The following is a 118,052-nucleotide window of genomic DNA, read 5'->3' as shown; positions in this document are numbered from 1 at the left end:
TAAAAAATAATTTTGGGATATCTATAGGATAATGAATACTCTCCAAGATCCATGATCAAATGTAACTACAGTATCAACACATTACAGGCAATGTGTTGTATTTGTATACATGTGATTTATGTACAGTATTTTCTTATATATTAATGCATGGCTGCAAGGTGTTTTTAGAACTCTTAATTTTTCATTTGCATGAGTGTGTTTGCTGATTTTTTTAAAATGTTGAAGACAAACTGCATATTTAAGAGGTTTTGGTACAGTATTTATTGATGCTGTAGCTGATGTTAACTACTGTATGCCATGTGTCATCTGTCACAGAGAAACATCATGAGTCATATGGGTTTGTGGTATTCAAAGTCAGTGAAATGGAGGTTTGAGAACATTGTGCTTCCTTATTTTGAAAAAAGAAAAAAGGATGTTGGGCACTACCTGGCATCCGTCTAAAAGAGAAAGACATTTTTCTTTGTGTTAACTGACTACATTGTTTCAGCTAGTTTCATTTATGAGTCAGTATCTCTAACTCTGTATTTCAACTCTCACTTTTCCAAATCTCTAGGTGTACGTTCTGGATTGATTCCTCCGTTTCAGTCTACCAGCTGTCTCACAAACAGTCTCCAACAAACACATTGTCACTCTCTACAATGATAGACCAATTAGGATTCCTTCCTCATCTAATAAAGTCATTTCCCATTTCAATTTACAGCCTCCTACCACTAATTCCTCTGTTCTGGAGAAATCAAACAGAACCACTTCTTGTTTTTTTAATATACTTCCATGCTAACATGTAAACAAACATTTACAAAAGTGACATTTAGATATTTGTCCTAAGTTACTGTGAAATTTATGTTTACTTTCATGGTTCAAGAATAAGCCTTTTACTAAAACATAGAAAATGTACAGAGTGACACTTCAATACACACATTTTTTCTACTAAAGCATTTACATTCCTTACATATTCATCTGCAAATGTGAAAGCCTGCTTATCATACCACTACGAGCATGACTGATCCAATATATGGCCTAACTGAAGCCGGGTTTATCTTTTTTGCTGCTGTGTGAATAAAATGAGAAAACTTCTGGTAAGACTTACAGGCATCAAATTAAATGTTTTAAATTGCTCAGTAATGGGAATGGAAATGATGTGGTGTATTACAGTATGTGCAAGCTGCCTTTACTTCATTTTTCGCCATGTATCAAACAGTTCATTATGTAGCCTTTTGATTAGTTACAGGCTACTTCTTCCTCCCTCAGTAACTACCATAAATGTGAAATCGGAGAGAGCACTTGCAATACAGTTTAGACTGATACACATATTTATGTATCCCTGTTGGGCTCAACAAAAAGCAACAGGCTACATGGAGACTGTAAAGTAAATAGGGGTACAGAGTATAATCTGAATTATGATGTGCAAAAAAGCAGCAGTGATTTAAGTAGCAGAATAACAAGAAGATGTGATAAAAGTAGAGCATTTGAAATGTGTTGCATTACATAACAAAGAGAGGAATGTGACAGTATGAGAAATCCAATATGTGGAAACAAATACAACCCTCTATATAGTACAGGGTGTGCAGAAATGTGCTGGTAATCACATTAACAGTGCTATATTTGGTTTGCTCTTACAGTACTGCAGAAATGATGGAGGAGAAGAAGAGAAGAAGTGCACACCTTCTGGATTAGTTTCACTTTGCAGATAGAAATGAGAATCACAGACAGATATATTGGCGGAGGAAGGAACCCTACAGAATAAAAATGGCACTATGCAAAGAATGTATGTCGATGAATCACACTGAACACATTTATATACGATGACTGAACACACAGGCCTGTGCAAACCAGGTCCAAGATAAGTCTCCTGCATTTGCAGTTGTAAACACTTTTTTTTGCCCACTCTCTCTCACTCTGTGTGCATCTCAGTTCCTCATCTCTTCTCCTCTCATATTTGTGCAGAAGATTTGGAAGAATGTCAACACTCCTACTCTTTTGTTTATACACATTGTATTCAGATTGAGAGTTATCAGGAACGGAGAGAGTTTGTGTGTGGTTCAGTTTTGAGCGTCCGGCTTTGTCTTCCACCGGGCACACACGGGATGCCATGGCTAGCATAGCACAGATGACAGGAGAGGTGGCCAGCGGCCGGATGCTGGCGCACCTCTCAGCACCCTTCTCCTGTTTCAGCTTCCTCTCCCAGACTGGAAGGACAGTCATGCAGCCAGACAATTATCAGCATTCCCCTGATTAATGTTGTACAGAGGCTGAGAGGAAACACACACACACATAAGATTGTACGATAACATGTGGTACTTTATTGAAGATGCTTTATGGTAGCTTTTCAGTGCCGCAGCCATTATCACACACAATGTACATGAGTTTTTGATGGAAATCATACATTTGGGATATTGCAATGCAGTTTGTAGCACTATTCAAATTGTATCAAAACAGGCTTAGATTTGTGATTGCCTTCCATCAATGCACACATGAATGACTTGCCTATTTCTGGGTTATTTCACCTGGAATATGACCAGAAGTAGAAGGTAATGACTAACTGCGTCAGCTTCCAAGAAACAGCATGATTATGTCTGGGCACATATGGCAGATGTGATCTTACTGCCAGGATTTTTTTTTCACTGTCAGAACACATAAAGTGCTTCAACTATCAAGTAAAAGCTAATATGTCCATTGGTGATGAGAAAAAAACAAGATGATGGTACAAGACAAAAAAAGAGGGTTAACCATGTAATAAACAAAATATAAGATGCTTTTTTTGTTTTGTGTTTTAAAGATTTTTAATAGAAGATAGAGATTTCTGTCTGTCTGTATTTTTGCTCCCTAATATTACTCCCTCTTCTCTCCTAAGGGTTTAGCCTCTTTAGTTCCAGGCCAAAAACTGTTTTTGTCCTACTTCCATTTATGTGCCTCTTTTAAAGCTTCTTTGTAGATGTATTCCACATCCTTTTTCAAAATAACCATGAAGACATAATCCATCGAGATAGATAGATTCAAGATTTATGAATGATTAGATTTGTGCATGTAGAATTTGGGTATGCATAGACAATTGTGCAGATATCAAATATGATTATATCTAATCAGTGAAATCTGTCAGATGTTTGGTAAAAACTGACAGCAATTATGGAGTTACAACAGCATCATAATACATTTTTTGCAGATAATATTACTGGTTAAATCTGACACTAAACATCTACCAGCATGATGGCTAATTTTGCATGTAAAGACCACATCTACTGTTATGTTGACTGACAATGAGGTACACAAATCACATTGTGTGCAAACCTCACTGAAACACCAGTGTGACATGACTGAAAGGTCTGTGATAGTTAGTCATATTAAAACAATGTTATGCTAGTGACTCTGTGAGGCTGTACTTAAGCACAGTTGTGCTTTGAGCTTAACACTAACCCGAGCATGGCAACATGCTAATAATGACAATGCTGACATGCTAATGTTTAGCAGGTAATGTTTACTTTGTTCGCCATCTTAGTTTAGCATGTAAGCAGACTAGCATTTACTCATTAGCACTACATGCAAAGTACAGTTGAGGCTGATGGGAATGCCATTAGTTTGGCAAATATTTGGTCATAAAGAAAAGTATTGGAGAAATTTGACTTTTGAGATGTCATCATAGTTATTACAATACATCCTGTTGGGGAACAGGAATGTCTACACTAAATTCCATAGCAACCCGTTCACTTCTGTTGTTGAGACATTTCACTCAAAACCACAAATGTCAACCTCATGGTGGCACTACAAGAAAAGTCAAGAGATCATCAAAGTGATTCATATACATTCTCTAAGGACCATGAATGTTTGCACCAAATTTCATGGCTATTCATCCAATAGTTGTTGATATTTTAGTCTGGAACAAAATGGTGGACCAACTGACCAGAATAATTGTTACCAGGCTTATTAGTAATGCGCTTTTTAACTTGCTTTGCCAACTATAGTTGTATCTGCTGCATTTTGAAAAAGAAATGACTCAACATGAATAAATATCACACAGAGTTCAATTAAAGTGTTAAAGTGCAGCTTGTAAGTGGATCCGCAGCATTGTGTCCAGGTCAACATACATTCTAACATGTTGTTACTTTGCAAGTTTTGGCATCAAATGACAGAGTGGCATCCCCTCCACCCCCTACTGTCCTGCCACATGATCAAAGCCCCCAAAGCTCAGCATCTCCCAAACGTGGGGGCACTGCCACATTGTCCGCTCTCCATCGATATCTTCTTGCTATCCTGCCAGGCTGTAATTTAAAGAGCTTCACCCTGCTCATTGTGTCACTTGATCCGGTGACAGTGGCTGATCTATTTGTGCAGCTCTTTTATCCCCTCTGTGAAGGGCATGTTATCTTCCTGCCAGAAAAAGCAAATGCTCTCCATTTCCTGCAGATCTGCCTTATGAAATGCCTTTTGTACCTGTGACTAAATGTATTTACATAAATTTGAATGTTATGTTATGTTACGTAATGTTTTTTTTATTAAAAGAACTTTATTTGAACCCATGCATACTTTCTTTTTTTATGAAACTTTTACTTAAGTAAACTAAGTTGTTTTTATATTACAAACATTTCTTAGGATTTGGTTACTTTTTTTCCATTCCTGCAAGTTTGCACTTGCTGTATAGTAAATGCCTTCAGTTTTCTCTCAGAACAATGTCCGCAACCATAACTCAGAGGTAATGGTAGAGGCGACTTCACTAGCAGCTTTGGTTCATTGTTTTCTAACTGATATTGATTGTGTGACCCTACCCTTAGCATTCTATTTTGCTGGTTTAGGAGGCCAGAAGAGAAATCAATGCACTGGGACCCCATGAGAGGCCTGGGATAAGTGAAGCCTGGCCAGGCCTTGGAGCGTTTCATCAGAGTTGGAACACTTGCGAAGATCAGCTGGGGAACCGTAAGGGATGGAGGCAATGGAGTGGAAGGTTCACAGTGAGAGAGAGTGCATGATGAAATCAAAATGATGAAGGGAGTCTTTGAAAGCTATTTCAACATAATTTGCCCTCTGGTGTTGCAGCAGAGTTCATTAAGTGCAAAATAAGCAATAAATGAGGTGTTTAACCTTTGAGGAATTTAAAGAAAACATTAATGGTCTTATTAAAACCATCTTGAATTTGGACACATGGGATCAAACACAGAAACAGTCCAGACCCAGGCTCAGAGGGTTGGCGTTGACCCCAGTGTTACATCTTCCCAAAGGGCTTCTAAAATCCAGCAAAGCAGAACTGACAGTGTTTCCAACAGCATTTTAATTCTACAGCACAGTCAGAAGAAAATATAAATATAACACAAGCAGTGATGGATCAATAGACTTGTTCCCTACTGTATCCCTTTAGTATTTAATGTTATAAAAAAAGATTATAATTTAGCAGCTTACTGTATTTAATAAGGGATTAAGCCAAAAACCACAAACACGCATAGAAGTAGGTAAGCAGTATTGTATTATTGCATGAATCAGTTCCTGAGGTTAGTTAGAAGACCTAAGTACATTTACTCCTTACTTAAGTCCTGTTCTTAAGTACAATTTTAAGGTACTTGTACTTTACTTGAGTATTTTCATTTTATGCTACTTAATACTTCTACTCCCCTACATTTCAGAGAGAAATATTATATTTTTCACTCCACTACATTTATTTGACAGCTTTACTTTACTTTATTTTACAGCATTACTTAAATTATGTTTAAGTAACTAATTTACATAAAATAACATAATGATAAGATTATAAATTACACTGCATTGTTAAGAATTAAACCAGTGTTTCTCAAACTTTTTGGCTTGTGGCTCCTTTTCGTCTTCCCTACCCATCCTATCATCTCAATACCCCAAGATTCATCTTGTGACCCTTACAAAGCAGTGCAAACTAGCTCCACCTAGAGCAGCTACAATGGTAAAATGCTGCTTATGCATTGACTCATCAGTATAAAAATTGTACTTAGTTAAATGTATTTAATATATCAGCCTGATCTTCTGCCAACAAATACTTTCACTTAAGTAGGATTTTAAATGCAGGACTTTTACTTGTAATGAAGTATTTTACATTGTGGTATTGATACTTTTACTCAGGTAAAGGATTTCTTCCACCACTGGAACACCCTCAACACAGAGCCTGACAAACCAATAATCCACTGGTTTTATTGCCTGATGATCTCCAAACATATTATATATGGTAAAAATGGAGTCAAGAGCTACTAATTACCCCTCATATATGTATAAAACTTCCTTTCTGTTGACTACTGACACTTGATTATTAAAGTTAGTTAAGTTTTGTCAAGTTTTAGTTTGTTAAACTCTATAAACCTTACTTCACAACTGTTGTCCAGTGTTCCAACCTCAATCTTACCACCTCCTCTGCCTCCAAACTGTTTTTCTTGGGTCACCATTGGTGTTTGCTTATCAGCAGGCTGGTAGGACCCTCCCCTTGTCAGAAAACCAACACTAACACAGCGTCTCACAACACATAAGGCGGAATAATACAAGGTGACGAAGAGGCTCGAAGGTAAACATAAACAAGTCTGTTTTTGTTTCTGACATAAAATACAATTCAGCACTTTGTAATGATTGTAAGGATGATGAGTTATTAAATGAAAATATACAAGTCTTAATATTTTGAGTATATATTACAATATAACAACAAAATAACCAAATGTGCTCTGTCTAACAGGGATTTTGAAGTCTTGAAATGAATACTAATAATTTTCTAATCTGTATACAAGATATAATGTAATCAAGTAAATGATGCCTCCTTTACATGGTAACTTCTTTGAAACTAAATAAATAACAGCAACTACAAGAAGACAAGCTTGAAAAGATTTACATTAAAAAAACAAGATAATTGCATTTGGACATGCTGCATTTGGACATGCTGACTACATTTCCATTTCCTACAAGAATAGTGAGCAGTATTTCTATTTCATTTCATTATAGGAAATCCATTTCAGGCAACAGTCTTTTTTAAATGTTATATTTTAATACAGGATGAAAGCCGTACTATATTTCAGTTCATTTATTTCCACTCGCCTCTCTCTGTAATGAAAGCAGATGGCCTTGAGTGTGGCAGACAGAGCCATTGGGGCCATTATCGGGGCAGCAGTGGCAGATGCAGCAGGTAAGATAAACTGTGTGTGATACTGATGCTGGGACTCAGTTAATTACAACAACAGGGCTTTCCATTCTGCAAACCACATTATCAAGTTCATAGGTTTACTACATGTTCTGATGCTTTCCAGAAGGCTTCTACTATTTCATGATGTAGATGTGTTTATTTCTCTTACTGTCAAAGCTAATATCTATCATTTTATACTTCACATTTTTTATATATTTTTTGTCCTTTGTTACCTATCATGCTGTGGAAAACAATTTCCATATTTGATATTAAATCTTCCACACAAAAGCTCCCTACTGTGCTTGTTAATAAAAAAATGTGTGTGTAACACAATATGCTATTTCAAACAGTGTTTGATTGTTTTCTTGAGAATAACACAGAAGCATTATCAGTAGCATTATCCATTTGCAACATCTGTACATGCTGATAAAGCACAAGGGTGGTTCCTTATGTAAGTTGTAATGACTTCAAGGTTATGAAAGCTCAGTTTCAACAACAGCATAAATTAGCTATGATGAGCTTTTATTTGTATGAGCGGTTGCTTGGTTTCTGTTTAGAATCAGGATTTTCTTGCTCCAATATAATAACCATCAACCCCCCTTTGAAAGTTATCTATTATCAACAGACTGTATATACAATATGTCATGTTAGTCACATAAAAACAAAACTATTGAATGTTCCATTGTTTTTTTTCCCCCCTTTTCTCTCCCCCTTCTCTCTTTTCTGTTTATGTGTTCTGCACCCATGCAGCCCAGCCCATGCACTGGATCTACAATCCAGACAGGCTCAAAGAAGTTCTCTCTGATCTTGAGCCCTCTCCGGAGTTTCGGCCCCAGTCAGCGAATCCTTTCTACCGCAGGGAGACAGGCGAGCAGACCTGCTATGGAGACCAGGCGTACGTCCTGCTGGAATCACTGAGTCAGTGTGGAGGTACTGAAATTCACCCAGACACAGGCAGCAGCTATGTGTTATTATGTTAACAATACATTTCCAGTGCCTGCAGAGTGTTAGATGTAGCATTATTTAATCACCAACTTATTATTGTACATATCAACTGTTACTATCATATAATGACTTGAGAGAAAGGACAACATAGTCAAGATTGTGATATTACTAATGTTTCTAAAATTAAGACTACATTTCCCATAAATCCTGTTGTTTTCAAGGAGGTGGCTTTTTTTCAAAGATTTCAAAGATTCCTCATATTAGAAGATTTTTTTCTCTTAAACATTTTGGAAGTGACTTTTCCAACATTATCTGCCACTGCAAGAAACTAAGATAGCTTTAGCTTTTTTCACTGGGAGAACTCAGTCTTCTTCCTGTTTTGTGTGGTAAAGCAATGAAAAATTCCTGCAAAATATGATGCAAAATTAGCATATCAAACCTCCATGGTCCTACTTGTTTGCAGCAATGATGATCAAGTCTTAAAATTAGGGTTCTGATGAGATTTTTAATATTAAAAAGTCACACGAAGCACCTTTAAAATATCACTTGCTCTTTAACTATGTACTTTATATAAAATATGTAACATCAGTCTGTTTAACAGTGAACAAACAATAAGACAGGACAGTCTCATAAAGAGGAATTTAAAAAACATATGTGAAAAGTTACATGCATTGCTCTTCCAGTTGTAAAAGCAACTGAAACGTAACACGATGGTTCTCTAAAGATACAGTGTGTCCTGTGTCTGCAGATGTAGATGTACAAGACTTGACCCGCCGCATCTACAAGTTCTTTGGCCCAGGAACAGTGTACGACCTGCCTCTCAATGATCCTTACCGGAAGAAAGGAGGTACATGTTCAGTTCAGCTGTACTGTAACTCATATAACCAAATAACAAGCCAGTACTCTGATATCCAACTAAATGCATTAATCATCAACTCAACAGCTCAAAAGGATGTGAGAGCCTCTGTAACTGTCTGATAACACTGTGTATAATATTTTTCCTACCAGCCGATGGGGAATTCCATCTCCATGAAAATATTCCACACTGTCAGACTTCCCTGTTTTTGCTGCTTTTTACTGTCAGGACATCATATAAATACAGTGCTGCTATAAATCTCCATAACAGGACAGGGCACCCTTGGGTACAGTAAACTGCAGACTGCAGCTGCCAGCCTCTTTACGCCTTTAATGTCTTATTTGGAATGAATATAAGAAGAGCTGTGTCATCATCATGGGCAGTGATAGGCGTCATGACTGAACAGACAAAGAAAAGAGCTCCACCTACAGAAACTTAAACAGCATCAACAGAGTCCAAGGAAAGACACATTACATGAGACATACTAATTGACTAGTTATATATGACAATGCAGGACAGAATTATCTGAAAATGGACTGCCAAAATATAGACAATGTCATAATGAATATCATTTCAAAATTGATTGACTCATGTCAAATCAAGGGATATTGTTGTAATCTGTTAGGCCCCAAAGCCATCCTCCCCATTGACGGCCCATGGAGGAACGGGAGCCTGAAAGCTTTCTTCAGAAATGTGGACGCTGGCAAAGAAGAAACTGGTAAAGATTCAGATCATAAATGCATGAAAATCTCCCCAGGCTGATGTTTTGGGTTGTCGTAATATATGTGTTTGTGTGTGTTTGAGGCTCTGATGTGGACTGTCAGATGGATGGTGTGACCAAGCTGGCTCCAGTGGTGGCCATGTACGCTGGACGACCTGAAATGCTGGAGAAAGTGGAGGAAGCCATGCGGGTCACCCAGAATAATGATATGTGTGTGGCTGTGACATTGGCTGCAGCGAGGTAATAAACTGTTTCAAAGATGATGGTAGCCTTCAAACTGATGATATTGCAGTCATAAAATTATTTTAAGAGGGAAATGCTTAACCCTGGTCTGCATGTCTGATTTTATATATGTGATGTCAGGTTTTTGGAGCATTTCATTCTGAATGGTCCAGACCACAATGTTCTGGATGCAGTTCTGGCTCAGTTGAATGACCCGAAGAGACAGAACCCTCAGGATCTGGACAGGGCTGTCATTGGTAAAGCTACATATGTTTTTATTCATTTTAACATTTAGTTAAACAATTTTAAAATACACAAATTCACCTTCTTATTGAGAGTAAGATGAGAAGATTGGTACCATTATATCTGTCCATCAAATATTAAGCTAGAGCCAGGAGGTAATTAGCTTTGCTTAGCTTAAAAACTAGAAGCAGAGAGACAGCACGGTTCTATCCAAAACTCAAAAAATGTACTTATCAGCACTTTTTATATTTCAGTTGGTGTAATGCTGGTAATTACATTTTTTAACCTTTGGACAGAACCAGAGTAATTGTTTCCCCTTGCTTTAAGTCTTGATGCTAAGCGAAGCTAATCCACTTCTGGCTTTTGCTCCAAACTTAATGACAACATAAGAGTGGTACTGATCTTCTCATCTAACTCGCTGCAAGAAAATAAATGAATATATTCCCCCAAATGTAAAATCTGTGAACAAACAAAGACATATTCGGAAGAAACCTGCAGCTGCTAGCAGCCCCTGCAATGCATTTTACTGTGTATTCTATCAGGATGGATTTGATGGGAAATCTGTACAGTATTGCTTGATGGTACAGTAAAAGGGGGCTTTGCAGTACAAAGTGGAGCTTATTTTATTTTGCCCATTATTCTGATCTTATACTTCTTTTTATACTTAAAAAAGCAGAGGGTGGGGTAAGCAAAAGTCTGTGGTCAAAAGGGGTTTTATCTCTAAAAATCAAGATGCAACACATTCCAAAAAAGATGTAAAGGATGCATAATATGTGTTATGAGAAAAGGCAGAGACAGCCAAAATGGGCTCCAATGTTTATACATTAAACAATACTTTTTATCTCTCTTCCTGTATCTCTGCTGAAGCGCATATCCACCAGGTGAAGGACAACCTAGCCAAGACATCCCAACAGCTTGTACCTGCTGTGTTCACCAACACATGAGGTAAGCCAGTCTTTAGCAGCAGGATCCAGGTCTGTTGTCTTGGCACGGCTTGCATACCCTTCCTGTCAGTATATCCGTTAGTAGATCTTCCAGCCTTTGATCTCCTGACTAATGGTCTCCCTCCTCCTTCTTTTTCATTTTCCCTTTCCTGCTGAGTTGAGTGTCTCAGCTTTTACAGGGCTGAAATGTTGAGATAGTTAATGTACACGTGAAGAGTTCTGCCCGCCAGTTCTGTTCAAGTGCCCTCTATAACCCTAAAATTAATGATAATGAAAAAGTAGAGCAAATGATGGTGATTTTGTGGTAACAACACAAATATTTTCTGACATTTATGTCTCAATCTGCTACTGAATCTGAGTTTGTGTCCAGCTTTGCCTGGTGCGTTCCAGGGAGCGCTGCATGTAGTCCTGACGCAGAACCAGTTGGATGAAGGCGTCAGGGTCACCATGCGCTGCGGGGGATGCACCGCCAGCCGAGCCTCCTTCATAGGAGCCTGTTTTGGGGCACAGGTACTGTAGAAATGTGGCTGTCAGGTTTAAAAAACTGTGATTAGTCAGTGATGAAGTTCAGTAGGAGTAGGTTAACATTCCAGACTGATTTTGAATGTGTTTTTAAAGAGTATTATTCATTGAAAAACACTAATGTTAGAGTGTTTTAGTCTATAATATGGTTACCCTAGCTTGCGGGAAGCATTGTCTCAACACAAAATCAATCATCAATGACAAAATGATCAGTCAAAATCAGGAGAAGACATTAACCACGTTTTCTTTATACATCTATGACACCGCTTGAAAGTGAGGAAATACACTCCACCGCTTTCTTGCCAAGGGAGAAGACCTTCTCATCTTACTCTCAGCAAGAAAGTGAATAAGCATGTTTCTCAAATTGTTAAACTATCCCTTTAAGGTACTGACATTACAATGACATTTATTAGAAAGCGGTTTGTCTTCTTTCCAACACTGCTGCACTAGTTGGAAAGGTCAAAACCTGAAAGGCATCTAGTTAAATATCAGCAGTGTTAAATGTTATTGGCAACACAACTGGTTGTTGAGCGTAAAGACGGCACTAATGGGCCAAAAAGGTGAAGCCAATTAAAAACAATGAGGTGTCAATTCATTCAAGCTAAACAATTTCAGATTTGTAAGGTTTCAGTTCATCCTAGAGATTCATCATCCTCTAAACAACACAAAAAACACAATACTGTCACTCTGTAATTTATATTCATAATGTCTTTACCATATAATACACTAACATACTCTCTGTTGCTACTCAGTCAAAGTTTATGGTATTTTTCTCATTTTGTATCAGTAAATAATATACAAACAGGTTTGATTTGTAGCACACACGCCTGCTTTTTAATGCTTAATTTTATATTGACTCTCCAAAAAAAAGGGAAGAGAGTTGTTTGCCAGGTTGTAATAATATTGTTCTTTCACTGTGTAAATGAAGAACTTAAAACACAGATTACTGATAACAGAGCTAATGGGAATTAATAACACTTGTTTACTGCTGTCAAACTAAAAGCTAAACTGATAACATTTTAGGTCTTACAGTATCTACTGTACCAGACAGACAGCAGGGCATGAATATAATCACTTTGCATATTGCCGTCTGTAATTGTGTAGCTCTTTTTGATGAGTTTGACAGCAAGCTTGAATATCGTGAAAGCTTTTTGCCTCCCGGATGTTTTCAACTGTCATCTTGGTGTGTTTTCAGACCGGCCTCCAGGGAATCCCACAGTCTTGGAGGGAGAGGACATTCAGATATCCTCTGCTGTTGGAGCTGGCTGAAAATGTGGTCAAAAAAAGTCAACAATCGTAGTTCAGCTTTGAATTTGTCCTGTTTATCACCTATGGAGTATTTATGGAGTGTGGATAATTGCCTTTCAATGCTAATATTGAAGACTCTCTAAAGTTGCTGATGTACTTTGACATGATAATCCATGACAGTCGCATTCTAAAGTCTTGTACTGAGTGAAACTTGAATCTATTTGCTCTGTCAAAGCCACATTATGCAATAAAATTAAAGTCTGCAAAGTATTTACGCTGTGTTGAGGACATGATACACATTTCTCCACAGCAGCTGTGTCAAAAAACAACAGTAGCCAATAAAGAACTTTAATGTCACCAACATGTGTATTATTCTATTATCTGAATTTAACTTTTTAACTGCCAAGCGGACAGCTGACATTTACTAATCTCGGGCAACATGCCTTGAATTGATGAGAAAGTGATTTTGCTGGGGTTAAGTTTCACTGGTCTTCAGTCTTTTAATTCCCTGGAGCACATTCTGTTATTGTGAAGTGAAAGAGCAGATACACACAGATTTACTACTGGAACCAGATACTGCAACCTATTCCTCCCTCAAAGGAGCTGTTCTGCCTTCCTAAAAGTGCTGACTTTCATATTCACGTGTTTAAAGCACCCGCCCCAACAATTCTGAAAGTTAGCCAGGCATGAAGCACAGCCAAAGCCTTAATATCTTTGACATAGTGCGGTTGTAAAAAAAAATACAGAGTGTAGGCTACTATTGGTGTCCATTAGTTTTTTTTTGTTGCTTACTGACTTGTTGAAAAATGATAGACAATTAGTCAAGCCTTTTCAAATCTGAAACATGTCAAGAATAATATTGTAAATCAGTACCGTTATATAAACTGGTGTTACATGTCATCTTGGCAGTGCAATAAGAAACAACATTAGTCATATTAATGGGAAAAACCCACAGCAGTTCAAGTTGTGCAACCTAAACGCAACACAGGAACAAATGTCTGGATGAAGAAACCTTCGAGCCATCGTTTAGCTGAGTAGCGAGGTTGTGGGTAAAGGTGTGTCGGTAGCCTACAGAGGGGAAGTCATTTGATTTCTCTCTCTGCCTGACTTCCTCCCACACAGCAGGTAGCAGGCTCTGTCTGGCATAATTACATCCAGACCTGAAGACTGTTTCTGTTTTTCCAAAACTGCCAAAGTCCACTTCCTCAAGATATTTTTTAAGAAACAAAAGGAGAGTTGCGTAAGAGTATGCTGTGGAAAATATCAATATCATATTCATTTATGTAAATTTATGTTAATTTTCCTACGCTTATATTCACCAGAAGGGACAATGTGCTGTTTCTGTTAATATTGTTGATTTCTTTGATAAAATTCTCCTCAGTGGTATCATTGAATCAATCACTGAATCATTGGAGTCAAGCCATGAATGCTCCAAAACACAGGGAAACATAAAATTACATGAGTAATGGTCAGTTTTCATTAAAATGTAACAGTTTTTAAAAATATTGTACTTACAGTAAAAAGTTTCAACACACTGTCTCATTCAAGTGAATGGGAAGGTGAGTCCAAACATAAACAAAAAGAAATCAATGGTAGGCTATTTATACAGTCAGTGGTCAGTGAGGGGTGACAGGCAAAGGGTGTGAAGTCAAAAGTTCATGTTCCAAGAAGTTCACGATAATGATCATGAATGGGTTTAGCTGCTGCTGTATTTATACTTAGTTTGAATGTGGTTTACATGCTGAAACTGCAATTGAGAGAGCAAGACTGTCGCTATTTTCGTATTACGGATAATTTTAACTACTGTATGTATCTGTATGTAGGTAAGTAGCCTAAATATATATTCCTGACAAATAGCCTGTGACCTTTTCAGTCTTTTTTAGACCTTTTCGAAAGCAGAAGATAGCGCCACCACACGCAAACGCGTGGTGCCTTCATTGTGTCATTTTCATTTCCAAGTTTCTAACTTGTAAATATGAATTTAGGTGATTTGGTCGTGGGGAAATGGCACATCAATTTCCAACTAGCACCTTTGCATTAAATTTGCAAAGTACTGTATTTATATAATTTAAATTATCCTAATTTACAAAATCTGTAACACATGAAATTGAGAAAAGGCGAATGTTACAATAACATATGCTGATACGCCAGTTTTGCCTCTCTTTCCGTTCATGAAGGTCACAGAGCATTTTTATTATCCCACTTATTCTGTTTTTTCCTTCTTGGCTGAAACGCTCGCCTCGTAATGTGATCGCAACATTTCCGCATGATATGAACGCAACAAAAGATTAGTGACAGCAAAGTGGAACATTGCGAAGCAAGAGAGTTATCTCCACTAATACCATCCTCGCTCGGCAGAGAAGAGCGCCTAGGGGTTAACGTGATAAACCAGGGCCAAAAGATTAAGGACAGTGTTTTTCTATTATGAGGAAATCGACTTAATTCTACCTTACCATACAACATTGAATTGTATAGTTTGCCATGCATTATGAGGAGTTAAAAGCCTTAGTTTCCGTTGTACTAGCTTAGTGTGAAATCACCAGCCGTTTTCAGCCCAGTCGACCGAAACGAACAGTAATCTAACTAAACCTTGTGTTGTGTAGTTGCTGTTTAATTTTAATCCATTGTTGATTTAAAAAAAACATTTGACATTCAACCTGTATTGTCAACTTTTCAATTTAACGTTGGCGTGCGTCGTAATGTGTTGTCTGTTGCGGGCGGAGAAGTGAACTCTCTTGTCGGTGTACCATCTTTGTCAAGATCAACAGCTGGGTGGGAACTCCGACAAAAAAAGTTGCTTCAATGACATTTTCTACAGGGATGGCAGTTTGACTGTGATTCGAGCCAGCTGTAGTATTAAGAGTTTATTATCCAGGTGGTGTCATGGATTTTAATGTGAAGCGGTTAGCCGCAGACGCTGGTACTTTCCTGAGCCGCGCCGTACAAGTAAGTTTAACCGTCTTGTTCGTGGAAGTTGTTGCTAACATTAGCTGATAGCTTAGCCACTCAGGTAGCGTTAGCTCGCTTGCTAAGCGGCCACTCTTGGCTGTTATTGTGTTGCTAAGTAGCCAGTTATCATTTAAGAGAAAATATTCTGTAGCTTAATTAACAGCCATTACACCACAGGGTGTTATGAAGCAGCGACACCTCAGTCTCTTAGTATAGCCAACACTAGTTCAACAGAAGCATCAAAGCAGGCCTCAGAATCCATCAGAGCTATCATCAATAGCTGGGCAGATAACGTTCATTTATAAGATGGAAAGGCACCTTCCAGCAAAGATGCCTTTCATGGCACCGCAGCCCCGCTAAATTTCTCACTCTAGTGTATCCCTTTCTTGGCAATAAGTTGTGTGCACACTACAAATGCATATTTTCTTTCTCAGTTCACAGAGGAGAAGCTTGGCCAGGCTGAAAAGACAGAGTTGGATGCCCATTTGGAGAATCTTTTGGTCAGAGCTGAGAACACCAAGCAATGGACAGAAAGGATCATGAAGCAGACAGAGGTCTTATTACAGCCCAACCCAAGTGAGACCACACTTTTTTTCTTTTTTTTTTTTTCACTGTTTGTTGAATTTGACTGGACTGACAGACTCTTTTTTTGTCTTCCCTTCAGGGAAACATAGGACAGTTCTAGACCTTTCTATTCAAACACAAACTCCATTTATCCATCATATTAATACCACTCACTTTACTACCAGTAAATTGATAGATTTCTTTACTTAGGACATAATAGTACTTACTACTTGATTAAATAGCAACCCAGTTTTTGAAAATGAAGTCTTCCTGTAATATTAATCAAATCAATTTTAAAAGTGGGTATTCTGTTGAGTCATGTTTCTGTATAAGATAGATACTATAAGATAGACTGTTCCATAATAATTGAGCTACAATTGCTCAGGGAAGGTCTCAAGCTCCGTTGCAGACGTGCATATTTGCTAGAAAGGAAGGTCACATGAAAAAATGATAAGCATCTCTGAGCTGATGTTTGGGATACATCAGTACTGTATGTAGGGCGCCTGTCAAGTCTGTAAGCTCAGCTGTGCATCCTTTCTTTGCTCACACCATGTTGCCATAATGCTGTAGCACAACAGCGGCACAGGCACAACAAACACAGACAGGCCATCTGCTGCTTACAGTCTTGTGTAACAGTCTTGGATATGGTAAAGTGGATTCGTTCTACTTTTTCCATCTTCACATACATACCTCAGATGTGCTGACTGCGTCAACGTCGGTCCACGTGATAATATAGAATAAATCCAATCAGATTTAACAGCAAAGTTGGTTTTGTTTTGTTGTGGGAGAGGTTTTTTTTTTGTTTGTTTGTTGACTCACATTATGAAAGCTGCTAATTTGAGTTGCCAGGCCAGGCTTGAGCCAGGCTGTTTGGAGCTGACGTGGACTAACTGTCCTCAGGTCACTGCCTGCATTTGGCTTCCTCACTGTAGTCTTATGACTTTGTAATTGAGTTTTCTTGCAATCTGCAGATGTCCGGCTAGAAGAATTTGTGTACGAGAAGCTGGAGAAAAAAGCCCCTACGCGAATGAACAACCATGAGCTGTTGGGCCAGTCCATGATCGAGTCAGGAAATGAATTTGGTCCTGGAACTGCCTATGGTGAGTGACAGACCGAGCCCTCCTCTTGCTACTTCTGAACAACAGCACTTTGTACTAATCCATAGGCCTGTCTGTATTGCCAAGAAGTATTTAGGGTCGAGTTGCCAAATTGTACAGTCTGTCAATTGTACAGTCAGTGTTGTGTTGGGAGTGACGTTGTGTTTGTGCTGCTGACCATTACAGGAAATGCTCTGATAAAGTGTGGAGAGACAGAGAAGCAGATTGGTGGAGCAGAGCGGGAGTTCATTCATAGTTCTGCCATCAACTTCCTGACACCTTTCAGGAACTTTCTAGAGGGTGACTTCAAAACCATCCTGGTGAGTTGGACTCCTGACTATTAGTCCTGAATAGAGGGATGCCCCCCAAAACCTGGTTCTGAATTGGAACCAGCTCTAACATTTTAAGAACCCAGGGTATTTTTACATTTTGGTGTAACTTAAGGTCGCGCTGCAGCCTCTCCTCTCTGTCCTCCCCTCTGCTCTTTGTGTTGGGGTTTGACAGAGGGCGGGGCTCAGCTCCTCCACACACACACACACACACACACACACACACACACACACACACACACACACACACACACACACACACACACACACAGAGCAGACAACAGAGCAGAGAGGTGTGCACAGTGAAGCAGGTAAAGTGAAAGACAACGTTTTATTTGATTTGGTAGCAACTATGCTTTTTACTGTAAGTGCAATAAAACCTTTATGAGTAAAAAGCTAATAAGTACTTTAAGTACCCGTTCAACAAGCATAAACATGTAGAAAAGCAATATATTCATCTGCTTTGTCCGCAGTCTCTTATTCACCGCCTCAGCTCGCTAGTTAGGCTAACAGTAAATTGTTATGAACAAGCCAGAACGAGAGCCGTCTGTATGTAGCCTAATTGTTGAGCTCAGTTTGCCACATATCTTAAAATCTGGCAAATTCTTGTAAACTGCCAGCGGGACCTTCAGGCAGTGAATGACATCAGCAGCAGAGGGAGGAGGACAGAGGACAGGAAGAAGGACTGATACTGACTGATGTCTGTGTTCTTCCTTCTTTCTAAACTTCACTCAGTATTTTCATGTCAGGAATATTATTTTATGTTACTGATACTTAAGATTTGTCTCCAGTGAGATATTATTGAGTTTATACAGTGACTTTGCTGTCGTAAACATTACTGTTGCTGAATTTATTCTTTTTAAAAATGAAATATTTAAAAGCAATTCTTGAGTGATGAAAAAGAACCGACAGGAGTATTGATGGAGAACTGAACTGATAAGGAGTATCAATAACAGCAGTATCAATAAAATCCTAACGATAGCCATCCCTAGTCTTGAATCTATTTCATTTTTCACTGGACTTTTAACTTTTATCTGAAACTAATTCACAACACTAATGGCTGTAGAGTGTAGACCAGTATAGTCTTGATCATTTTGCAACCACGATAATCAAATATCACGTTGAACTCTGTTTAATATCAACATGTTTAGAAATTTAGAGTTAAAAGTTTAGAAATTAGTCTAAAAAAACATGAACTTTAAATGGTCAAATCTATAGAAGCAGTTTCAGAAATCAAAGAAGGGTCAGAAATGAAAGGAAGCTCGGTTCAGAAACGGTATGACAGTAAAGGAGGCTTCTTAGGTCCACAACTAGGTTCAGGTCTGCCCTCTACTTGAAGAAAATAGAGAAACAGTACCAAACAGGACTATGAAAGGGTTTAACCACAGCAATATGACACCTACCAGGTTGAGGCCATTATCATCATCACTGTTTTTTCTTCTGATCTGGAATAAAAGTCTTACTGACCCCCAGTTGATGTTACAGTCAAGTTTTACTTCATTCAAACAAAACACTTCCTAATTTAGCTTTCCAGTGGCTGTCAATAATAAGGCTTTTATCTTTAAGCAGCTACAGCAGTAGCCTTTTAGTCAGCGTGACATTAGCAACCACTAACTAATCAGTGTGTAAAAATAGGCCTATATGAAGGTGTGGGCATTCAGAAGCTTTTCTGTTAGCAGATGAGTCTTGCAGGGAGGAGCGGAAGAAGAAAAAACATCAGCAGTGCGGCGGTTAGGTGATGAGGTGCACATGACTCAGGGTCTGTTTTTGGCATCTCAACTGAAAAGGCACCTCAGATAATTCAGAGAACCCTGTTTTGTAGGATTCGGCCAGTTTGACACAGCTGGATGTTGATGTAACCTTTTAAAATTAGACCATTCATCAGATTCCTCCAAACATCCTGCACATTGAACAGGCAGTTTTACTAAAGAATCCCAACATTATCGATCACTCTACATCTTCAATAAGGTAAATAATGGCAGAAACTTTTAATCACTTTTCTCATCTGCAGGTAAATTGTGACAGTATATGGAGCTGTATGTGTTTGATGGTTTTATTGTAATTTGTGTCCAGAAAGAACGGAAGCTACTGCAGGTCAAGCGCTTGGATCTGGATGCTGCCAAAACCAGGCTAAAGAAAGCCAGGATGGCTGACGCAAGAGCTGCAGTAAGTTCACACACACACACACACACATACACACACACACACACACACACACACACACACACACACACACACACATATAGTGAATACATCATTATTTGCAACTGTATGTTTGGTGTTGGTATGGTATTTTAATGTCGATCAGTGAACAAATTTCAGTTCTCTAAAATCATGTGCCTAATTCCTCTCAGTAGAAGACAAGCTATCTGGGCGTGTCCTCTTGTCCCTGTGTCTGAAGTCACACAAGTCATGACTGACACACTGTTACACAACATGAAGCTGACCATTCTATTTCTTGTGACTTGCGTACAGTCACATGAGAAACTATGGGAAGTTTAGACTTCTCCTTTTTCTGGACAGTCGTTTTCTTGCCGTCATGTCCTCATTTTCTTGATTTTCTCTCATTTTTGTGTCTTTGTCCTTCGTGCAGATCGTTTAGACTCGAGTAAGACAAATTGCTTATTGTACCAAATTTGGAAACTAGCAATGTCCTATTCCAGATGTAATGTTTCAGGGAGATGCATTTCTCCCCGTGCCACATGGTATGTCAAGCATTACCAAATTGACCCAATAGAGCATGATGATCAGGCGGAGTATAAAGAGCCATCATACTTCTGCTGAAACATCAGAACTAAGTGCTCGGGGTCTTTAAACATCTTCAAATACAGTTGCAGCATTTTATTTATTCAGTGTCTGAGGTTGTAGAGGTGTTGGAATATAAAGAGTTTTGCTGACCTACCGGTTTTTAATCACGCGTCTAGTTGAAAAGCAGATCTGATATTTAATTTTTAAAGAATTTAAATGGTCTTTAAAAGCCTGTCTGTTAAAAGCCGCAGATACTCTGTCCTGACTCTCCAGTTCGAGACTGCCTCTCAGTTAACAATGTCTGAAGATGATATCTCTAATGACCTCAGTATTTATCAACCGAGCCAAGACTTGGCTCAGTGGAAGACGACATCCTTTCGGAAAAGCATAACCTCCCTGTCTGCAAGAGTGGAACATAAAGGGTGTGCCAGTAAGAAAATAGATTATACAACTACTCGACTAGGCTGCAGATATTCTACAACTACTAAAGAGTTGGATGTGAGTCAGAGTCAGGGACGGACTTTAAAAAACTGGGGTTTATACCAGCAAAGCTGTTTTGTGTCAGATTTTAGAGCATCTACAGTAAACGAGTGGTGTTTTTGAGCACAAATTTTTACAAAGTGCAGAAAAATAAACCTACTGCTTGAGATCCAGTGAGCCTAATTTCCATCCCTCTTTAAACAACTATTATAATATCCCCCCTGGCGTACAGTGGTCATTAACAGTCTAATGGCGTGTTTAGTCTCTACAAACAAGGTGCGTCCTGTGAAAGTATTCCGGAGTAAACTTGTTCTCTTATTAAAGAGGAGTATCACCTAAACATATGAGGTGTGAATGGCAGTTTCTGTTGGTTAACACCAGCACCAGCTTTCTTTTAATCTGTGATCTATGGTGTTGCATCAGCGCCCATTCTTCTCCTTGAAAGGAAGCCACTGTTCACCAGATTACAAGGAGTCTGAGGTGGCTCGGTAATGTGAAAGCAAGAGGGTGACAGATATTTATGCGGTGCACTGCCACGGTCCTGCCACCCTGTACAGAGTGTGGTTTTGTCAAAAATACGCTGCTATCTTTCTCTCGCGCGCACACACACACACACACTCACAGTGTTAAGATGTGTTGTGTTGGCTGTGACGGTGTAGCAGCTGTAGCTCTAACCACTGTGTCACTGTTTTCAAAACGCAAAGCAGCAGATGTGAGCAGAGGAAGTGACAGAGGTGAGTGGAATGTTGGAGCCATCTTTGAATTGAACACACACACACACACACACCCACACCAACCCCCCTGGTAGAAGTGTCAACAGCTGCTGTCTATGTCTTTTCCCAATCTCCTCCATGACACATACCGTCGTACCTCATGGAAAACTTTGAATCCTGGTAGACAAGACGTACAAGAACCCAAACACATCCAGCACTCTCCCCTTCCTCCACACCTCTCTCTCTCCCTCTGGCTGGAAGCCGTAGAGAGTGCAGGACACTAAGGCCATTGTCCTTGTCAGTCTCGGCCCCACACCATATGTTTATTGGACTTTTTATCAAGTCTCAACAAACCATTGTTCCAGCAGGTCTCATATTGAATCCTTTGGCTCAATATGAGGAAAAGGAAACATTTCCCTCGGGACAGAAACTTCATGCTCAGTTGTTGTGTCCTTTCCCCTGTTTTTTCTTACAAATTCTTACAGTAAGTCTGTTATTTTTGTCTTTGTTTTTTTTTTTTTTTTTTTAAATGCCTCTGGCCTCTATTATGTCATATCCACAGATAGAGACTTGGACTAACTAATGGTGTATGTTGATATTCAGTTTAAATGGATCATTTTCATGCCAGACTGCAAATATTTAATGTTTTCTCTAAATTGCAACAAGCTTAGGACCATGGGATACAAAAATTCAATTCATATACTGATAATAATTACCTAATGTATCATATCAGAAGTAGCAACACATACTGGCCTGTACAAAACGATTGTCACGATTGTCTTTAAACCAAGTGCACTGTTAATCCTGCGGTCTGTAAATCACTGAATACTCACATATACCATAAAGTTGAACTCTACTGTGATTGCTTAGATCATCATCATTCTATATGACCACTTCTCCAAACCAGATGCATGTCTACGGTGAAGTTTTTCCATAAAAATCATGTTTTGTGTCCTCATTCTCAGGCAGAGCAGGAGCTGAGGATGACCCAGAGTGAGTTTGACCGGCAGGCAGAGATCACCCGACTGCTGCTAGAGGGCGTCAGCAGCACCCACGTACGTAGCCCAGCTCACACAAACACACCTTCCGAGTTCACCGCCCAGGTCCAACATCCTCCCCGCTCTGTCTCCTGCTTTAATCTCAGCCATTAAATGAATAACACTAAGGGGAAATTATCGTTGATGTTTTTGGCAAAGATGTTGTGTTTTCAGTGAGTCATAAATCAAGAAACATCTAATGTTTTAGTGACATTTTTATTTAATAATGAACTCCAGCTATTTAATATCGCAGTCCATAATTGGGGGACTCACAATAGACACATTTTATAAGAAATGGTTAAAAATAAAAGAGATATTGTGACTTTGAGTCCGTAGAATGGGTCAAGCTCCATGTCTTCAAGACTCCGTGTTTGTTGCTTAGCCAAGATCACCCTGATGACCTGTAGATGTCTCTGTCTTACTTTCTCAGACTTAACAAAGCTCCTCCAGAGCTGCAGAAGACATTAAACAAATAGAAATGTTTGCACAAACCACTATGATTGTGATGTCTTAAAAAAAAAATTGAGATATCAAAGGTTTTAGTATAGTAAGATGTTGTTTGTATGATGTGTTTTACAAATCTAACCTCAAAGCATAAAGTTGTTTCTGTTGAATTCTGCATTTGTGGAATTTCAAGTGAAACATGTAGGAAGTTCAATAAAATGTATCTCTCTCATCTCTTCACTCGTATTACCAGGCACACCACCTACGCTGCTTGAATGACTTCGTGGAGGCCCAGACTACATACTACGCACAGTGTTACCAGTACATGGTGGATCTCCAAAAGCAGCTCGGCAGGTGAAAGACCACCGTCACCTTACACCCCTTGTGTCACGAATAGCTCCGTTCAACTACCATTACCTAGATATTAAAGACCTGCTGTTCCCATGACACATTTCCTGTGAACAAAAGGCATTGGTGACGAATACTCTTGTCATCCTCTTGTTAGATAAAATCAAAACAGTGCGAGCACAGGTGCGGTCATGTCAAGTTTTGACCTTTCAGTGGAAAGAGGAAAATGATTCATTCTGACAACTGAAACAAAGGATGAGTTCACATCAAGTTCAGCTTCAATCAAATAGTTACAGTGAGAGAGAGAAAAAAATGAGACTGGTTAAATGATGTATCATGGCTGAAACTGAATTGACTCATTACATCTTAATATCCAAGTACCACTCAACTCTGCGCAGCGTTCTACAGTTTCCAGCGCTCATTCAGTCTCCTCTCCTTCCAGTTTCCCCTCGTCATTCTCCAATAACAACCAGTCGTCAGTGTCGGGCGGGGCCAGCATCTCGGTCCCCACCATACCCGTGTCGGCCTCCCTGCCTAATCCGTCTGGCCGCGGCAGCTCGGCCGCGTCGGGCGGCTTCAATGAACTGCGTAGCTCCAGCGGCAGCCGCAAAGCCCGAGTCCTTTACGACTATGATGCCGCCAGCAGCAGCGAGCTTTCCCTGCTGGCTGATGAGGTGAGTCTGAAACAGTTCTTGGTCTGTTTATAGCTTATCGTGGAGATAAACTACATTTTCTGTGTTGTTTTATTTTGCCGTTTATTCAGGTTTTTATTTTGAAATAAGAATCAACGTTTTACTCAATTAGGAAAACTGAAATTCAATTACTCTTATTTGTTTTAACCACATTATCCGTCAAAGCGCTCCCTCTCCTGAGAAGCAAAGAGATGTCCGTTACAATCCTGTGGTTGACCAACAATGATCCAGCATTATCTCATTCATTCAAATTACTCACATTCAGCCCTTGCACATGGAGAGCCAACTGTGTGCGTCATAATACTTCTGACTGGTTTGGTGCTGTTGATGATAACCAAGCATTTCATAAATTTGGTGTCTGTGATTTTCTATATCAGTTCTCTGCCTTGACAAACAAACGGAAGAAGGTAAAACACTGCATTGCTATCTTTTCCAGGTGATCACAGTCAGCAGTGTCCCCGGCATGGATTCAGACTGGCTGATGGGTGAGAGAGGCAACCAGAAGGGCAGAGTGCCAATCACCTACCTGGAGCTACTTAACTGAGACCCACAAACGCCCCTCCAGCCCTCTGTAACCAGCTGTGATCTCATATTTATATTGTGTTGCAGGGACAGGCCTCACTTTCTCTTCCATTCAGTCATTTGACAGTAAGTTTTATTTGTATGAAAAGAAAAAGTCTCAGTTTTAGCAGAGATTCTTCTTTCGATCATTCAAGCTGGAATGAATAAAATTGAGTGAAGGGAAAGGAAATGGACCCATTCCCTGATGTGTTTGTATGCAACTGCAGTACATTTCTTAAAAAAACTTGCTTCCATGCCTTTTGTGTTTGATGCCATGCAATCTACAATACGTGCCAGAACATCTCCCAAACTGTAACTTTTTTTTTTTTTTTTTTTTTTTTTTTTGCAAATTTGGTTTTGTTTACACTATATATCTCAGATGGTGACCTTGGCTTTTATGTGAGGATTTTTTTTTCTTCTTCCCTCACTGCTAATTCAAATTTTTTCCAAGTAGCGATATACATTTTGTTATTGCAAAAAAAGCACTTCAGTTTGAAGTGGAGAGTGATGCAGACTATTTCAAGTCTTATTTTATAATTGATAATCTTACAGTGCAGTTATGGTTATCCTAAATATAAATAGTGTTGTTTTTTTTTTTAACAGTATGTAATGTGTTTCAGCTTTATTCACACGGAGCCTTTACTGGACAGTGCGTAAAACTCATTGTTCCAGTACATTTGATCGATGAGTTGTAATCTGCTGATAGCCAAGCAGTTATTAAATTCAAATGCCAGACATCATATTAAGTGCCTATCACAGTGAAGCGGCCTTTCTAAAACCATTTGCCTTTCTTGTATCTACACCAACAGTATTGAGACCATCGACTCAGTCTCCTCCTCCCTTAGTATTGAATCCTAATATATCTATTTAAGTTATTGACAATTGGAAACCAGCATTTCCACATTCCTTAGTAAGTTGTCAACCAGAAGACAGCTATTATCAGATTAAGTTATTACTGTGTGTATTCTTCATAAATACATCATTTGCTCACAAGATGTTTATTTTCACTGGTTTTGGTCGACTGGTGTTTACTTTGAAGATAAGCGTAGTAAAAAGAAAACTTTACTTTTTTGACATAACTAATATGTCTCATCAGTTTCCCCTAAAGCTAAATTTCAACTCCACATAGAAATAAAAACAAAGTCTCATTACATTCTGGGAGATTAAAGTATATTATTACACAGCTGCTTTTTGTTTTGTGTAACTGATAAGATAGCATACAACTGTAAAATAAATATACAATATGATGCATTAAAATAAGAAAATTTCACTTATCTGTTGTTTGATTTCATCTTATTTCTTTATTTCCTTGCACATGGCTTTTCATGAAGAAAATGTGTCCCTTACATTCAGCTTCATTTTTATTGTTAACTGGTGGAACCAGTAGGTGGCAGAACAGGCAACAATTTGTCTGTTTACTGTGAGGCGTGGTTGTGGAGAAATGTTTTGACTGTAATTTGACAGTTTATTTAATTTTTACTTTCCTTTTTTATGTGTGCAATGTGACAGTTAAAGAAATACAGAAAATACACAATAGACAAAGGACAAAAGATTAATATACAGAATATTGCACAACCAAACAGTGTTCATAAATACAAAACATTTTCCAGAAAACAAATCACCTTTGGTATTTTTACAGAACAATATCCACAACCTTCTCCCCTTGTTCATTCTCTTTAACGCACTCATATGTCAGATATTCATATTTTTACTGTAGCACTACCAAAAAATGTTTAGGACTGATGACGTGTCAGTTCAAAAACTATTGTATCATTTTAACACTGATGAAGCAATTCAGTAGTTGTCAGCCGATGTTTCTGAACCACAGCTTTCAGGGCTGAAAATTGAAATTTTGTACTGAAGTCTGTTTACAAGTCCAAAGAGGAAGTCTTGTCAGCAAAGGCAAAGAGTAGATCCTCTCCTCTTTGTTATTTTGGACTCTCTCCTGACACATTCCCCAGTGCTTTCCACAACTCCCACTGGAGCTTCATGTTGCAGTGTTAACAGCTGTGGACCAGAAACATACAAATCCCCAGAAAATCACTCAGAACACTGACCCAGTTTGAAAGACCGTTTTCATTTGAAGATTTCATTGTAGGGCAAGCCAAGGCATGCGGGACTAATAATGGCCTCGCTTGACCTTTCTAAAGTGTCATAAGGGCACCTCTCTGGCCTCTTAAAACACATTTTGCACTCATTAAATTCATTCAGTCGCTTTCCGCAGTCTTGAAGCAGCCACAAAATTAACAACTGATGTCGAGTGCTGCCTGGTTTGCTAAACAATCTGTCCAGTGCAAAGGCCTTTGTCATTGCCAGTTGGCCGGCAGGAAGGGTTAAGAGGAAGTGGGGTTTTGCAAACTGCTTGTTGACTTCCTAAGTAGGAGCTTATGTGTCGACTTACATGGGACAATATTTCATTTTCCAGCACGTGCCTATCAACACACCGTCAAGACATTAACCTTTGACCTTAGTGGAGTTATCATTTAGCAGAAGTTTTTATGAGTGTGTTGTAAAAATGTGGAGCCTAAAAACCCAACTGAGGAAATAAAAACCTTTACGTCAGCTGTAAGATTTTTGAGATAGACAACAAACTAAAGCAAACCACAGAGTTGACTGAGAAATCAAACATCTGAGGCGAACATTCTCATAAACGCCACAGCAGTCAGCTTAATTTTGTGTTATGCAGTATTCTGCGTTCCAAAAACCTGACACTTTTTGCAATCTTTCACATCTTTTTGTCTTAAAATAACCCCACCCAGTTAGATATACTAAGCCTCCACAAATTCACACATTAGATGAGATAGCATGCCTGAGAAAAAAAATACTTCCTCTTTCATCGGTCCTTGTTTTCTTTCATATGTTGCACAGAAAACAGAAAATACTTTTAGGCCCCCTCAAAGTTTCCCTGATGCACCGGAAATTGTGAATAGAGCTAAATTCACCCTTTGCGTTGTATATTCAACTCTCTTGAATAAGGCTTTGGTGTCACTATGATCCACACAATAATACATGATAATCAAGCAGTTTAGTGAGGCAGTTCCACATCGCTTTTGACAGCTATCTAGAAAGTCTGAGAGCAAAATGAGTTTGTTTGGGTACAAAAACAAGGGTTTCAAAACGAAGACAAATTTAGTTGGGGCTTTTTTTTGACATCAAAGAAGTCAGAGCAGGAAAGAGATCAGGTAGAAAAAAAAAACGTGAGAAGATGAAATGAAAATGACGCATCTGCCGCTTATCTGATATGTCTGCTGAAAATGTTGTTTCGTTCTGGATTTGCTTAATAGATAGTATTACCCAAAATTATCACTATTTGTCAGACATTTAGTTGCTTGTAAAGCTGTGTATTATTTTAGTCACACTAGTGGTGTAGCTCTAACTGCTGGATGGCAGTTTTGGTTGGTGGTCTGACATTTCCTCAAGTGCCATCGTGAGGTTCACATTTGTGGTTTTGAGTGAAATGTCTCAGCAACATATGAATGAATTGCCATGAAATTTGGATGAATTGTAATCATTTCGATGACCCTGTTAGATTTCATGTAATGCCATCATCAGGTTAAAATTTTATGACCAAATATTTGCAAAGCTAATAACATTCCCATCACCTTTATCTGCACCTTGTTTTTTAATGCTTAGTAAGAAATGTTAGCATGCTAAACTAGAAAGGTGAACATTGCCTGCTAAACATTAGCAGTTACCACTGTCATTTTGAGCATGTTAGCACACTGACGTTAGCATTTAGCTCAAAGACTCTCTGAGTAAATCAGAGTCGGTAGCGTGGCTATATGCTCTTCATCTTGTTGTGCATTATTTCCCTGTATAATTTGTCCCAAAACACCCAATTGTGCACATCCAGAGAATGACTGCAAATCATCCATCAACTGAGCACCAGAATACACTGACTTTGTCTCAGAAAGCTGTTACTAAAATTAACAAAATAATATGTTGTCTTGGCACCTGTTCAGTGAGATCAGGGACACATTTACATTCTGAAATTTCGAACATGTGACCCGGACCACTTCTGCCATTATACATCCACATATATCTACGTTGTATCTACGTTCAGTTGAGATGTACCACAGTATACACCTGCTATCAGAATGCAAATCAAATGACTCTCGTTTGACCACTTCAGTTTGAATTTCACTTCCCCTCACATGTGCATTTATCAGTGAGAAACTGTGACCACTACTTGAAAGAAAAAATCACAGTGTTTCACTCCACACAAGTTTGCAGAGAGGACTGCGGTGTATATTTGGTAACTCGCCACATGTACGGACTCCATAACTGCATCTGAACTGTTTTGAAAAGACAGATCAACTGAATAATTGTCTGTTTGGGAGTTTATTTGTGCTTCACTTAAAGCACACCACAAATTTGACTTGGTGGTCATAATGTGTATAATGTGTTTGGGGTCACATGTGTCCCTGACCACCTCCGAATATGCTTGAGCAATCAAATTGAGTACATTTACACACCATGTTCAGTTAGCTACAAAGCTGTCAAGGTTTGGCAGCCATGTTGTATGAATGCCCTCTAACCTATTTTATATAGCTGTCTTAACGCCTGACCTAATACAGCTGAGTAGTCAAATAAAATTCTCTTGGTCAACAATCTTTGACCAGTGTCAAAGAGTCTTACGCAAATGATGATCTGTTAGCTGCAAGTCTTACCCAATTCTTTCCTAATGTGATAGGGTTCTTAATCTGTTTTATCAGGCCAGTAGCTTCACTTTATCACTCCAGACTCTGTTCTTGCTTCTATTAAGTTACCTAGGCATCTTTATTTTATATCATCTTCAGCTTATTTCCCGATTAAAGCCAAAAACCTCAATTTTCACCCCGAAACACAATATATACCAATAGTTTTGCTTCACAGAAGACTTTCAAGTAGCTAATCAAAATGGATCCAAGTGTGCAGAATGAGTTATTGTTCACACTATTTAAAAATAACTTAATGGTAGTTTAAGATATTTTAACTAGAGACCTTCAAGACACAAGTTTGTTCTTTTATCTCTACTCCACTCTTGCCCTTAGTCAACTGAATTTCTGTATTTCTTTTGATTTTTATCCATTTGATGGCTTACCACTAATCCTCCCTGCCCTGCAGTTGAGCAGTAAAAATCTCACCAACGTCTTTACACTTTTACTATCTTAGCAGCCACTATATAATGTGGAAGATATGTAAACATGATGGTGTTTCAAGGTTTTGACGAGGCTTCTCTCCGGTTTCTCTTTTTATGTTCCAACCACCATGACCCTGAGCATCACCACAGCGGTATTTTGGTTACTTTCTGGTTAAGCCTCCAGCACTCTGCACAGCTACACACTGATCTGCCAACCTTCCCACCCCTGAATACACATACAGACACGGGTAGAAAGTACATTGTTATGCGTATGTGCTGTGCAATCCACGTACACACACAGGTAGAAAGTACATTGTAATGTTTATGTGCTGCGCAATGCTGATGCTGTTCCTTATTTGAGGATATGATGATATCTGTTCAAACTTGCTTAAACATAGTGGCCTGTCACTGCTTTTCTGCGAATTGCAGATGAGCGAGTATTGATATATGTATCCAAAACTGCTCATCATGAGTAGTGACAGTGGAATTTCATGTCATGTCGATGTTACATCTGTATCTCAGTGATGGGAAGGAAACCTCAAACCCCTCCTCTTTGAGATACAGAACTGGGCAGTTGCTGCACATCTCAGCAAAACAGGAAATTTCATGTTTCCTCTGCTGCTTATAGCAACAGCTTGCATCACACTACTTCTGCATATGTTCACACACAAACACACACACATACACCCCCCACACACAGTCACACACACGTATACCCCCATGCACACTCACACACACTAGTCCCACAAGAACTCAGCCACATTTTTACATCAGAGTACCAGGAATATGGTCTGATTTTGAACCACACTTTAATGTACAAAGTATAGCTATGAGAAAAAATTGTTAATAATTCTTGCAGAATTGTTCCTTTATTTCAAACATACATTCTGTTACATATCTCAATAATATACTATACAAAATATGGTCTACTGTGTTGTTTTGTGTAAGGTTTATAAAGTATCAGTAAGATGTAGGCTTCAAACATTTCTTTTTGATTGATTTTTGTAACATTTCGGGTTTGAAGGTGAGGAGAAAAATGATTGAAATGCCCACAAAAGAAAGACAGATAGGCACAAAAAGGAGAATGTACCAGAATATAGATTCTTCGCCTTTATCGTAACACATAAATGACTGGGAATTCTCCACTCTGTGTGTTTGGAAGAGATCCTCACATTCAATGTCTGACTGTCCAACCATATTGATAGTCTTTGTTGTTTGAAATGTCCTGAACCATTCTGTTTGGCAGCAGTTGAACAGATTTCCTGTGAGGAAAACAGTCTGAAGTTTTGGGGCTAATGTATTAGCCTGGCCTGAGGGAATAGTGGACAGTTCGTTGTCCCTCAAATCGAGCAGTTTTAGATCGAGATTTAGGAGTGAAGGGGGAAGCTGGGCAAGAGAGTTCCCCGAAATGTTTAAAGACTTCAAACTTTGGAAATCAGAGAAGTCAAAGTCTTGTATTTGTGTGTTTCCTAAACCTAAATGCTGTAACGTTCTGCTAAGACTTTGTCTTGATTGTTGGACAATGAGTCCAGGGTTATCGGACAGTTCCAAGTGTGTTAGCAACAACCCAGCAAACGCAGACAGTGGAACCCTTTCAAGGTTACATCCCTTAAGGTAAAGCTGCCTTAGGGATACAACATTTGTCCAATCCACACAGGCTGAGATATCGTCTGTACCAGTCTCAGCTTCCTCAGGGAGGCAAATGTCAATATTGTTATAACTGAGATCCACTGATCTGAGGCTTGGCAATGAGGAAAATAATCCCGAGGATAACCGGTCAAGATCATTCAGGCTAAGGTTAAGGTAAGACAGATTGCCAAGAGTGGTCAGTGTACCTTCATCTGCTACAATCTGGTTCAGCCTGTTGTTGCTGACATCCAACTCATACAAGCTGCCAGAGAAATGCTCTGAAGTTAGATTCAAGGTTTCCAGACAGTTCATGTACATTCGAAGTCTGGACAGGGTAGGCATTCTGTGGATGAATCCTTGAGGGAAATACTGCAACTGGTTTACACTTAGGTCTAAAATCTCTAGAGAGGAGATGTCACCGTGAAGACTGTCATTCCATAACTGAGCCGTTACGTTTCTCATATACCTCTTCAGGTTGTAGAACTCAACAGTTGAGGTCGAGTTTGGGGATGTGGCCAGGTGTTCATAAAAATTCACGCTGTTGTGGGATAGGTAAAGGTTCCGCAATTGACTCTGGCTGGGCAAGAAAGGGAAGAAGAGTAGTTTGTTATCTGACAGATCAAGCGTCTCTAGCTGGAAAGTGTCATTGAGGTCTTGTCTAGAAATGAACCACTCAATGAAGTTGTGACTGGCATTGAGGACCACCAGCTGTGTCATGTGGAAATCAGTAAGGCAAGGCAGATCGTTGAAGGCCAAGTTGAGCCGCTGGAGCTTGGGATTGCTGTTGAAGGCACCATCAAGCTCAAACAGGATGTTTCTCTGCAGGTCGAGTTCTTTGAGCTGGTAGAGATCACTGAATGAGGTCTCATCCAGCCTCCGCAAGAGATTTCCAGAGAGATTGAGGTACTCCAGGGATGTTAGATTTTGGAGGAGAGTGGCAGCCATTTCGTCATCAAGCTTATTTTCAGAGAGATCTAAAGATCTAAGCCCTGGTAGCTTCTTTAACGCATGGCTAGTTTCTTGGTAGCCAATATGAAGATTGTTATTTGCTAAATTTAGGCTTTCTAATAATTTTGAGTCTTTAAAAGTGTTTGATTCTATTTTCTCAATGCTGTTACAGGCTAGGCTCAGGGTACTTAATAAGGGGTATTGGAAAAGAGAATTGTCCTGTAGTGTTTGAATGTGATTGTAGTTGAGCTGAAGCTCCTCTATGTTGTCTGGCAGTCCTGCAGGTACAGATGAGAGTTTGCAATTGTTGCACAGAGCTGTTCTTTGTATCTGTAAAAGAAGGGGAGAGTACTTTTTTAAGTTCTTGCATTTGTGTGTTGGAGATTGTTGTCTTCCCAAGATTGTTTGGAGAGAAATGTTTGGGTTAGGGTTTAGGTTCTCCTGAATGCTAGTTCAGCATTAGCTTTTAGACAAGTCCACTATAACTATTTCTTGTGTCAATGTATTTTCACAAAGCTTCTCTAGCTTGTTGACTTATTACTTTGGCAGGTTTAGAAACAAAATCACATGGGCAATTACTCCGTTTTGGGTTCACATCCGTTAGCTTCCTTTTGGCAAAGATTGTATCAAGCTTATTTTTCTAAATCTAGCAAGCCTTTTTTTTCTTTGACATTTATCATTTACAATATTCTGCTGCTCTTAGATCACATAAAAAAAGTTACATAATTGGCTTTTATTGCTTGAGCATCAATTTTATTTTTTTTTTATTTTACATACATAGTTTTTTATTTCTCATTTCTCATTTTTTGTTAGTTGATTTTATACCATTTTCCACTGAGACATACTTAATAAATGGTTTAGAAGTTGTAACTAGGTTTATATTAATGCTAATTAATTAATAATAAGCATTCAGCATTAACACACATAAACCTATGAGAAAGTGAGTAAGTTACAAAAGTAAGTAATACGGGTTTCTTCCACTACAGTCCATGAGTCCATGAAGTCAACTGTTTAAAATGTTATTAAGTTTGGTCTGGGTAGCTCTGGGTCCTCCTGATGAACTGAAGACGTAACTAAAAAGATAAACCTTTTATGCGCGTGTGTTTCCTATTAGTGTGAAAATGACTAATTGTTTGACATTTGTTGACTAATTGTTTGACAGACTACGTACTTACGTATTTCCTGATATTTTTATCACTTTGTCTTGCTGATTAGGCAAAGTGGGAAATATCAGAGCGCACAAAATTCCATGTTCTTGTAATTGTCTGCCGAATACTAACATGAACTGAATCACCATGAATTTTGTATGAGTCACCTGGTTATGTTTATAACACATCTGATATGGACTGAATAAAGCACCAATGTTTAAATGATGGCAAAAAAGAGAGGAAAAGCTAATTGCAATTCTGATTACACATATTATACACAGACACTTCATTTCCCAAGACTGGATTAACACTCTAAGTGCAATATTTATAAAACATTCATAAAACCACACACACAAAAAAAACATTTTTGCCATCAAAGCATATAACATACATACTATATATCCACCTACGTTCCTGTGAACTTACTCAGTTCATTTCAAGAAGGACTTTTATGGAGCTAAGTAAAAGAGAGACAGTTTACCATCGGGCACAAGTTGTGTTGTGGATGACTTGAGAGGATTCTCCACATGTGTAATAAGCAAAACAGGATTGGAGTGATTCCGTGGACTGGCATCCTCACTGTTCAGAAGAAAATAAAAAGGGATGAGACTTTGTATGATGACTTATTTATTTCTATACTTGCAAATCTTTGACAAATATTACAGTATTATTTTGGCAATAGATCATCTGACTTATTCAGCCCATGCCTTTAGCCTCGCTCTCCGTCAGTGTAAAGCCATAGTTACTGTGATTTGCATGTGATGACCAGTCTGGTCTCATGAAATTTTTGTAATGAGCATGAGGTCTTAAAATGCAAATATGTGCTCCGTGCATGAAAACTTGGGGAAATTAATTTCTTCACCAAAAAAGAATTATCAAATGAGCAGAAAGAACCAGGAGAAGCAGACGGGCAGACACATTCAGCCCTCTATTCCCACCTCAAGAACTCTACTTAAATGTTTATTGTTTGGTCATAACTAAAAACTTTCTGCAGTCTTAAGCAAATTATTTCAGTTCTGGTATCCTAACTTTAAATATTAAGATAAAAATATCCCTTGTCAAACATGTGAGAATGGTAAATGGTGAAATGGTCTTTCACAGCGTCAAAATGTAATCCGTACATTATAATCTGCAATTATTTTCTCTTGTAATTGCAGGTTACCTTGTACAATGAAAGCAGTACAGTAAAGGTGAAAGCGGAAAGAAATAATCTGATCGATGTTTTACTTTTACTCTGACTTGGATCCAGTCTCAACCTGCTCTAAATGTTGAGTGTATAATATCATGTTTTATCCTGAGAACAGCAGCTGGACAATTTGGTCAAATTTCCCAAATTTCAACTCAAACCACCGAGTGACACATGCTGTATGTGGAGGCCTTGTGTTCCTTTTTGGCTTGCACGCACTCACACTGTCAATCTTTGCATTTTAATGGAAATAAGTCAGTTTGAGAGGTTGTCATTAATAACCCTCAGTTATTTTTCCTGTCATATGAACAATTCTTCATTTTCTCTGCACTCTACTGTACCATTTTTTCTGCCCTTTTGAGTGTTACTAGATGCGACACAACCATAAAGACATACAAGTAAGAATGGCATAAATTTAACTACATTTACTGTACAGTACGTTGAATACTGATTGCACAATGTACATTTGAGGGTTCTATTCATCAGCATAATGACAAAATATGTGATATGGTCATATAACATTATGACTACTAATGTAAATTTCTGTTTCACTTTATGTTTCTTGACGTTGAGAGACGCCGGTTGGTTTTTCAAACTTTAAATGTTTAACTGTAAGCTACACATACAGTAGCTCAAAGGCACATTACTAATGCATGCAATACGAAGCAATGTTGTCGTAAATAATGATTCAGCATGCATTTTAAGTCACATTTGGAAAAATCCAAATTAACTAGATTTACATGCAAGAACATTCTTTGCAAAAACTAAATGCCATTAATTTATGCATAGAGTATAGAGTAGGTTTTAGCACAAGCACGATTCAAAGTGTGCACAAACGTATCTGATCAATAAGGTAACTTGCTCAAATACACCAAAGACCATTCATGATAAAATATGTTCAACGTTCTTATTTTAGATAAAGCATGCAAATTGCTTCTTTTAGTAGTCTGAGCAGCAGTGCATAGTGCAGTAATAGGTGAGTGCACAGTGCATTTACTTACACTGGTGGTTAGGTGTGGATTTCCCAAGCCACTGACGGTTGATCCCCTGACCATATCGCTGGTTGACTCGCTGTTAAATGCGTTCTCATGTGCGAAGTTCAGCTGCCTTCCTCTGTTCTGACTGAAGCACTGATGCCTTTTCTATACTATTCACGGAAGCAAGCAGTCAACGGAAACCAAGTCACATGGACAAGCTGCAATCAGAAAGAGGTTCTCAAGCCCGGGCCACAGGAAGGCAAATGCAGGCTTTCACAGCTCAACCAGCACAGCAGAGTCTTTTTTTTCTCTTCTTCACAATGCTCACAACAGTAATCTTGATGTACTCTCAGCTAAGCCTGGTAGCACAAGTGCCACCACAAAAACCTAATGAGAACACACCCTTCACACCCTCGGCTCGTTCTGATCATTCAGTCTTCTAGAGAGGAAACCACTCAACATACACACCCTTCCTGCCTGATTTTTCGGCCTGTCACTGCAACAGCAAATACAAAACACACATATACACACTTTGCTATATGGAGGGTTACAATGATCCTAGTGCAGATGTTACATTACATAACTTGGGAAATCAAGAAGATGATTGAAAACCTGATGGACAGTACAAACCATGTCACTGCATCATGCTCTAAGTGAGTAATGGAGAAGTCCTTGAATGTTTTACTTTCAACACATTAACATTTTGCAACACGGCTACTTTAAGTAACCAAGAACCTTCTCCTCACACTTTATATATGTGTCTCTCTGTCTCTCTCACTTTTGTTGTCCAGCTGGCTACATCTTAAGTTCTATTTTGTCTTTAACTCCAGTTGTTAACTTGTCATATGTTTCTCCTAACCCATGGGCGTAAGAATAAGGAATTAGGAATCAGGAAGTGATGGTGCCGTCCTTGAAGAGTTGATTTGTTAGTGATTCCTTCCTGTTTTCACACAGGACATCTCTAGCTCTCACTTCTGACTCTGCTGTAAGTTGAGTGGCAACAAGATTTTCTAATCCAAAAGTTGAGGCTAATTTACTTGGTGGACAGACAGCCGAACACGATTAAAGTACAAGATACCCGGTAGAAAGTGTATGGACACCTGCTGCTCTGTGATGCAGCACTGCTTTGAGTTAAATGCTAACGTCAGCATGCTTAGATGCTCGCAATGACAGTGCTACCATGCTGAAGTCTAGCAGGTATAATGTTAACCATGCTCACCATCTTGGTGTTGCATTTTTGCATGCTCACATTTGCTAATTCACAAATACAAAGTACAGCTGAAGCTGATGGGTTGGGGGATATCATTAGTTTTGCAGGTATTTGGTCATAAACCAAAGTATTGGACACATGGAAATTTTGACCTGATGATGGTGTCAGATAAAAAGAGAGGCTATCACCAAAATGATTACAATTCATCCTGAGGGGAACATGCGTCAATGCCAAATTTCATGGCAAAGGGGACCAAAGTGGTGGATCAACCAATGGGCAGACATTGCTACTAAAAATTTTAAAAATGAAACCAGTTTTCACTGTTACACTTACATCCACTGTTTGGTTTTTCATTTACAGCTATTCTAATTTTGAAACATCAAAGAGAAAGAGAAAGAATAACTACTCCTACGATACAATGTGGGCCCACTGAAAAATATTGCATACTAGAATTAACTTTGCTATATTGACCCGTTGGTCTACTGACAAGTGATGGCAGCACTGCTTCAGATCAGAGACAACGTTAAAAATAAGTACACCACAGAAGTTGAATATTCTGCATTCTCACTCATGCTGACTAAATGTGGGAATTTAAAACTTACTTAGCAGGCAAGTGATTGTTAAATCCCCACTCTTGGAAGATTTCTGACTTGTTAGTAAGATAAAAATCTTCAAACAGGAGACACAATACTTTATTTGTCAGCTCCACCCTAAAGTTGACCAACCAGGTTGACCTCTGCACGGAATAATTGGCTATGTCTTTGTAAATCACCATGTTCACTTCTAGCTGTCTATGACATTTCTCAGCTGTCGCGTGTGTTGTTGTTGTGTTCTGAGCAGATTGAGAGGAAGCAGCTCTCACACAGCTCTCTGGACCTGTATGCTGATGTGTGGATGTACACAGCATACGTGTTAATTCCGAGCACTATTCTGTTTCAGGTTTCATGGTCATATTGAGATACAGCATGGTACGAAAATTTACATTCTATTTTTGAGAGCCAAGAACGTGATGTGGCAGTGGTGGTGTAAAGTCCCATGGGTGAGGGTGTGAGGGGGGGATATGGGAAGTTTCTACCCTGCAGTACAAAAACACCACAGAAATGAGCATTCAACCAAACCAAACTATAATATTGTAGAGCCCTAGTTTCTCAGGTTTAGCACTTTTGAAATTTCCTCTTTCACCTGTTCTTTTCACAGCAGTAGATATACTGTATTTTATTCCTCTCATCCACTTAACATACATAATTAGTTTCATAATATTTAAAGGTGTTGTTTAACTATAAAATTCACCCCACTGCTGCAGGTTATTAAAAACTGATTAAATCTGTAAATGCTTACTTGATATTGCATTTATTAAAAATGAGGGTGGAGAACTTTTATCCTCTTGAGATTTCATGCATTCACACATGATTAGGCTTCTCTGTGGCGTAAAGTTACTTTCATAACATGCACAAACCAAGTGCTGCCCTCTTGTGGATACAGGAATCAATCAAATCGTTTGGGTTCTCAGAACTCCCGTAGGCTTTCTCAGTTTCTGTTGCTTGTGAAAAGGTTGCTCCTCTCCCTTTTCATCAGGCCCTGGTTTCCAGCATTACTAGTGTTTTATGTGTTAAAATTATAATTTCGAAGATTTTCATGTAAATAAATGTCTGTCAAGTCACTATCTATCGCCGAATTAGGTAACACAATGGTAATTGAGCCTATGGCCTACTGATGAAAGCTCTTGCATTTGCAGTATTATGATTATTACGAACCGGGGGGTCAGTGGCGACTTTCCCGCCATTAATTCAAATAAAAAGTGGGGCAGTTAGTGATGTGTTTTCCATCACCCATTGGTTGATCTGCCAGAGAGGGCAGGCGGACCTAACGCAGCAGACTCACTCTTTAATTCACTTATGCTAGCGCAATGTCACACAGCAACACTGTTTAGATCACTGGGAGTGAGGTCGAGTGAGGTCCAAGAACACACCTGCAATTACCGCTAATGCCGTATGGTGCTGCCAAAGAGAACGAAAGGAGATTGTCAAGATTGCCACTTTAACATCCTTTTAAAAGTTTCTAGTGCCGAATAACAGTATCTGCTCTTCGTATGGGCCGGTGGCACTACATCGCCCTTGGAAAATGTCCACTTAAGCAACATTTATACAAAGCTATCCATGAAAAAGTCAACCATGATGAACACCTATAGAAATTCATGCTTTTCTTGCAAGACACTAGCAGCCCAATTTGTGTCCATTCATGCAAAGGCAGGGATATATTCTGGAGGAAAAGTGAAGCTGAGGTATAATTACTGTCAATTCAGCAGCTCTTAAGGGTTGGGCAGTGCTGTAAAAGGCACAGATACTGTTGGAGGCTTGATACTGCAATTGGAGAAATTCAGCCCAAGAGACTGACTGACAGATGGGCATCGTACGATCAAGGATGGAAAGACTGACATTGATAGACAATTTGGCAAACAGACACTCAGGGTCAGAACAAGACAGAATGGCAGGAGACTAGAGAGACAGCTGTATATTAAGATACCCAGACAGGGAAATTGTAGGAGAAAGGGACAAATAGAAAGACATAAAGCAGTCAAGCGCTTAGCATTGGCAGCACATATTCAATCAATCTTTATTAAAAGTGGTAATCCTCTCCTACACTGCTGAGATCACACTGCAACAGAACAGTGTGTCCTGTACTGTGATGTCTTTTCTTTGTATTTCCTGTTAATTAAGGTTGAGTTTCTGTAGGTGCTGTACTTTCTTCTATTTGTTTATTCACCATGGCAATTCAAGCCTATCTTATTCTGTGCATTTCATAACAATCTGCTGCTATTGCTGCTGCCTGTGATATACAACATGCCTCTTTCTGTTCACTGGAGAATGAACATACCAAACATTTTGTGTTTAGAGCAGTAAATGTTAAAAGGTTAACTGATTTGAAAACTATAAAATATAAAATATTTTTTCATATGAACATACTGTATCTTATTGCTTTAAACTTAGATGAGTTGAATGTGTTAATGCTGTTGTGGAAATCTCAGTTTTTGCAATAAATGCTATAAGTGCTACCAATGTGAAGCTTAAAAAGTGTTGTTGATTCAGACTGTAGTTTGTGGTCTTATCAAGTAAATATCCTAATGCAGAAGTGTTTTTCAGTCAGTGTTGCTCAAGGCTGACTGTTGATCTACTAATGCAGTTTTCCTGTTGTGGCATGTTTAGGCTTTTTCCTGCATGGTTTTGTAGTGTGTGCAATACAAAAAGTTCAGAAAGTGGCTGGCTAGCATGTTTTTGCTTCTGAACATTGCTGTATGTTGCCTTGAAAATGTACTTGAAATAGTGAGTAAGACCTTTATTAAAATTGATACATATTGCTAACTAGAATTCAACTTAAAGAGCTACTCCACCCAACTTTACATGTTTAGTTCGGTTTACTGGTCATGAGTTTATTTGAGCTTGAGGCTTGAAATTTTTAAAACAAAACCTGTGTTTAAAACTAGAAATGTGAGGTTTGAAAGACATGGGAAGGGACAGTCTAACAAAAGACACTACTGAGCTGCATTATGGGAAGTGTAGGCTTGACCCATACTAGAGACTAAATGTCAGGATATCTCAACCCTCTGCTGCCTCGATTTTGTCATTTAAAAGAAAATCTCTCTAAAAAGTCCCTCAGTTTTATGGAAGTACACCAATGAATCACTGGAGTACCCCTTTAATGTGACCCACTTATGTATCTGGTCTCATAATTGTGATTTATAGTATTTTTTTAAGTACATTTGCAGCAGGCTGCTCACTAAAACAAATGCATGAATAGGCCTGTGCATTATAAATCAGTATGCACTGTAAAGGTAAACTTATTAAATGACCTTAATCTGCCTGTTATCCAAAATAGAAATGCCACCAGCCCTAAAATGCTTTTATTATACCTATAAATAGCTGATACTTTTGAAATTGATTTCTACAGCCTCTGTTGAGTGCTGAACAAGAATTTACTTTGAGCAGAGCTGCAGTTCAACACATTAGTGCTGAACAGAAAGCCTTGATCTGAAATGTTTTTCCATGCAGTCACTCAGGGTGATGTACAGTATGAACTGCAGATGTTGTTGTGCAATTCAGTTTTACACTGAAGGAACTGTGCCACATTAACAATAAGAGTCCACATGAAGTGTGCAGTATAAACATCTGAGGTAGTTCATCTTGCATATTGGATAATGTGTCTTTTGCATTCTTTGCATATCATTGATGTCCTATCAAAACCATCCATCTCCGAAACTTTCATGGGCTAAGATAAAAATAAAAGCCTTGTCTTCTTCATCTATGAATTTCATTTTTGAGTCAGCTTTTCAGTTTTTGAATGTTCTTCTTTTAAACTTAAGAAATAGGAGAATTTTCTCAACCCATAAAGGAAACTTGGAGATGCATGGTTTTCACTGGACTGCAACAAAATGCAGCTTGAGTTCTTTGGCTCTCAGTCTGCCTGCTGTTGCCTTGTGTTCATATCTTCCTTGGTTATTTTTAGTTTAGGTAGCTGATTCATAAAGAAAGAGGTGGATAAGTGTAGTGTAACTGGCCTGTAACTAACTGATAAACACAAGCATCAAACAATCTCTATTCTAAGAGTGGCACCATGTAGACTTTATTTTCAGGCCGTTTAACCATACAGTATCTATAGTACCATAGATAAAACCAAGAAATAAATAGAGTGTAATACTACAGTAGCACATTAAAAAGGACGCACATTAACATGATACAGGTATATTTTTCACCATTACTGGATGAGTACTTAAAAAGGGCAGATGTTACAGTCTATACGCCAGTATCCATGCACATGCATGACAGGTGGTCGGCATGTCCTCTATGTTTGCCTAAAGTCAAATATAACATCAGGTCACATCGATATGGCATAAAACCTTAACAATCCAGTCATTGATTATAGTTTAACTCTTGTCAACTCATACAACAGCTAGCTTTGATAACAACTACTGTGTCACTTGTTAAAATTATGTCATAAAGTATTTGCCACAATAGAATAGTTTTGGCCTCATTCAAGCAGACGTAAAATCTCAGGTAAATGTTCAGCACTGTAAGTCTGAATTGGATGAAATTAAATTATGTTCCCCTCTCCTGTAAATACAACAGTCCAGCGTCTAAACTGTAAAAGTGGATACTTCCACGTTGGTACAGAAACATGTTTATGGCAGTCCAGACACAATCCTTTTCCCTGTAGTATGTCCAGTATGTCCAAAAACTTTGACTCTGGATTCATGTCGAGCTGTAGTAGAAATGTTAACAGTCCTCTTTATGAATGTGAATAACGTTGCTTGGAAGAAACATGACCACTTGGCCTCCAAATCCTTTTGAAACGGTGCAACAAACGGGGTCGGCAGTACGTCGAATGGAAAAGTCCCGCACTCGCCTGTGGCCTGTTAGTTGTAATTTGCGACACAGGTTATCCTGCATCTAGCCGTCCAGAGGCTTCCCCAGGTACACCATGGTGACTTCAGTGTTTCCATACACTGCAGAAACAGCAGGGAACAAGCACGCTTTGGGCAGTCCACGAAATGCTACTCCAAGAAACTCAAAACCCCTCTCGAAGGCTAACGTCTTGTCATCCATGTCTAGAATCACTCGTATTCTTTCTCCAATCTGTGGACAAACACAATTAAACTGTAGTGTTTGATGACACAAATACAAAATAATAACTTTGGTCAAAAAATATTTCCTGCAATGGTACAGTCATATTTGGATCGGTCAGTCACACATTTTAACACTCCTTCAACATTATTCAAAATCTGATGAGGACACAGTTGTGGCTACATCTCCTACCTGGTATTTGGGTGCATTGTTACACTGTGGGAAATTTCCATTGACCTCCCCATTATGGAGCAGGTTGTTGTCGACCAGGTTCCAGCCCCAACTCTGGTCATCACTGCCCAGCAGGGCCACATAACCCTGGCACTGCATGGACGCCCGCTTCGTGGCAATGCCTATCACTGCCACGGTGCCGAGAGGGCCTTCCCACCAGATCTCCCAGGCGTGCCGCCCCTCTGAAAAGCCGATCTTGCCACGTGCTCCGTCTGTGCTCTGGGCAATGGGGTTGCGGTGCAGGGTGAAACCGTTCTTCTTCACGTAAACATTGCGGGAGCAGTCGTGGGAGCTCAGAGCATGTTGAAAAGCCTTGAGCTGTAGAGGAGGACAGGAGAGGAATTAACAGTTATTGTAGTAATTAGAGAACTCAGGATTTGGTAAACATTCTCTGCTAAATATGGATTCTTGCATGAACAAGGTGAGACAATGTCATGGACTTTGTTATTTACACCATGCAGGACAGAATGTATTGCACCAATCAGGGCTTTGGAGCTTAAAGTCTTTCACAATTCATGTTATAAGCAGATGATTATGGCTGCTAATCACAGTTTGAGATTAATTAATCAATATCTTCCAATGAAAGACTCTATCTATTTGAAATAGATCTTAAGCAGTTTCACTCAAAATTTAAAACTGAATTTTGCCATTTTCAAGTGTAGCATCTGATCTTTTACTGAGGGAATTATTCTAAAAGTGAGGTTTGTTGACCTCCAAGGTTCCTTAAAGAAGTTTCATAGGGCCTCCGGGAAAATTAAGAAGATTTTCATGTCACTGATATCAACTTAAGACTGTCCCATTTAGAGTCTATAAGTATCACTGCTCTAAAACTCTAAATATTTCACTCTTAGTGGGCCTATTATTTACCCCATACGATGCAGACAGTTACACAATAATAAACAATAACCTCACTCTGGGTCCTTTTAATAAAATAGGGGCACATGGTCTAATGTGGGCTACTGACAACACAACAGAACACCTGCAATATTACATTAAACTAAAGATATCTTGAATCAGAACTCACTATATATACTGTATTGTTCTCTCATAATTCCATACACAACCTACTGTGTAGAGGTATGAGGAAACACAAGACTAATCCAATATACATGCTACAGAAGAGAGCTATAAGAATCCATCAGATTATTATGAACCAAACAACAAACTATTTATTAATTTCCACGCTTTAAAATTTTGTTAGTTGATCTTAAAACTGCACAGATAACATACAAAGCACACAATGATTTACTTCCTAACTGTTATCAGAGGCTGTTTGAATTTAGAGAGAGCCAGTATGAATTTAGGGGAATGGGTATGTTTAAAAAAACAAAACAAGGACAAATATATAATCAGATATACATCTGTCAGAGGGGTTAATTTGTAGAATAGCTGTGACCAGGAATTAAGAGTGTGTAGTTCACTTTGCAAATTGAAAAAATGTTTAAAATTGAGGTAGTGAACAAATATAAAACTGAGGTATGATTATTTTCAGTGTATGAAACGTTTGGAACTTTGTGTCGCCTAAACCCAGCAGCGAAAGGGTCGCCTATTAGAATATGTTATGTAAACAGGGTACGTATAATAAGCTTACGTTTCAATATGATTTTGTTTTCCTTTTCATTTAATGCCTTAATGCTATGTATTTATTTCTATGAGAATTCATGTTGAAATTGTTGTTGAAAATTATTGTTAATGAACTGCAATCAATCACCAGCCTACTACTACTACTGTGTCAGGAGATACAGGAGGCTATCAGCCATGTTCCGCGCAGAGCAAAGGTTACACTTAACAGGCAGATTTTTTTTAAATAAAGTTCGTCATTATTCAGGGTTCTCGATGGTATACTGATAAACCTACTTTCCCCTTGTAGGTGGGCAGGTTGCACAGAATGTCCGACCGCAAAGCTTCTTCGCTCAGAGACCGATTGCACAGACTGCGCCACACCTCGCTGTTTTCATCCGCCAGGATATTGTTCCAGTGCCAGCACACCAACGAGCACCGCATCAAGTCGAACATCTCCAGATAGGAGAAAATATGCTCCAGGACTCGAGCTGGCAGCCTCCCGGCCACCCCTGCGCCTCCTCCGGCGGCAGCGGTGTAGGGAGAGCCGGCGGAGCTGCAACTGGCTGCCGCTGCTGCGCCCGAACAGGACGAGCCTCCTCCTCCTCCACCGGCCGCTCCAGACATTACAGCCCTGCTCTTTACCGACGACACCAGCCGACTGAAAAGAGCCACCTTACACCGCAGAATGATTCCTAATATAAGTTAAATGTCAACATTTCACCTATTAAATCACACATAAGTCGCACTGAAACCACAACAGTATGGACCCTACTCTTCCCAGTTCAATGGCTGAATGGAAACGATGCGTCAAGGTCCTAGAAGAGCGAAAACAAATATTACAGCGTTGTCAAAGACACATACAAATAAATTTGTTGACATGTTGACTATTTTAGGGTTGTGGTTAAACAGCTAATTTCAGCTTAGAGATGGTGTCAGATAAATAAGCCCTTGCTGCCCACGTCAAATATATTATTTTTACCTGCAAGGACCGCAGAGCAGCCATAATAATGAGCTCAGTCGCTTTTGCTACGATGTTGCGGTGTTTGGATATTTGACGTTACAATGTTGCGATGTTAAAGTGTAGCGACTATGTAACAAAAAAGCACAAAAAGCTGCAACAAATAAGGATGCAATTGCTTACAAATAAATCATTTAATATATCACTTCCTGTCAGTCGGATTAATAAATTTTGAGACTCATTGTGAATTGAGAAAAATTGAATTTTTGATATGACGTTTAAAAGGGGATAAACACATTTAAAGAAAAGGGAAAAAAGTTACCAGATTAAGCAACGCGTTATTTAATATTTTAGAATCGGCCGACCACGTGACAGCACCCGGAAGTGACGCCAGGGTGCTCAAAAGAGTTCAGCAAAGCATCTGGGAGCAAAACACCAGCTAGCTTAATTTCCTTTTTACAGCAGAAGACCACAGGAGAGGACTGCCAGACGGTCAAAAACAGTTAGCATGTAAGTTATTGTGGTTTATTAGCAACATTAGGAGACTTGTGTGTTATGTGTGGGACAGGCTGCCTCCTGAGCTGAGCTGTGCGGCCTGTTGACAAGCTGTCCACATCTGGCTGCTGTCCAGACAGTGCTGCTGTGGGTTTTGCGCGGTCAGGCAGGTGTTTAGCAGGTCAGTGTGTACATCTGAACATACCTGCAGTGGGGGAAAAAACACGCATAATCAATCTTTATGTATAAAACTAATTAATTATAACAAAGCCCCGCTGCGTTCACCTTCGCTCTGCAAACAAAACCTGTCAAAAAGGAAACATGTAACGTCATCTCTGAAAGAAAAACCGTAATACCTTTTTCCTAATTATTAATATCGATCAGGCATATAAGCACAACCATCAAGTATCTCGCTCTTAAAGGTAAAAATAATAAAGTTTTATAATTGCTACTGCGTAGTAGCCTACATGGCGTGTTTGCTGAAGGAAGGGAATAAGAAGAATCAATGCTAAAATCTGCAGTCTAGCTGAGGGCTGCACACTGTTTGAGATATGTCACTGTTGTACATACAGCATATTCAATGAAAATGAGATTTGTTTAAGCTATCACGTCATCACGTCAGCTCTCGTGGTTTCCATTAAAAAAACAGACTGTAAAATTGATTTTTGTTTGTATTCTCCATAATTACAGACGATGCTACATCTGTCATCACTACAGTGGTTTTGCTGTCTTAGCTTCACCTCCAATATGACCTCAAATATTTTGCGTTTATTCGTGTTTAAAATATATTTGAAGGAGCAGTTTTGTAAAAGGATGCAATGCATTCTGGCTACCGCTAGAGGGCAGCACTGAGGGGTGATGTTTGTGTTATGGTAGCACTGGTATTTTTTTTTGTTTTTTCTCCAAATGAGCATCATGTGCAGCAGAAGTAAAGACTACTGGTAATGGAGTTAAGAAAGTTGTATATAAAGAAAGAGAAATCTGAAATGATACATAAATGTATAATCGTGTGTTTTACAGGACTGTTTCATAATGCCTGCATGTATCTTTCAGCTGTAATGTATTGCCATTCCCTCCACAGAATGTCAAAGTGACAAGTGGACAGAGTGAGTGGAAGCACTAGGATTAGGATTAGGATTTTAATTTTTCCTTTATTCCTTTTGTGTAAACCTTCTCCCACAAAATGTGAAAACTCGTGTAAAATATTAATGGACAGCACATTAAAAAATAAAGAATCAATTCTATAAGTTTCATGTGCATGTCCACAAATACACTAGTGAATATCTATACTGACTGTGGTCATCTCATACTGCTTTCTGATATACTTCACTGTTCTTCTCACCAGATAACTATTTTATATCCCCAATACAGTTTTATTGCCCTAAATCATTGTAATCACTGAAATGTAAAAAATTGTGTACGTTATAGGATGTATTGGTGCATTTTTGGCCCCTGGAACATATACATGGAGTAGTTAATCTGCCATAGGTGACAGAGGTGTAATAAATCCTGAAAGAGCTGCAGTAACCCTCAGGAATCTGTGTTAGCCAGGTGCTTTTTTCATCTAACCATAAAGGAAGGAGTCTCTGTATATATGTCTGTCTGTCCTTCGTTTTTCTTGACAACCGTTCATCCGATTGACTTCACACTTGGCGGGTTTATTGCTGAGGACCCATGGAAGTGTAGTATTGAGTGTGAAATTGTTTGGATGAGCGGTTCTCCAGAAAGCTGCAAGCAGCAATATCGGAGGCCAAACAATCGACCCATTCTGAACAGGCATGTTTTGAACGGGCACTGTGCTAGTCACATGCAAAGGTGAAAACATGTTGTTGTGTTCTCAGTTCAGCTGCTATTTGAATTCATATGTCCTATGCTTCTTTTCTTGCAGCCTCTGTGAGCAGTAGACCATAATGAATCCGGTTTACAGCCCTGCACCAACAGGGGTCCCCTTTACCAATACTAAGGGTATAGGCTACCCAGGTAATTTTATGTGTCAGTGATCAGTAAATATCCTAATTGTGAGAAAATGCCTTAAGCCAAGAGGGAAAAAAGGATTTAATTCTGGTTCTGTTTGTTTTGGTCATGGTAGTTGGATTCCCAGTTGGTTACGCAGCAGCTGCGCCAGCGTATAATCCCAGTGTGTACCCAGGAGCAAACCCAGCCTTCTCCAGCGGTAAGAAGAAAGTCCAAGCGGACATTTATAAGACCCACTGTTGTCTGGAGTTTATTAATACATAGATATAGATATTTACAACAAAAGGTTTTGTTGAGATTCATATATCACAGATGCTACAGATACAAAATAAAGTGTATTCAACAATTTTTGTTCAAAGCATTTCATGTTAACTAAGTGTATCATAGGTATAGGTATCTCAAAGTAAAAATACAATCATGCAATGTCCTTTTTTTTTTGAAAAACAACAAAAGTAAAGAAAATTGAGATAGCTTTTTGAAAGAATATGTTTGCACTGTCTCTGGAGTATAAACAGTTTCACTCATTGTCTAATGGAGATGTTTCTAGTTTGTGCTGCAGCAAGGATTTCAACACTTCTTCAAAAAGAATCAGATGAGAAAATAATTGCTTACAGGTTTTATGTAGTTCAAAGTTTCAGTCTGCAGACCTTTCTCTTCAACAAATACACAACACTTTGTCACCTAGTGTTTTCTTGGACAAACTGTATCAGTCATAATATTGGTGGATTAGCTTTAGATTTAAATGAAAGTGGACTGATGTATCATTCCTGCTGTTGTTGCTCCACATCCACTGACTGTATTTTTGATAATCAGCAGCATTAATGTGAAGTTTCTTCCTCCCACCCAGGCTACGCTCCAGGCACTCCTTTCAAAATGTCCTGCTCTCCCAACACAGGGACTGTCCCACCATACTCCTCCTCACCCAACCCCTACCCTGCTGCTGTTTACCCTGTCAGGAGCACCTACCCCCAACAGAACCCCTATGCACAGGTCAGTATGAATATATCATTGATTTAAAAAAAAAAAAAAAAAAAGGTTGAAGATGGCGTCATAATCAAAGATCTAAATTTAAAACTTTGATGCTATAACAGATAATTTTTTGATGTTGCTGTTTCATTTGAACTGTAACATGTTGTTGTTCTGTTGATCCAGGCACTAATACCTTCACAACAACAAGGCACTTATTACACACAGCCTCTGTATGCTGCGCCACCTCATGTTATCCATCACACGACAGTGGTTCAGCCCAACGGGATGCCTGCAGCCATGTATGCCCCGCCGATCCCTCCTCCCCGCCACAACGGTGTTGCCATGGGGATGGTAGCTGGCACCACCATGGCTATGTCAGCTGGTGGGCTGCAGTTTGTTTTATTATTACTATCTCTATTGAATAGAAATGATTGATGTGAATTTACACCGATGCTCACTCTGCTTCTCAGGGACTTTGTTGACGACTCCATCACCAGCGCCTGTCGCTCCCCACCAAGTCACAATGCCCACATATCGGCCTCCTGGCACACCCAGCTACAGCTATGTGCCCCCACAGTGGTGAAGAGAGGGCAGCGTGAGTATGACGTTTAGATGACAGTTATTGTCTACACTTTCACTAGAGATACACACAGTTTATATTTACAGTATACATGTCGTTCTCTCTGCAGGTCAGAGGATGGTAGATATGCATTCACACTCTACTCCAGTGTTTTTTGCTATTGGTGAAGACCTGCTCTGTCGGTGTCTGCCACCAGTTACTCTTCTTCCAGCATAATGTGAATCTGAAACCTAACTACATAGAAAGAGGCCCATTTGGATAGGCAGAGGGGGGTGAAGAATAGATCCATCCCCATGTCCCCTCTTAATGGAATAAGGCTGCATTCCACGCCACACCCCAGCGCCAGCACCTCTACAACCTGCTGCATATCTCACATCAAACGGCAACGCCTCCATGCAAACTTTTTTCGTAGACAGTCATGCAGGTTTTTATAGCTTAAACACTTAAGTGGTGAAAAGGGAGTTTGGAATTTGTTTGTTTGTTGTTTTTTTTTTTTTTTTTTAATTTCGGGGATACATATGATATGATGTTGAGTGCATGTGTATATATAGATATATGAAGTAATGCTAGCTCAATCTACCTGCTGTGACAGATGCAAAATCAACAAAAGGCACACATCCAAAGGAATTTAAAAAAAAAAAGAAAAAAGTAATAATCTGCAATGCTGAATCACCAGTGACCATGTCTTAAATGTGAAAGAAGAAAAAGACGAGAAACGTTTGTTCATGCAAAAACAAAGCTGCACAATCGAGTGCAGACTAAACTGTATTATTTTCACTGCTTTGTGTTTTGGTAAGTGATGCTAGGTTTTTATTATTTCTCTAAGTGATGCAGTGTATGCATTGTGTCTTACCATTTTTGTATTTTAGGAAAAAGATGGGACTTTTAAGTTTGTGCCTCTGACTGATGGCCATTCCAACACTTGATCATTCTAAGTGTTTATATTTTTTTTTTTTCCTGCCATGTCAATCTTTTTAGAAAAAGAGTATCGACTTCTCCAGAAGTCTGAAGCAGCTTTTATTTTCTGTTTGGAACACTTTTGGGTGATATCAATGTTACAACTATTCACTTATTTTAGCCAGACGTATTCTTGGTGGTAAAAAAGTAGAGGAAGCTGTAGGAAATCATTTGCACCCATTCAATGAGAGTGAATGAGCAGGAACAGTTCTGCGTGTAAGTGTATGTGCGTGTATGAAAGCGGATTAAAAAATAGAAACCATTCAAAATGGTGCCATACAGTACAACATGTCTAGAATATTAGACCTACATGTCACAATAATCAATTTGCTCTTAGGGTAGGTCTGAAGCACTACACCATTAAATCACTGCTAACTGTGCACATGTTAGGCAAATATGATATTGTTAAAACTCCATTTGTGAATAGCACTACTGAAGGAAAGCACTAATTCAAAACAGTTTATAAAGATAACCTGACCTTTTGACATTGCTCACTGTTTTACCCACGAGGTTCCAGGCTAACCCACCAATATCACCGTCTCAAGACTTGCTTTTCTATGTTGCCTCAGTCACCTCAGTTAAATAATCTGTTTTGTAAATGTTATTTTTGTGATTTTGGTTCTTGTTTTGTATTCTAAAGAAAGACCAAAAATAAAAACAAATATAAGGATAATATTGTCTTCCCTTATTGTGTCTTTTGGTACTTTTTGACCTTGAACAATGGCAGACAGTCAACAGTACCACAAACGGTTTGCCACTGAGGAAAATATATCTTCACATTAGTAATTACACAACCTCATTCCACAAACTGTTGGATGTATGTTATCCAGATAGATTCAGAATAAGGAATGAAATGTTTGTGTAAATGTTGAAATTGTAAAAAGGAAATAGAATTTCTAATGTGTAAACCATAGTGGTTATTAAAAGCAGGTGTAGGGTTCACTTCATTTGTAATAGCTCTGGTAATTCTTCCAAGTCTTATAGAGTTATGTCTTAGCAAAATAGAACAAAGTGAAGAAGGGAGAATGTGATAATATAGTAGATAGTACAAATGTATACCGCTATAATTAAGAAAATGTAATCATTTGGATTGCTAAAGTACTATACAATGATGTGCCCAAGGAGAAAATTTAAGATGATCAATTGTAGAGGCTAACTATTGGTTCAGTAAGTTCTGAGGTAGTAAGAGACCAAATTAGGAGACAGTAGGACACTTTTGAAAGTATGACGACATAAAGATATGTATTTGAAACAGAAGAGTAAGATATGGCTTGATCTGACATTAACATATATTTTCTTTTTCAATTCTTATGCTCTTCAAATGTGAGGCAGATGTCGAGATAAACAACAAGGCATCTAAAATTCTGCACTATAGTAAGACTCTGGTTGGCCAGAACTGTGGGATGAGACATAGACAAAGGTTTCCTAGATGATGATATGTAATCTACCTGTAAAAAGCAGACCATATACGACCAGTGTGGTATATGGATCAGCAGCAAAGTCTTTTCTTGTGAGGCTGGACGTAATTCAGGCTCAGGCCTTGAGAGCATGTTTAGGGGCAGTGAGAACATCGCCAGTGTGTGCACTGCAAGCTGAGGGAGGAGAAATGCCACTGAGTCTCCGTCAGAGACAGCTGCTTGTAAACCATTGGGTAAATCTCAGGGGGCATGGAGATAGTCATCCAACCAAAAGAGTGTTACAGGCCAGCTGGGAAAGGGAGAGAGCGTAAAAATTAAGTTTTGGATAGACAGGAGGTGCAACAGCAAGAGACTTGGGAGTGCATGAGAAGGAGTTTTGTCCAACTGTAATATGGCCTATAATCCCAGTGTGGATGCTAGAAACTCTGGTGGTAGATTTGAAGTTACTTCAAGTCAAAGCAAGAAATAAAAGTGCAGAAAGGAAAAGGTATTATATAGGAAGAAATTAATAAACAGTGGCAGAAGCACTGGAATTGGGAGACAAGAGGAAGACATTTACATTCCATTCAAAATAGAGTTGGTATAGTTAGAAGTAGAGGAGGAAATAGAAAAGAGGAGACTGTCACGAGTAGGTTAAGAATAGGACACAGTAATCTGAACAGTACACTTCACATTATAGGGAAGCATCCAACTGGTTTTTGTAATCATTGCCAGGTATCAGAAACTGTAGAGTATGTTCTTGTTAATTGCAGGAAATGTGTAGCAGAGAGAAAGGACACGATGGAACAAATGAAAAGATTAGGGCTAACAGGAGCAGGAGTAAAAAATATACTGGAGTGTGGTGATAGGGGGCAAGGCAGAAAGTGCTTTGTCAGATGCCTGATGAGAACAGGGTTAATGAAGAAAATCTGACATACTGGACGCTATAGTATGTATAGGAGTTAACTAACTCCAGAAGATGGCAGTAGTGCTACGTTTAGGATGCAAACTGCCTTTAAAACCCGAGAAAGGAAACGAAGAAGAAGAAGACTCCCCAGCATGCAATTCGGCGCGCGAATTAGGATTTTGTTGTGGAGTTAGCATACATCCATGGGAGTTAATTATCTTCTAACGCTACATTGACATGTTATCTTAACTATTTCATCCTTTATAAACCTTTGTGTCTTTCTTGGACTCGTTGGTGTAAGTCTTGTTCATTTTGAATCTATCTGAGTAACTTCAGCGTATGTTTTGTGTAAAGTTGTTTTGTTTTTCACCCAGGTAAAGCGGTAGGTGCGAATAACCGGTGTTTCGGGTTAACGAGTGACCGTGTTAACTGGTGACTTTCAGCTGAGTAACATTTTTGAGGCTTTTCCAAGGACAGCTACGTGTTCTGTTTGTGTTTCAACAGCTGCCGTCACCACGACACACTCGGCTGAAAGTCACTAGTTAACACGGTCACTTGTTAAACCGAAACACCGGCGGGTTAAGTAAGTTATGGTTAACTTACTTTGAAAAGGAGATGAATAATTCAGTGTTTTGTGTTGTGTACGATGTGTTAGTTAACACTTGGTGTTAATCTGTGGTGTCCAGTGTTATTGTCAAGAGAGCCTCAGTGTGACTTTCCCAGTGTTCACCAACGGTAAGTGTTATAAATTGATGATACGTGATAGGCAACTGGATATATTAGTAGATCAAAGCTAAACTGAAATGAAAAATACTTTCGTCGTTTAATAGCTTAACAAATATAAACTAAGCTACATAACATACGGACGCCAGCTTGTTTCCTAGCACGGTGAAGTCATGACTAGCCCTACTCTGCCTCTGATTGGCTAGTTCTCGTCCTTCGTTGGTCGGGTTGGTTAGGTTTAGGCATGAAGGATAAGATTGGTTAGGGTAAGAATATCAGAGTAAGCCAATCAGAGGCAGAGTTGGGCGGATCATGACTTTGACATCCTGGGAAAAAATATCGCCATAACTCTACAAGGTAGGAAAGTTATGAAGGATATGGGCCAAAATAAGGCTATTGTTCACTATAAACAAAGAGGTATAGCTGAGCTGGCAACACTGAAAGAAGCCTGAGCTCGTAGCATAATTGAGTTATTGAGGGTCCAACATGTGCATGCACTGAATCAGAAATAAACTGAGAAACATGGGATGAAACATATTTTTCCCCAGGTGGTGTTGGCAGATTGTAGCAGGGCTGCTGTTGGCTGAGTTTTGGCAGTGAATGGAGGATGAGCAGCCCGAGCCTGAGCAGCAGGACACCCAAACCAGACCTCTTTGAGGATTTATGGAGGCAACTCGGAGAGTGCCACCAAAATGCACTTCAAGGTAACAGAAACACGATGTACTGTATGTGAGCTTAAAGAGAATTTCCTTATTGGTCTTAATGGATACACAGGTAAGAGTTCAAAGGGATTTCTCTGTAATTATAAGCAACATTAAATGAAACATTAATAAACCTTGAAACCATTTTAAATGTTTTTTTTTAGAACTGGAGGAAAAAGTGAACAAGTTGAAAAAGGAGCGCTGTTTGTGAGTACACCATGTCATTCTACCTTTTTAACGATAATAATGAGACGTGTTTTTGATCAAGGTTTTTACAAGTTATTCATGATCGGTGACATTTAATATCAGATCATCTCCATTAGCTGAACTGACATTGTTGTTTGTTTTTCTGCAGAGATGCACAGAGACTTGAGGTATTTTACAAGCGCAACCAGCAGCTGAAGGAGCAAAACAAAACCCTGCAGGATGCCGTCAGTCTCTTTGAGGAAAGGTAACTTCCTCAAAGACTCATAACATGTCTACTGCCTTTTATACAGTGGTTCCAGCTTTTTTTTGTAGTAAGTAGTAAGTAGTAAGCATGTAGCCAGCACAGCACATTCCTTCTGTTCTTTCACTACAAATTGTAAATTTAAGGTACAATTTATCGTAAAACAAAGACAGAGGTATTTGGCACTCTACCACTCAGGCCTGGTATAGTGGGTTTTTTTTGTTTTTACAGGTGAGCGAATACCAAGCAGTTTAAGGAATAGAAGTTGAATGATAAAAAAGTGTGTTTTTAATTTAATCCATGCACCAAATATGAGTATATGAATATAAGTAGAGAAAGAGATGTGCGCTCTAGTTTTCTTGTCGGCTGATTTTTGGGATTTTTTGTCGTGTAAATTGTATCTTAAAACTGCATAAGCTGAAAAGGTTCTCATTTAAGTTGAAACTATGTAAGATAAAGACAACAACTACCTTGTTTCCAGGCTCCGAGCAGGAGAGTGTGACCGATGTGCCATCTTAGAGGAGAACTTGAAAAACAGCCAAGATCAGAACGAGCGCCTCATCACCAAACTGAGTGAGTTCACTCATTTTTCCTCTTCAACCAATGATACAAAGGGCTGTGATTAAATAGTAATTAGGCTCTTTAAGTGCCTTGTTTTTTCAGTGTGTAGAGTTCAGTGAGTTTTTTTCCAGGCTTGCCTTTTAAGCCACGCTAGTAGCTTGGCACCACTGTGGTCTAGACTGAAATATCTCAACAACTATTAGACTGCCATCAAATTATGTGTACACATTCATGGCTTTTCAGAATGGATCGTAGTAACTTTGGTAATGCCTGAATTTTTCATCTAGTGCCATCATCATGTCAAAATTTAAATTAGTCCAATATTTTGGCTTATACCCAAACTAATGACATTGGAGGAGAAAAGTAAACACAACAGATGTTGGACCAATCAGGACACATCATGTACACTGTTTTCATTCCCATCAGCCTCGTGTATACTTTGTGTTTAGTACCAATTAGCAAATGTTAAAACACTAAACTAAGATGGTGAGCATGCTAAACATTACACCTGCTAAACATCAGCATGTTAACATTGTCATTGTGTACCACAAAATATGGCTCTTGTCATGATAGAGCATAGTTGTGATGTAGTGTGTGTGAAACTTGCTGTGCAGAGCATGAAAGAAACGGCCTTGAGGATGAAAACAGAAAACTTCATGCTGAGCTGCTAAAGTTAAAGATGACCCGGTAAGCTCTTTAGTGTATTACAGCTATGTTTTGTTAAGATGATCTCTTTGACTTTGAATATTAAGATATTTTTATTTAATTTTTTGTTATGTAAAAGCAGCCCAAGACCGCTACAGTACTAAAGGTTTTGTAATGGTGGTTTCTGTTCTGCTTTGATTACAAGTCAGGTTTCAAGTGTCCTCTATACATTTGGGGGCACAGGTTTTTTGTCTGCTAGTGAGTGTTTAAGCTGTGGTGTTCTGCATTTTACAGTGAAGTTTCAGTTCCCCGTTAAGCATCACGTGTTATTTTCATCAGCTCAGGACCCCAAAGGGCCTCATCCCCAGAACAGGAAGAGGGCATCATCCCAGACTCACCGATCCTGCCGAGTTCGCTGCCTGTGGCAAACAAACTGAAGAAACGAAAAAATCTCGACAAAAGCAAGCACGTTCGCTACGCAGAGATACCTCTACCACAGTCTAACAACTCACTCTTCAGTGGTCAGTCTGGTTTATAGTCACTGCCGGACTTTTAATGCTTATTTTTGACCTGCTGAGTCTTCTAACTTATGTTGTCCTTTCTTTAGACCTGAATAAGGAGCCGGTTGATCCAAAGAATCCTGGAAGAGCAGAAGTGCTTGTACCCAATACATGTGAATTGGACACATCCCAGATTTTAAGTATGATTTCAAGCCCTGCTCCCCAATTATATCATCATTTAAAATTAAGAAACATGAAGAAATGTGAAAACAGGAAGCCTTTACTTATAGAATTGGAAACAGTTTTTTTCAGTATGTCCTTCCTTCCATGTGCACCATGAGTGTCTCTTGGTGGTTTTGGGTTTTTTTTGGGTTTTTTTTAGATTATTTAAATAAATTTGTATTTCAGGATGCAGTTTTTTTTAGTTCCTACTGCAACAACTGACAACATTTATCTACACACACACACACCCTATCTGCCTTATTCACATGCACAGACAGAGGCGTTGCTGTAAATTCACCCTATCTGCTCAGATTCAGTTCTAGTGTTTGGTTAGACTACCACTCTACTCACAGGACTGGTGAATGAAAACTCAAAAATAAAACACATTAGCATCTTTTCTCCCCTTGCATCACAGATTTGACTTGATGATAATTTAATCATTTTGGCCGCCTGGGTTTTGAAGTTAAACATTTTCAGTTGCTATATGTGCCAAGTTGCTGACTTTGATTGTGAGATGTGTAAACGGTGTTGCAACTTGTTTGAACAGATGCGTCTCGTTTCAGAAGACGACATTATGGAAGAGGCGATAGCAGAAACCTGTGGCCTAGAACTTCTTAACAAGCCTTACATGGTAGGTTCATATACATGGAATGTAATCAGTGATTATAATTCATGTGTTTGGCGCTTTAAGAGAGATGCTGTTGAGTAGGTGACTTCCATTAGTTGACAGCTGGAGTCAAACATACAGATTTACTGTTGAAATTCTTCCACAGATTGTAGGAAAATCAGTCCAAAAGAGTCATTTCATTGTGTTTTGTAAAGGAAGCAGCTTGGAAGTAAATCCTGAAAATATGTCTTATCTTTCAACTTCTACTGTCATCCTTGTTTTTTGTTTTGTTTTGTTTTTTTACAGGAAATTCACTGTGCACTGAATAGCTATTTCTTAGCACAGACATTCAGACTCATTCAGTACTTATTAGGATCATATCCGTAATCTTTTGATCTGTTTTCTCTTCTCAGAACACTGAGACAACTGAAGTTCAGCAAAGCAGCTCAACATCTCCCTGGAAGTGTGATGTTCGTTTAAAGTAAGGACATCAGCAGTGTGAACACTCATCTGCAGCCTATTGTGTCTGTACTGTGAGCAAGAACTAACACCAAAGTCATAAATTTATAAATTCTACAGTAGAAGTAAATACAAAACTATATGAAAAATTCCAACTTTGGCGCATCAATAAAAGACACTGGCAGCAATGTGTGCCTGAGCTGTTCCCTGATTATATACATCATCAGTTTTGAAACCAAGCATCCAGATCACTCAGCCATATTTGTTTCCTTCCATAAAGGCCTTACCGCTCCTCCTCCTCTGCATCCACACTGATCCACAGTCCAGACTCGACCACAGTGAGGTCCCCGTCTCTGCTCCCTCGTGCCAAACGCTTCCCAGAAGAGGCCTCCATTTGCAAAGCCAAACGGAAGAAGGACAGTGACCCAGAGGTGTGGGAGGAGGACAAACAAGGAATCCAGAGAAGTATAGACAAACAGAAGGAAGACCAGCACGTAGAACCTGAACCAGTCAAAAGAACCTCCGCACCTTTAAGCAGTCAAAGCTTCAAGAAGGAGCCATCTGTCTGCAAGGTTAGATCTGTGTTCAAAACTCTCTCACTTCTCAGCCAGCATGTCTGTTAGCAAAGGTGAACTTCAGCACTATTTTTAAATGTAAAGTGTCCTGCTTCCTTTTAAAAGAAATCTTTTGGCCCACACAGTTTTGGTAAAGAATGTTATTTACTTGTGACGTCCATGGAACACAGCGCTCCACACTGATGGCATTTTAGCTGCTAAAAAAAAAAGTTAGATAAGCAGAACAGAATAATAATTCCGTGTGGTTTTAAAATGTCATGCCTTTAACATTGAACAGGTTCAGTCAGCACAGAATGGCACTTTCAGCGAAAGGCCAAACATTTCCTGTGCAAGTCCTACTTTCAAGAAGCCAAATGGGAACGTTAGAGAACGAGCGAACCAGAGAAGAAACCCACTGCAGGATCTGAACAACGTACAACATGATGCAGAAGATGGTAAGTTCTCTCACGTCTGATGGCCTCAGCAATGCAAGAATTTGGATGACGGTCCTTTCTTTGTTCTGATTGAAGACAAAACCAATTAAAAATGTAAAGCATGGGCACAAATGTTTTCTGATCCTTTAAGACTTTTAGCATAATTAACTACATATTGTACAGTTTGATATGTCTCCTTAGAGTGCTTTGTTCATTTTGCCCCTCACTGTGCTTTTGCAGCTGAAAGAAAGCACAAAGTGGAGCCCATGTGGAGCATCGACCCCGCGCTCGCCCTGTCCATGTACGACAGTGAGTGGAGAGAAGACGAGGTGCAGTCACATGATCTGCTACACAGCTACAGTCACTGGGTCCATTTTACTGACCTGTGAAGCTCATTTTACTCCATTTTTTTTGTCAAATGTCAACTTGATAACTTTGAGTTTGAGTTGGTAGTATGGTTAAGCAAATATCTTGTTAATATCCTGTTAGAAAATGTCAACTTATGACTTATGCTGTGAATTTATATGAAAAGATTTGATCAGGAATCTACATTCTGGATAAGTTATATTTTGTTGCTAATGTTCATCTGAATATCTTCTTTTGGATATGTTTGAGAAGTGGAGTCTCTTACATCAGGCTGTTTATCTGTATTTTAGCAAAAGGAAGAGCAATACACTCACGGGCAGTTAGTAGATTCAGACTGCACTTGGGTCAGCCACAGCTTACTCCAGAATCGGGGAGAAGACAGCCAGGACAGAGAAGATGGAGGTAAATATAACTAAACAAATGTTTGGTCACTCACTTATTGTCGATACAAGCTGTTGATCTCTTACTCTAACAGGTCTTTTTGATTGATTGCATTTGTGCAAAACATGTAAAATGTGCTGAGAAGAAATAAATCATAGGTCTTATAATTCATTTCTGTGTTTTGGTTTTCAAGGGCTAGGCGAGAAGGCAAATGACAGTTTGGAACAAATGTTTGACACCACAGCCTACGGGGAGTACAAATCTTTCAGCAGTTCACACGTAGGCAAGAGCCAGCCATGTGATGATGATGATGATGAGGAGGAGGAGGAGGAGGAAGAAGAGGAGGAGGACGACAACGATGGTATGCTTTTAGATAGAGAAACTTGTCATCATGTAATTTGACCAGTATGTCTGTGTTTGACGTCGGATGTAAATTTTTTGTGTCCTTGGTTTTTTTTTTTTTCTTCTTTCAAACAAGATGCTCCAGGGAGCACTCCAGGTCACAGGAAAGGGCACAAAGCACGGTGAGAAACACTTCCTCACTATTACTGTTAGTTTGAATATATATTATATTATACATCAACTCATTCAGAACTTGTCAGTTTGCCACAACTCTAAGTTTTCTCTCTCTTTGGATTAGACCAACATATGCACATGTGGTGGTAGTTCGCAAGAAAGATGAGAGAAGGAAACTGAAGGGAACTACCTGCAAGGAATGTGAAGTTGTAAGTATTGTTTATTAAACTGAATATAAAACATATTTTAAGATGGATCATATTTTAAGGATGATGATGATGATGATTTATTTTCTCACAGTATTACGCTCATCTCCCAGAGGAGGAGAAACAGAAGAAGTTGTCGGAATGCTCAAGGCACCGTTTTCTTTATATTCCTCCTTCCACTCCTGAAAACTTCTGGGAAGTTGGTTTTCCGTCAACTCAAACATGCATCGAAAGAGGTAATATAACAGCAGACATTTTCACATTCATGAAAAAACACAGAAATCATAGCACCACACTGAACCCTGAGAGCTATTATTCCTTGTTTTGTAGGTTATATCAAGGAAGAGAAGAATCCACAGGCGCGTTCCCGGAGAAGACAACCTTTCAATGCTTTATTCTCCCCAAAGAAAAACCAGCAGGAGAGCTAAAAAGTAGTTTTTCTCTGTAGGGCTGCTTGAATCGGCCCATTTACAGAGAAAAACATATGAAGAACAGGCTTTTACTGAGGAGTACAATGAAGCACTGTTTTATACATCGAGGATGATTATGCATCATCTTCTTTTCTGTCTATATGTACAGATTTTATTTTTGTTGAGTGAGTATGTTTGGGACATGCTGAATAAATAAAAAATAACTACAGGTAAACGGAGTGTTGTAAATGCTGATTACCATGTTATAATGTCAACAGGACATCATCAGATGCTGCAGTTCATTCAGATTTTTAAAGGAAATGGATTTTACACCTGAGTTTACCTTCATCATCTGGACTAAAACAAACTTTGCTCAACATACACATCAGTGAAATCTTAAAGTTTAATATGAAATATATTATTTTGTTGACATGTGAGATTAAAGCATATTGTAAAGGCAATAGGTACAGACAAGATAAGTTTATTTGGTCAGCAGATAAGAAATTACAAAAATGAAAAAATATATCTATTTCCCAGAAAATAATCTCTTAAAGAAGTGCAAGTAAGGCTCATCGTCTGTTGTCTTTTTACAACTGAGCTTCTCTCTCTGAGTACACCAGCAGGGCTTCTCCAACATGGCTGATGACCACACTGCAACAATAACGAACAGAAACCACATCAGCACTGCAGGTCTAATACAAACAAACTCAGATTTCTTAGCAGTTATTTATACACTTCAGCACCTAAATCTCATTGTGGGGGAGGTACTTACCATATGAGAGATGGAGCATTAATCTCTGTGTAGAAAACTAATGGAGAGAGGGACATGGCAGTAACCTGGGAAGAAAGTTAGCAAAAACAGTTACTTCCTGTTAGGCAGCAGGTCAGCCCGTTTCGAATTTTACTAATTACAATTCACTCTGTCTTTTTTGTGTGAATTATGACTGTGTTGGCTGTGAGCCTCTAGAAGTGCACCGTGCTACAAATCCTTTCATGCTTATATATGACGAAGAAAATAAGAAAATCACCTTAGACAAAAAAATCCACACTGCAAAGTGCTCGAGAGATAATCCACTTTTTAGTTTGACTGTGGTCAACAGCAACAAAAACCCCAGCAAAGCACTGTGAAATAACACACAATTTATTATGAGAGTGGGTTGGTGAATTCAAATATTAAGGCTTTGCTGCTGCTGTAACACTTCTCCAGAATGTTCAAACACATGTCTGTATGTATGTGTGACCATGTAAAGATAGAACTGGACATGCAGGCCTCAACATCTTATAAATAGTCTTAAATCTTTCTTTTTAGATCCCACAAGGTTATGCAGACTGTTTTTTGACAATTGTTTGCCACAAAAATAGTCTCAATGCAAAATCCTGGAGTCCTATTTTTATAACAAACTTGGATAGCTTTATTCAATATACATAAACTAAAAAAAAACTATTAATCCTCTACAGATTGAAAGGATTCACCTGGCGCAGCAACCACAGTGAAATGTGTGGGACTGAAGGGAGGGAAACTCCAAGGCACCCATGAGGTCACCTGCAGAGAGGCAAAGGTCAGTTTGCGAGGTGCACATGTATATATTATAACTTTTAATCTGTTGTCATGGAATGCCACAATGCAGACCATGTAACCAATGTAAATATCTCCATCGCACAACTGTACATGATCATTCTTACCTGTTGGGTGAGCAGCGACGGCCAGCAGCAGTACACTATTGTTAAAGGAAAACACTAGAATTAGTCTCTAATAACACCTGAAGCTGCAGTTGGTGCAACTATTTGAAAAAAACACTGGACTTGTAACTTAAGAGTCTCCTTCTAACTCACCACAGAGTCAACTGATGTGCATTAAGAGTCTATAAATATTTAAGTATATTCAGAATATTGTCTGCAAGTAAGCTATTATTTATATCTATATGTAGTTGGAAATTCCTTCTGCACATTAATTTATAAATGTCCTCCAAACCTTGATGATGAGCAAACCCTCCAGACTTTCTGTTCTACTATATTAGGACTGACTTCATAGGAAAAGGGATGTATGAGTTTTCTTGGAAACTTTAAGTCATCGTGCATCATAGAGTTCCATGAAGACCATCAGTATGTTGCATTGAGGTTATTTTGAGACAATAGCAAACTTTCTGAAAGGAAGTGAATCTCTAAAATGAAAGGCAATATAGACCAATGAGAAAATAGTTCTGCAGGTACAGTATGATGTACAAGTACTGTAGTAATTGTATTCAAAACCTTTTAAAGAATTTGAGTTTAGATCATTTTAGACATTTCAAAACTTTGTCAGAGTGTGCAAATTCACAATGGCTTTCATCCCTAAATTAAAGTGGTTTTCTGCTTATTTTGTATCCAAAGTAATACTCCAACAGTAATATTTCTGTATTTGTTACTACACCACAAATTCAGCATCACATCCAGATCATTTAGATTTATTCTTACCTGAACAAATAGTTAATGCACTGCTGCTCAAGGTCACTACAACAAAAACATCACAAGTGTCTTCAGTGAAGCGTCATGCGGCGTGAAAATGTGTGGAAAAAATAACAACTTTTCAGTGAAAACAGGAACATGCGTTAGTGTTAACTATTTATATGTTTTCTACTACCATCAAATATGCATCACTGTGTTTAGACTTACCTCAAATTACTGGATTTGTAGTGAATTTGAAACACTCTGTATGCACCTGAAAAAAATCAAAAATATCCTATTAGGTTTCCTAAACCACTTATAGAGCCACACTGATTTAACATTACACAAAAAATCCTGCAACATATGTCTAGTATCTGGTAAATCTGTAATTTTCAAGGTGACACCACTGATGTTTCTACTGTAATCTAATTTAGTTTGGGTCTAAACTAACTTTATGTTTCTTCTAATTATCTGTGGTGTCCCTCAAGACTCAGACCTGGGGCCACTATTCTTTCCTTTATGTAATCCCAGAGCTATTTCACTGAATCATCACAGTTTATTCTCATGACATTTATACTAAACTCTTTCTCCAAATCTCACACACATGGCTGCATTAAATTGAACCTCTCATATTATTTCATAAAGAAAATGAAACATTTGTTTGTTTGTTTGACTACATGGTTTGTGTTTTTTTTGTCTGTTTGTTTGTTTTTTGTATCACGAGACTGAATAAATGATTAAACATATATATACATATATTTACAACCACAGATTCTTTAAAACTTAAATAAATTAAAATCAACACTTACCAACACAGAACAGATGACCAACAGCCCACAGGTAACCGCTATGGTCGACCTACAAAGACGGCAAACATGTAAATGGATTGGTTTATGGCACTAATTGATCAAAAACACTTGGATGTATGATGCCAAGTACAACACTTGATCTAGCACAGTCAATAAGAAGTAATGTACAACATTTGATAATGAGGAATTATTACCTGAGGATCATAGAGGGGAAGGTTGATGGCTGAAAGCAGCATGAGACATATGCTACACGAGGAAGAAGCACAATTAAACATGTCGTCTCGTTATTGGAAGGTGGGAAATTTTCATCTTTGTGCTTTTTTTTAAATATCATGTTGTTTGTTCTAGTTTCTTTACTGAGCACAGCACAAACCTGATCAATTTCAGCCACTGCGTCTTCTGTTGTTAAAAAGAGAAATCAAAACAGCAGGTCAAAGTGAGATATATTGTAGTTAAAGCTTGTACAACATAAGACTATTCAAGGTGTTTGAGCAGCGGTGTTGGTCTGCTTCCTTTAACTTATCATGAATAAGATGAGGGAGTATAGTTGTATATAGTCACACTTACCTCTCTGTGGACAACCTTCAGGATTACGTAACTGACAACATGAGAGGAATTCTGAAGAGTGAAGAAGAGAGGAATGTCCTGGATGAGGAAGAAAAGCAGAGTTTTATCAAAACCACTGAAAAATCAGCCCATAGATGCAACCTGTATTAATGTAGAGCAAAGCAACAATCTGCTGTAGTATTCAGGATACAGTTATTGTATTGTGTTACTGACATTAAATCTACAGCTTAGGGGATATGTTGCTTACTATGCGTGATAAGGCCCTGGAACCAGCATATATGTTTCCCACAAACAGGAGGGAGCCTGGAAGCCAGGAAAGAGCAGCTGATCTGAAACAGAACATTCAAACATATCAAACGAAGATCCTCACCGAGCAGCTGAACATCAATCCTACAGTTGTCTAAGGAAAGAAAAAAAGTACCTGGTGATGCGGCTCATTTCCACCCATCCCAGCTTTCCAGAGAGTAGAAGCAGGACAGCGCCGATAAATGTCTGCCATCTGAGCCAATGTACATTTGTTTTGTTAGCGAACATAAAACAGCAGGTTTCATGTATGCAGTTAGTATTTTTTCTGTCATTTAGATAGTAGAACATTGATAAAATAATTAAAATACACAGTTCAATTCTCTTATTCAGTGCCAGTTCAGATTCGTTTCCAACAACTGTTATCAAAGTTTAGTTCTGAAATGTTGTATGAAAGACTCAAATGTAACATTTGACCTTTTTTAATTCCATGTACTAATTCAGAAAGAGACGTCACATTTAAATTCAGCTACTCACCCTTGAAATAAGGTTGGATAGGTGAATTTCAACACAGACAAGACAAACTGAAAAAAAAAGAGAATTTAGGTTTTAGGTCTAATTTTGACTTTCACACCTTGGATTTGACTTTTCTGGGCTGCCTGCAAGATTACAGGCTGAGCCGATAGATGGATGATGGACAAGTACACTAATGTAAATATCCCTCTCAGTTCCCTTATCATGGTGGTCACGTATTTAAATTTGTTTTCATCTTTGCATTGACTCTTACTCTCTGTGTTTCCACTTTATTGTCATCCTTCTCACACTAGGAGATACTTAATCACTGGCACCAAACCCCTTTCAAAATTCTACCATTTTAATCTGCACACAAACTTAACTACAGATATGTTTTTGTATTATTAGTGGGAGTCACTCTTCCATTCTGCATACAGTCCTTCTCACACAACACAAAGCAGCTTTTCAGTGAAATGTCATTTTTACAACATTTTTCATCCTTTTTATTTTCATTTGCTACAGATGTTTTCTACAAAGATAAGAGTTGAGATTGTGTTGACAGTCCTGCTGTGATGGCTCAGGCTCACGCCTGATTCGTAACAGCAATTCGAAAAGGCTCTTAAGGGTTACATTGCAATTTTCCAGATTTTTCAAAGACATAAGTCACGTTCTCTACACTTTTTCACGTCAAGGACAACTGAACTGACACAAATGAGACCTCAGACCTTCATCTGATAAGATTTTGTCCCAGGGTCCCCCATCTGATAAGATGTTTACTTTTAGATGATTTATTACAGCAAGTTCATGAACCCCATGACCAAAATAGTCATAAATTTTGTCACTTATGGATGAAATTATATTGAAAATAAATTGTTCCCCATTTTACTGGGACCCCCTCAAGGACCCATGGAGGTCCGCGGACCCCACTTTGAGAACCGCACGTTGTGAATACAGGAATTGAGATGGAGCTTTGCTGTCTTTAACCTGTATTTTTGATGAATGTAAGCACAATAAACTGGTTTTTAATTAAAAAATTAAAAAGTCACACTGTATTTTTAACTCTGCTGAGACAGAATGTGATTATCTCCAAACTAATGTTGTTTCCAATCCACCTTTTCACTCACCTTATTCGTGAAATAGGATACAACGAAAACGAAGCTAAACGCAAAACCAGTGATGTATCTTTTCCACTGCATGTTGACCTGCCGACACACTGCAGCGGGAACATGCTTCCTACATTACAAATACTACATTTTGCTACATGTAGCCTGTTTCAAACTAGAGACATTTTAAGATCGGAAACTTCCCTCACAGTCCCAGATGACACGTCAAGACGTCGCGGGACAAAGATCGTCTATTCTAGGGTGATATTTCACTGCCCCAAATGTGCGTCACGCGTTTACTCATTTTTTGAAGGACATTTTTTGCAGAAAAACAAAAATAACAATATGTTTTGTGGTATGTTCTTCATCTGCAGTTAGAAAGTATTAAATATGTACGAGAAAAGAGAGCAAGTTCGCTACTATCAAATATTTAATTGGGCTTACATGAACCTCAGGACTTGTATGGAGTCATGGTAGAGGTAAAATGATTAATTGATTAATCACGTAGTCAGTTGACAGAACATTAGCCAGCTATTTTGATAATAAATTAATCAAGTCATTTTTCAACCATAAATGCAAACACTTTTTTGTTTCCATGTTCTCAAATGTGAGGATGTGTTGACTCTCTTTCTTTCATGTCCATTTAAATTGAATATATCTGGGTTTTGGACTGTTGGTTGGGTAAAACAAGTTATTTTGATACCTGGACTCTGGGAAATGATGTTAATTTTCCACTATTTTCTTACATTCTACAGAGAAAATAATCAATTAGAAATAGAAATAAAAATCAGTCATCAAATTAATGTATAATGATAATAATCATTAGTTGCAACCGTAAGTCAGACTGAGAAGTTTATCCTCATAGAAGTATGGAAATGAAGCTAAGTGGATATAAGCAGCATTTTGCCAACAATTTCAGTGTTCAAGATTAATTTTCTTAAGAGTTCATTTGTCAAGAGTGGCTTTTTGCCAGGAAAACTGGCACTCCTGACAATGGCATCAGTGAATCTAGTCATTTCATACTAATGAATAAATACAGAGTATAACATGTAACTGAGTCCTATTGATGAACATATTTCTGGACAATTAGATTTAGTAATTACTAAACCTTACACTGCACCAAGCAGTTATGTTGTATTGTTATACAAAGTCTGGTTACCAACCAGAATATGTTGCCAAAAAAAAAAAGTTAAATATAAGACTATATAAAAAACGAATCACACACTAATGTAATTTTGTCATTGATAAAAGTTTGGTCCTCCATAAAAAGAAACGTTCCTCTGTCTGAATGAAATGTTGCAATGCAGTCACGGTATCCCGAAATAGCGTCAGAGTGAACCCTCTTTCGTTTGTCCCAGGGTCAGTCACGTGATACTGTTCAGCAAGTTTCCGTGTTTACAGGGAGGCTGGTCGGTGTTCAGTTTCTACAAAGGATGGTGTGCAGTCATGGCCTTTTTAAAGACGCGAGAACGAACCAAGGAAAGGTTTGTGGTCCTTCACTTGGTGTTAACATCACATTGTTTCAGATAAGGGGGGTCTCTCTGCGGGTTTAGCCCGAGCTTTGCAGCAGCAGCGGTTTTTTCTCGACTGTGTGATCTCATTAGTAACGTCAGGCTGCGCCACTCAGCTAATGAGAGCTGCACTGTCTGTGTGTGATGCCCTGTTATTACTGAAGGCAGAAAGAGTGGCCTCAGAGAGGAGCAGGAGTTTAATGTGCAGTAGAATATGTGACTGTCAGCTGCTGCTAATCCATTTTTCCTGCTGTGTTGGTCTATTCAGAGTTAACTATTATGACACGTCCTCTTTATTTGAAGAAGAGAACAACACATACAATCCTAAAAGTTTCTCAAAATGACATTATGTAAGCTTAAAAAATACCTTCTAAAGGTCCTTGAGAGGGTTCCAGGGGGTCACCAGCAAAATGGTGAATAATTTATGTTCACTATAATTCCATCCATAAGTAACACAATGACAGCATGTATGACTATTTTGGTCAAAAATCTTATCAGATGGGGGACCCTGGTTTAATTTGTGTCAGTTTAAGGGTCCTTTACGTGAAAAAGTCTGAGAAACACTGTCTTAAAGTGCATATTGACCATATAGAAGCCGCAGTGAACAAATGAAAGTAGTATTGAATAAGTCTTTGTTGAATTATATATGTTCCAAACTTACCAGAAGGATCACATGACTCATCCTTTAAAAGCTTTTTTAAATTGTGTTGCCTGTGGTTCTGATCTATTGTGAGGCGTTGCACTTTCAGTCAGGATCTACTTGGCTAGGAAGAAGAATTGCTCAGCTCTGAAGAATGGAGGTAAACAATTTCAGCAACAGCTGTGAAGAGCTGTCTGCAGACTGGTGGTGAAACTGAATTATAATGTGTCTGTTAGTGTAGTGTTCAGAGAAATCAGATCTAAAGATTGATTACACTTTTGCTTCAATCAACGCAGGTTATAACAATGTGTTGAACATAAAAATGACTCTCCATTGATGTCGCCTTGAGATCTAATTCACATACTAATACAAAGCTTTTCACATATTTACTGTGGGGATGCATCTGATTCTGATACCTCAGCTCATGCTACTGGCTGATACTGAGTGCTGATCCGATACCGGTGCTCTCTTTTTTTTCCCCCCCTAAATTTTAAATCTGTATACCTCACTGCGTGGAACTCACTGGAATCATTTGTATGTAAGCTAACATGACAGCAAAAACACAGAATTTTATAATGGCACTGAAATAGAAACCGCATTTAAAGGACAATTTCCAGCATTTTTCAACAGAAGTCTTATTCCAGACATGTAAATAATAACACGACTGATGGCTCCATTCCATTAATTGTCCCAGTTAAACCATGTCAATAAACTGGAACTGGCTCAGCTAAGTGGAATACAAACATCATTAGTATTATTAGTTAAACAAGTGCTTTTCCTGCCTTAACTTGGCATATAGACCTTTTCACTACAGGTGTGATTAGTTACATCAATAATTGCTGCAGTTCATTGAGGTGGATCAGTTCAGGACCTTGATCCTGCTGACTCACTGAAATGCCTTCCTGGGACACTTCAGCCGTTATTAATGTTACTAGTTACACCTGTGCTCCTCCTGCTATGACAAGTCAACATGTCATGAATAGTTCCAACTTATTTTCTTGCCTCCAGGTTTAGTGTGTTCATTATGATGATGTGAATGTTTATCAACTGCATCTAACCAACTGTATTTTCCAACTCCTGCAGCTGTGCCAAGCTCAACTCACTGTACTGTATTGATATGTAGATATACTACTCTGCCACAATGGCTTTAGTCATTCTCTGGATATATCAGTGGTTAACATCTACTTGCAATGTGTTTAAAATGTGCTTATGATGCTGTTATGGGAAAGTTCAAGCTAGTGACAGAGGTGTTTATTTTCTGTAAGTGAAGGAAGTGAGAATGTCACACATTTAAACCCACATTACTATTCACAGTGTTTTGGTGTACTGATGCATTGCTAAGCAGAAATATTTCACACTAAAGAGAGCTGCAGGACCGATCCTGCTGACTCTCTAAATTTGTTTTACATTATTATTATTTTATAGTGACTTGTATGACAAGGTCTGACAAAAGATGCCTCATGTAGCTCTTTATATAGCACTATAACGCCAACAAAATTTGTTGTATGGCATAATGATCCTAATAAAACCCGATTAACACAAGGAAGACTGGGAGTGTTACTAGCCTCAGTGCTGCACTTTGTGTACTGTGTAGGATAGATTTGATGGGAAGAAGCTGCTGTTTGTCCAGTAAACAAATAAAACAAAATTATGGAAATTATGGATGGTGCAATGGTTGAAAGGCTCAACCAGAAATCATTTCCAATAGGAATGAGCACATAGGACATGGAGCAACAAGATTTATGGGAAGTGTAGTTTAAATCTTGACAAAAACAGCATCATCGTCACAATCGTCAATGAGATATAGGCTAGATGCTTAAAAATCCCACAGTGCAGTGATGCCCTCAATTAACTTTCTAATATTTTTAGGAGAGGCTTTATTGTCAGGTTGAGTTGCAGAGATACTTCAGTATATGTCCCAGATGTGTTGAGCCTGTCTTAGCACAAACAAAAGAGAGCGTGGGAAACTGTTTCACCTCATCAAAAGTGAAAAAAAAGCTTCGATCACCGCAAAACGTGTAGGCTAGCAGTTAACCAGAAAGTTTGATTGTTCCTTTAAAAAAAACTATTTGCAACATTGCTTTCAAGTTTTCAATGTATGCTTTCATCTTGAGAGACAATGCTAGTGTGATCAAACCTGAAGATCCAATACAGGTGACTGATTTTAGCTACGTTACTTTGGTTTTCAACATTAAACACAAGTATTTATATTTAAAGGCCCAATCCAACATTTTCTGACCAAACAAATTCTATCTAAATTCACATATGTAATTAAAGAGTTTGTCCTAATGATGATCAATTCACATTTTGTGTGTCAGAAGATGATCATTAAAAATATTGGCTTTTTTAACAGTTGTGTCAGAAAAATAATAACTCAGATGAATCTGTTGTCTAGTATTAATCGGTGTATTAAAAGAAGAGTGACAGCTGGTTGCAATCCTGGGTTTTCTGATTTTACTGGTGCATTGACCCTTTTGTGTACATGATCAACACACTGTAGCTGACATTTAGCTGTTGCCTTCTGTTATTTCACAATCCTGTGTTGTTGTTCTTCCCCAGATTTTCTCTCCTGTTGCTGGATTTGGAGGAATATTATTTTGAACAGCACACCGCGTACCACGTGACAACCAGCTCAACCAAGGAGAGGTAACTTATTAACAGAAATGATCTGTAGTTAATAACTCCAATCACTGTACTGTAACATCAAAGACTGTGGATGGTGTTTCTTTGTGAACTTACGACTAAATAGCAATGGTTGAAAACCTTAATGTTAGATGTGTTCTTAAGTGAGGCTTCTTTTAACTCTTTAACGCTTGTTGTATTTCTTTTGGTTTGTAAAGAGCAGCTGTTCAAACATGATCTTATCCTGTTAGGAAGGCTTGAGCAAACTAAAAGAAACCGGACAGAACAAGATATTCACATAAATTTGGTCTATTGCCAGGTCAAAGAAAGAGGAATATACACCCAATAAGCAGATAGGGAAGATTCATGATACTATAATTTGTGTTTACACAGTGATTGTGATAATCAGTACATTGTGCCTCTTGTGATTACATCCACCTGAGGGGGGAAAAGTTAATTATTAATGAGCCTTTAATAAAAAAAACCACTGTAAAGCATAGGGATGCACTGATCAACATTCATTCCCAGTACTGATACCTGGGCGTTGGGCATCAGCCGATACCGACTACTGATCCAAAAGAACTGTTGAAGCTGTTTCCTTATTGTGCACAATATTCATTCATGCATCAGGTTATGTTTGTATGATCCTTTTTGCAGTCTTGTTAGTATTAGTGTGGTTATATTAAACTGAAGGGGCGAGTTGTTAACAGTGTTGCCTTTGTTCCTTCCAGAAAAATCAGAGGCTCATTCAAGGTCTGTTCCAGATCAATCATTTTTGATCCAGAGGATCTCGAAGAGCCAATTATAAAGGTTTGTTTTAATCATATTTTCATGTATATTATGTCTTTTAACCATTGCTTCCAGATAAAATGATTTATTTTCCAACTTAACTGGAAATTATGTATAAAAATAATGAAGTTGGCAGTTACAGCACTAAAATGTATAAATTGGAATCATGAAAAGGTCATGTTCTATCAAAAAGCAGAAATTATAAGAACTAACAGTATATACGCAGGTTGAGCAAAATGAAAAAATAAGGATAACGTACTGAAATGACAAACATTTGTGCATGGATGTTGTATTATACATTCTATGTCTGTCTCTACATCAACCAGGTGTTTGTAAATGATTGTACATTGATTCTGTGTCTGTTTCTGTAACTGCAGATTCCTCTTCGAGACTGTAAGAAGATTGAGTTTTTGGAGAACGAGACCAACCCTTTCAATGAGTGAGCATGGTTTCACACGCTGATGTTTATTTAGTCTGTGTAACTGGTTTGGTCACTTTAAAGTAGCCTATAAATGTTAACAACACTTAGAAACCATGTTTGAACCCAACATCTACAAATTATTGGGGCGTAGTGTCAGTGTTTTAATTTTGGATTTAGTGCTGATGGTAACTTCCCTTCAAACATTATTTAATTAAAGGACTAAAGTGATATTTTTTTACTTTTGAACTTATTTGATCTGTGTTTTCCTCATAGACCTAAACCATCTACAATCTCTATTTTATGTGGACAGGTGAGTTATCATTTTCGTTAGGATATTGAACGACATCCATCAGTCCTCATGTACTAATATTTATTAATACATGGTATTAATTGTATTATTTATTGTTGCAGGTCTTCAAAGTAAATAAACAACTTCCATTTTCACTTTAATTGCAGGTTATTTACATCAAAGAAAGTAATGTCATAGCACCTTACAGGATTGAAAGGGTGAGTCAACCGAAAGCTGTACACAGGATCTCCTGATCTTTATGTGCTCTCAGCTGTTTGCACAGATGTCACTGTGTTCTTTGCTGTGTTTGTACTATGATAATCCGTTCATGCAAGTCCTGAAGAGCAAGTCTGTGCATTTATCATGTTGTAGCCCATTTTTATGCTCAGCTTAAAAAACATCTTCCCTTTGGTTGTTCTGGCTGCACCAAGAACAGCATGTTATTGCCACAGCCTAAGACAGTGATGACCGTAGTCTGAGCTGATTATTATTATGAATAATTTTAAACTGAAACTAAAAAAGTTGAATCTGAGGGCAAAACTCTGCTGTCGAGGTAAATATATGCATGAAATTCAATCAATCACATTTGAGTGATCACAGGCTCAGATAAAATGTGGATTTGGACCATTTGGATACTTTGGTGCAGTGTGTTCGAGGCATCACATTTGACAACAAGGGAGGTTCAGTCCAGTTTTCATGCTAATCCTGACATATAAAACAGTAAAATTTCACATGTAATTATGTCAACATTAAGATCTATACTGATTTGGTTGTAGCCATAAAGATACATTTAACCCAAAATCTGCGTAGAGAACTCAGAAATGGCTCCAAGATGTTTTCATTAATTTAAATGAATCATTCTTCTCTCATTGAATAAAGGGGACGACCAGGATGACCTTTCAGTTGGAGGTTTGGAGTAAAACAGAAGATATCGTTCAAACGTTACTTCAGGTATGTAGCTATTCCAAAACAATGATGGCTCCAGGTCTGAGAGGAAATTTCTAACACCTAGTGTTAACACAGTGACTGGAGAATAGAGCAGAGTGTAATTGTTAAATGAACTAAGCTGTTACATGATTAGTCCATCTTTCTTTTCAAAAGAGATTCAAGAGTACATAAATCAAAGCACTGGCTGTATTTGCTTAAATGCTCTGGTATGTGTTGGCTTTGTTTTGCTCCTTTTTAATTTGGTCAATTTTGCAGCTCCACAGAGCATCCTGTCTGGATAAGCTTGGAGACCAGACTGCAATGGTGAGTCATTCAGACATTCAAACCTCAAGCACAGAGAAAGCATTTTAAAGCCTGAAAGATGATTAAACACTAGGAAACAAAATCATAAATAATTCATTCCACCTCTCGTATTTACTCCACATAATCCTTCTTCCTTCAATCCTTGATTATAAAGTAACATCACATAATCCAATTATCAATCATTTCTTCATTTGTGTTTCTAGATTGCAGCCAATTTACAATCACGACTGGCAAGATCATCATTTGACAAAAACTGGTATGTTGCTTTGATTCTCCCTCCACTGTCTGTTACATCACAGACTTGTTTTTTTTTGTGGCCATTTTATTTGTGTTAGGTACTTTCAGTGTTTTAATGTAATATAATAATCCAAAAAAAGTGTCACATCCAGCTGTTTGATACTACAAATATTCAGGGCATATGATGTAAAGCTTTCAGAGCGTTGCTGAGAAGCCTCACATGGAGTGTGCAGTGGAGATGGTCATGCCTCTGGTGTGCAATCCAGGCCATGTCTGCATAACAGATGAAAACCTCTACTTCCAGCCACTCAACGGATACCCGGTGAGCTGACCCCTGCAGTACACCTGAACTCAATGCAAATGAATCATGAGCTCAGTTATTAATATTGTTTTTCTATGACTTATCATTTCAGGAACAGGTGATTCAGATCAAACTCCACCGAGTCAGGCGAATCTACAAAAGACGTCATGGACTCAGACCACTGGTGAGTACGTTACTGTGAGTACTGTCACTGAAGTTTAGTGTATAAATAGGTTAATGATGTGTTTGTGTGCACGTGTCTCTCCTCACCCAGGGTCTCGAGGTGTTCTGTACTGAGAACGACTTCTGTTCTGACATCTACCTGAAGTTTTACAACACAGCAGATAGAGATGAAATGTATTACTACATCGCCACGTTCCTGGGTGAGAAAACTCAAAGACAGTAATGAATTTATTACAAAGTGTCTTCAGTTCCTAAAATATCTTGTGTATTAGCCTTCAGTGAAACCCTGTAACACAAATTCCATAACTGGAACCATTTTTTTTCTTCTTTTTTTCTCAGAGAACCACATGACAGAACACACGGCAGAGAGTTACATGCTGCAGTGGCAGCGTGGCCATCTTAGTAACTACCAGTATCTCCTCCACCTCAACAACCTGGCTGACCGCAGCTGCAACGACCTCTCCCAGTATCCCGTCTTCCCCTGGGTCATCGCGGACTATACAAGCACGCAGCTGGGTGGGTCAACAGCAAAGGCAGATTAATATACAACAAACTGCAGAGGCCTGAGGTGCACGGCATCAGATCAGTACTTTCCACCTCTGATGATACAATGAATGTACTTATGTGTGTCCTAGCTCAGCCAGTAGAGCAGTAGAGGTTTTAATTCTCACTGTAATCACACATATTAAAGATGTATCCAGTGTTAATGTGTATCCTTCCTCTGTCTCTCAGATATGACAAACGCCGCCACATTCAGAGACCTGAACAAACCAGTGGGAGCCCTAAACAAAGAGAGACTGGACAGGCTACTGGTGAGACTCTGCTGCTTAGAGTAACGAGGAAAAACTGACAATACTGCTTGAGCACATTTTATTCAATTCTTTCTATAGATGTAGTCAGTGGGTTTTATTTATCTTACTGTATCTTGGGCAAAGACTCAAACTTTAGTCATCTTTCTTTCTCTATCTGCAGTTCAGTTGAGTGTTTGCTGATTTTACCATGTTTGTGTCTTTTGAGTGTCCTCAGTAACCATTGACTCATTCTCTCGTTCTCAGGCTCGCTACAGAGGCATGCCTGAGCCTCGCTTCATGTACGGCAGCCACTACTCATCTCCAGGCTATGTCCTTTTTTACCTAGTCAGAGTTGGTATGTACTTAAATACTAATACACATCCACAACAAACCGCAGCACACGCTGCCTGTATTCAGTGTGTTTATACGCGTTTCGACCACTATTCAACCACACCGTCTGTTTTCATGTGCGTGGTTGTATTTACTGTAACATTACATCAGGGTTTGCTGTAGACTGAGGTTTGTTTGGTACAAAGCCTGTCAGTTCACTAATTAAAAGGTCAAACACTAACATAGCATTAAAATTCATCAAGTAAAGCAGAAGCAAATTCTCTAAAGAGCATGAAAGGAAACAATTCATATGGGAGCAGTACAGAATTAGTTGATACATGGTTCTTTGTTTCTGCTGAAACACTTAAGTCAAGTTTGTTTTTTATCTTCCAGATAATATTTTAATACTTTCTGTCTTCTCCTCTGCAGCTCCAGAGCACATGCTGTGTCTTCAGAATGGCCGCTATGATCATGCAGATCGCATGTTTAACAGGTAAATTATTTCTGTTGAGTCAAACATACATTTTCAGCTGTGAAGTGAACATCCACTGTTCATTGTATCAGTTCACCAATCTGGCCTACAACTAAAATAATGTTTTTAAAATGTCTTGTCATCAGTGAGGCAATGAAGACTGTGATTTGAAAGTAAACTTAGATTATAGAATTTAAGGTTTTTTTTATTTGTGTTTCTTAATTACTTGTTGTTCACTTTTGCACTTATTGTAAATATGTGAGCTAATGTTATTCCCCCTGCTGCGTGAGGCATGTTTTTGTCTTGCACAGCTCACCATAAATAACAGCTCAGTGTGATCCACATTCAACGCCCTGTGAATACTGAAACTGGCTGTTGGACACACTTAATTCACATTTACTGGTGTTAATTTACAGTCCTATTGAAATCATGTCTGAACAGCATGTAACAACTGAACACGATTACAGTATTTCTCTAATCAATTTGACAGTTTATGAACACAACAACATGCCAAATTGTAATGTATGAAAAAGTGAGGAAATGTGGTATTTAACAGTTTAACAGTCTAATCTTATAAATGACTAAATTAAATTGAGTATTTGGGCTTTAAAAAAGTTTTAAGATATTATTTTTATTTTGTTTGTATGAACTAACATGTATTTATTTTGTTACAGCATAGGTGAAACATGGAAAAACTGCTTAGACGGGGCCACGGACTTCAAAGAGGTAAAAATATTAATCTATTGCACATTTTATCGTTATGTTAGTGAGACACTATGGGCCATATTCCCCAAATATTTGCTTAATAGTGAAGAGTTGATGCTATAATGTGGCTACAATATGGAAAAATCAGAAAGTTTCTCATGGATGGGATCATTTTACCCGTGTAATAGTTATTTGTTGGCATGATCGTTCCTCACTCCCTGCATAACACGGAAGCTGTTACGGTCCACCATCATGGAGGTTGTCCCAAAGCGCTTATTTCTGCTTATTTCTGAGGAGCCATGAGTGAGGAAACACAAGAGCAGCCTTCCTGAAGTCTTTACTGGCCGACACGCCCCTTAAATGAGTATCAGTTAATTATTGGGTGCTGCAGTTGGTCAGACCGATCTGATGCATCTCAACATCACTGAGTGGAGACAGATTACAAATTAAACTCAAGTGTATCACTCCTAAATTTTATATTTTATTTGTTTTCTGATTCATCATCTAGTTAAAAATCTGTGTTAACTGTAGGACTGATCAACAAAAGATCAACAACTTTCTTCATTTATTAGATTTTTCTTTTCATGATCTGTTATTTCCCCTGTTAACTTTAATTATGGATAAAATTAAATTAAAGTCAGGGAGAGTCTGTCAGCAAGAATCAGTTTTACATCATTTTTCATCATATCCACTCAGGCACACATGAGGCTGAGCATCAGGTTTGATATGAGTTACATCATTTCCATTTTCCCTGAAACATTTAGCCAAATAAGTCATTTCCAGTGTTAAAATGACACCGTAATCATATTCTGGGTTATTAAATAATGTATCCACAATCAGAATATCAATAAATACAGATGCAAATAATGAATAAATAATATAAACGCATTCTGCCAGTAGAAATGTGTCTGAGCAGGACACAATACACAGTATAAATACAGAATGCAGGTTTTTATTCATGTGCAGGTGTTTGTTAAACAGCTTACAGGCTGCAGAGAGAAAACAGTTGCTGGCAGTGATAACTGTATCAGCACAGTCAACGTGTGTGCAGATACAAACTCCATCAAAAGTCACTCCAGCTGTTAAAGCCGACTGACAGCTGATCCAGCTGTGATCAGCTGCTGCAGTCATCAGAAATAGACATTGCTTCGCGTCATGTCTCATTTCTCTAAAAACATTTTCTTGTTTTCACTCTCCTCGCATCTTTTCCTTGTGTCTCTCTTCAGTGGGAGAAACTAAGATGCAAGGAAAGGAAGCAAGTGAGGGGAAATGTGGATGCATGTCTCCCAGTGCAGTCTGTAGTGTGTTTTGATATGATTCCTCTGTAGATAGACATGTTACATGTGTTATCTGACTTATCTCTTCCGTCATGCAGCTGATTCCAGAGTTTTATGGGAATGACTCCAGCTTCTTGGAGAACAGACTGAGTCTTGATTTGGGCAGAAGGCAGAACGGAAGCTTAGTTTGTGATGTCACTCTCCCACCATGGGCCTCAGGTAACTTCCTGTTGACCATCTGATGATCATATATATCCAAACTCTATCTGACCCCAGGTGTCAAGTGTCATCCTTGTCATACTGGTAATTTTGTGAAGAGGAAGAGTAAATTGTTATTTCAGTCTATGTATATTTGTCTTGTTTGTCATCACACCAGATGCCAGTGATTTTCTTGAAAAGCACAAGACGGCCCTGGAGAGTCAGTATGTGTCAGAGCACCTTCATGAGTGGATTGACCTGGTGTTTGGTTTTAAGCAGAGAGGCAGTGAAGCTGTAGCAGCCCATAATGGTAAAATAGATGACAGCTAATTTCAACATTAAATCCACCAACAATGGACAAAAGCTAATATTTATCTCATTGTCTTTCAGTGTTTCACCCTCTGACCTATGAGGGTGGCATCGACTGTGATAGGTATGAAAGAAAATCCCTCAAGAACTATCATTCCAAATATTTACCACTACATCATGTATCTAACTTTCACCCTCATGTCTGTGAAAAGCATCGAGGACCCTGACCAGAGAATCGCCATGCTGACACAGATACTGGAGTTTGGCCAGACGCCTAAACAGCTGTTCACCAGCCCTCACCCTCAGAGGATCACACCCAGGTTTCATAACATCACTCGAAGCTCCAGCCTCAACTCACAAGTCAGCGAGCTGTCTCCAGGTAGCACTGCAGAAACACATATATAATGATGTGAGAAACTGCACACAGCACAGTTACGTTGCTACCATGGTGATAAGACAAGTGATCTGATATTGAGTCCAGTTTTTTTTTGAATGGAGAACTTTCTTTTTGCAGATTGGGAGGCAGTTTGTATTGCAGTGAAAGTGATGGTATCTCCACATATCCATACTGTAAGTTTCTCTCTGTTGTTTCCCAGCCTCTCCGGGTGAAGACTCGTCCTTTGAAGACCTGACAGAGGAGAGCAGGAAGATGGCCTGGGCAAACATGAGCAATCTGAAACCAGTGTCCAGCCACAAGATCCATAAGGAGTAAGTTAGGAGGCATCCAGTTGGCTAGAATGAGGGCAGGGTACAAATAAAAATTGCATATCCACATACAGCTATGTAAAGTGAAATGAAAGCTCTGGTATGTATATGAGGAAGTGCATGCAAAGCAAGAAGGTAGCAGGCAGCTGCAGTGTTAAAGCAAATAGCAGTGTATTAAAAAGTATTGTGAGAACACTTGTTTTGCGTAAAAGAGGAACAGCTGAGGACAGGTGGCCGCTGTAAAACTAGTTCAGAAAATAACAGGAAAAAATGCATCTCTAGATCACTTAACTGCTTTTTTGTCAGTCATTGTGTAGAAACACTTTTATTTTTGACATGAAATATTTAAGACCTCAGAATATTGCACTTATAAAGTACTTCCAAGTTCTCCTACCAATGTATTTGTTTACTTGCAGAAGTTTTTCAGGATATTCAGGTTTGTGGTGTGTTTTTAAATAATTGAGTCCCTCTGCTGAATGTGCAGGGCTGTGACGGGCATCACTGTGACTCGAGACGGAGCAGCTGTTTTCTCTACATCTCAAGGTCCGGAAAACATTTTTCAAGCTCTTGTTCTTTTCTTTTACAAAGTCAGTGTAGATTAGTGTTGAGGTGATAAAAGGACAACTTCCATTGTTTCCACCTTGTACAGCACGTTAACTGTGTCACTCTTTCTTCCAGACTCAACACTTAAAATGTTTTCCAAAGAGTTGAAGGACTTCCAGAGAAGCATGTCTTTCTCTAACATGGTATACAGCTGTACTTTACTTTCACATTCACCTTTTTTTTCCCTCTGTGTTGCCTTCTCTTATATTCTGATTCTCTCTGAACTTGAACTTGACTGTTTTCAGGCCTTATCATCATGTTTGATGCTAGCAGATGGTAAAACTGTAGTGTGTTCTTCGTGGGACAACAATGTGTACGTATAAAATATGTCCACATTTGATTTGTTTTTAAAATAAAACTTCAGCTGACCCGCACTTTCCTCTTCCTTAGTTATTTCTACTCCATCCCGTACGGCAGGCGGCAGGACACGCTGATGGGTCACGATGATGCCGTCAGTGAAATGTGTTGGTTTGACGACAAGCTCTACACGGCGTCCTGGGATTCCACTGTCAAGGTAAGTTCAAGGGTCTCGGAAACACGCTAATGATGCGACAACATGACGATTTTGTCTGTATGATTAAACCCTCAGTTAATGTCTGATTGCCAGTTGAGGACAGTGAATCATGTTGTTCATGTCACAGGTCTGGCAGTGCGCTTCTGATAGCTTATCCAGTCACAAGAGATCCCAGTTTGAGTTGCTGGCTGAGTTGGAACATGACGCTGGGGTGAGTGAGGGTGCTAACTGTGGTTTACATACTATATGTAAGGTTTACTTATAGACTGAAGAAATGTGTCTGTATTTAAACCATTTACAAAATTGTAAAGTTGATATAATATCCTTGATGCATAAAGAAGAAATGGAGCTTAATGGGGTCTGATTCAAGATCAGGATTCTGCCTGTTTGGCTGTTATGACTTGTGACTCAACATATCTTCATTATTAGGGTGGAAAAAGTTTATTTTCTCATATTCTGTGTAGTTGATAAGCCAATATGCATATTTTAATGTTGTATGGAATAATAGAAATGATATTCACTTTTGTAACATACTTAGTTGGTTAAGAAGGTTAAAACCCTCTTAAAATCAAATTATCTTGAAAGATAAACATGTTTGTCCAACACTGAAAAGTAGAAGCAGCGCTGAAAATGAACCAACTTGTTTTCTGTCTTTGTATCTCTCTCATCTTCAGGTGAACACTATTGGTCTGAATCCGGCAGGGACTCTGCTGGTGTCTGGCTGTAAGGATGGGACCGTCACCATCTGGGACACCAGCAGCTATGGAACACTGCAGCAAATCCACTGCCACGCTGGGACCATCCATCACATGGCCTTTAGTCCTGGTATGTGTTCGACCGCTCTGGTTGGTGTGTAATTGCAAAGTCTGGACTTATTTTTTTATACACTGAAGAGAAAGTCTTAGAATTCAACCTTATGTGAAACTGGTAAGTTATATATATGTAATCTACACGATCTGCCCTGATACAAGGTATATGCTAGAGGTGTGCCTTTGCAGAAACCTTTGATAAATATCTATTTACCAATCCAATTAAGGGGCTTCTTGATTGATGGCTTTACTTTTCATCAGAGCCTACAGACTGCCTTTCAGTTGGAGGAAAATATAGTTTTCTCAAGAGTCATTACAGTAATTGGTTCTGTTTTGCTCTTTAAGCTCCTTATTACACCTTACAAAGCATTTCAACTTTAACACTGTATCAAAGTGGCTGGCATATATTTGTTTTGTTTTGCTGTATGAGTCAAACTTTTACTGCCAAAACAAGGGCAATTTGATTGCCAACATTACAGAAGTGGACATCTCAGTTTTTCTTTTTGTCTTTGACTAAACAACATTGTTAGTTATCAGAGCTGAACTGATAAATGACATGAAAATGATCTGGGCACCTAAAAGTGAATTTTGAAGATCTGAGCAGTGTGACAAATCTGCCCCCTTTTGAGAGAGTAGAGATAGACGAGACATCAACCTAAACTAGCCTAGTCCCGCTGTCTTAGAAAAGTAAATTAGCCTTTGAGAAACAACTGACAGTGAACCTTCGGGTTGCCTAGAAACCATGCCAGACTTTAAAATAAATGACAGATTTTTTTTGCATCCTCAGACAGTCGACATGTTCTCAGTGTTGGTGCTGACTCCTGCATGAAGGTTATTGATGTCCAGACGGGAATGGTGATCTCATCTGTGAAAGCTGAAGAGGAGCAAAGGTAAGATCCCACCAACTGCAGAGCAGGAAAGACTCTCACCTCAAATTACAGCTTTACCCAAAGCAGAAGGTCCTTGGAAAGCCAGGAAGTCATAGAACATCTAATTAAGAACCATTATTATATATTTTTTCCACTATGAAGTGACAGTTTTTTTACCCTGGATTAATTCAGAACAGGATACGTACTTAAACATGTACAGTATATAGTGGAATCTGGAAGTCAGTAGGATTTAACCTTTAATATTTGTGTGTGTTTCCAGGTGTTTCTGCTGGGACGGGAGCTCAGTGCTGTGTGGGGGGCAGTCTGGTGACCTCCTGCTGTGGGACCTGCTTAGCAACACTGTCACCGCAAGGATCCCTGCTCACTCAGGTACAGATTATCTTCATTCAACATTCACCTGGTTAAAGAATAATGTAACACCAGACTAAAAAGCAGTGTTTTCGCTTCCCTCAACTTTCAAGCCTGTTTCACCTCTGACCACACCCAACAGTGATGTCACTGGGTGCTGGAGTACACCTTTACATCACCGAGACACGTTTTTTTCCATCAGTTTTTCTCTTTTTTTTCCCCATCTGTATGTAAATAAAATTCTGAAAGCTTTCGCTGTATCATTGGTGGTCAGTAGTTTTGTGCCAGAAACAATTTTCCTTTTATATAGAAGGCAAAACTAGATTTGGTGGATTGCTCACCAAATCTGAACCAGTGGCTCACAATAAAATACATAGCAGATGCCAGAAGAAGCTGAAAATCTTTGTTAGTAATGTAGTAACAATTTCATGAGGTAAAAATGCTACAATGCAGTATTTTGGAATATAAAAAGTTTCATTTTTATGTTCTTGAATGCTTTATGTTTATAGAAAACGGAGATAATTATTATGTCTTTGCCCAGGTGCGGTCACGGCCATGTGGATGAATGAGTTGTGCACCACAGTGATCACAGGCGGAGAGGACAGACAGATGATCTTCTGGAAGCTCCAGAGTTAAAGAACTGTCTTTAGAAAAAGACTTCCAGTGCAATAAACTGGACGACACTGGCCAAGTATCCTGCAGACTACAAGACCCAAACATCTGACTTTGAACAGAGACTCATTTAACAGCCGTGAAGACTCCAGAACTTACTGTAAATGAACAGTATCACAGAGCAGCTGGAGGGGGAGGATGGTCACAGTCTCAACAAAAAGTCAGTCCAAAACTAAACAAAAGGTCATGTTAAGATCAATTGCTTTCTGCATATTGAGAGAAAATGTCCAATTGCAGTATTGTGAATGAGAACAGGAAGCTACTAAAACAGTGTACACGCCTTATTTTTCACTTTTGTTTTCAGCCTATTCTGCAATTGTTTGTACTTTTATTTTCCCATTTATTATGTGTCATGTTACACTGCTTTTTTAAATTAGCAATCATGTTTCTATAGCTTTATGTGCGTTTTATTCTGTGAAGTGGACTCATAATGTCTGTCAGAAGCTTCAGGCTGCTCAGGTGTTATCATTACCAAATAACACTGACTTTTAAAGTGTATCTTTCCTGTCTCTCCTTTGTTACCATAATGTATAGTATTATCTAGTTAACCTGTGAATAATTATAATCACATAGCAGTTATCCAAAAAATTGTACAAAAGTGCTTTATGAAAATGGAAGAGAGGAAAAGAATAAAATCTAAGTGTCAGCAAGCGTAAGAATAAGAGGACAAATTAACAAGTCTTGAATTAAAAGTGCTACCCCAACATGCAACTAACATTGGAGTATGAAATACCTTATGTAGACTTGAAAGGTGGCTGTACAAAGTTTGCTTCTTCATGGAGAAAATTTTCAGCTTGACAGGCTGGAATTATGTCTGTTATAATGGCTTCCAATAGTGGTAAATTTCATGGTGGAAACAAGTATCACAGTGTCCACAGAAACATCAATGCTAATGCTGCTCACGCTAACTTTCCAGTTCTTCTAATTCATTTATTAATAAACAAACTCCAGAGTCCAAACTAAATAACTACAGACAGGATCACAGTCTGGCCTGTGAAAGAGCTCATCCTGAGGTAACAAAACAACACATTTTGTAGTAAAGATGTCCTCTTTTGTGTGAAAAATGAAGCACAATTTACAATATACATACAAAGATTTGGCTACTGGCACTAATCAATCGAAACTTAGACATTTCTTTATCTCTAAAGCAAAAAGTTTACAAGGTGAATATCATTAGATTATAATTACATTTCCACTCAGTTTCTGCAACTTTTCATTACATCTCATTACATCATTTATCTGAAAGCTTTGGTATTGGAATGGACTAGAAATTGCAACAAGTGAACAATGTCACAACTCTCCTTGTGAGTCTGTTGCCTTGTGAGCCTTTCAGTGGCCAATGAAAAGTGGAACATAAGTGATTCAAATGTGAAATGTTGAAGCTCAGAAGTATCACATATCTCATTTCTTTTCCGCTGCATTTTTCTGTGGACAAAAGACCAAAAAAAAGACACAAAGTTAATACTATACTAGAGGCTCATCAGTGTCTCTGGTAGATTTAATGTTCTAAAACTGTATTTAAGTAAATACCTTTTCTAAAAAGTGAAAAGGTATTTACTTAATTACTTAGCTTCCAAAAATTGACAAATTCAGGCTTATTTCAAATTGTTTACTGCTAAATCAGGCCACCTGCTACTCAGCAGCTATCTCTCTATGAAGAATGTTGCCTCAGTGTGAAAACTTACCTTGCGCATATTGCCAAAGAGTTTGAGCAGCTTTGGTGTTGGTGGTTTCGGTCCAAAGAGGGTGAGTCCTTTCTGCTTTTCCTCGTTTGTTTTAGCACCTGCAGGGCCTTTGGCTTTGATCAGTTTCCTTTACAATCACACATACACACACAATCCTTAACAAGCTGCATCTTATGTACAGTAGTATAACAAGGATTTGACTGATGTTTTAAAAAAATTCACTAAAACAGCCATAATCACAATAAATCCTTTGCATACTTAAGGAAAATCTGACCAAAACTCTTCTTTCTGTTGCGCAGTTAGAACATGACTCACCTTCCCTTCCTGGCCAACACTTTCTGAGACTCTGGGTAGTGGACAAGAATATCAAACAAGTCCTTCTTCTCCAGGACAGAGAGGTTAGCGAAGCCATGTGCTCTAACGTTTGCTGTGCGCCTGTTTCCACCATCTTTGGCAGACTGTAGTAAACTGTGGGAGATGGAAGCAGAAATAAACCACTTGTCCATGACAGTTAACACAGAATCGGTTTGATATGAATTTTTTAGTCATATATGAGTAGAACACTCAGCTAACAAAAAAAGTCGGTGTTGGCACTCCGTACAATTTGGAAACGCATGGGACAAACAACGAACACACAATATAATACAATTTAATGCAACAGCCCTGTGATATGCACTGCTTTTGTTAAGTTGATACTGTTCAGAAAACATAACTTAATTTGCAGGATGTAGGTTATTCATACTTTGATACAAGTAGCATCTTTATAACATGCTAATATGCCCATATTGTAACAAAAGTACAGCATTTTAAGCTTGCAAATCAATTTATTCTTACTACACCCTCTTGCTTAAAACAGACTTGTAAATGTTAAAATTTGGTGTAATTTAGCTTTAAGATAAGAAAAATATGATGGCACAAGATTTGACCAAAGCAAATATATTATAATTATCATGCCAATAAGTGTCATCCCTTACACTGTACTGTACATCATGATTAGTAAATGCTCCTGCAGACTAACCTGATTTCTCCAAATACACTGCCAGCCTTCAGTGTGACAAACACAATACTGTTGTCAGGTCCTCCCACCACCTGCACCGCTCCACTCTTGATGATGTACATCTCTTTACCGATGTCACCCTGCAGAGGAGAGCGCAAGATGGAAACACAGGTCAGCATTACACTCAGATCACAAAACCTCGGTCATATTGTTGGTTGTTTACTTCATGATCATCACCATAGTTTAACAATCTTTTTATCCAAATGTTTCACACTGAGACGGACACGCTCTCACAAATACTCACTTTCTTCACAACAAAATCTCCTGGTAGAAAGATAATAGACTTGAGCCTCAGCAACATGTCCACCAACATCTGCTGGTCACAGCCCTGGAAGAAACAATATCAGTATGCTATGGTTATTATCATGCTGTTTGACTCCATATTTAGGTTAAGTAGTCAAATACATTCATTGTTTCTCAGCCAATGTGTCTTGACAGAAAAATAGGGTAAACTTTCAAAACAATGTCATATGATTTCATGACTGTGGGCTGATTGTTTAGTTTGTCTTCTTGTCAACAGTCCTGACACAGGCTGGTTTCCCAGCTCTAATGCAAGAACACAGTGAATGTTACGACACCTGAAACAGTGCAATCTTCTGGAAAGTCGCCAGGTTGATGTCCACAGCGATGGCCGTTTTCATCACCAGAGGCAACTTGTCCAGCAGCTCTGACTCATCTGAAGGTGACAACGTGTTTGCATGCAAGGAAACAAGCATAAGAGAAACATGGCAGCAGGTAAATGATACTTCATCATTATTCAGTCATCCCACCAACAGGTTTGCCTTTTTTTTTTTTTTTTAAAGGAATTCTTAATTTAAATGAAGTAATGCAGTATGGAAGCCTGAAGAGGCCCTACAAAAAATCAGTGTGTATTACTATTTGTGATTTTGTGACCACAACGAAGCACAGCTTGTTCTGTCAAGATAACGAAATTGTGATCATGAGAAAAACAGACAAAGGAAGATAGTAAACACAACACATGTCCTCTCCAGTTTTCTGTAGTACTGTATCCTGCGTTATGCATCAACTAATCTTATAAGAGTTTCATCAGTTTGGTTTTGAGGAGAGTTTTAGTGTCTCATCAGGTTTCTGGGATAAAGTGCTCTGAGACTGAGTAAAGTTTTAAAAGCTATGCCACCACATGTCATCAGACAAGTTCTAAATGCTTTAGTTCTGTCACAGATTGGTTAGTGTTTCATGATTTGCCCAGTGCTTCAATGAAACAGATAAAAAAAAAATTACAAGTAGCTCAAAATAAATCTGCATGTTGTGCTTTACAGTGCTCTTACAGATAGACATACATGACAGACTGGGCTGGCCAACTGTCAGAGATCCACCTATGCTTTGTTAAGTTTAATCAGAAGTATACCGGTGACAAGAGCACCAAAGATATTATATGAACGATTATTTTCTCAGTTTGTTCAACACAATTATCAAACTCATTATGCAACAGAAAGAAGGTTCCTGTTGCCTAAAGTGAAAACAAGTATGATACAGAAAACAGTAATGTACAGAGCAATGAGCAGGTGGAATTCATTGCCAGTGCATATTGTTAAAAAATACAAAAGATAGGTTTAAAATATTGTTACATAGTATCTCCAAACATTGCAGGAACCATAATTGAATTGTGTGTGTTTGTAAACTAGTAAACTAGTGTTTTCCTGTTGAACAGATCACAATTTTGTTTTTCTTCTATAGGTACTTGATTGTTAATCCTATGAGATGAGCTGTTTTGTTTCTCGTGTTTATGTGATTATAGTGTATATGTATAGTGTGGTGTGTATGACTGTATGTGTGGTGGACCCCAGGAAGAGTAGCCAATGCAATGCTGGTGCTAATCCTAATAAAGAAAGAAAAGACTCACCTAACATGCCCTGAGCAGCCCAAGTGTAGTTGTACCAGGTCCGGACTCTGTTCTGGACATGCCTGGGGATCGTATAGGTGTTCATGTAGGCAACGCATTCATCCATATTTGCCCGGAAATATGTCTCACCTGCTGTTGCTGCTCCTATGACGTCTCTCATCTGAAAGAAGGAAAGAAAGAAAGGGAGAGTGTTGAAAAGAAATTAAATTAAAATATGTTCTACAACTGCAGAGAAAAGCTTTTGATAAGAAGTGCATTTAGAATAGATAAGAGTACTTAGTAACACACTGAATGACAGGGACAAATATACTGGTCTAAGATCCTCGAACATTTGCCACATGATAGATTTATGAATCCTCCTACCTGTCCAATCAAACTGGAGAACACAAAGATACCAATGAAAAAGTTAGCCATCTGAAAGCAAATCTCAAAGATGGTTACAGGCTCTGAAAGACCCCCGATGTTGATCAGACTGCGCACAGCATAGTAATAACAACGCAGGTACCTGTGGAAGGACAGTAAAGAGTGAAAAAACACAGACAACATGCAGCAAAGCATCTTTATTTCATTTTAATAAAAAGACACTATAGTACCTTCATGCTATGTTTTGCTCTTTTCAATAACACATACAACCCATATGACAGGGGAATGTTACAGTGCATTTAGAGAAATATATGGAATCATTAAAGGGTACATAATACATAAAAACAGTGATGGTGTAACACTGGTAAAGGGTACATTTTCTGAAGAAAGTTTACACATTTCCTTCTTAAATAAAGCTGTATCAGATTAGGTTTTTGCTGAGGTGATGCTAAATGGTTGGTATGGCATTGCTAGGTGTTTGCCACATTAATCTTGCTTTCTCTGTGTTAGCAAGGTTTCTTGGGTGTCAGTAGGTGGTTGCTATGGTATTCTGGGTGGTTGGAAGGGCATGACTAAATGATGCTTGTGGTTGTTAGGGCATTTACAGGTGCTCCAGCTAGACAGATAGGCTGCATCTGGCATCACTCCAACTGCCCCTGATATAATGGATACTCAGTAATTTACTCTATAGTAATTATGACTGGAATTTTCATATCTGTAAATTGTGACTTGTTGCATTGTGGGATTGGGAAGCAGTGTACATACGATGGATGCTACTTTTTTTCATTCCACTCTGTGAATTTTTGATGTGCTGTATAGAGCTTAAATTTGGACACTTTAATAAAATGGCAAACTAGTGAAAATAGTGATTTCAGATGCAGCCATAGAGAGACTAAATGACATTTTCAGCACCATGGACAGAGGCTGAAAGAGGGATGGGCTCACAGTGTTTCAGCACCACGGAGAGAGACAGAGACACTTGGCCTGAATGTCGGCGTGAAAGCACCATGGAGAACTCTAACAATGCCACTAATGGCCCTTAAATCATAAATATCACAAACATAAACAAGACAAATGTAAAAAGTACGTACGCTGAGCCCTTTCCACTATACACCCATAAGGTCTTTCCCAGACCCTGGTATACTGAGGCACTATAGTATATACAGGCATTGATATGCAGCATGTAAAGCAGGTAGCCTGTGGTGCGAGCCACTCTGCATCAGAAAGAGAGCAATAGAAAAAGACAATAATAGATGAGGTAGATTAGATAAAATATCACTGATCCATGTGGGAATCAATAGCCAATGCAGTTCCAACACCTTCCTATTCTCTTGACTGAGAAAGTGTGTCCAAACTTTTGACTGGTACTTTATACACTGTATATTGCCATGAAACCAGCAGAAGATGTATAATGTGAAGAAAATTTTATAATAATTAATTCAACATAATATGGATGATGTTCAAAAGCCAATCTTTAATCCAAACAATTTAGCAACAGAGCCCACTCATATTCCTAACAATAAAAAAAAAAATATTTAGCCTTTGTACTAAGAATTCAATAAAATCAGTGATCTCCATGGAGGCTTGTTTTGCTCCTGTATTTACTCCACAAGCATTTACCTCCAGATGTAGGCCTTTGCCATGATACTCTCCAGTCGATCACTGAACTCAAAGAACGACTCAATCTAGAACACACAAGGAATAAAAGAGGAGAAACTGAACAGGAACTATGAAGTCACACAAACAAAAATCTCTGTTTTTCTTCATTTACATCTTCAGTTAAAAATAATCAGCTGCCTGCCTACCCTGATGAAGCGGTTGAGTCGGAATATAGAAGAGAATCCAAAATACAGGCAGAGAAGGTCAAAGGGGATGATGCTGATCATATCAGTCTACAAAAAGAGGAAAAAAAGAAATTTGGTTATGTTTCACAACAAGTTTGTTTAATTCTGTAATTTGATTTGGTCATATTACATTCTCACCTTAAATCGCTGCGATTTCCGATAATGTTCTTTAGTCAAGACTCTGTCTTTCTGCAAAGTATAGAAGTATTTATGTTAATTATATACAGTGATAACATTCAGAATGTGTGTGGAACACAAAATACAATAATGATATTGTGACTTACAATAATGTCTCCGGCTTTGACAAACTGAAGCCGAGGCTGCCAAACCACAATGTCAATAACATTCACTACGTCACTAAGAATGTCACAAGTTATCCAGAAGGGGTTCATAAAGGGGTTGTGGTAAGGGAAGGCCAGTCGGGCAGAGCAAAACCAAGCGTTGTAATTGTATGCCACCGCTACGAAAGTCAACCAGCCTATGTACCGACGATCTGCAGAGACAAACACACAGATTTCAGTATTTTTATGCATCTCATTACTTACTTAGCCTGCAATGAGCTCACCCACCTGTGAAAGGATCTATGGTGGTCTCCAGGATCGTATCCATCTTCTCTTCTATGGGAAGAAGGAGGACCTCGAAGCAGGAGCAGTTGATGTCCGGGAGGATCTTGGCTTTTTTCCTGGCCTCCTCTGCCAGCCTCTCCTCCTCAGCTTTCTTCTCTGCCTCCAGCCTCTTCTCCTCATCCTTTTTCTTCTTCTCCTCTGCCTTTTTGGCCGCCTCCTCTGCCTTCTTCTTATCCGCTTCCTCTTTTGCGATGCGCTCCTCCTCCTTCAATCTGATGTAGTCCTCCTTCCTCAGAATGGGCGCTGAACAGAACAGAATGATGATTTGTTAAATGGCACTTGTTTGTGGGTTTGTTTTCTGTATGTATGCATTGGGTTGTTTTCGCCATTACTTACTGACAGGTGGGGTGATCTCTGGAGAAGTGGCATACGGGTCGCTGACTTTCTCTTTGAGCGTCTGCGTCCGCTCTCTTAACTTCTTGATCACAAATCTGAGGCAGTCATCTGTGTAACGGGTGTAGACAACAGGTGGAGTCGGAGGGCGTTCTTCACTGAAAACAGGAATACAAATCAAAAAAGAAAGACGAATTAAGGAATACCATAGACAAGATGACACTGAATTATATGGGAGGGAAGAGAAGGGTCCTAATGAGAGAAATAATATTTAAATATAAAATATAATAATATAAAAATGATAATAAGAGCTGTAAGGAAAGAAGAGAAGAGGGACAAAAAGAACAGGGAGGTTTACTTTGCTAAAATAAGAATTTCCTTTTTATAAACCAGAAGAGAGCATTCTCAGTTAATGAGTATTCTATTCTCAATAACATTATCAGGTATGACAGTGTAGTTCATGTTATAATTATCACTATTGAGCATCTGTAGTAGAAGAAAAAACAGGCGGACACACTACCCTACATCACCTCTTTAAGAGGCCAAACATTGGCGAGACCACAAACAGGTTGGATTTCTGTTCCACTTTTAACTGAACCTCTAAGAGAAAATATGATTAAGATCATTTTTTTTCTCTTTTCGACAAGACTGTTTCAGCTGAAGCTGTCTTGCAAAAAAATAATATAAATCATTATCAGAAAAACAATATATCAACTCTCCAACTTGCATGTGAATGCTGTCTCTATCTCAGTCACAAATACTGCTAAGCTCCTAATCTCCTTTCCTACTTTAGGAGTCACAGGCTGCAAGTCACGGTGTTATTGTGGCTGCTGTTACTGCAGTGCGTACAGTCACTGTGTCTTATTGTAAGGAAAGATAAAATAATATGTGGGTAGTTATATAGAGTCAGTCTGCACAATAACATGAAAAGGATTAATGTATCCTGTTTGGAAAGTAAATACAAGATGTTGACATTTGGATGTCAGACTGGAGCAACAGTCCCTAGTCCCAGTGCCTAAAGTCAAATCATTTGAAGTTAAATGACAGCTTGTCCATGTAAGCTGTCTGAAGCTGATGTAGTATGCTACGATGATTCCTAGAAACTAATGAGGAGTTCCTAAAATGGACAGAGCTCAACCTCAAGCAGGATCAAAGTATTCTCAGCCAAGTCAAGTTTATTTGCGTAACTCTTAATCACTACTACAGTCTCAGCTAGTATCACAGTACTTGTATTTTGAATACAGTGAATAGAGACATAGAAACGGCACTGCTTAATGCGTCTATAATGTTGAGTGGTGATTTAAATGCTTAAAATATATGTTTAAAACATCCTCTTCCTGTCTCAAACAGACCTCAGTGAATTTAATCTCATATGATCTCAGCCTGGAGGCAACACAAAAGACCTGAAAGATTGTTAGAGTGCAGAGTGTTGTCAAGTACTGTACCAAAGTACAATTTTGAAGTACTTGTGCTTTATTTGAGTATTTCTAATTTATGCATTTTTATACTGCTTCTACAATACATTTCAGAGGTAATAATAAGCGATTCTTTCAGTGAGGTATTGCAACTTAAGTAAAAATGTCAGTACTTCTTCCACCACTGCCCTGATGCAGTACCAACAATATCAGCTGAAAATACAAACATTCTTCAGATTTAGGTGTTAAATTGTGCAGGTTTTCCCAATCCAGCAATCGTCTCTTTTATCAACAGTAATAAACAATTATTCTCTGTCATCTTCTTCTTACTCAAACAGGCAAACAAAGTAACTCATCACTAACACTGACTAACAAACACTTATTGAACAAGATGCAAGGCTCAATGACACATAATGGAAAGGTTTTGTTGATTTATGAATTATTTGTTGTATGGCAAGAGAAGATAATTGTTGTGATTATCCAATCTCTGTGTAGAATCCTGATTTTCTAACATTCTCTGGATAAGATGGTCTCAAGTCAGATTAAAAAAAAATCATACTGAAGTATGATCTGTGAGATCAGTAGGAAATAAAACATCTGATATCCAACATAAACATTCAGCTCAGAGATAATATATCTTCTTCTCCCCCCACATTTATCTGTGCACAGATGTCAGCGCTCCTTTCTAAGCCTTTTTTACAACTTCTCAACCTCGACAATTTCAGATGACCATCTGTCATCTGGTCTCCACAGCAGTTAATGCTTGAGTTGAACACTTGTACTATCATTCAATTAATTTCCAAAATGGTACTTTACTGCTTACTTTATGGAAGGGTTCATGCTTTCTTTTCATGCCCGAAATCTAATTTTGAATGTGAGTCCCATGAGAACAGTCAAAGCAAAGCAAAAAAAAGTGAGTTTTGAAAGCTTAAGATGACAGATGAATGGCAAATTAATTCAGTCATCAGTACTAAAAATAATATTATATGCTGACTTTTAGTTTGTCATCTGATCAGTCATTTCTTTGGGTGCATGATGTGTTCTTACCCTTCAGCCCCCTCTGGATTGGCAGGATCAGCACCTGCTGCTGCAGCTGGAGCAGCTGGAGCAGCTGGAGCAGGGGCAGGAGCTGGAGCTGTAAGAAAATGATAGCAAGATATTTTAATCCGTTTCTAAAAAATGAAATTTAATACTAATATCAGCAGCTATTAATACCCGAGACAAAAAGAACAACACAGTGAACCAACTGCTTAACAGTTCCCTCAAAACCTGAAACCACTAATTTCTGCATTATATATCAGTGTTGTTGTAAAAAAAAAAAGATTGATCCTCATCTGATTTTTGCAGACTGATAAAATATGACATTAGTCTCCATGCATGTAATTTACAGCATAGTGTTCTTCACACTCACACACCATTTCATCACTGTAATAAAACTTGAGTGTCAACATTTTTGCTGTGCACCGAAAGACTTGCCATATTACATAAGCATGTTTGCATCATGCGTTTATGTCAGTATGTTGTTGATAGTTTCTGCATTATATTTATGAAGAAAGATACTGCATTTCCAGTCAGTAAATAAGAGTTCACTGGTTCACTCAGTATGGTTCAGTTCATGTTCACGTCATTCCATTTAGCAAAACTTCAAATCAAAGTATATAAAGAGAGTCCAATACAACACAATGTTCCACAAAAACTAATATAGAGCATAGAAAATAACACCAAATCCTGGTCTGTACAGGTCTGTGTAAAGAATGTACATGTAACACTAAGCGTAATCTGGCGTTACTGGAAAACAAGCATGCAAACATTATAATCAGTGTAAAACTGAACATGGATGGATGGAGTAAGACTAAATAAAGCAAGACTTCTAACCTGGCTTTGGCTCTTCCTTTTTGGGTTCTTCCTCTTTCTTCTTTTCCTCTTCTTTTTTCTCCTCTTCTTTCTTTTCTTCCTGTTTATTTGGCTCCTCTTTCTTTTCCTCTTCTTTCTTGTCATCCTCCTTCTTTGGCGGTTCATTTTCATCCTTCTTTTCAGGAGGCTTTTCTTCCTGGAAAGACAAAATAACGAAGTAGCGAACAGACAAAAATGAGAGAGACGAATTATGAGACAGAATAGGACCCGGTTGTATGACTTATTTTGTTGGAAGTGCATCTAAAAATGCTGAAAATGCTACTGCAACAAATCCAGACCCAGGCTTCAGTTTTGATATTTGCCAATTCACACAATGACCCTGGCAATTAATTCTTGTCTTTCCCTTCTTAACTTTGCTCATCTAGGCCCAGCCTCTCTGCTGAAGCTACAACAACAACTGTTTTTATCAGTGCCAAGCTGCTTCAGAGGCTCTTACTGTTTACCTTAAAACAACATGTGTGTGACAAACAAGAAGAAAATACAAAAGCTGATTCACTTAATATTTGCACGTAAGAAAACTGCTAGACAGCTGTTCAGGGGGAAGCTGATAAATATTAACAATTTTATAAAATTAGCAAGTAAAATGCATTGATTTTACAAATGTCAAGGTAAAACAAATGTTTTCAAAAATACATTTCTATTCCAGTTTCTTGAATTTTCAAAGGTAATAATAGTAGTCGAGGCCTTACCTTCGCTGGTGGAGCTGCTGCAGAAGGTGGGGCAGCGGCTGGAGCAGGGGGAGGCTCGGGCGCCCTTATCAACCTTTTCAACCTGCTGAACATGGTGCGGTTGTGTGTAGGCTACAGTGAACAGACCTGCTCATCCACTTCTCCTCCTGAAGACCCCTTTTTCCATGGATCACTAATCCTTACAAGAATCCCATGACCCACAGTAGTCCACGTCTCACATCCAAACAACAGACTGCGGTAATTTATTCCTAAGGCCCATTAATTCCCTGTAAAGGGGAGTGCTCTTTCTCCCAGAGTCAACAGATCAGCTATCAGTGCCACTAATCAGTGTCACGCAAGACAACTGTCTTCTTGCCAGCAAAGTGGCAATTTACCATGGACCATTTATTTATTGGCACATAAGTAATGGCGATAGTTGATATGGAATACAAACATGTCTTCTTAATAATAATTACACCCAGTCACAGTACTGAAGGTTTGATAATCAGAGTTATTGTTATTATTACAAACTGGTTACTCTTTTTGCCATTAATCTTACTGAAATAAATGTCAATTCTCTGCTTTACCTCTACATTCAACACAGAATTGAATGCATTTTTCAATATAACATAATCAATTATGTGATAACATATGAATTATATGATAGTAAGTCACGGTTTAAATTAGCTAACAAAATTAGCCTGTGCTGAGGTTATTTCAGTCACTTCTGGCTGTAGAGTTTCCAACCACACAAATCACTTAGTTAATTAACCCCCTCGCAATGTCACTGTCTGGCTAACTGGATTAGTTAGCACCTCTCTCTCTCTGTCTGGTCCTTAACTCCTAGTGTACCAACACAAAACTGACAGACAGATACACAACAAACAAACAGGACAGAATATAACTGACAGGATGCAACTATAAGTGAGCTGGATATGATTTATTTAAGTAGATATAGACGGAGATCAAATCAATCAAATATTATATAGTCAGCATTACTTTCAGTGATTGTTATAAATTGTTATAATGGTGGATAATCTCTGTCTGCTTTTACAACTAATGTGCATTGGCAAACTTAAATAAATAAATAAATATAGCCAATAAAAGCAGACAGACTATAAACTATAAAAATATATATTCAGTATACAACAGGCAGTATCCACAAGGGGCAGTAGCTGAGGTTGACAGACAGTCTCTGGAATCATTTACTGCACATCTCATCACAGCAGTTTGGAAATACATGTGTGAATAAAGTTTTTGTTGTTAGCTTAGCACTACTTGTTGTCTCAGCCAGGTTGGGTAATAGATTTGTTTTTTTTAAAGGTGTTTTAATTGTAATTTGTAATTGTAATTAATTGTTACATCTAATTTAGTTACAGTAAAGCTCACAATCGTGCTCACTCCTCACTGTGGTCAACTTTGTCTGTGCAGAGTTCCAGATATGTCAAACCAAACCTATCAATAATCCATCTCAAACAACATCTTAACATAAAACAAAACACGCTCAGTACAAAAGAGCAGTAAGAGGTTGAAAATAAAATTGTACATTCACTCCCAAAAAGGAGTTATTATAAAAATAAAATAAAATAAAAATAACATACAATCATCGGCCACCAGCAGCACTCTGGGGGGAAAAAAAAGAATAAAGTACATTATGTTAAGCAGTCAGCACAACTGCAATGACTTTACTATGATCAAATGTAGATATGTGAGAAACAGTAATTGAGAGGAAAGGAGTTCTTACCTTCAATTTGTCAATCATTCTTTTGTTAATAGTTCCACCGACAGCACGCAGCAGTTTGGGTGTGGGAGGTTTGGGTCCGAACAGCGCCAGTCCTTTCTTCTTGTCCTCTTCAACTTTAACTGCTGCTGGACCCTTGGCCTTCATTAGTTTCCTACACACAATATGAACAAATGCTCACTGATAAAGTGCCTGTATGTATACTTGTAAGTTAAAGCTTTGTTGAGCTGTTGCAATTGTATCAAAAATCTCCTTTTGTCCCTACAGTGGAGAAAATATTGTGTGTAAATAATCTAATAACACAATCTAGTCTAATATATAAGCAAATATTTGAAAAAAAAAGACAGATCTAAAAAGATAGTTAGGACTGTAAGGATGTGGATCCACTTTATAATATTCTCTCTGATAGTAAAAGATTTAATTGCAACTGTCAATAAGTGCTGAGGCTATCACTATTAATACAAACAGCTTTTTACAACTTTTAGGGGTTTAAGCTGTTGGTCAGTGTATGTGATGATAACGATACATGCTGTTTTTTTATTGTGTATGAGTGAGTGATGACAAAACTATTGTAAAACCAAACAAAGTGTTGTCTTCAGCCAGGCCTCTGTCTCACCTTCCTTTCCTGGCCAGCACTTTCTGAGACTCTGGGTAGTGGACGAGGATGTCAAAGAGGTCTTTCTTCTCCAGGACAAAGAGGTTAGCGAAGCCGTAAGCTTTGACGTTAGCTGTGCGCCTGTTTCCTCCATCTTTGGATGATTGCAACAGACTGAGAATAAAAAAACTGATTAGAAGCAATACATTGTTGTGGACTGACAGCTAGAAAGCATAACCTTTTATCTTACCTGATTTCTCCAAACACACAGCCAGCCTTCAGTGTGACAAACACAATACTGTTGTCAGGTCCTCCCACCACCTGCACCGCTCCACTCTTGATGATGTACATCTCTTTACCGATGTCACCCTGCAGAGAAAACAAAGCAAGAAAATGACAAATACAAATGGGCACAATTTGACAGAGTAAGCAGCAGATATTTCCACAAAGGTTTCACTGATGGGTTTTTGGAGGGATGGATTATTTTTGGCCAAACAACTAAAATTAACATTTAAAATCCAGGATGACAATAAAATAACTCACTTTCTTGACGACAAAATCTCCTGGTAGATAGACGATAGACTTAAGCCTCAGTAACATATCAACCAACATCTGCTGGTCACAGCCCTGTGGGAAAAAAAATATATTTAACATACAATGGAATATGCTTGATTTACTGTGTCTGTTGTGTTTATATGTGCTTCAGTGTGCCTGCACCTTGAAAAGATCAATCTTCTGAAAAGTTGCCAGGTTGATGTCCACAGCAATGGCAGTTCTCATCACCAAAGGCATCTTATCCAGCAACTCTGACTCATCTGAAATCATTAAAACAAAACAGAAAAGTTAGTTCTAGGTCTAAATTGGATGTCAAATGAGTCTGGAGCTACAAGGGAAAGCAGAACCATGTCTTGTTTTTAAGATGACATGTGCATGAAGATTTGAAGTTTCCCTATAACTCCAGGATTTCTGACACACTTCATGCAGTGTCTACTGACCCAGCATGCCCTGAGCATCCCAGGTGTAGGTGTACCAGGTGCGGACTCTGTTCTGCACCAAAGAGGGGATGTGGTTGGTCACCATGTAGGCCACAGTGTTGTCCATGGAGGTCCGGAAATAGGTCTGCCCTGCTGTGGCTGCACCAATGACATCTCTCATCTGAGGCAGGATGACAGTGAGAATAAATACACAAACTAAGGAAACCTTTGGAAAACTATTAGAAAAGAAGGATTAATGTCTTCCAGATGCTAAAATGCCACATTTAGAACCTCTGACAAGCTTTTTGACAGTCAAGACGTTTACAGGGAACCATTAAAATACAACAGTGATGGATGATGGAGACTAGTGATCGGCAGTATCAATCCTAAATGGACAGGTTTCGTTCTATCTCTACATCACTACACTAAAAAGACTATGAAGTTTCCAGATGAAGTGAGGAAGGTGGGACCGTGACTCATGCTACGGGGGCAGAACGAGTCTCTATGTTACCTGTCCAATCAAACTGGAGAACACAAAGACGCCCGTGAAAAAGTTAGTCATCTGAAAGGTAATCTCAAAGACGGTGTGGGGTTCGTTAAGACCCCCGATGTTGATCAGACTGCGGACAGCAAAGTAGTAACATCGCAGGTACCTGTGGAGAAGGTGGGGGGCATTAGAGGGGTTGTCATAAACTATACTTTATGTCACTGGGCTGTTTTGTGGAAAGGGGAATAAGTACAGTATGTGTGCGCATGAGTTTAGGAGGGAGTGCGGAAGTCCAGAGTTCAGTGAACGCTTTGAGTTGTTATTACCCCTATTTTTCAAGTTTGATTCCCTGGATGTCTTGCTGCCAAATTTAAAAAATAAAAACCCAAAAGAAATAGAAAGTGTACGACAGTTGTTCAAAAGGTAAAAAAGAAAAAGAAGGAAAGAAAGAAAAGGAAAAAAAGATCCCAAAACAGATCGACCAAATCACCATTAAAAAAGACAAAAAAAGAGAAAAAAATGTAATGAAGAAAACATAAAACAGTGATTAAAAATATCACAAAGAAAGAAACTACCTGGCCAAGCATGACGGACATAAAGAATGCCCCAAAAAGGTAGTTTGTCATCTGAAAGATCTGTCCGAACATGGTGTCAGGAATTGGCAACTCAGCGATCATCAGCAGGGATTTCTCCGCATAGAAGAAGCAGCTGAGGTAACTGCAGCAGCAGCAGAGATGGAACATACAATGGATTTTACATTTGGGCATTTTCTTCAGATATTTAAGGGATGATTTTTAAAAGACTGGAACTCTGTTTCAGTGCAGCAGCCATTGTAATGACAACATAAAGACAGATAAAAGCTCTGTGTTATGTCTGAAATTCATGTTGGTCAAATTTTGCCATGTGTGGTCGTTTACAGCTCAATTTATCTTTTTTATCAGCAAAAGGGCAATTACATTTTCATAAAGCATTTAACTTTTCAAAAACTCTATTTTTTAAATAATTAAATAGAGCTTTATTTAACAAATCTTAATTAAAATGACAATACTGAGTGGATTATCTTGTATCGATATAAATCGATATAAAATATCAGTTTTCATTTTGACTACATTTTGACAGTTAAAACATGGTAAGTTATTGGGTAACTGTATTGTAATAGTATTGTAGTAGTAGTATTGCTATAGTGAGAGTAATGGTGAGCAAGATTTTATACCTTCACTTTACACATTAATGATACTTTAAAACTGTGCAATATGCAAACACAAACAAGAATGCTATTTAGCCATACACAAGTATTAATGTAATAACACTTACGCACTGCCCAGGCCGGAGTAAACCCATTTAGTTTTGCCAATGCCCTGATATTCTGAAGCCACATAGTAGAAGCAGGCGTTGAGGTGGAGCATGAAGAGGAGATAGCCGATGGTGCGAATCACTCTAACAGATGAGTAAAGAGGTTATGCCATTTAAAAAGGGAGATATCTGACGTTTAGGGAGTTTGTTAAATTACAGGAATAGCTTACTTATGTTTTTACTCTGACAATTTCATAAGATGAGTTTCTGTCTTGACCTGATGATAAGTCAAACACATCCTGGCTTTTTTTTTTTTTTTAAATGATGCATGTATGATAACAACAGTGATGGCTAACTACAGCTGCTAAATGTCTTGTAACTTACCTCCAGATGTAAGCCTTGGCCATGATGCTTTCTAGACGGTCACTGAACTCGAAAAACGTATCTGCCTTGAGAACAAGCATGAACAAATCAGCAACAGACAAGAAAAAAAGTCACCTTAGCATGTTTTTTTTATGTTTTCCTCAACACAGGAGTAACACATGAGTAAATTCACCTTCAGCATACGATTGGCTCTGAAAATGGACTTGAATCCAAATTGGAAGTACAGGAAGTCGAAAGGTAGGAGGCACACCATGTCTACCTGTTAAGAAGAGACATGTGTATGAGGTCACTAAGATGACATCATCCTAAAATTCAAAGTTCAAAGAATCCCTCAAATACCATACCATAAATCTCTCTGATTCTCTGTAGTTCTTCTTTGTCAACTGTCTGTCTTTCTGAAAGAATAATAAAAAGAAAAAATAATTAAAAAAAAAAAGTTTTCAGTCTCCATGTGACAGCCTCCATCGATTAGATTTATGATTCATTTTTCATACACAGAACATACTTCACTCCCTGCACATTGCATTCCTGTGCACTCAAAATGCATTGGGCATGTTTTTTCATATGGTGTGGGAGTGCCCAAGGGTTGCAGAGTTCTGGAAGAGGGTTTCAGAAATGCTAAAAGATGCCATATATATTGTCCAAATCAATTTCTCACTTGCCAGAAGTCCCGTTACTTAATAACAGCTCCAACTTGGAACTCTGTGCTGAGCAAAGACGTCTCTGGGTTGCTAGCCTTACAGCTGCCAAGCGATTAATAGATTGTAGATGGAATGGCAATTTTGTGCTGATTAATGAATGGACATTTGTGATTATGTTCATCTACTTTATTTGTGATCTATCAACTTGTAACCTCACCACTATAATCATATTTAAATATTGATAAAAACTGATCACACACACAAAAAAAGGATTATGCAAGACTCACTATGATGTCTCCTCCTTTGACAAACTGTTTGCGGGGCTGGAAGATGATGCTGTCTATGAGGTAGATGGCGTCGGCCAGCAAGTCCAGTCCGAACCAGAGAGGGATGGCGCTCTCAGTGTGATACGGGAAACACAGACGGGCTGTGACGAACCAGGTGTTGTAGTTGAAGGCAAGAGTCACCACGCTCAGCCAGGCGATGTAGCGACGGTCTGCAGAGAGAGGGGATGATGGGAATTTAATGTGCCTGATAAACTCTAAACCATAGTCTTAAGATTTAGGAGTTTACCTGTGAAAGGGTCGATGGTCGTCCCCACCACAGAGTCCATGCTGTCCTCTATTGGCTTCAGCAGAATGTCAACAAAAGACCAGAAAAATGCAATAAACTTGGTCTTTATGTCCACCTTCTCTTTCTTCTCCTCCTCCTTCTCATCTTTACTCTCTGCTTTCTTTTTCTCCTCCTCCTCCTTTTTCTTCTGCTCGGCCTCCTTCTTTTTCTGCTCCTGCTCCTCTTTCTTCTTCTTCTCAGCCTCCTCCTTCTTTATCCGCTCCTCCTCTGCTTGCCTTTTCCTCTCCTCGATGACTTTTGTGTAGTGGTCTTTGCGCAGCAGTGGTGCTGAAAGGACAACATTAAGACTCAATGTTACAGGAAAAACTCATAATTTGAAAACTGTGTCACTTATGATTAACAAGATATTCACATTCACATATATCACAAATATTATGCTTTATAACACAGCTGAAACGTAATAAATCTGTGTTTGTACTCACTGACAGGAGGGCTGATCTCTGGAGATGAAGCGTGCGGATCAGTCACTTTCTCCTTGTAGATGTTCAGTCTTTCTTTCATCTGTTTGGCTATGGCTCTGAGCTGCGCATCTGAGTACTTGTTGATGACTATGGGTAGAGGTGAGGCCGCCTCCTGTCTGAACGAGGAAAAGAAAGGTCAGGAAAAAAATGAACAGTTTACTACAATGTTCGTGTTTATGTTGGATAAGACTTTCTTAGAAAAATTCCTCGTGATACACTTTAGAGTGTTTAATGATTCCTAGAGCAGGGCAAATTGTCCAGTTTCTGATGAGAAGTGAATGGAGAAACAACAACAAATATCAAGACTTCTCTGAGGCATCTGCCAAAATATAACACGGTATATAAAATAAATGTAAATAAAATGAGAGTAATATACAGTTCAAAAATGTATTCAAAGCTAGAGTACTGAGAGGGGCTGCAGTCTACAGGAACTACCATTCACACATGACTTAGTACAGTAATTGTGATTTGTAATGTCAAATAAAGACATTTAAACTGTGAAATGTCATTTGAAGTGGAAAGGCTCAGCTGACAGCCAGAATCAGTGCAACAGACACAGGAATCTGTGTTCATATGTCGCCTCCTAGTGGACAAAATTCAGTAACACGTCTGGTTCAAAGGAGCCAGAAAAGGGACTCATATGTGTCATTACAAATCAATCAGCACTGCACCATAACTGCCCTAAACTTGGTGACATAAAAAAACAATATATTTAATTTAAGATCTTCAAATCAAAGCTAATAAAATATACTTGTAATAATCAAAAAGCATACAGCCTGTTTCTTTATCACTCCCTCATGAATCAGAAAAACTCTTTCCATGCATCATGAGGGAGGCATCACAGTGAGGTGGAACAATGCTGGACACAAAGTGGAAGATTTCCTGCACAGCAGTGAGGATGTGAACTCAGTTCTGGTTAAGCACACATCAGTTGAGGAGACTGATTCCAACAGTCCAAGAGTTGGGCTTCCTCCTCTCACTCACTTTCCTACCCATCCCTCCACCACAAACACACCACCCCCCACCTCCACTATTTGGTACTGATATCATGGTGCACAGAGGATACATTTTAATAACTACCTATAGTTAACCAGCAGGTCAAAATTTTCACTTATCAGTTGAAATATCTCAAGATTCCACATCTACTAGATAGATCGACACAAAATGTGCTTCTTCAAAACTCTTCACCTGGTGCAATTTAACAGGCCCAAAACTTTGGTTTATGACCAAACATCTGCATAACTAAAGACATTTCCGTCAGCTTCAGTGGAAACATGTTTAGTGCTACTAGCAAATGTTAGCATACAAATATGCTAAACTAAGTGACCATGGTAAATATTAACAGTTGAATTTCAGCATGTTAGCATCATCACTGTGAGCATGTTAGCATGCTGACGCATTTGGATTAAAGAACTGCTGTGCCTAAGTAAAGTCTCAACCAGGGTTGCCAGGTCTGCGGTTTTCCTGCAGAATTGGGCTACTTTTGAAGTGTTGCCGTAGGTTGAATTTTGTCTGCTAGTTGGGTAGACCTATTTTGCATGCAAATTACATGAATAATATCCATAAATAAAATGAAATGTTTTAAATGACATAATTTATTTATACATAAATCATACCGATCAGCGTGTATATGCTGATCCAGATCAGCATATACACACATGCCAACGCACCACCCACGTACACACAGACACACACAAGGTGCTGTAATGCTCTCCGCCGCCCAGCGCCCGCCTCTCAATTCCAACTCTGGAAAACTGCTTTTAATGCTGGCACACTTAATATTTATTGTGTTACTTTGTAGATATTACAATACATTTGGCAATGATAACCATGCTGTTGGACTTTAAAAGCAGTGTATATGGTTTGCAGAGGCATATTTTGAGTTCTGGTATTGGGTTGGTTTTTGGGCTGCTTTTGATTGGCCACTGTCCTGGTTTTGTCACACAGACCTGGCAACCCTGGTCTCAACGAAGCTGCAAGTGTGGCTGTATAGACACTTGGTCTTGTATAAACCTGCAATAATCGATTTATTAGCCACTTGGGGATAGTGAAAACAAAGCTGTGACATATTATCAACCTGTAAGTTGATATAGTTAACTGGCTACCAAACAGTTTCCTATTTACACATCCAGTAGACACATAGCATTAGCATTCATTTTGAGTTATTTTTCTGGCCACCAGGTCAGATTTAAGTCCAATATTCACTCTCTGTTTAGCTTTTGCTTTTGATTTCCATTAACTCCTGAAGGAAATATTTGGCTAATTAGATGCTAAATGTGCAACTATATTCATCAGGTAGTCAACAACTCTGTGTGTCGTTTGGTGCTGGACAAGTAGCATATCAACTATTTTTAAAGCTTTGTCACTAAAAACAGCTGCCTGCTGCGTCCAATAACAATGCTATGAGAGCCGTGACACCGAACCAAAATAGTTGCACTGTAAAACAAAAATAATAAGCTGAAAATTGCTATAAAGTTTCATAGAGCTCAGGAGAACAGCAGAGTTGGGTGTTAATTCTCTGTGGGTTCATCACAACGAGCGACCCCTTTTACTTACAAATACTGATCATGCCTGCTTTAAGTAATAATGAGCATGCATTTTGAGATCAAATTTTGATTGGAATTTTATTCTGCTGCTATCCAAGATGACAAAAAAAATCATTATAATCATCAGTCGATGAAGGTTTTTTCTCAATCAATAAAAATAATAGAACACTACATTATGTTCATCAGAGGTACACAATATTCTTTTATAACATGCCAAAGATCAGCCCTCATGTGGAGTACAGTGTAATAGCATAACCTTTGAACTCTTGACACTCACAGGCTATTTATTCCACACATCATTCAATCTGGTTGCAGGCATCTCTAATTGTGCTCCACACAGAGCCCCCAGCTCTTACAATCACTCCCTTGTTATTCACTGATGAAACATTCACATCAAGTCTCCTCATTTGGACAAGTGTGTTTATAACTGTGAGGATCAGCTGTATCTGTCTTTACCTATCGCCCTCATGGCTTTTATTGCTGGGCCAGAAGCAGCCCTGGTGAGCTTCTTACATCTAAAAAGCTGAAAAGCTTTTAATCCACTTTCAGGTCATCCTCTTGTTAATATGCATGTTGCACCAGGGGATTAAGATCTCACATGCGGCTTTCTGTGTCTCTCTCTGCCATCTTGCCAGGGAGTCTGATTAATTAGTGTCCACTGGCTGATTAATTTGATACTAGTTGGTGGTGTCAGTGTCTTGGCAGGTGTGTGTTTTGGTAGGCTAATGTTGAGTGTGGAGACAGAGCAGATACTCTAGGGATAAAAACACTACATCTAGTCTCTTTATTTGCTTATGTTTATGCTGTTCCATATTCTTAATGCTGAGAACAAATCAGGTAGAGAAAAACTTGCTGATGAAGGTGTATAGATGTCATTGTGGTTGGTGCTAAATTATTTGATTATGCTTGTTGATCATCACTCTACAAAACAAACAACAAACAGGTATATATCTTACCCCTCAGTTCCAGCTTGATCAGGGTTGGCTGGGGCTGCTGCTGGGGCTGCTGCTGGGGCTGCTGCTGGGGCTGGAGTTGGAGCTGCAGCTGGAGCAGGGGCAGGAGCGGCGGCAGGGGCCGGGGCCGGGGCTGGGGCCGGAGCCGGGGCCGGTGCCGGGGCTGGAGTTGATTCTAAGAAAGGTGGACAACCACAGTTACATTTTATCTCCTGGAGACATGATTATTGTAATACACTTTATTCTGGTCTCAGTAGGTGAAGCATCCAGGACTACAAGTTATACACATCACTGTTGACATGCTCTAAGAGAAGAAACCACATCACACCAATACTTGCTGCCCTTCACTAGTTACCTGCAAGTTTTAAAAATTTTACTTTAAGAGATTTTACTGCTCCTTTTAAAGCCTTTTTATCTCAATTTATATGTTTATATGTATTTATATGTTTTATTTAACTTTTTTACTCCTTATTTTACTTTAAATCACTTTGTAACTTGTTTTTTGAAAAGTGCTATGGTTTCAAAGTTCCTTGAAAAATAATGCCCTCCAGATGATACTACAGCGTATAGTTGACGTGGCTTTACAGTATCAGTATGTTAAAATGCGAACGGTCCAAACCACATTTCAAGAAAGGGCTATATAAAGCAGTGAGGCAAAATACAGTTGTTTAATTCTTTTTTGGCATCAGTGCTGCACTGGTTAAATACATGACTGAGACATACTGTGGACAAGAGGGACACAAAGTGTGCATAAATTGAACCAAAGTCATGGATGAAAATCATAATTTCCACAAGTCCAGATTCATCCGTACATGTCCATAACAGCATGTCCTGCAGCCATAAGATTGGTTAGGAGTTTGGGTTTGCTCTCTCCCTGACTTTCTGATACATTAAGTAAGAGAATCACCAGCTCTTTTGGGTGAAAGTGGGTGATTGTCCTTGATTCTAAAATCTCTAGAAGAAAGGTATCTAAGCTATGAACAACATAATCAACAAGTCACTAAAATTACATTTCCTATAGACCTCAGAAACCTGGAAAACTGATGTTTGGACTGACAATAAGCTCAGAGCTGAACTTTCCATATTGATCTGCTGTCAACAGTCAAATTTTGTCATTGTGTGCATCTTTATTGTCTTCTGTCTATCTGATTTTTCTTCGTGATCAATACCGCTGACTTACAAGTGTGCCAAAAGCTGATTGCAGCCATTTGCGGCTTCCCGATACTCTGCAAATTTTGTTTTGAAAAAGGATTACAGGAATAAAGATCCAAAATGCTTCTACACATATTTACAGTTAGAGCAGCTGAACATAGCGAGCGAGAAAAGAGTGATCAAATAATCAAGTTACATGAGTGAAACTGTGGTATTTGTGTATTGTTGTAAGTGTATGTTCTCGAAACTAACGGACGGAAATATAATTTAGAGGGTTACAACATATTCCTGAACCCTCTGTAAAATGAGAGATGACAGCCCATCTTACATAAAGCTAAACAAACAATGACATACAGCAATTTATCTTCTAAACCTGCCATTTCAGCCTCTAAAATGAATTATTACTTACCCTGCGGTTTGTCCACTTTGTTGTCCTCATTCTCCTTATCGGCTGGCTTCTCCTCCTACACGACAAATCAACATTTTCCCCAAAGTCAGATAGTCGACTTCATTAGTCAAAGCCCAGTCATTAGAGAGACACTTTAATTTAGAGAGCGTTTTTAAAGCATAGTGAATTTAGCATTTGACAAATTACTCCCATGCCTGATAGACACTTTTAAAAATCTGCTGTGTTCAAGATGAAATGAATTTAAAAGTGCCTGTCGGGTAATGAGCGATTTCAATGAGGTCCTTGTAATGAAACAAATTTATTTGATTCTTTGTTGGCATAAGCACTGAGCAGTTAAATGGATAGAGGGACAGATAAAAAGCCACTGCGGTGATCTTAGGAGAAACAAATGTAACCAGACTTGCTGTATTACAAGCTGGATGCAATATTTCTTTTTTTTTTTTTGGTTTCAGTCTTGGCTGCTGCTGCTGTTACTGGCACATACTGAACAGTATGATATCTAACAGAAGTTTGCAAGAGGATCACAGAAGAATTTTATTCCATTGCATGTTTTACCTTTTCTGCAGCTGGAGGTGGAGCAGGTTTTGGAGCTGGGTCTGGAGCCGGGTTAGGAGCTACACTGGTGGTCCCAGAAGCTTGTGGCACCTGTGGGCCACTGAGGAGGCCCTTCAACTTGCTAAACATGTCCAGAAACCAAAAGGTGCATCTGCTGTGTTGTCTGCAAGTGACTAGGAAGGGAATGTACTGACTCCTGAGGAGCTAAAGAGCGTCACTGTGAACCTTTGCTTCATCCCCTGCCCTCTTCCCTCAGTTAAAGTAACACGTCCTCATAACACAGTTGGCCCTGATGGTATTACGTACTGCTTTTAGCACCGCTAATACTCTTGCACAGAGAATAGCTGCCACCATCACCAGCGGCATCTAAGCCCATCACCATGTCATATAAGATCCCAATAGGCTTATGGCTGACCACTAAAGCAGGGCTGAGGCATTGGTGGACTGTCTGTGCATACAGACTGCACTTATCATGAGTGGAATACTACTACTTGTCCTGTCATGACAACTGCAACAACTGATGTTGACACATCATCCTCCATGCACTGCAGCACATACTGTACATGTATGCTGTGTAGGATTTAAATAATATACCTAATTATACCTGATTATTTGTGTCTGCTTATGTTGTGTTTTGTGTATGTGTGTGTGTGAGTCAATAACACAGCATCGGTATTTCTAGTTGGCACTCTTACTTACTTAATGCATTGAAGAACAAGTAGCATTAATGAGGTTGAGGTTTTTACTCTTTTTTTTTTTTTTTTTTTTTTTTTTTTTTTTTTTTTTACAAATGTAGTGTTTTAAAGGTACCCTGTGTAATTTTCTTGTAAACAAAGTTATGTTTACATTAAAGGGGATATATCATGCACACTTCCGGGTCTATATTTATATTCTGGGGATCTATTGGAACATCTTTACATGATTTACAGTTTTAAAAACTCCTTATTTATGTTATACTGGCCCTTTATGCAGCCCCTCAGCTCAGCCTCTGTCTGAAACAGGCCGTTTTAGCTCCTGTCTCTTTAAGGCCCCCCTCCTGATGAGCCCACTCTGTTCTGATTGGCTAGCTTCTGGAAGCTGCCCCTCGGTACAAATAAACAAGGCACAAACAAACAATCTGATGTCATCACAAGGAGCAACATTGACAGCAAAGCCCTGGCTTTTGACTTGCAGGGACCATTTTTTATATACGTTCACTTCAAGTCTTGGAACTTTGACCATGTTTAGCACAGACATCTGACATCATAACAATATTAAAAAAATAAGAAAAATCACAAAAAGCATGGTATGTCCTCTTTAAAGTGTTTTTCACTAAAATGCATTGTGTGGTTGTATCCTTGAGGCCAAACACAAGTGTTGGATTCATCTTCTTCCTTTGGGAACATTTGCAAAGTTGATTTTTTTAGTAATTTGAAACCTTCATTGTTTCCATCAATTTTTACTAGCAAGCAGTTTTCATCTTCCTCGCCTTTTTTCTAGGACATTAGTACATTTCTGGGCACATTACCGCCACTAAATGTCAGTCAGTGAAATAATGTGAAAGTGGTGAATTATGACTATTGGACTTAGAAAAAAAGTTCAGAAATGCTCTCCAAAACTCTCTGAGACTAAATCCACAAAAATAAAATAACCAAAACTTTTGGCCAGATATTTCTCATTCCTCACCAAAGTCAGTCACAAAGACAGTGTTACCAGAAACCTAACAACAGTATCCCTACTTTCCTTGTGTAGAAGCTGCTGTCCTTACTGGCTTCTGTGAGCGTTCCAGCTGGCGTCTTTTATTAATATATACATATATTTACCTCCTTCTTAGAGGTAAAATCTGATCGGTATGTTTTAATGGCCCCCCAAAGAAGTGTTCAGGTGTATTGGTCAGGCCTTCTACAAAATTATAGAGGGACCACCAATCATTGAGCTCCCTGACATGTTTTTACCTAGAAAAGGTAAGATCCTGGGTTTAGTTTTTCTAAAACAGATGCATTGTAGTGGTGTTTGGACAAGCTTGAGGAGTAACAGAATACACGACGTTACGTAATTTGGATTGCAAAAAAAAGGTTACAGAAAAAAAGACGTTATGAGATTAACGATACATTTAGTAAAAACTGGGATTATTAGCATGATTACAATTTTAAAATACATTTTAAAATAAAGAACGATATACTACAATGTGCTGTTAAAGTCCCCAATAAGCAGAGCAGGAATGAGAGGGCAAAATAACTCACTGATCCACGATGATGTGAGTGGAGGATGATGACACATGGCGCGCGCAGGTGCGCACAGCGGGCGCATGTACACACATTTCACACACAGTGAACTTATGTTGCGAGGGCAGGCAGGGACGGTCGTTACGCACTGTGGCAGTCCCAAAGACTCGTACAAATAAGTCAAAAGAGAGCTTGAGTATATGACAGCTTGTAGCGCACATAACGGCTCTCCACCGAGACGACTACGTGCGTAACTCGCCCGGAGTTGACAGCGTGTCAGTGGTCGCAGAGCACGTTCAATACTGAATGAATTAGAGAAAACTCGTATGATGCAGATAAATCTGAATAAAAAACGCAGTGAAGGCCATGATGCCGCTGCACATATAGTATAAGAGCTTCTTTAAAAATACACTGAGCAGAGGACAGATTTTTGATGGTAAATATCTTGGTTTTCCCATTTTCTTTTTTAAGGTTACATTGTTCTTTTATCTTACAGAATACACTTAACTTGAAGTCCTCTTATTGATATTTCTTTTCTCTTGTCTTTATTTGCATATTTGGTATTGATGTAATCCAAAAGTAACAGAAAGTAATCAAGTTATGTTACTTTAATATTGTGATACTTGGATTACGTTACTGACCACATTATTTAACAGGTAATTAGTAATTATATCGGAATACATTTTTAAAGTAAGCTTCCCAACCCTGTATTTGGAAAGTTAACTTTCATTTAAAAACATTTAGACTTTACCATAAATGATTTTGAGAATATAAAATATAAAGTGAGAAGTATTCAGTTTTACAGCTAGATTCTGATTTCTCCCTCTGTGTGAGGCCTGTTTGTTACAAAAGAAAGTCTTTCCAGTAGTCAACCTGTACATTTAAGCACTCTACTACTGTAGATATTGTGCAGCACACATGTGACTGTGATTCACGGTAGACTTTATAATCAAAAGGACACATTTTTGCATATTTTCCTGTTTTCATTTAGCCCTTATCACAGTAAGACACTCATACGCTGGCTTTTCGTTAAGAATAAAATTACACCACTATCACCCACACACTCAGCCCATATTCTGCTGTTCCATTCCTCTTGTCACGCTGAGGAACAACCAATGAAATGCCACTGTGATACAGACGGGGCTTGACTCAGCCGTGGGCTTCGTGTAATGCATCTCCGAGCTCTCTCAAGGACCATTGACTTGTCGCGGGCAGAAGAGAGGAGAGGACGAGTGGAGGAGGAAGCAGACTAGTGTCCATTCACTTTTTCATGCCTCTCCATCTTTCCGCTGTCCAGTGATACGAGGAGATAAGTCATTAGATACTTTCCAATCTCTTCCATTAATCTAATTAAGCCTTAGGGGCTGGGCCAAATCCCTGACATAGCTGTCAAAGAGGTTGATACACATTAGAAAGAGCAAAAAATTGAGCTCTTTGTTGTTTTACTTGCTGCGAACCTAGAGAACAGTGAAGAAAACCCTTTAACCTATGTGTTTTGTTGTAGAATTGTCAGTGTGTCACCCAGAGACTGAAGGTGAGTCAAGCAAAAAAGAAAAAAAGTGGTTAAAAGAGATGAATGACTGCAATTGCGCTATACTGTAATATTGGATTGAACCCTGACCTTTCACCTCCACACACACACACACACACACACACACACATACACACACACACACTCCTCACCACACCACCCTGACCCCAGAGTGTAGGTAACATATCAGTTTCAGCTGTCAGTCAGCAGCTGAACGACAATAGGCCTTGCCAGTGTAACAGCTAGAGGTAAATTTATAGCATAGAGTGGAGGAGGCAGAATCCTCCGGTGGCTAGTGACATATGACTCACTGCTCTAATTGGTGTAATACAGAGCTACACTCAACCAGGGGTCTGGAAATTATAAGAAGGCTCTTACCGAGGGAGGCCATTTCATAGAAATGGTTCGTCCTTTAACAACGCCATAAAAATCAAACATTGTTCAGCTACTATGTGAGGGGTCTCCTTTCAGTGAAGAGAAGTATAGCAATGGCTTGTTCCCAGAAAAGAGCTCTTAGAAGGACTATTTCCGGTTACTGAAAAAGAGCACTCATGCTAGTGTTTTTGTGTTTGAAATATTAGAGACCAAGTGTGTTTTGTTTGTCTGGTGCTACTGGAAGTCAATGGGTTTGACAACTATGTTTATTTTTATATGAAGCTTACAGAAACCTTCAGCTTTGCTTTGTATAAAAGAGTGACTGGTTATAATTGAGCAGCTGAGGCCTGACATGACCACAGACACTGGAGGCTATTGTTATAGTTTCTTTCAAGTATAACAACTCTTTCTTGTCTCACTTTGGCTCTCACAGTTTTCCACAACATTAAAAAAAATGACTAGAACTTTTTTCTACATGCAAAGTTTACACCTTAACATTAGTTTTGTTGCTTAGCTTGGAAAATGTAATTGTCAGACTTTTAGACATGGTGCTTACCAGCAAAACCCTGCTTCAAGTGCTTTATTGTCCATTTGGTGGCAGCAGAAACAAGCTGTAAACAAAATACTGACATATCATCACTTTATAAAGCTGATATGGTATCTTATTTTCAAATCCAGCAGACACATAGCACAATCATTCATTTGAAGTTGTGTTTCCTACCATTTGATGAATGTTAGTCCAATAATAAATCTGTATTTGTTGCTGGGTAGGTAGGGGACAGTGGAAATAGCTGCCTGCTGTGGCTGAAAACTATGCTGATGAGAGTGGATAGAGTTAAAAGTTCTTCAAAATTAAATATCACACACTCACTAAATTGATAATTTAGGCTCCAATAGAATATCATGTAGTCTCTCTCTCTCTCTCTCTCTCTATATATATATATATATATATATATATATATATATATATATATATATATATATATATATATATATATATATATGCCATCGAAGTCCACAAATTAAGTTGTGAATGTTCACTGTTCATCTATTAATTTGTCTTTCTGTGCGCTAAAACAAATTTGGAATCAGGTTGTAGTTGAGTTGTAAGTAGTTATAACCTCTTTCAGTGGTGTTAAACAAGTATTAAATGGTCAACTCCAAGCAAGTCCATATGAACTCAAGTAATAATATTAGAAATCCTTGTTGGGTATTTTGGCAATGTTCCTGCTAAGCATTCTGTTATTTTTGTTTTTTTATTGAGAAACTCTGACTTTAGGTATCTTAGGTGTTTGTTGTCAGCCATATTGGCTCTCACAGCTCAATACGGTACCTTGTTCTTCTCCATTTACTGTATAAGACACTGGAAAGTATGAATTAGATAGTTAAGGCCATAATATTTGTTAAGAAAGTACACGTACTGTGGACTGTTGCATATTTATGCATAATAATGACACATTATTCCTTCATATCAATGCAGAGTCTTTGTGTAATACTGTATAATGTATCTTGGATTCACAATTAGAAAAACTGTGTATAATAAATGTGCTTGTAGCAACCCTCTGAGCCTTTACAATATAATCTATGCATGTACAAAGTGTTTGATCATCCAAATTTAACTTGTGATAGGTCAGTGTTTAGTGTTGCTTTGTAATAGTACTAAATTTATCTTCAAGGAGAAAATACTTGAAAAGTTAGAAGGGGCTGAATGTTGGTGCTTTATAAGGTCTCAGTCCTGAATGCTGAATATTGCATTTCTCTCTTCTACCAAATGAGGGCAGAGCATCCTTTCATATCTCCTCTCCTTCTCTTCTCCTCTCTTCTTCTCTCCTCTCCTCTCCAACAGATGATGAAACTATTTTCATTAAAATTAGCCAGATGCTGTTGAGATTTATTTTGAGCTCCAAGAAAGCGAAAAAGAGAAGACATCATGATTTATGAGCATTTTCAAGACAGCAATATCAGGTGCCACTACAGAACTTGTCCCAAGAAAATAAAAAAGAGGCACTAATTCATTGCCGAATCCCAAAGAATTAATACTTAACATCTGATTCTTTTGGATGAAACCGGTTTTTGGGAAGTGACTGAGACTGTTGATACTCAGGGTGTCAAAAGCTTTGTTTCCAACAAAGTCTTTTCAAAGAAATGATGATACTGTAGAAGTGGACACATTTCAGGAAAAAAAAAAAAAAGAAAAAAACATTTAATGCTCACTTAAGGTGACAAAGGTTTGTCATTTAAGATACTGAGCAGTAAACAGCAAAGATCAGCAACCTCTACAGATGTTGGATGTGCTGTCATTTCTGTCTGTAAAATCTCCAAGTAAAAGTGAAACATAATCTTTAGCTGACATCCTTTTGAACAGATTTCTATAAATCTTTCTAACATTACTTCATTCTTTTATTGAGGAATCATATTAATTCATCCCCCAGGCTTATGGAAACACACCTGATTCATATTTATTGTCTCATGTCAACCAATCATTTAAAATTTACAGGACATTTGAATGGAAACTAATAATATTAATCATGAGGAGATGTCCTACAGTACATGTTTAAGTGCTTCAGTTGCTAGCTGAAGGCTGATGGTGAGATGAAGTAGCAAGCAAGGCCATGGTCTTGTTTTTGTTGGAGGACTCCGCAGTTGAGATACATTTGATTCCCCGACATTCCCATTGTTTCACTCTTTCCATTTCATCTCTTTCCAAGGTTGCAGTGTGCTGATTTTATTTGCTTTTCCTGGTGAAGGCGTGTGTGTTTTGAGTGCATGAGCTTCTTAAGGAGCATGACGAGCCTCCGTGTGGGTTTTCAGTGTGTATTTGTGTGCAGCAGGTGCGCAGCAGTGTGCCACAGAGCGCTGAGGTGTGTCATTGAGAGGGCCTGTGGGGCTTAATGCCTGGCCGGTTGGTGTGCACATTAATCTGAATGAAGGCACAAAGTGACAGGCCTGTGATTTAGACTGCCCATTAAGTCTTTCAGTCACATGTTTCCCACAGTCACAACAGTGGGGTCCAGGCCTGTGAAGAGCGGCCAGCAGCTCAGGTGCTTTGGGAGAGCAGAGGGGGCTGGATGGACAGGTGGCTGATAAGCAGGGATATGCACTTAGCATTTGACGACAGGCTTTGAGATCTACTTCATGATGCTAAACATCTCTTGTGGCTCTATTTATTCCTATCTACAGTATGTCTGCATTTTTTTTTTCACTTTGTCTATTTATATTGCTTGCATGTGCATTGTGCCCTGATTCTGATCACACTGCAAACTCGAGCTCTTCTATCTCTAGTTAGCAGTGATAGAATATGTGTGATATTTGTGCATCCAGAGCTTCAGTGAATGTGTCTTTGTGCAACCGGCTGATAAAAGTTGACAAAGGCGGATGGTGACGCTTGGACTGATCTTCGATCAGACAGTTTTCAAGATAGAAAAAATTGAAATTAAAAAATTGGAAAGGTAAAGAAATGGAAAGGGGGGAAGGAGGTAGTGCAGTAAGGAAGGATGGAAGTAATGAGGAAAGGAGGGAGGGAAATGACAGAGAAATGGAGAGAGGGAGGAGAGAAGGGAGGATGGAAGGAATGCAGGATGAAAAGGAAGGATAGAAGGGATGGAGAAAGGGAGGAAGGGAGGAAAGAAGTGAGGAAGGAAGGGATAAAGGAAGGAAGGCAGGAAGTAAGGGAGGAAGAGGGGCAAGGAAAGAAGGGAGGAAGGGAGGAAGGAAGTGAGGGATGGAGGAATTAAGGAAAGAAGGAGGAAAGGAAGGGAGGAAGGAAAGGAGGAAGGAAGAAAGGAAGGAAGGAAAGAAGGAGGGAAGTGAGGGATGGAGGAAAGAGGGGAGGAAAGAAGGAAGGAAGGATGGAAGGAAAGAGGGAGGGAAGGAGGGAAGGAAGGAAAGAAGCGAGGAAGGAAGGACGGAAGGAAGGGAGGAAGAAAGGAAAGAAGGGAAGAAGGAAGAAAGTAAGGAAGGAAAAGAGTGAAGGAAGGAAGGAAGGACAGAAGGACAGAAAAAATGAAAGAAAGATAGATTCAAACATCACTGGGATGAAGAAAGAAGAAGAAAGATGGCCAGTCAAATAGATAAGTGCTGTCTGGAGCGATGACAAGTGGATGCTGTCCTTCTGACACTGTGATCATTTCTCATGAATGTTAACAGCCCAATTTCTTTTTCCTCTTTTTCATGTCAGTGTCTGACACACCCCTTGGCACCAATCAAATCTTACATGTCAAACCTGTCAGCTGGCGTTAAGCTACAGGTCTCCTCATCATAACACTTTCAGCCTGACAAAGGTCAGCTGTTTCTGAAAAATATTACTCCCTGGGTCAACACTCCTGAATTAGGATTGACAGAGGTAGAGACGATGAGATGAAACTTCAATGATCCTTGGGGGGAAATGGTCATTACAGCAGTAAACAGCTGCAGGATATAAAACCAGACGAGATAAATATTAGAATACAGTAGAAATGCATTACAGAGGTCTGGAACACGTGTTATGTATGTATGTATGAAGTATGTGAGAGAGCACAGGTTACAGAAATTTGAAAAATGATGAGTGCATTATTTGGTGAGAAAGCTTACAGAATATTTTGTGTTACTTATTTATACAATTTAATATCTCAAACTACAATAATATGACTCTCTTCCCAAGACATTTATCCCCACTCTGGTAAAGACTTCCTGTTCCAACACTGCATCACTTTTTCTTTGTCACTAAAGAACTTAAAGTCCCCCTCCACTCAAAAATGTGTTTTGATTACTATGGCTTTCATTGTATAATGACATATGTGCAGAGTTTGACACTAGAGGACTGTTTACACATTCATCTGCAGCAGGAGGAAAGTTTCTCTGTGCTCACTTAAAATCTGAATTTAAGGCGTGTACCTACAAGCATGATTTGTGACATCACAACTAGTTTGGAGCCAAACTTGAAGCCTCCAGTGCACAAACACTGAGAATGGACTTTCCAATGAAGTAGGAGACATCTTGTGTCCAGCAGTTTGAAATGAAAGCATATTTATATTTCCATGTTTCAATGAGAGGGAGAAGCATTAGATGTAATTTTCAAGACTTTAACAAGGTAATTGAATGTTTTTGGTGTAAAAACCATATTAGACACAAATTACTATTCAAAGCAGAGTATTTTTATATGTCTTAAGACATGTGAAGAAATGTGCCCTCATTTGCATAAAGTCAAGCATTTTCCACTTTCTATCCCTTCCTCTTCTTTTGTGCCACGGGTTAGAAAATTAACTGTCGCCAAGTGTCCAGAACCACTTATTTCAAAATGATGCACAAAATGGATTCTAGCCTGCTCCTTTTTTCATAAAAAGATATTTTTCTATTTCTTTCATTTTAAATATTTGTCTTAATTTAATTTCTGGTAGGGTTTAAACAACAAATGCCTTGATACTGAGATAAAGAAATGGATGTGTAATATGTGCAAAACATAATATGATAAAAACACTAAAGGTGGAACATATCGGACAGTTAAACAATCCTCAAAATTTTAATATACATGAAATACAAAACAAATTTGAAGAACGCGGTTCATATAGATACAGTAGATATAGAATACTGTAGAAAAATCTTCAAACAAAGATTGAAAGCAGGGTTTTAACCCGTTTCACTCTCTGTAACTAAATTGCTCTGCCAGCGTTTTATCTGCCATCTGACCACATAAACACAAACACTCACACATGCACATGCGAGAACAAGAGGAGGAAGGTGAAGGTTAATGAAAGGTGTGTCTCTCATCTTGTCTTGTGCCTCCACAGATGGAGACGCTGATAATATCCTCCCTTTTCCTCTCCGAGCCCTGGCTGCATTCTGGCCCCGGGCTGCCTCCCTGCCGAGCTCCACTTCCTCTGGATAACAGCTGTGGCAGCGACTATCTTCATATCTGGGCAACAGATGCTGGCTGTAATCCGTCAGGTCTATGTATGTGTGTGTGTGTGTGTGTGTTTATGTGTGTGTGTGTATATCTTTCATTTGTGAGGAATATAGGACAGCCTTTTATTGTGGTCTTTGATACCATGTATGTGTTTGTACTATACAGCATGAAACACGGTAATGAATGCTACTGTATCATGCCTTTTATGTGAAAACGATCTCCTCAAGATAAAGCAGCCATGTTAGAATAACAAAGGGAAGTCGGCCTCTGGTTAAGGATACATATTGTGCTTCCAGTTGGTGTTTTCAAAGTGATAAAACGCTGTTTTGCTTATGATAGGTTTGTCATGGTGCACAGCAGGTGGACATCTACTTGAACAAACACTGCAGTGCCACTGTTATTTCATCTGACTTATATCGTAATTCTTTTTATACTGCACCTTTAACCTTTTGCCTGCACCGTACTGTAAAGCTATTCTGATTTAAAATCACTAATGCCAGACAAAGTTGCCTGTCAGGAACAAGCGTAGTGTATATTTCACCCAAACAGCTCATGCTTTACATGACATG

At 38.7% G+C, this 118,052-nt stretch overlaps 10 protein-coding genes across 17 annotated transcripts; 5 read left to right on the top strand and 5 right to left on the bottom strand.

Annotated features, from left to right (window-relative positions):
* Nucleotides 1-6,415: 6,415 nt before the first annotated feature.
* LOC122972969 (crystallin J1B-like) lies at nt 6,416-13,169 on the top strand. 2 transcript variants are annotated; one of them, XM_044340407.1, is made up of 10 exons: nt 6,416-6,505; nt 7,048-7,114; nt 7,862-8,041; nt 8,805-8,903; nt 9,538-9,630; nt 9,717-9,873; nt 9,997-10,112; nt 10,966-11,043; nt 11,413-11,552; nt 12,760-13,169. In XM_044340407.1, exons 2-10 carry the CDS (start codon nt 7,048-7,050, stop codon nt 12,862-12,864), a joined length of 1,035 nt encoding a protein of 344 aa, XP_044196342.1. In that variant the 5' UTR covers nt 6,416-6,505; the 3' UTR covers nt 12,865-13,169. The 2 variants fall into 2 exon arrangements, with proteins under 2 accessions (XP_044196342.1, XP_044196343.1); XM_044340408.1 differs by having other exon boundaries at nt 6,441-6,505; nt 7,045-7,114.
* A 2,368-nt stretch (nt 13,170-15,537) lies between these two features.
* On the top strand, nt 15,538-25,957 carry sh3glb1a (SH3-domain GRB2-like endophilin B1a). Its single transcript, XM_044339907.1, has 9 exons — nt 15,538-15,758; nt 16,196-16,337; nt 17,297-17,425; nt 17,609-17,742; nt 19,825-19,917; nt 22,658-22,747; nt 23,427-23,527; nt 23,964-24,195; nt 24,650-25,957. The coding sequence occupies exons 1-9, from the start codon at nt 15,696-15,698 to the stop codon at nt 24,755-24,757; spliced, it is 1,092 nt and encodes a 363-aa protein (XP_044195842.1). The 5' UTR covers nt 15,538-15,695; the 3' UTR covers nt 24,758-25,957.
* A 4,786-nt stretch (nt 25,958-30,743) lies between these two features.
* On the bottom strand, nt 30,744-36,119 carry nrros (negative regulator of reactive oxygen species). The gene is made up of 3 exons (XM_044340349.1): nt 35,809-36,119; nt 34,103-34,200; nt 30,744-32,803 (listed from the first exon to the last, which is right to left on the bottom strand). Exons 2-3 carry the CDS (start codon nt 34,193-34,195, stop codon nt 30,857-30,859), a joined length of 2,040 nt encoding a protein of 679 aa, XP_044196284.1. The 5' UTR covers nt 34,196-34,200; nt 35,809-36,119; the 3' UTR covers nt 30,744-30,856.
* Nucleotides 36,120-41,586: 5,467 nt separating this feature from the next.
* Nucleotides 41,587-45,579, bottom strand: fbxo45 (F-box protein 45). Its single transcript, XM_044339884.1, has 3 exons — nt 44,698-45,579; nt 42,802-43,158; nt 41,587-42,621 (listed from the first exon to the last, which is right to left on the bottom strand). Exons 1-3 carry the CDS (start codon nt 45,025-45,027, stop codon nt 42,436-42,438), a joined length of 873 nt encoding a protein of 290 aa, XP_044195819.1. The 5' UTR covers nt 45,028-45,579; the 3' UTR covers nt 41,587-42,435.
* Nucleotides 45,580-45,727: 148 nt separating this feature from the next.
* Nucleotides 45,728-51,011, top strand: fam168b (family with sequence similarity 168 member B). 2 transcript variants are annotated; one of them, XM_044339886.1, is made up of 7 exons: nt 45,728-45,871; nt 47,745-47,836; nt 47,946-48,029; nt 48,726-48,820; nt 48,983-49,181; nt 49,270-49,394; nt 49,489-51,011. In XM_044339886.1, exons 2-6 carry the CDS (start codon nt 47,767-47,769, stop codon nt 49,380-49,382), a joined length of 561 nt encoding a protein of 186 aa, XP_044195821.1. In that variant the 5' UTR covers nt 45,728-45,871; nt 47,745-47,766; the 3' UTR covers nt 49,383-49,394; nt 49,489-51,011. The 2 variants fall into 2 exon arrangements, with proteins under 2 accessions (XP_044195821.1, XP_044195820.1); XM_044339885.1 differs by having other exon boundaries at nt 48,678-48,820.
* Nucleotides 51,012-52,768: 1,757 nt separating this feature from the next.
* rbbp8 (retinoblastoma binding protein 8) lies at nt 52,769-60,602 on the top strand. Of its 4 annotated transcripts, none has more exons than XM_044340172.1 (19): nt 52,769-52,936; nt 53,912-54,067; nt 54,229-54,271; nt 54,420-54,515; nt 54,994-55,085; nt 55,688-55,760; nt 56,058-56,239; nt 56,326-56,418; nt 57,007-57,071; nt 57,461-57,528; nt 57,787-58,078; nt 58,359-58,515; nt 58,735-58,823; nt 59,151-59,262; nt 59,435-59,602; nt 59,720-59,765; nt 59,882-59,966; nt 60,058-60,199; nt 60,294-60,602. In XM_044340172.1, exons 2-19 carry the CDS (start codon nt 53,971-53,973, stop codon nt 60,389-60,391), a joined length of 1,998 nt encoding a protein of 665 aa, XP_044196107.1. In that variant the 5' UTR covers nt 52,769-52,936; nt 53,912-53,970; the 3' UTR covers nt 60,392-60,602. The 4 variants fall into 4 exon arrangements, with proteins under 4 accessions (XP_044196107.1, XP_044196103.1, XP_044196104.1 ...); XM_044340168.1 differs by having other exon boundaries at nt 57,004-57,071; XM_044340169.1 differs by lacking the exon at nt 52,769-52,936 and adding an exon at nt 53,116-53,223 and having other exon boundaries at nt 57,004-57,071.
* Nucleotides 60,603-60,758: 156 nt separating this feature from the next.
* LOC122972826 (transmembrane protein 241) lies at nt 60,759-66,282 on the bottom strand. 2 transcript variants are annotated; one of them, XM_044340173.1, is made up of 15 exons: nt 66,054-66,281; nt 64,954-65,000; nt 64,595-64,672; nt 64,421-64,502; nt 64,174-64,251; nt 63,980-64,005; nt 63,801-63,852; nt 63,607-63,655; nt 63,026-63,071; nt 62,828-62,863; nt 62,057-62,091; nt 61,847-61,916; nt 61,402-61,495; nt 61,146-61,210; nt 60,759-61,024 (listed from the first exon to the last, which is right to left on the bottom strand). In XM_044340173.1, exons 1-15 carry the CDS (start codon nt 66,123-66,125, stop codon nt 60,961-60,963), a joined length of 894 nt encoding a protein of 297 aa, XP_044196108.1. In that variant the 5' UTR covers nt 66,126-66,281; the 3' UTR covers nt 60,759-60,960. The 2 variants fall into 2 exon arrangements, with proteins under 2 accessions (XP_044196108.1, XP_044196109.1); XM_044340174.1 differs by lacking the exon at nt 64,954-65,000 and having other exon boundaries at nt 66,054-66,282.
* Nucleotides 66,283-67,406: 1,124 nt separating this feature from the next.
* nsmaf (neutral sphingomyelinase (N-SMase) activation associated factor) lies at nt 67,407-83,605 on the top strand. Of its 2 annotated transcripts, XM_044339923.1 has the most exons (31): nt 67,407-67,516; nt 70,743-70,829; nt 71,537-71,615; nt 71,972-72,033; nt 72,289-72,325; nt 72,472-72,522; nt 73,184-73,255; nt 73,508-73,555; nt 73,759-73,811; nt 73,985-74,114; nt 74,206-74,277; nt 74,368-74,476; nt 74,616-74,792; nt 75,009-75,088; nt 75,332-75,422; nt 75,827-75,890; nt 76,544-76,595; nt 77,950-78,070; nt 78,228-78,359; nt 78,440-78,482; nt 78,571-78,737; nt 78,955-79,066; nt 79,548-79,606; nt 79,742-79,809; nt 79,912-79,979; nt 80,057-80,180; nt 80,308-80,391; nt 80,855-81,005; nt 81,777-81,879; nt 82,139-82,248; nt 82,769-83,605. In XM_044339923.1, exons 1-31 carry the CDS (start codon nt 67,479-67,481, stop codon nt 82,861-82,863), a joined length of 2,739 nt encoding a protein of 912 aa, XP_044195858.1. In that variant the 5' UTR covers nt 67,407-67,478; the 3' UTR covers nt 82,864-83,605. The 2 variants fall into 2 exon arrangements, with proteins under 2 accessions (XP_044195858.1, XP_044195857.1); XM_044339922.1 differs by having other exon boundaries at nt 79,742-79,979.
* A 732-nt stretch (nt 83,606-84,337) lies between these two features.
* Nucleotides 84,338-94,782, bottom strand: LOC122973014 (cyclic nucleotide-gated cation channel beta-3-like). The gene is made up of 17 exons (XM_044340461.1): nt 94,690-94,782; nt 93,826-93,829; nt 93,134-93,221; nt 90,675-90,829; nt 90,282-90,581; nt 89,997-90,205; nt 89,851-89,901; nt 89,674-89,760; nt 89,489-89,553; nt 88,960-89,082; nt 87,869-88,010; nt 87,506-87,665; nt 86,220-86,317; nt 85,886-85,969; nt 85,603-85,721; nt 84,900-85,052; nt 84,338-84,711 (listed from the first exon to the last, which is right to left on the bottom strand). Exons 1-17 carry the CDS (start codon nt 94,780-94,782, stop codon nt 84,543-84,545), a joined length of 2,100 nt encoding a protein of 699 aa, XP_044196396.1. The 3' UTR covers nt 84,338-84,542.
* An 807-nt stretch (nt 94,783-95,589) lies between these two features.
* LOC122972092 (cyclic nucleotide-gated cation channel beta-3) lies at nt 95,590-108,447 on the bottom strand. Its single transcript, XM_044338857.1, has 18 exons — nt 107,493-108,447; nt 106,938-106,992; nt 105,380-105,551; nt 101,839-101,993; nt 101,357-101,683; nt 101,071-101,279; nt 100,487-100,537; nt 100,315-100,401; nt 100,143-100,207; nt 99,780-99,902; nt 98,490-98,631; nt 98,000-98,159; nt 97,722-97,819; nt 97,548-97,631; nt 97,255-97,373; nt 97,026-97,178; nt 96,413-96,563; nt 95,590-96,292 (listed from the first exon to the last, which is right to left on the bottom strand). Exons 1-18 carry the CDS (start codon nt 107,619-107,621, stop codon nt 96,272-96,274), a joined length of 2,301 nt encoding a protein of 766 aa, XP_044194792.1. The 5' UTR covers nt 107,622-108,447; the 3' UTR covers nt 95,590-96,271.
* Between the last annotated feature and the right edge of the window lie 9,605 nt (nt 108,448-118,052).

Source organism: Thunnus albacares, chromosome 21, assembly GCF_914725855.1.
Source record: "Thunnus albacares chromosome 21, fThuAlb1.1, whole genome shotgun sequence".
In the NCBI taxonomy this organism is placed as follows: domain Eukaryota; kingdom Metazoa; phylum Chordata; class Actinopteri; order Scombriformes; family Scombridae; genus Thunnus; species Thunnus albacares.
Note: the sequence above shows the minus strand (reverse complement) of the source record. Positions and strands in the feature narration are given on the sequence as shown.

Bases quoted from the DNA above. Each gene is read 5' to 3' on its own strand.
- sh3glb1a (XM_044339907.1), top strand. From the start codon at position 15,696: ATGGATTTTAATGTGAAGCGGTTAGCCGCAGACGCTGGTACTTTCCTG. The intron at 15,759-16,195 runs GTAAGTTTAACC...TTTCTTTCTCAG, and splicing joins TCCTGAGCCGCGCCGTACAA to TTCACAGAGGAGAAGCTTGG. The intron at 17,426-17,608 runs GTGAGTGACAGA...TGACCATTACAG, and splicing joins TGGTCCTGGAACTGCCTATG to GAAATGCTCTGATAAAGTGT.
- nrros (XM_044340349.1), bottom strand. From the start codon at position 34,195: ATGCCAGTCCACGGAATCACTCCAATCCTGTTTTGCTTATTACACATG. The intron at 32,804-34,102 runs GTAAACTGTCTC...CTTCTTTTACAG, and splicing joins AACACAACTTGTGCCCGATG to ATACAAAGAACAGCTCTGTG.
- fbxo45 (XM_044339884.1), bottom strand. From the start codon at position 45,027: ATGTCTGGAGCGGCCGGTGGAGGAGGAGGAGGCTCGTCCTGTTCGGGC. The intron at 43,159-44,697 runs GTAGGTTTATCA...CCTCCTCTACAG, and splicing joins TGCCCACCTACAAGGGGAAA to CTCAAGGCTTTTCAACATGC. The intron at 42,622-42,801 runs GTAGGAGATGTA...GTTTGTCCACAG, and splicing joins ACAATGCACCCAAATACCAG to ATTGGAGAAAGAATACGAGT.
- fam168b (XM_044339885.1), top strand. From the start codon at position 47,767: ATGAATCCGGTTTACAGCCCTGCACCAACAGGGGTCCCCTTTACCAAT. The intron at 48,030-48,677 runs GTAAGAAGAAAG...CCTCCCACCCAG, and splicing joins AAACCCAGCCTTCTCCAGCG to GCTACGCTCCAGGCACTCCT. The intron at 49,182-49,269 runs GTGGGCTGCAGT...TCTGCTTCTCAG, and splicing joins CACCATGGCTATGTCAGCTG to GGACTTTGTTGACGACTCCA.
- rbbp8 (XM_044340168.1), top strand. From the start codon at position 53,971: ATGAGCAGCCCGAGCCTGAGCAGCAGGACACCCAAACCAGACCTCTTT. The intron at 58,079-58,358 runs GTTAGATCTGTG...AACATTGAACAG, and splicing joins AGGAGCCATCTGTCTGCAAG to GTTCAGTCAGCACAGAATGG. The intron at 59,766-59,881 runs GTGAGAAACACT...TCTTTGGATTAG, and splicing joins AGGAAAGGGCACAAAGCACG to ACCAACATATGCACATGTGG.
- LOC122972826 (XM_044340173.1), bottom strand. From the start codon at position 66,125: ATGCAGTGGAAAAGATACATCACTGGTTTTGCGTTTAGCTTCGTTTTC. The intron at 64,006-64,173 runs GTAAGTGTGACT...TTTTAACAACAG, and splicing joins TGAAGGTTGTCCACAGAGAG to AAGACGCAGTGGCTGAAATT. The intron at 63,853-63,979 runs GTTTGTGCTGTG...TTCCTCGTGTAG, and splicing joins CAGTGGCTGAAATTGATCAG to CATATGTCTCATGCTGCTTT.
- nsmaf (XM_044339922.1), top strand. From the start codon at position 67,479: ATGGCCTTTTTAAAGACGCGAGAACGAACCAAGGAAAG. The intron at 73,812-73,984 runs GTATGTTGCTTT...TATGATGTAAAG, and splicing joins TCATCATTTGACAAAAACTG to CTTTCAGAGCGTTGCTGAGA. The intron at 76,596-77,949 runs GTAAAAATATTA...TCCGTCATGCAG, and splicing joins GGGCCACGGACTTCAAAGAG to CTGATTCCAGAGTTTTATGG.
- LOC122973014 (XM_044340461.1), bottom strand. From the start codon at position 94,782: ATGTTCAGCAGGTTGAAAAGGTTGATAAGGGCGCCCGAGCCTCCCCCT. The intron at 90,830-93,133 runs GTAAGAACACAT...TCCTGTTTTCAG, and splicing joins AATCCAGAGGGGGCTGAAGG to TGAAGAACGCCCTCCGACTC. The intron at 85,053-85,602 runs GTTAGTCTGCAG...CATCTCCCACAG, and splicing joins AGTGTATTTGGAGAAATCAG to TTTACTACAGTCTGCCAAAG.
- LOC122972092 (XM_044338857.1), bottom strand. From the start codon at position 107,621: ATGTTTAGCAAGTTGAAGGGCCTCCTCAGTGGCCCACAGGTGCCACAA. The intron at 98,632-99,779 runs GTAAGTGTTATT...CCTTCTCCACAG, and splicing joins TACTCCGGCCTGGGCAGTGC to GTACCTGCGATGTTACTACT. The intron at 96,564-97,025 runs GTGAGACAGAGG...TATTGTGTGTAG, and splicing joins GTGCTGGCCAGGAAAGGAAG to GAAACTAATGAAGGCCAAGG.